Genomic DNA, 144,179 nt, shown 5'->3' on the forward strand with positions numbered 1-144,179 from the left:
GCAAGAGCAAGCCACTGGTTGTGTGGCCCGGTCTGCAGTCACCTCTCCCGACTGCAAACCGGTTTTCGCCCCTCACCAGCCCTGTTGGTAGTCCTACCGGCCAGCGTGCTTCACCCGCTCCTGTTTCCCCTTAAATTAAGCTTCCCCACCTGACTATACTTATGCCCATGTAGCTCGGGTAAATAAACAAGGGGGGGGGTATTGCTTTAATATATAAATCTATTTTCAATCTGACTTCTAGACTTGAATCTAAATTCCAGTTTTTGAGGCTCTAGTCTAGTCCAGCTCCCTCAGCCATAAATAGACTTGGCTCAGTCCAGATTGTGATCCTCTATTGGATCAGTTTTTTACCTATCTTGGCGTGAGTGTTTATTGAAATAAAGCGTGATTTATCTGCTGCTAAAGCAGCGTATGTCTCTTACTTAATCAATATTGATGAACATAACCCCAGGTTACTCGACACTGCATCTACACTTACTATTAGCTGCTCACCATTCACGGCCCATGACTTTGTAGACTTTTCCTGCAATAAGGTTGATGAGATTCATTCTCTCTCTCTCTCTCTCTCTCTCTCTCTCTCTCTCTCTCTCTCTCTCTCTCTCTCTCTCTCTCTCTCTCTCTCTCTCTCTCTCTCTCTCTCTCTCTCTCTCTCTCTCTCTCTCTCTCTCTGAGCGGAAGTGCGAGTGAGTGGACGGAGCGACGGCGTTTTTTTGCTTTGGTGTGAGTGAAAATTTCCATGCTTTCTCTTTCTTTTCTGTATCTATTTTCGTGATTAGTTTGTTGTTAGGTGGTCAATTTTTTGGGGTGTAGTTTGGTGGTGCGGTTGGCAGCCGGGCACTATGCCCGTTGTCAGTAGTAGTGCGGAGCTGGAGAAGCTGACACGCCGTCATGCGGTTAAGATATTGCCGAGTATCGGCTGTTCAGTGGAGGAGGCCAGCTATGCTGTCGGAGAGGTTGTCGGGTTTGAAAGTGTGAAGTCTGCTTCGCGTATGAACAAGGCTGTTGTCATCTTCTTAGATGACGTGGCTAAAGTTGGAAAAGTTGTGGAAAATGGCGTCGGGATTCGCGACTCTTTCACCCCTGTTCTCCCGCTGGTGAACCTGGCAAAGAAGGTCACTATTTCAAACGCGCCTCCGTTCATTAAGAACGAAGTGTTGGCCACGGAGCTGTCGCGTTTCGGGCAGCTGGTGTCCCCCATTAAATTGGTTCTGCTGGGGTCCAAGTCGCCAAAACTAAGACACGTTGTGTGTCACAGAAGACAGGCGTTCATGATCCTTAAGGACAACACGGGCGATTTAAACCTGACTTTCACGTTCAAAGTGGACGGTTTTAGTTATACCGTGTTTGCCACCTCTGAGACGATGAAATGCTTCGGTCGCGGTGCGGAAGGACATGTGGTTCGGTCTTGCCCTGAGGCCGGACAGCAGACCAGCTCGAACCCGCCTGAGCGGCCCGACGCGCCGCGGCCCGACGCGCCGCAGCCTGAAGCCGAGTCCGACTCTCCTGGTGCACAGCAGTCCGCAGAGAAAGTAGAGGAGACCGAGGCAGACACGCAGGACAGGGAGCAGAGTGAGGAACAGGACCAAGCTACGAGTCGAAATGATGCCGATAATGCCCAGACCAGAGAGAAACCGGAAAAATGTAAGCTGGCAGAGGAAAGGAAATGTGATAAAGGTAAAATGAACTGTGGTCAGAGTGTGGAAAGTGTGGTCAGTGAGGAACTGGTAGATGGCACCATGTTTACGGAGGAGACTGGTTTAACAGCTAAACGCAGTAAAAGGAAAATGTCTGACAAAGAGCAGGGTAGTGCCAAGGCCAAGAAAGTGTTGGATGATTCATCGGATGAGGAAAGTGAGTGGACACCATCACAAGAGGATGAAACCATTTTTTATCCCCTCGAGACAATTAGGAAATTTTTAACTGACACTAAAGGGCAAAGGGCGGTTAAAACCGAACAGTTCTTCCCCGATTTGAGATCTTTCGTCAGGTCTGTGGCACGACTGAGGAAGGAAGAGGGGGCTTTCACTGACCAAGAGGTTTACCGGCTCAAGAAAATCACGACAAAAGTCAAGGCACAATTAATCAGTGATGATTAAGACAAAGTTTGTTCTCCTCATATTGTTTGTATGTGCTTTTCTTGTTGCAGAGACAACTTCTTTCCCTTTCATGGCTGATTTGAAGATAGGGTCTTTAAACCTAAATGGCGCCAGGAGCGATGTGAAGAGAGCTTCTCTCTTCAAGTTGGTAGAATTGAAAGGGTTGGATGTGGTCTTTATTCAAGAAACTCACAGTGACGCTGTGAATGAAAGTGACTGGAAGAAGGAGTGGCCTGGGGAGGTCTTCCTAAGCCACAAATTAACTAACAGTGGCGGCGTTGGTGTGCTTTTCTCTAAGGGTTTCAGTCCCTCTTCTTCTGAGGTTGAAGAGATAGTGTGTGGTCACATTCTAAAAGTCACAGTACAATATGAGGGTGCGAAATTGATTTTTGTGAATGTTTATGCCCCAGTTTCGGGCGTTGAGAGAATGAGACTGCTGAACACCTTATGTGATGTAATTCACCATTGTACCGATTTCTTTTTGTTTCTGGGAGGTGATTTCAATTGCACGGAAAATGCCAAACTAGACAGGAACCATCTAGAGCCTCATCCCGCTTCGTCTGCTAAACTTAAGCGGTTGATTGAAACCCATGGCCTACAGGATGTTTGGAGAGGTTTTTACAAGAGTGACAGGCAGTACACGTGGAGTCACTCCAAGGATAATTTGTTATCTCTGGCCAGACTTGATCGTTTTTATTGCTTCAAACATAATTTTGGTATCTTTAAATCAAGTCAAATAACTCCTGTTGGTTTTTCTGACCATTGTCTTGTTCAGTGCTCTTTTTTCATTCAGCATGTTAAAGTACGGAGTGCATATTGGCATTTTAACACTGGTCTTCTACATGATAGAACTTTCAGAGAGGCTGTTGAGTTTCTTTGGGCTTTGCATGGAAAAAGCAAGACCACTTTTTCTTCATTACAGCAATGGTGGGATGTAGGAAAGAGCAAGATAAGACAATTATGTCAGGAGTATACTCGCAATGTCACCAAGTACATTACCAGATCTCTTAAAGAACTGGAGATTGAAGTAGTAGAGTTACAGGGTTTAGTGGATTCTACAAGAAATCAAGGGCATATTGAAGCCCTTAAAGCTAAAAAGGCTGCCTTAGCCAACCTGTTGGGCACTACAGCACAGGGAGCTCTGGTCCGTTCACGTTTCATGAATGTGTCTCAAATGGATGCCCCATCGCAGTTTTTTTTTGGTTTGGAGCGAAGGAATGGTCAGAGGAAGATCATTCATTCGTTACGCTCTGGCGATGGAACCACAATAACGGGAACCCCTGAGATCCGCAGATATGCCACCTCCTTCTACAACGACCTGTTTAAAAGTGAATTTGTGGAGGATGCAGAGTTGGCCAGTTCTTTTTATGCTGGGCTTCCTCAGGTGGACGGTGATACCAATGCGGTGTTAGATGCAGAACTGTCTCTGAATGAACTGTACACTGCTCTCATGAGCCTGGGCAATTGTAAAGCACCTGGCATTGATGGCCTGCCCGTTGAATTTTATAAGTCTTTCTGGTCTGTGGTCGGCAAAGATTTGCTGGAGGTGCTTCAGGACAGTTTGTGCAGAGGACAGCTACCGCTGAGCTGTAGAAGGGCAGTTATCACTTTGCTGCCGAAAAAGGGGGATCTACAAAACCTGAAGAACTGGAGACCTGTATCTCTGCTGTGTGGGGACTATAAAATCCTCTCTAAAGTTTTAGCCTCTAGACTTAGAGAGGTGATGAGTAAGGCCATTCATGTTGACCAGACTTACTGTGTGCCCGGCAGGTTAATAAGTGACAATATCACACTAATTGGGCACGTTTTGGAACTCTCTGGGTCATTGGGTGTAGATACTGGTCTCATTTCCATAGACCAGGAAAAGGCTTTTGACCGGGTTGAACACAAGTACCTGTGGCAGACGCTAAATGCCTTTGGGTTCAGCCCAGGTTTCATAGCCAAGATCCAGGTACTGTACCGTGACATTGTGAGTATACTGAAAATTAATGGTGGTTTGGCTGCACCTTTCATTGTACAGAGGGGAGTACGTCAAGGATGCGCACTCTCTGGAATGCTGTACTCCCTTTCCATTGAGCCTTTCCTTCACAAACTCAGGGAAAAACTCTCAGGTGTTTTTTTCCCAGGTTGTACCACAGCTGTGAAGGTCTCAGCATATGCAGATGACGTTATGATAATGATTAACAAACAGAGTGATATTGATACCTTGGAGGGGACTGTATGTCTTTTCAATAGTTTGTCATCTGCTAAGGTAAACTGGGAAAAAAGTGAAGCCGTGATGGTTGGGAAAAGGCCACTTGACAATTTAGTTCTACCGGGAGGGCTGATTTGGAAAAAAGGAGGGATAAAGTACTTGGGAGTTTATTTGGGTGAAGAATCTGTGTTAGAAAAGAACTGGGAGAACATTTTAGAAAAAATAGAAGGCCGGCTTAAAAGGTGGAAGTGGCTCCTGCCAAGCATGTCTTACAGAGGGAGGACGCTTGTAATCAACAATCTAGTATCCTCCTCATTATGGCACAGATTAGTTTGTGTTGACCCCCCTTCAAATTTACTTGCAAGAATTCAAGCTGTTTTAGTTGATTTTTTTTGGGATAATTTACATTGGATTCCCCAGGCTGTCCTTTTTCTCCCAAAGGAGGAAGGAGGACAAGGACTTGCACATTTGGCCAGTAGAGGCGCTGCGTTCCGCCTTCAATTCCTCCAGAGACTGCTTTATGGCCCGAAAGACTTGGTGTGGAGACCACTGGCACACATAGTGTTGCAGAAGTTTGGTGGTTTGGGACTGCATGACTCACTGTTCCTCATGGATTTGAAGACTGTGAAGTTCCAAACCCTGCCACCTTTCTACCGCGGTGTCTTCACAGTGTGGAAGATGGTGGTGAAAGAGAGGACAAAGCAATGCGACTCCCTGTACTGGTTGTTGAGGGAGCCTGTGGCGCATGGAGGACGTCTGAACACACCCTGCTGGGCAGGATCGGCAGTCACAGAAGTGTTTTGCAGAGCAGGTTTTCTAACCCTTGAATCGGTGGTGCGCACTGCTGGACCTGACTTGTGCAATGCAGCTGCTCTTGCGGCTGGTCTGGGAGTGCGTTCTGTGAGGATCATCAACAGGCTGCTTGACCACTGGAGACGCTGTCTGACGAGACATGAATCCGTCCTGTTAAATGAATACAGCAATGGTTTGATCGTGCCTAATGTCGATGATCCTTTTCCTTGTTTAAGTATTCGTCCCAGCTTTGATGACTGTTCAGGTTTTTTTTTTACTGAGAAGAGAAGTACTTTTCTAAATTTAGAAGAAGCAAAAGGCAAATTACTGTATGGAACGATGGTTAAATGTCTAAACAAAGGTAAACTACACGACCGAGTCGACACACCTTGGCGAAGTCATCTGGGCTTGGGAGTCGATGTCAGACCTGCTTGGAGGGGTTTATATAAACCGCCATTAACAAAGAAGGTTGCTGACTTGCAGTGGAGGATTGTGCATGGGATAGTAGCAGTTAATGCTTTTCTCGCTGTTATTGGTCAGGGTGTGAGTGATAAATGTATTTTTTGCCCTTACAAAGAAACTGTTTTCCACTGTTACCTGGAGTGCGTGCGCCTGGTACCACTGTTCATGTTGTTGGAGAGTTTATTCAGAAAGGTAGGGGAGGTTTTCTCCAAGCACACTTTCATTCTGGGGTTTGTGTATAAACGTACTGTGAAAGACAAATGTCAACTAATGAATTTCATCCTGGGACAAGCGAAACTGGCCATATATATAAGCAGAAAAAGAAAGATAGAAGACTCAGTAGACACTGAGGTAAAGCTGCTGTTTACTAGAATGGTAAAAGCCAGGATGATTCTTGATTTCAATTATTACAAAGAAATGAAAGATACCCAGCACTTCAGTGCTATCTGGGCTTACAGGGAAGTGTTGTGCTCAGTAAAAGATGACCAACTTGTTTTTTCTGGAGAATTGATGTGATTTACCTTTTATTTTCTGCGGAATTTTATTTATTGGCTTGTGGTTTGAATATGATTGTATTTTTCTAAAATAAAAGTCACTTTTTAAAAATCAAAAAAAAATCTCTCTCTCTCTCTCTCTCTCTCTCTCTCTCTCTCTCTCTCTCTCTCTCTCTCTCTCTCTCTCTCTCTCTCTCTCTTTATATGTGTGTGTGTGTGTGTGTGTGTGTGTGTGTGTGTGTGTGTGGTATCTCCCCCGCCCTCTCTACAACACAGTACTGTGGTAGTTTTGTAGTTTTGGTACTTCCTAAACACAGGTTGTGGAATGCGTCTCATGTTTCTATCCAAACTGTGCTGGCGGAGGAATGTCCTCCTGTTCTCTGTCTGTTTTATCCATTCTCTCTCTCTCTCTCTCTCTCTCTCTCTCTCTCTCTCTCTCTCTCTCTCCCCCTCTCTCTCGCTGACTGGAGCTGGGCTTGTGTGATGGGAGAAGTCTCTGGATGTGTTAAGGTAAAGGAGGGACTTTGTTCATATTGTCAGAAGATGTTACATGTTGTTTTCCTGCTTAATAAAGAGCTGTTTTGCAATAACAAAATTCTCTCTCCCCCTCTCTTTCTCTCTCTCTTGTCTGTCTCTCCCTCTCTTTCTCTCTCTCTGTCTGTCTGTCTCTCTCTCCCTCTCTCTTTCTGTCTCTCTCTCTCTCTTTCTCTGTCTCCTTCTTTGTATCACTCTGTCTGTCTCTCCCCCCTCTCTCTTTCTGGCCCTCTCCCTCTCTGTCTCTCTTTCTCTGTCTCTTTCTTTCTATCACCCTCTCTCTGTCTGTCTCCCTCCCTCTCTCTTTCTATCACTCTGTCTGTCTCCCTCCCTCTCTCTTTCTATTGCTCTGTCTGTCTGTCTGTCTGTCTGTCTGTCTGTCTCTCCCCCCTCTCTTTCTCTCCCTCTCTCTTTGTATCACTCTCTCTCTGTCTGTCTGTCTCCCTCCCTCTCTTTCTATCGCTCTGTCTGTGTGTCTGTCTGTCTCTCTCCCCCTCTCTCTCTCTTTCTGTCTCTCCCTCTCTGTCTCCCTTTGTGTCACTCTCTCTCTGCCTGTCTGTCTCCCTCCCTCTCTTTCTATCGCTCTGTCTGTCTGTCTCTGTCTCTCTCCCTCTCTCTCGCTCTCTCTGACAGGTTCTCGAAGACAGTCTGCTTGTCTTTGGTCCGAGGTACACGGCAGCAGCACAGTGCGGACGTGTCTCCTTGGTTAATGTTCTGATAGTCAGGCAGAACTGAGCCTTTGGCTCAGTAGAAGGAACAGAATGAAAGGTGCAGGGTCCACAGATGCTACACTCGTGCTCAGGGGTCTAGTGGCGGCTCGGCTCCTGTTTTTCAAACTTAGTTCAAACTTGGAAGGCTTTATTTCTATGTGGGAACATGGGGATGTGCTGTGCACGGTAGAAAACCAAGTGCTTCTTCTTAAGTTCTGAAAAACGCAACAGGGGAAGGTGAGTATCCCTGTGTTTTTGCTGTGTATGGCAGTTGTTGTGTTTTTCACTGTGTATATGAGCATTTGTGTTGATGTTGTTACCGTGATGTGAATGAAGAATTGGACCATTAAAGGCTTGGTTAAAAGTAAAGGTCTCTCTCTCTCCCCATCTCTCTCTCCCTCGTGTGTGTGTGTGTATGTGTGTGTGTCTCTCTCTCCCCATCTCTCTCTCCGTCCTCCCCTCTGTCTCTGTCTCCCCCCGTCTCTCTCCCCCCATCTCTCTCTCCGTCCTCCCCTCTGTCTCCCCCCATCTCTCTCCCCATCTCTCTCTCCCTTTCCCCCTCTGTCTCTGTCTCCCCCCGTTTCTCTCTCTCTCTCTCTCTCTCTCTCTCTGCCCCCCCCCCCTGTCTGTCTGTTTGTCTGTCTGTCCTGTTTTCGTAGGGGCGAGGCAGCAGAGTGGACAGGGAGGGGTACCCTGCACCCTGCTATTTAAGGTCCAGATTTAATCCAGCCTGTCAGCTGCTGGATGTAAATGTCAGGATTTAGATGTGGAAGTGCCCTGGTCTCCGGCAGGAACCAGCAGGAATGTGGTTTAAAGAGCCGGTCTTAAATGACACCAGGCTTCAGTTCAGACCTGTTTTAGCTGAATGACAAAGTCCTGCTGCCAGACAGACAGACTGCAGGCTGGAGAGGAGAAGGAGGAGGAGGAGGTCTGTCCGCTGTGTGAGCCATCTCAGGAGTTTGCTTCAGGGCTTTTTTTCTCCTGAACACTGAATATTTGTTGGGATTTTAACTTTTGATTTTCAAGTCTTGAATGAAAAAGCTTTAAAAAGACGGATGATTTGAACCGATTTGTTCTGTTTCCAGTCCGTCTGATTCTGAATCCCAGCTGGTTTGTTCTGTTTCCAGTCCGTCTGATTCTGAATCCTGGCTGGTTTGTTCTGTTTCCAGTCCGTCTGATTCTGAATCCCGGCTGGTTTGTTCTGTTTCCAGTCCGTCTGATTCTGAATCCCAGCTGGTTTGTTCTGTTTCCAGTCCGTCTGATTCTGAATCCCAGCTGGTTTGTTCTGTTTCCAGTCCGTCTGATTCTGAATCCCAGCTGGTTTGTTCTGTTTCCAGTCCGTCTGATTCTGAATCCCGGCTGGTTTGCCGGCTGGTTTGAAAAAGATGATTCTCTGATCTGAAGTTTTCACCAGTTAATTCTAGGGATTTTAAACGTATCGTGGATTTTCAGTCAAGATGCAGAAAGTTCTGTTTGGACTTTGTGTGGTTCTGAATCTGAGCCCGGTCCACAGTTTCCCCAACAGACCGGTCCCACACACCATCGTCATTCCGGATCAGCTGATCGGCTCCTCTTCACAGAGCAATGCGGAGTTGAACAGGAATGGGACTGTGTGTGGCCCGTGTGATCTGGATCAGTGTCCCCCGGCTCTTGGTTGTCGGGCCGGGTCTGTTCTGGACTCGTGCGGCTGCTGTGAGGAGTGCGCTAACCTGGAGGGCCAAGCCTGTGACCTGGGAGACAAAAACGTCTTTCACGGCCTCTGTGGAACCGGACTGGTGTGCCGAACTGAGCGGGGACAGCAGGAGGAGGAGGAGGAAGAGGAGGAGGAGGCACAGTGTGTGTGTGAGCAGCAGGAGGCGCTGTGTGGGAGCGATGGAAGAACTTACATGAACATCTGTCAGTACAGAGAGGCCTCCTTCTCCAATCCCCATCTGAGGACCAAAGGCAAAGGACCCTGCAAGACAGGTACCCGTCTGTCCAGCTGTCTTCCTGTCTCTATCAATTTTTCTCTCTGTCTGTTGGTTTCTGTCTGTCTCTCTGTGATGATGGAGATGTAACGTGAACATGTAATAAGCAGGATGTAACGTACCCATAATCCATTGCCAGCAACGTGGCGTGATCAACAAACCCACACATCAACTCAGTGAACACATCTCCATATGCATCAGATTATTTGGTACATGTTGGAAAAGCAGTAGGAGGAAGTGCACACTTATTTATTCCTACCCCTCCCCACCTACTCTTAAGTTAACTCAGCTACTGTACATTACACACTCACTTCCCACTGTACTGTGTAGTTCACACTCAGTACAAGTTGAGCTGCACAATACAAACTCACCCACTGTGAACTATAAGAGAAGTAAAAGAAAAACACATGCTGATGTCATGTAGCAAGAATAATCACATCTCAGTGCTACGCACAACCCAGATATCCACTCACTGCCATAGAAAGAAAAATGAAAAGACTGTAATATGAAATGTTTGGAGAAAAATAAAACTTAACAGTTAACCCAACTCTTCATCGTCCATATATCTCTTGATAATCAGCACTTTGTACTTCTTCTTGAACTGTGTAGTGTTTGTACTGCGTTTGAGTTCCATGCTCACACTGTTCCACTATTTTACCCCTCAGACTGAGATGCCCACGCCCTTCACAGTTGTACCAACACGTCAGTTCTTGAAGTTCAGTGTCCCTCTCAGATTATATTCCCCTTCTCTGTCTGACAGTATTGTTGTGTATTAGTGGGTAGTAGCGTGTTTCTCGCTTTGAACATTTGTGCTGTGTTAAATTCTACCAAATCCCTGAACTGCAAGACACCTGACTTTAAAGCAGCTTGTTGGTGTGTTCACGATACCCTGCATTATTAACTGTCCTTATGGCTCTTTTTTGTAGTATACATCATGGTTGTAGGTTGGTGTTGTAATATACATAACGGTTGTAGGTTGGTGTTGTAGTTTACATAACGGTTGTAGGTTGGTGTTGTAGTATACATCATGGTTGTAGGTTGGTGTTGTAGTGTACATAATGGTTGTAGGTTTGTGTTGTAGTATACATAACGGTTGTAGGTTGGTGTAGGTGTTACCCCATACCTCCATACAGTAGATCAGGTATGGTAAAATAAATGAACAATACAGAGTGTACAATGATCTATGATCCAGAATGTGACTTGCTTTTCCCATGATGCAATGCTCCTTGCCAGCTTTGCTCGCTCATATGTTATGTGAGGTTTCCAGCAGATTTTGTGGTCTTGTATCACACCTAGGAATTTATTTTCATATACTCTTTCTAGTTGGACATTGTCTATCACTACTTTTACTTTGGTGTTTATTTTATAATTTCCAAACTACATAAACTTTGTTTCGTCCAGATTTAAGGACAATTTTTTTTTTGTCAAACCACCATTTTCATTTTCCATTTCTTTTGTGGTCACCTCCAAAAGCTGCTGTACATCCTCACCAGAACAACATATATTCATGTCATCAGCAACACATAACAATATGTTTGATATCTTGCATATATAATTTAAGTACAGAATGAACAGTTGTGGATCTAAAACTGAGCCTTGGGGTACACCACAAGTAATATCCATGCATGGTGAGTTATGTTCACCTGTCTTTACAAAATGCTGCCTGTTACTTAAATAGCTTCTTAGACTATTCTGCACCACCCCTCTGATACCACACCTTCCACTTTATCTATTAATCTGTTGTGGTCAGTAGTGTCAACATCTTTTTTTAGATCTGTAAATATTCCCACAGCAAACTTGTTTTGGTCTATGCAGTTAGTTATTTCTTCATTTATTCAGTGAGCAGCAGAGATGTGGATCTGTGTGGTTGAAACCCATACTGGCCATCAGTCAGCAGATTGTGCTTCTCAATGAATGTGTGTAGTCTGGCAGCAACTAGTTTTTCTAGTATTTTGGAGAATTGTGACAATAATGAAATCAGTCTGTAGTGTGTAAATTGGTGTTTGTCTCTGGTTTTATATAAGGGTATGACTTTTGCTGTTTTTATTTTGCTTGGAACTTTACCAGAGTGAAAGGACATGTTATAGATGTGGGTTAGTTGTGTAGCAATACATTAGATTACTTTCTTAACTATTGTCATATCAACATCATTCCAGTCAGTAGATTTTTTGTTCTCACATTTTTTTACAGTGTCCATGATTTCCTTCTCTTCTACCACTCTAAGAAAAATGAAACTTGGGTTTCTGTCCCCACAATCACCATCATCCCCTCTGTGATTGTTTGTGTGTCACTGATTTTTCCTGCCATAAATTTACAAAGAATCTGTTGAAGTCATTGATCACGTCTTCCATGTTATTTATAGTCATATCATTATTTGTCAAGTACTGAGGGCAGCTTGGGCTTCTAGATCCATTTCTAATAACACTATTCAATACATTCCATACACCTTTGGTGTTGTTCTTATTGACCTCTAACTCTTTGTTGTAGTATTCCTTCTTGCATATCCTGATAATGGTAGTTGGCTTGTCTGTCTGTCTGTCCATCTGTCTGTCTGTCTGTCTGTCCGTGTCCATCTGTCCATCTGTCTGTCTATCTGTTCGTCTGTCTGTCTGTCTGTCCATGTGCCTGTCTCTCTGTCCATCTGTCTGTCTGTCTGTCCATGTGCCTGTCTCTCTGTCCATGTGCTGTCTGTCTCTGTCCATCTGTCTGTCTATCTTGTGTGTCTGTGCACTGAACCTTTATATTTCCTCCACATATTGATACACTTGGAGTAGTCTGGGAGAAACACTCGCTACGTGGTTTCTGTTTAAACCCATCCATCCATCCATCCATCCATCCATCCATCCATCCATCCATCCATCCATCCATCCATCCATCCATCCATCCATCCATCCATCCACCCATTATCCAAACCGTTCTCAGGGTCGCGGGGATGCTGGAGCCTATCTCGGCAGTCATTGGGTGGCAGGCTGGGAGACACCCTGGACAGGTCACAGGCCGCCAGGTCATCACAGTGTTTAAACACATTAATGGCAAAGAATGTTAATGTCCCCCACGTGTGTCCTCTGTAGCATCAGTTAACACAAACCAGGCCATGTTAGAGAAGAGCCTCTTCAGTGTTTCATGTTAGAGAAGAACCTCGTCAGTGTTTCATGTTAGAGAAGAGCCTCTTCAGTGTTCCATGTTAAATAAGAGCTTCTTCAGTGTTCTGTTAGAGAAGAGCCTCTTCAGTGTTCCATGTTAGAGAAGAGCCTCTTCAGTGTTCCATGTTAGAGAAGAGCCTCTTCAGTGTTCCATGTTAGAGAAGAGCTTCTTCAGTCTTCCATGTTAGAGAAGAGCCTCTTCAGTGTTCCATGTTTGAGAAGAGCCTCTTCAGTGTTCCATGTTAGAGAAGAGCCTCTTCAGTGTTCCATGTTAAATAAGAGCTTCTTTAGTGTTCCATGTTAGAGCAGAGCCTCTTCAGTGTTCCATGTTAGAGTAGAGCTTCTTCAGTCTTCCATGTTAGAGAAGAGCCTCTTCAGTGTTCCATGTTAGAGAAGAGCCTCTTCAGTGTTCTGTTAGAGAAGAGCCTCTTCAGTGTTCCATGTTAGAGAAGAGCCTCTTCAGTGTTCCATGTTAGAGAAGAGCCGTCTTCAGTGTTCCATGTTAGAGAAGAGCCTCTTCAGTGTTCCATGTTAAATAAGAGCTTCTTCGGTGTTCCATGTTAGAGCAGAGCCTCTTCGGTGTTTCATGTTAGAGAAGAACCTCGTCAGTGTTTCATGTTAGAGAAGAACCTCGTCAGTGTTCCATGTTAAATAAGAGCTTCTTCAGTGTTCTGTTAGAGAAGAGCCTCTTCAGTGTTCAATGTTAGAGAAGAGCCTCTTCAGTGTTCCATGTTAGAGAAGAGCCTCTTCAGTGTTCCATGTTAGAGAAGAGCTTCTTCAGTCTTCCATGTTAGAGAAGAGCCTCTTCAGTGTTCCATGTTAGAGTAGAGCTTCTTCAGTCTTCCATGTTAGAGAAGAGCCTCTTCAGTGTTCCATGTTAGAGAAGAGCCTCTTCAGTGTTCTGTTAGAGAAGAGCCTCTTCAGTGTTCCATCTTAGAGAAGAGCTTCTTCGGTGTTCCATGTTAGAGCAGAGCCTCTTCGGTGTTCCATGTTAGATTAGAGCTTCTTCAGTGTTCCATGTTAGAGAAGAGCCTCTTCAGTGTTCCATGTTAGAGAAGAGCCGTCTTCAGTGTTCCATGTTAGAGAAGAGCTTCTTCAGTGTTCCATCTTAGAGAAGAGCCGTCTTCAGTGTTCCATGTTAGAGAAGAGCTGTCTCAAGTGTTCCATGTTAGAGAAGAGCCTCTTCAGTGTTCCATGTTAGAGAAGAGCCTCTTCAGTGTTCCATGTTAGAGAAGAGCCTCTTCAGTGTTCCATGTTAGAGAAGAGGCTCTTCAGTGTTCCATCTTAGAGAAGAGCCGTCTTCAGTGTTCCATGTTAGAGAAGAGGCTCTTCAATGTTCCATGTTAGAGAAGAGGCTCTTCAGTGTTCCATCTTAGAGAAGAGCCGTCTTCAGTGTTCCATGTTAGAGAAGAGGCTCTTCAGTGTTCCATGTTAGAGAAGAGCCGTCTTAAGTGTTCCATGTTACAGAAGAGCCTCTTCACTGTTCCAGTTCGAGGTCACAGCAGAACTTCTCTACTGTAAATTTAGTTCATAATCTGAGCATCAGCCTGCTGAATGAAACTACCAGAATCAGATCAGACTAGTGCCTGGCAGTGAGACAGGACACAGGCTGGTGAGACAGACTTCTCACACTGGACAGGTGTGTGTGTTTCTTTTCTAAATAAACTTAACATGTTCATAAAGTGCTGGGTGGAGACACCAATACCTCCATAATGGTCCCCAGTATGAAACTGTTCACTCCCATAATGTGGCACTATGTGACCAAAACAGACCTGTGACTGTGATCCCTCTAACACACACACACACACACACACACACACACACACACACACACACACACACACACACGAGATGATGTTTATCCCCGAGGCCAGGGAGAGCCTATAATTTCCCCAAAACTGCTCTCTCTGTCTCTGTCTCTCTCTCTCCCTCTCTCTTTGTCTCTGTCTCTCTTGCTTTCTCTTTCTGTCTCTATTTCTGTCCCTCTCTCTCTTTCCGTCTCAAATTCAAATTCAAAAGTTCTTTATTGGCATGACAAACAGATACTTGTATTGCCAAGCCGTCATTACAAAAAACCCCAAATCAGAACATATACCGAACATGTACAAACACATAGACACATACAAGGAATCAGAACACATACAGGTGCCGTACAAAAACCAGATTGGAAATCAGTTACCAGGAGTACTTATTGATTATTAAACCATCGCTATCATTATCATTGTTTATTTTATGTAAGGCATATTATTCATAGCATCTTTTTTTTTAATTTAAAGTGGGCTGTGCAGTGAATCAACATGGTGCTCCAGTGGTTAGCGCGGTCGCCTCACAGCAAGAAGGTACTGGGTTCGAGCCCCACGGTAGTCCAACCTTGGGGGTCATCCTGGGTCGTCCTCTGTGTGGAGTTTGCATGTTCTCCCCGTGTCTGCGTGGGTTTCCTCCGGGTGCTCCGGTTTCCTCCCACAGTCCAAAGACATGTAGGTCAGGTGACTCAAAGACATGTAGGTCAGCTGAATCAAAGACATGTAGGTCAGCTGAATCAAAGACATGTAGATCAGGTGAATCAAAGGCATGCAGGACAGGTGAATCAAAGACATGTAGGTCAGGTGAATCAAAGACATGCAGGACAGGTGAATCAAAGACATGTAGGTCAGGTGAATCAAAGACATGTAGGTCAGGTGAATCAAAGACATGTAGGTCAGGTGAATCAAAGACATGTAGGTCAGGTGAATCAAAGGCATGCAGGACAGGTGAATCAAAGACATGTGGGTCAGGTGACTCAAAGACATGTAGGTCAGCTGAATCAAAGACATGTAGGTCAGGTGAATCAAAGACATGTAGATCAGGTGAATCAAAGACATGCAGGACAGGTGAATCAAAGGCATGCAGGACAGGTGAATCAAAGACATGTAGGTCAGGTGAATCAAAGACATGCAGGACAGGTGAATCAAAGACATGTAGGTCAGGTGAATCAAAGACATGTAGGTCAGGTGAATCAAAGACATGTAGGTCAGGTGAATCAAAGACATGTAGGTCAGGTGAATCAAAGGCATGTATGTCAGGTGAATCAGCCGTACTAAATTGTCTCTAGGTGTGAGTGTGTGTGTGTGTGTGTGGGGGGGGGGGCTGTGTGATTGTCTGGCAGCCTGTCCAGGGTGTCTCCCCGCCTGCCGCCCAATGACTACTGGGATAGGCTCCAGCATCCCCGCGACCCTGAGAGCAGGATAAGTGGTATGGATGATGGATGGATGGATGGATTTATTTAAAGCAGGAGGATAGTTAGGACAACTGTGCATGCATGTGCGTGCATGTGCATTTATGAGTCTCTGTGGGCTTGAGTGTGTGTGTGTGTGTGTGTGTGTGTGTGTGTGTGTGTGTGTGTGTGTGTGCGTGTGTGTGTGTGTGTGTGTGTGCGTGTGTGTGTGAGTGTTGTCTTGGGCTTCTTTGTGTAAAAAGTAGGAAATATGTGTGTGAATATGTGTATCATTCAGTGTCCCTCAGGTGGTGCAAGTGAGAACATATTGTGCAGCTATAGTACAGCTCTCTTTGTCATCACCCAATACGTAGGGTAGTTTACTGAGGTTTGGTAGGGCATCGAACTTGGTGAAGAAAAAGTGAAGCTCTGTCTCCACTACGTTGTCTATGCACTGCTGACACAGGTGTTTGTCTCTTGGCAGCCAAGTTTTTTTTTGTGTGTGTCTGCCAGTTTCTTTTGCTAAGCAGTGTTCACTGAGTCTGTATTCTGATTTGATTTGATTTTGATATACTTTATTAATCCCCGTGGGGAAATTATATTATGTATGTCTGTTTCGTCAGTGTATTTCTCAAGTTCGTTGCTTTTATTTCATTTAGGTAATCTACTAATGTATATTCTCTGTCTAGGGCCAAATAGCATTGCATCTCGCTTTGTGATTTTGTTTTGGATTGCCAATATTCGTAATAATTGTCTTTTAGGTTTGAGGAAATTTGTTTAAGCCGACTATGTTGTGTAGTCTGGGCCTGGTCTTGTGCTTTTAAGGTGCTAGTGTATGTTAGTGGAACAGGATGGCCGAAGACCAGGTTGGCAGGAGAGGTATTATCTCTGCTCAACTCCTGTTGTTGCAAGGCTTTATAATGGAAAGGGTGTGGGTCACTGAATGTTAGGTGTTTCCAGAATTTGATTGCTCTTTTTTGAATTTTAATCAGAAGAGGATATTGGACTAGTTCTGCCCTGCATGTATTGTTTATAGTGTTTTGATGGACTTTTAGGATAATTTTTGCAAAACTCAACATGCAGGGTCTCAACTGGATGTTTTTCCCATTTACCTAGTTCCTGACTTGCAAGTGGGCCCCACACTTCACGGTCATGAAGGACAATTGGTTGTATCACAGATGCAAATATTCTTAGCCAAATTCAGATTCGAATTTCGAAAGGAATTTGTCTTTTTATGGCAAGTAAAGCCCCGCGTACCTTGTCTCTTAGTTAATTTACTCTCATGTAGAATGTTCCTTTACAATTGATTCTAAGGCCTAGGTAGGTGTAATCTAGTGTATTTTCAATTTAATTTGGTCCTAATCTAAATATGTACTGTATTCTCTGATAGCTGGATCTTTTTTGAAAGATTAATATTTTAGTTTTGTTCATGTTAACTGCCAGGAACCAGGTCTGGCAACATTTTTGAAGAAGGTCTAATTGAATCTGGAGTCCTTCCTCCGTTGGTGAAAGAAGGACGAGGTCATCTGCTTAGAGTAGGAATTTGACCTCACTGTCGTGCAGAGTGAATCCAGGTGCCGATGACTTTTCCAGTATAGTTGCCAACTCATTAATGCAGCGGTCGGGAACCTATGGCTCGCGAGCCATATATGGCTCTTCCGGTGACGGCATATGGCTCCCAGACAATTTTGAGTTGAAAAATTTTTTTTTTCAAAAAAATCAGTTTGGAACTGATTTTAAAATACTTGTGATATTTCTTAATAATACTGTGTCATTTTAAAGTGAACAGAAATTAGTTTTGAAGATAAATTTCACGGGTCACGGGTCACCCGTGGGTCGGGTCGGGAACCAATGGCTCGCCAGCATGTCCGGGTCATTGTAAAGGTGAAGAAATCAATTGTATCAGATAGCCAACTAGTTTATCCGCTTCAACCCTTGTAACGGAAAAGATGGCGAAAAGAAAAAAAGACGATGATTACCGTGCATTCCAGGCTGAGTGGACAGAGGAATTTGCATTTGTGGAGAGAGCAGGATCTGCGGTATGTCTAATATGCAATGATAAAATTGCATCGATGAAACGGTCAAATATAAAGCGGCACTTCGATACGCACCATGCTTCATTTGCATGGAAATCTCCAGCGGGGGACGGCAGGAAAAGGGCACGCGAGGAGCTACAGCGGAGAGTGCAGACGAGTCAGCAGCAACTACGTGTGTGGACCAAGCAAGGTGACGGGAATTCCGCTAGCTTTGCGGGGGCTTTGGCAATAGTAAGGAATGGAAAGCCATTCACAGATGGCGAGTATGCCAAAACATTCATGCTTGATGTGGCCAATGAACTGTTTGATGACTTCCCAAATAAAGACAAGACAATCAAACGAATAAAAGACATGCCCCTGTCAGCAAGAACTGTGCACGATCGTAGCATCATGATGGCAAATCAAGTCGAGGAAACACAAATTAAGGACATAAACGCCGGGACATACTTTTCTCTCGCGTTAGATGAGTCAACAGACGTTTGCCATCTATCTCAGTGCAGTATAATTGCCAGGTATGCTGCAGGTGACACACTGCGTGAGGAAAGCTTGGCTGTTTTGCCAATGAAAGGGACAACAAGAGGAGAGGATTTATTCACGTCTTTCATGGAGTTTGCTAAAGAAAAAAAACTACCGATGGATAAACTTATTTCTGTCTGTACTGATGGTGCACCCTGTATGTTGGGGAAGAACAAAGGATTTGTAGCGCTTCTCCGTGAACATGAAAAGAGAGCCATCCTAAGTTTTCATTGCATCCTGCACCAGGAGGCGCTTTGCGCTCAGACGTGTGGCCAGGAGCTCGGTGAGGTGATGTCGCTGGTCATTCGAGTGGTCAACTTTATTGTTGCCCGAGCTTTAAATGATCGCCAGTTTAAAGTTCTGTTAGAAGAAGTTGGGAATCATTATCCCGGTCTGCTTTTACACAGCAACGGGCGTTGGTTGTCAAGGGGGAAGGTGCTCAGCTGTTTTGCAGCTTGCCTGAGTGAAATCCGGACTTTTCTTGAAATGAAAGGCGTCAAGCATCCTGAGCTAGACAACACTGACTGGCTCCTGCAGTTTCACTGTCTCGTGGACATAACTGGCCATCTGAACCAGCTCAATGTGAAAATGCAAGGTATTGGAAATACAATCTCATCCCTTCAACAAGCAGTGTTTGCATTTGAAAGCAAGCTGGAAGTCTTTCTCAGGGACATTGAAACAGGTCGTCTTCTGCACTTTGAAAGACTGCAACAATTTAGAGATGCATGCTTAGCAAGTGACTCCACTCAACATCTGGGTCTCCAGCACCTAGCTGGCTTTACGTCCAATCTCCTGAAGTCATTCAAAGCACGTTTTGGAGAATTTCGTGCGCGCACTGGTCTTTTCAAGTTCATCACTCATCCACATGAGTGTGCAGTGGACAAAATCGACCTGACATGCATCCCCGGGGTCTCTATCGGAGACTTTGAGCTGGAAGTTGCTGACCTGAAGGCATCAGACATGTGGATGAGTAAGTTCAAGTCACTTAATGGAGAGTTGGAAAGTCTTGCGCGACAGCGAGCAGAGCTGGCGAGGGAACACAAGTGGACAGAAATGAAAAATCTTCAACCTGAAGACCAGCTGATTCTTAAAACTTGGAACGAGCTTCCTGTGACATACCACACAATGCAGCGTGTGAGTATTGCCGTATTGACCATGTTTGGCTCTATATATGCATGTGAGCAGTCATTCTCGCATATGAGGAACATTAAGACCAACCTACGCTCACGTTTAAGCCTCAACGCCTGCATGAAGCTCAACCTCACCACGTATGAACCAGACTACAAGGCCATCAGCAAAACCATGCAGCACCAGAAGTCGCATTAAAAGTAAGACATATTTAATTTATTATACGTTAAAAATACTATATGGCTCTCAATGAAATATATTTAGAAATATTTGGCTTTTATGGCTCTCCCAGTCAAAAAGGTTCCTGACCCCTGCATTAATGCATATGTTAAATAGAGTTGGGCTTAAAGAGCAACCCTATCTCACGCCGCACTCCTGAGGGATATATTGGGTTATTTTGGATCCAATTTTAATACCACACGTAACTCCTGAGTACATTGATTTTATAATGTCATATGTTTTACCCCCTACACCACTTCCAATTAATTTGTTGAACAATCCATAATGCCAAATGGAATAAAATGCTTTTTGAAATCAACAAAACAAATGAATAATTTATTTTGATTTTGAGTATGTTTTTCAATTAGGGTGTAAATATGGTCAGTAGTGTGGTAATTTCGTAATAATCTAATCTGGCTTTTACTCAAGACATTGTGTTTCATAAGGAAGTTTATGAGCCAGGAGTTAATGATACTACAGAATACCTTTCCCAGGTTACTGTTCACACAGATGCGTTTGTAGTTTTTGGGGTCAGAATTATCCCCACTTTTGTAAATTGGTGTAACTAATCCATGATTCCAGATATCGGAAATATCACACACTCAGAACTAGATTGGATAGTTTAAGTGTAACAGGTTGGAACATTTCGTTCATAGATTTTAGCATTTCATTTAAAATGCCACCAGGCCCATATGCTTTTTTTTTGGGCTTCAACTTGTCAATTTGGAATAAAAGCTTCTGCTCTGTGAAGTATATAGAAGTCGAATTGATGTATTATTTGGATCTCTGTGTTTCTGATTGGATGATTTGCGACGTTTTTTCCTTATTGATTGACATTCTGCATCACACCAAGTGTCTTCTTTCTTAAGTGTTGGTTTTGATCTTGATCTTTTTAATCTTGCTTTTTCTGCTTTTTTTTCTTTCCCCAAATGTGTTGTCAACTGTTTTCACAGCCTGATTGACACCCTCTTTACTGTGGACATAAGGAGTATCTAGGAAAATATCTAGGATATTTAGGATTTCATGATTGTCAATGGCTTTCTTGAATTCCTCTGTACTGTTTGTGGCCCATCTGTCTGATTTCTTTATGTGGGGCAGGTTACTGGACAGTAGTTTGATGGTGTTAATTTCTGTCATTCTGATGAACACAGTGATTTGGCTGTGATCATAAAAGGGAGTTAGTGGTTTGACAGTGAATGCTCTTGTAATGCCTGTAGAAGTATCTTCTCGACATAAAGAATACTTTCCGAATAGATTGAGCCGACTCCGTGAGTTCTTTTAACAAGTGTAACTTTTACTGCTGCTCTGCCTGTTTTTATCCAGCACATTCCATTTCCGTCTACCTCAACAAGTATCAGACATGCGCACTTCACGTCATGGTAATAGACAGTACAACAGTGACACCTACTGGTCCTATCACTTTCACCTATCACATCTACCCCCTTAAGATGATTTCTCCAAACTAGAAAAATAACATTGTCTTTCTTGTACTGACACTTTAACAAAAATAGCAGACACCAAATATATTTGTATCGCTCAGTTCACTGTCAAATTCACTCTATTTAACAAATCAACCCTCAACTGAACATTCTAAATAAACAACTGAACCATTTTCATATTATTGCTACATTACACCTGTCATACCACCCCCCCTTTAAAAAAAACATAATCCCACAGCCCATAAATCCACACACCTCACAAATCCAGCCTTATATCTGGTTTACTCACTCTCCCTGAGTGAGTAACATTTGTCCCCCACGCAAGATTAACTGGTGTCTGTGGAGCTGGGGTGACCTCAGTGTCTCCATCCTCTTCCGGATCGACCCAGTCAGGACCCTTGCTGATGGATGTGGGCGTTTTGGGTGTGGCCAACAGATGACACCTGTTCCCTCTGTATTTCTCACCTTGAGCTGTCTCCACTATGTAAGACCTGGGAGTGGAGCTGGGGCTGTGGACGACTGCTGGCATTGTCCATTGTTTTTGTCCGTCCAATTTTGTAAGCACAGTGTCCCCTGGGCTCAGTGGGGGCAGAATCCTCTCTCCATTCCTGCGGGTGTAGTAATATGCCTGCTTCTGTTTAGCTGTGGCATCGGCCTTTTTAATTTCACCTTCGTTGGGTCAGTTTGGTTTCAGATTGTCCTGTAGAGTGGGTAAATTGGTCCTGAGTTTCCTACCCATAAGCAGTTCGGCTGGACTGGCTCCGGTAGAAGCTGAAGGTGTGGCTCTGTATGTTAACAGAGCGAGGAGGGGGTCTTCCTGTCTTAGTATCCCTTTCACTATCTGGACAGCCCTCTCTGCATGTCCATTGCTCTGAGGGTAGTGTGGGCTTGACGTTACATAGACAAAATCATAGCTTTTTAAACTCACTTAGGTCTATGGCAATTTCATGCCATGGCTGGGATGGGAGCTCACTTGACATTAAAGGCTCCTTTCTCTGTGTGCTCTTGTTTTCTCTACAGAATGCACACTGCTGTACTTGTACTTGTTGTGATGTGTTCTGACATTTTGGGCCACCAAATGGATTAGCTAGCTCTTTCTCTGCACTTAACTAGACCCTGGTGCCCATCATGGATTCTTTTCTCTCTAAGATAATCTCTCTCATAACTGCAGGGATGACAATGTGGCTCCCTCTAATGACTAAGCCCTTTAACTCAGATAACTCCCCTCTCACCTGGTAAAAGTCTCTGACTGTCTCAGGCACATTCTCTGCATACTCAGGCCATCCGTGCCTGATGAAACCCAGTCCTGTCTGGATTTGCAGATCCTCATCTGTGTTTTCTTTTATCTCCTTCATTCTCTGGGGTGTGGCTGGCATCTGGCACATGACAGCATCAATATGTGCCACCACATCACCGTGGAAAGCTCCATCTCCAAAGCACTGCTCCGGGCCTCTGGAGAGAGCGTCAGCCACTGCCAGCGTTTTGCCTGGTGCATATTCAGCTATGCCATTGAAGTGCATTAACCTCATTAACAGCCTCTGGCATCTGATGGGAACATTGTCCAATTCTTTGCTGTTCATAAGAGGCACCAGAGGTTTATGATCAGTGACCAGCCTGAAGCTATCAAGTCCGAACAGGTACTTCTCAAATTTTTCGCAGGCCCACACGCTGGCCAAGCATTCCTTTTCGATTTGGGCGTACCTTGTCTCCGCATTGCTTAGTAGTCTCGAGCAGTGGGCCACGGGCTACCAGTGGTCTCCATGCAACTGGAGCAGGACGCCGCCCAGCCCATAGCTGCTGGCATCTGCTGACACTGCTGTAGGCTTGTTGACATCATAAAAGGCGAGTACGGGGGCGGTGGCTTGTGCAGCTTTAAGTTTGTGAAACCCTTTATGCTGTGCGGGCCCCCAACACCCACTCCGTCTTTCCTTTCAGCAGCTCATAAAGTGGCTGACCCACAGTGGATAGCTCCGGAACATACTTTGCCAGGTAATTCACCATCCCCAGAAATCTTTTGAGTTCCGTTACATTTTGGGGCTGTGGAAAGTTCTCTATTCCTGTCACTTTGTCTGGGTCAGGTCTGGTTCCTGTCTCAAACGCTGCTGACTTCCTCCACCTGCTTCACTAGGCCCATCGCTACAGCCTCAGGGCGGCCTAGTAGGGCGTTGCTTTCTCCTCTTATGACGTACATAGGAAAGGAATACCGTTTCCCCTTGTAGCTGGTGGTGGCCTGAAACAGTCTTACGCAGCTGAGGTTTCCCCCTGAGCTTATGAAGTGTGTGTCGGGGAAGTTGCAATCTTATTCTATTTTTCAGTGTTTTGAAAGTCCCTTGGCTGATGTATTTGATGGGCTTGTATTTAAGTGCATCCAGAAATTTAGAGATCTTTTTTGTACATTTATCAATAATGGAAACCAGCCTAATTCTGCCCTACATGTGTTGTTTGGTGTTTTCCTTTGTATTTTCAGAATCATTCTACAGAATTCAGCATGTAGGGTTCCTGCTGGATGCTTGTCCCATCTAGTGTAGCTGGAAAGACTGAGTGGACCCCATACCTCACTTCCATATAGCGCAGTGGGCAGAATTACACTATGAAACAGTTTGCACCAGATGGAGATTGGTATATCAATGTTAAAGAATTTATTTTTAATTGCATATAGAGCTCTGCCAGCTTTTTGCTTTAGGTTATTCACTGCCCTACTGAAACTCCCTGATGCTGTAATAATTAGACCAAGGTAAGTATACTGCATCGTATGCTCTAAGGTAATGCTACGTAGAGTCAACTGGTATCTATTTTCCTGACATCTGGGCTTCTTCTGGAAGATCATTACTTTTGTCTTTTTTGGATTTATTGTCAGGGCCCAGTGCTGGCAATAGTCCTCAAGCAGGTCTAGTAGTTGTTGCAGCCCACCTGCGGTTGGTGACAACAAAACTAGATCATCTGCATAAAGCAAACATTTCACTTCCATGTCATACAGGGGGAGACCTGGTGTTGCAGACTGTTCCAGCTGCACCGCCAGTTCATTAATATATATATTAAACAGTGTCAGGCTAAGTCCACAGCCCTGTCTCACCCCTCTATTCTGAGTGAAGAACTCAGTGTGTTTGTCTCCAATCTTAACTGCACATTTGTTGTCCGAATACATTGGCTTTATTATGTCATACACTTTACCCCCTACACCGTTTGGAAAAGTTTATAGAATAGTCCTTCATGCCAAATAGAGTCGAAAGCTTTTTTGAAGTCAATAAAACAAGCAAATATTTTTCCATTTTTGGTGTTATTCACATTTTCATTTATGGGGGTGTGTAGGGTGTAAATATGGTCCGTAGTCCGGTGATTTGGGAGGAAGCCAATTTGACCTTTGCTCAGGACACTGTGTTCGTTAAGGAGGGTTAGAATTCGATTGTTCAAAATGCGATTAAACACCTTCCCCAGACTACTGCTCACACAAATGCCTCTGAAATTATTAGGATCCAATTTGTCTCCATTTTTATGAATAGTAGTTATAAGCCCTTTGCTCCAGATGTCAGGAAAATATCCCGAACTTAGAAGGATGGTGAATAATTTGAGTACTGCCCTTTGCAGCTCAGGTGTGCTGTTTTTAAGCATCTCGCTTCTGATGCTGTCAAGGCCACAAGCTTTATTGGGTTTTAAGGATTTGAGCTTCTGTGCTAATTCTTCTTGTGTTATTGGAAAATCCAGTGGGTTTTGGTTGTCTTTTATAGTGCATTCGAGCAACTGTAATTTCTGTTTGATCAGATTGTACTTGGAATTTGAGTGTTCTTGTTGGATTTCCGAATAGATATGCTCAAAATGATTTTTCCAAATTTCTCCATTTTGGATAGGCAGGTCTTGTGATTTTGTAGTGGTCAAATTATTCCACATTTCCCAGAATTGGTTTTGATTCGGGGAATGTTCTATTTCCTGTAGGGTTCTATCTACATGGCTTTGTTTTTTTCATTCTTAATGTGTGTTTATATAGTTTTAATGTTTCGCTATATTTCTTTCTTATATCCATATTTTGAGGTTGGTAGTGTTTCAGGTTTGACAATTTACGCAGTTCTTTTCTTATATTTTTACAATCATTGTCAAACCATTTTTCATTTTTAGATTGTTTCTTTTTTCTGTTGTTGATCCTTGGTAGGACCATGTTTGCTGCCGTCTGAAAGATATAATTGATTTCATTGACAGCTTGGTTGGTATTGTCCTTAGTTTCAAACGGTTTGTTAATGAAGTTAGTAATCATATTAAGTAATTTGGATGAATTCAGGATATTGATACATTTTTCTGCACTGTCTGGAGCCCATCTGTAGATCTTATTCATTTTGAACAGCTTGCTGGGCTCCTCTATAGGCATTTGAGTCAGGTTAATAGTTTTGAAGAAAATCATAATTTGGTTAGAAAGAGGAGTTTGTTGTCTGACAGTGAATGCGTTGAAGGAGGTGGGGTCCATGTCAGTTATTGCATAGTCAACTACACTAGCTCCAAGACCTGAACAACATGTGAACCTTCCCAGAGAGTCCCCTCTGATCCTACCATTAAGCGTGTACAGGCCAGAGGCGCGACAGAGGTGCACTAGCTCCTTACCAGCCTTGTTCACAGTACGGTCGAGGGAGCTCCTTTTAATGAGGCTTGGTGAGAGGTACAGGGAATGTTGACCAAACACATGTCTGTTACCCTGAGGGTCAATGGTATCACTCATTGAACCTGTTCTTGCGTTAAATTCTCCACGCAGCAGCACATTTCCCTGGGCCAGGAAAAGGCTTACCTCTTCATGGAGGTTACTCAGGAGATCCTCATCATAATATGGAGATTCAGTTGGGGGAGAATATAGAGCACAGAGATAGATATCTTTGTTTGATATGCCAATTTTATTGCTGAGTTTTAGCCAGCAGTGGGATGTTCCAATTTTAATTTTTGAAATGTGGTTGGTTAAACATCCTCTGTACCAAATCAAAATACCTCCGGAGTCTCGTCCACGCTGTACTGAGTTGAGTTTAGTCGACGGAATAATTATTTCATTGTAACCTGAGGGACAGTGGGTGGTTATGTCTTCACGACACCAGGTTTCAGTTAATATGACTATGTCGACATTATCAATGTTTTTTAAGAAGTCAAGGTCTCTACTCCTCATTCCAAAGGAGGATGAGAAGAGACCCTGGATGTTCCAACAAGAGGCAGAAAAAGAACACATGAAAAGAAAATATACAACGAGTCTCTTTTGTGAGACAGAGAATTATTAAGTTACAGTGAAAGAAGACATATATAAAATATCATGATAACTCTTACCAAATACCTCACTATCGATATTGTGGGCATTATTATAGACACCCAGAGCCAAATCAACACTCAGGATTCCCCCGTGTAAGTGGTTACCCCATCAAGACCTGATGACACGTAGAGGTCGCCCTAGATGCTGCCATGCAGGAGTCTGGAGCACAGGGTGTGGAGCATCTCCTTTATCTCTCCCAGCTCGGTCTTGGCTGGGGCAGTGGGTGTGGGAGGGGGCTGGGCTAATGCAGCAGCATAGCTTTGTGGCCTGTGCTGTGGGGGACAGGCTCTGTCAGGTGTTGCTGCCTGTTTGCTTTTTGGAGGGGTTGGGTGCACAGGTTTCTTGGACCTGGGGGAAGCAGCACGTAGGTGTGGGGGTGTGTAGGGCTTTCGGCCCAAAGGTGAGTATGGAGTATGGGGCTGGGGGGGGGTCCAGGTATTGTCTGCTCTGGGGGGAAAGGGGGGTATCTGGGGATGTGGGAGGGTTCTGGTCTGTAGTCTCCTACTGATGAAGGATAGGTGGGTGTGGTTGGGTTGCGGCCCAAAGCAACATCTTTTAGGGTCCTCGCAAAAATCCGCACCCTCTCCTTGTGAAGGTGCATTCCATCGTAGAGGTCATGGAGGCTGATGGCTGGATGGTGAGCCAGGTGGACATTGGGAGGAGCAGCACAGCCTCTGCTGATGTCTGCATTGATTCCATGGATTATATGGGGTGGGGTGTCAGGCCGTGGCAGCAGTGTTGACACCACGATCCGTGCCTCTGGGAATTCTCCACTTGCTCTCTCTGCCACTCTACGCACCGCCACAGCCGTGTCACTGTGCAGAGAGTGCAGGCCATTGGTCACGGTATGGATGATGATGCATTGCGGGCTCCCAAGAGGTTCCTTGTTCAGGAGCTGTAGTGCATGGCCAGTAGTGCTGCATCGTTTTGCTGTCACGTGATATCCGGGGAACAGTTTCTGAGGGTCCATGAACTTCTGGTTTGAGTCCATGAGCAGGGCTACGTGTGGGAGCTGTTTGTTTGTCTTGGTGTGAGGAGATTGGTTGGGTCGGGGGGGGGGGGTTGTGTGCTTTGTGTGAGTGGTCTCTGTGTCATGTTTGTTGGTTGTTCTAGTGTCAGGGGAGGTGTGATGGTCTGTATGGGTGTTAGTGGCATTGTTTTGGGAGACTGAAGCCCTGGCCCTGGTGTTCTCTTGGAGATCTGTCCTAAGATCCTCCATCTGTTTCATGAGGTTCCTCTCTTTCAGTAGCGCCTCCTTCTCTACTTGTGCTACTTGGGAATGTAGGTTTTGGTTTTCCACCTGTAGCTGCTTCACGGTCTCTTGTAGCTCTAAGACAGTCAGTCTGTCCTCTGTTCTCAGCTGTTCCAACGCCTCCCTTAGCTGCTGGATGGAGCTGGTGGTGGTGTCAGAAAGCCTGGCCTGGGTGAACTCCCTAAATAGTCCATGGGCCAGAGCCCAAAATTTCCTATTTCGGTACACTCAAGGTGGCAAAACTTACTTATAATTTTTGAAAGGATCCATGTCTGTAGATGATATTTTGGTATGATAACCATTCCTGAGTGGCAGCTGTATCACAGTTATCAGCTCATGAAGTTAACCACCCCCTAAAGTAAATTGCATTTTAGACGCTGGTGCATATCCTGGTTTAGCCTCATGGTCAGGACATTTTTCAATGTTCGATAATATTGTCTTTGGTATCATTTTAAAGGGGACCTTCTTAGCTTTCATTCAAGCCCTGTTGTGGATATTTCTCACAAATATAGAGGTCGCTTGAGCTCTTCAACCCGTCAATAACACACATCTTTCTGCAATGTTCGCCTAAACTATATACTTTCTTTTAGCCCTGTGGCATCTAGGAATATCAGGGACACAAAACACAAAAACTGGAATACTCACAGGACTGTAAAGATTCAGGAAATGTATAATATACCCATACTATTTCATTGTGTGAGGTGATTGTGAACCTTAGATTAGAAGGGCATTATTACTAAGAAACTAACTAGACCAAAGCCAGTTAGTCCATGGGTCAGACCAGATATCGATATCACCCAAGGTGACACAACTTCACTGGTGCCATTTTATTTGGTACACTAACAGAAGTAAAATAATACATGATAACCTTTCCAAATGAGCAGCTATTTCATTTTTCTTTCAGGAAACCTGTTTCTGTGCCTCTCACGATTGTGTATTTGCCCAGATTTTTACAAATATAGCATTTCAACACCCCTGGTACTGATTAGCCTAGCTTAAACTCTGGGACAGTTCTTAGTTGGCCAACAACCAAGGATAACCAGTACTGTGTACTTCCATTCATTGTGCTAAGCTAGGCTAACGTGCAGCCAGATAGCTTTCTACTAAACACATATAGAGGAAACTGGTATCTATCTTCTTGTCTCACTCTGGAGAAGATTGTAAGCTAATTTCCCATAATGTTAGCATGTTCTTTTAATGTATATGTTAATATGATTAGTTAAAGTGGCTACGAGGAACTTTCATCTTGTGTTGATTTTAGCGGCCTCATGTGGACAAAATACAGCTGTTGCATAGCAACTAGGTAATGTATCTATTTGTGGCGATGTAAGATAAATAATGGTAATATGACGCTGGTGAAGCAAAGTAAACTTTGTTTTAGTAGTGTTCATACACCTAAGTTACATGTATTTGTTTGTATGTGGCAGGTGAAAACTGACTGAATATGGCCACTGGTGAACAAGCAAGTTTTTACCCAATACCAAAGCGCCCACGGGTGGAGTGCATTATCCACTGTTCTGATGATACAGATAATGTTGTGGTTACACCGCCCCGAGCTGCCTCCCCGGCACGTTCAAGCCACTCCCCCAGCTCGGACGTGCCGGAAACATCCGAGCGCTCGGCTCGCGCTCTGAGACGAGCGCTGCACTGCACCAGGTGTTTGCCATCATCCATCAGGCACACCTGTGGCAATCAGGCAGCCTTCTACAAAGAGCCTCCCAGAACGTCTCTCAGTGCTTCGACGTACTGAACCCTGCGGTAAAGTTCTGACAAGCCCTCCAGCGTTCCTTGCTTTCTGTTTATTCCCCAGTGTCTTATCTTCGTGTCTCTGTTTCCTCCCAAGACTCTCCCTCCGCGATTTCCACGGCTCCCCGCGTCTCCCTCGTCCCCAGCGACCTTCACGTTTCTCCCCGGACCTCTCCTGCGATCTCCCCCCTTGTCCGTCTACCTGGACCCCTCCTTTCGGACTCGACTTCCCGGATCTCGGACCTGGACTTTCTCGGACAACCCCTCTTGGATCACGGACTGGACTTTCTCGCCAGGTGCACGCACATTTCTTCAACACCTCCTGGTCATTTACATACCGCACCACACATTGGCTAAAAACACTCACACATAGTTATACACGCAAACCACGGGACACCACACATAGTTTATTCACACATCCCACTAACAGAACGCCTTTTTTTCACCATACATTTCCCTCCCACAATAAAACCCCCCTTTGTAGACTTAGAAGTCATCTCGTGTCTGTCTGTCTTGGGTTTCGCCACACGGGTCAGGTTCTGGTGCGCGAGCATAACAGAACGTCGAAGCCATTATGGACCCAGGCAAACCCAAGGAGCGGACGGTCCCTGTGACGCCCCTGAGCCCCGTCCCCCTAGAGGCAGTAGTAAGAAGTCACAGTTGCCAACTTGCCTCTCTCTGCTCAGAGCTTACTACTGCCTTCACCCGTGTCACCGGAGAGATCAGCGATCTTCAGTCCGGCTCCCAGGCCGCGACGAGCACGTTAGATGCCCTCACCGCGCAGATCGCTGCACTCTCCACAGCGGTCTCCAGGATGAGCGACCACCCTGCCCTGGCCTCGGTCTCTGCCCCCAGCTCGGCCTCCGGTTTCCCCGTTCCTGGTCCCGACGTTCCCCCTCCGAGTCAACCCCCACTGGACCCCCGGTGCGAGCCTAACCTCCCCTGCCCCAAGGCCTTCGGTGGGGAGTTCGAGCTGTGCAGGGGTTTCCTTGGTCAGTGTGAGCTCCTGTTCAAACACCAGCCAGCTAGGTATAGGACAGGAGAGACCAAGGTAGCCCTTGTCATGTCCCTCCTCACCGGCAAAGCCCTCAGCTGGGCCATAGCGGCGGTAGGCCATACCGAGCAGCTCGCCTCGGACTATGGTGCCTTCCGCCGCGAGTTCAATCTGGTGTTCGACCACCCAGCTGACGGGCAGGACGCTGCCGGCCGCCTCCATTCCATCCAACAGGGAGCCAGGTCGGTGGCAGAGTATTCCCGGGAGGTAAGGATACTCGCGGCAGACAGTGGGTGGGATGACACTGCGCTCAAGAGCGCGTACAGGAGGGGGCTGAGCGAGCCCATCAAAGATCTTATCGTTCGGGACCGCCCTGCCTCCTTCAACGAGCTCGTCACCCTCGCCCTCCAGATGGACGAACGGCTGCGGGAGCGGCGCCAGGAGCGCGCCCCGCGCGCTGGCCCCTCCCATAGACCAAGCCCCGTCCGTCCTACCGGTGCCTTCCCTGGGTCAGCGTCCCATGGGCTCTCTCCACCCTCACACTCCACCTCGCAACCCTGGGTGGCTTCTGGATCCAGGCCGGAGGAGGAGCCCATGCAGTTGGGTCGGTCACGGCTCCCGCTGGAAGTTAGGGAGCAGAGGATGCATGGCCACCTCTGCCTCTACTGCGGGAGGTCGGGCCACTATATCAAGGCCTGCCCGACTCGCCCAAAAAGACCCGGCTCACTTGTGAGTCTGACGACCCTTCCTCAGCCCCAGCCCAAGAAGGAGCACAACCACCTCTTTCCGGTCACTCTCACCTGGGGTAACCGCTCACTGTCTGTTGGTGCACTCCTGGATTCGGGGGCGGACGAGTGTTTGATGGACACTTCGCTGGCCCGGCAGGCCGGCATTCCACTCGTCCCCCTAGACACACCCCTCACAGCCCAAGCCCTACGGACGTTCACTAGGTAAAATCACACACAGCACTGCTTCCCTCACCCTCACTCTTTCGGGTAATCACGTGGAAGCTATCCGTTTCTTGGTTTTGCGCGCCCCTGGTGTTAGGAAGACCGTGGTTGGAACGGCACGATCCCTACATCTACTGGGCGGATTTTGGGTTGGAGCGTTGCGTGTCATGCCAACTGCCTTCGCTCCGCCCACTCCCCGTCCAGCGGCCTCAGACCCGTGCCTCCTCCCACGGATCTCACTGGTGTTCCTTCCATTTATCACGATTTAGCCCCTGTATTTAGTAAAGAAAGTGCACTTTCCCTCCCCCCTCACCGTCCCTATGATTGTGCCATAGATCTCTTTCCCGGGGCCGCCCTTCCCACCGGTCGGTTGTATAACCTCTCCGTCCCAGAGAAGGAGGCTATGCGCAATTATATCAGAGTCCCTGGCCTCAGGAATCATAAGGCCCTCGTCTTCCCCGGTGGCGGCGGGCTTCTTTTTTGTGGCAAAGAAGGAGGGCAGCCTGAGGCCTTGCATAGATTATCGAATGTTAAATAATATCACGGTGAAAAATAAATACCCACTCCCCCTTATGAGTTCCACGTTCGAGCCATTCACTCACGCCACGGTGTTCACGAAGCTGGACCTGCGCAGCGCGTACCACCTGGTGCGCATCCGGGAAGGGGATGAATGGAAGACGGCCTTCAACACCCACCTAGGGCATTTCGAGTACCTCGTTATGCCCTTCGGCCTCACCAACGCCCCGGCCGTCTTCCAGGCATTGGTCAACGACGTGCTCCGGGACATGCTGAACACGTTCGCGGTGGTGTACCTGGATGACATACTCGTGTTCTCCAGGACTGAGGAGGAACACCACCAGCATGTCCGCCTGGTCCTCCAACGGCTGCTGGAGAACAGGCTCTTCGTGAAAGCCGAGAAGTGCGTGTTCCACTCCGCCTCCGTGGAGTTCCTTGGCCACATCGTGGAGAAGGGGCTCGTCCGCACTGACCCCAGGAAGACCCGAGCGGTGGAGGAGTGGGCACGGCCCACCAACAGGACGCAACTCCAGCGCTTCCTGGGGTTTGCAAACTTCTACCGGCGCTTCATCAGGGGGTTCAGCCGTGTGGCCGCCCCCCTCACTGCACTCACCTCCAACCTCCGCCCCTTCTCCTGGAACTCGGAGGCGGAAGCCGCCTTCTTGTCCCTGAAGAGGCTGTTCACAACGGCTCCGGTGCTCGCCCACCCGGACCCGTGCAGACAGTTCATCGTGGAGGTGGCCGCATCGGAGCCGTCCTCTCCCAGCGGTCGGAGGAGGACCAGAAGATCCACCCGTGCGCCGCCTTCTCCCGGCGTTTCAGTCCTGCGGAGAAGAATTATGACATCGGCAACAGGGAGTTGCTGGCCGTCCACGCCGCCCTAGAGGAGTGGAGACACTGGCTGGAGGGAGCAGGGCAGCCGTTCATCGTATGGTCCGATCACAAAAACCTGACCTACGTACGGACGGCTAAGAGGCTCAACCCCAGGCAGGCGCGCTGGGCTCTTCTTCAGCCGGTTCGACTTCACCCTCACCTACCGCCCGGGCACCAAGAACGTCAGGGCAGACGCCCTCTCCCGTCTGTTTCCCGAGGGGTCCCCTGACGCCCCAGACCCCATCCTTCCCCCGGCCCGGGTGGTGGGCGCCGTCACCTGGGCCATCGAATCAGTGGTGAGAAGGGCCCAGCGAGCCCATCCCGACCTAGGCAATGGACCCCGGAACCGGCTATTTGTGCCTCCCTCTGTCCGGCCCCAGGTGCTGGAGTGGGGCCACTCCAGCCATCTTGCCTGCCACCCCGGTGTCTACCGAACGGCGGCCTTCATCCGCAGCGGTTTCTGGTGGCCCACCATGGAGGCAGACACCAGAGAGTTCGTGGCAGCCTGCACCACCTGCGCCCGCAGCAAGGCTCTCCATCGCCCTCCAGCAGGTCTCCTGCGCCCCCTTCCTGTCCCCGGCCGACCTTGGTCCCACATTGCCTTGGACTTTGTAACTGGCCTCCCCGTGTCCCAAGGCAATGACACCATCCTGACCATTGTCGACCGGTTTTCCAAGGCCGTCCATTTTGTTGCCCTCACCAAACTCCCCTCTGCAGCCGAGACGGCGGACCTTCTCGTCTCCCACGTCGTCCGACCTCATGGGATTCCCCTGGACATTGTCTCTGACCGTGGTCCCCAGTTCACTTCGAAGGTATGGCAGGCCTTCTGTAAGGGGATTGGGGCCACGGTCAGCCTCTCCTCCGGGTATCACCCCCAGACCAATGGGCAGGCAGAGCGGGCCAATCAAGCCCTGGAGGCAGCTTTGCGTTGCGTTACCACCAGCAACCCCGCCTCCTGGAGCAAGTACCTGCCCTGGGTGGAGTACTCGCTCAACTCCATGGAGAGTTCGGCTACCGGTTTGTCCCCCTTCGAGTGTTCCCTGGGCTATCAACCCCCTCTGTTCCCCCATCAGGAGTTGGAGGTAGCGGTCCCGTCCACGAGGGCCCATCTCCGCCGATGCCGGCGCGTTTGGAAGACCGCCCGGGCCGCTATGTTGCAAGCTACAGAGCGGGCCCGGCGCAGCACCAACCGGCGGAGAGTGCCGGCCCCAGCTTATCGACCTGGCCAGAGGGTATGGCTCCTGGCCCGGGACCTGCCCCTCCCTACCCTCAACCGGAAGCTGGCTCCCCGCTACGTCGGTCCCTACACCATCGACCGCATCATCAACCCTTCGGCGGTGCGTCTCCATCTCCCTACCTCACTCAAGATCCATCCAGTCTTCCATGTCTCGCGCCTCAAACCGGTAGCCACCCCCCAGGGTCCTCGACGGTGGTGACATGGTCTGGGATGTCGACCAGCTGCTCGCCGTACGCCGCTGGGGGCGTGGGTACCAATACCTGGTGGACTGGGTTGGCTATGGGCCCGAGGACCGCAGCTGGGTTCCCCTGGCCGACCCCGCACTCCTGGAGTTCTATCGGGCCCACCCCAACGCCATCGGACGGTCGCCCGGTGTCTCCCGTAGGAGGGGGGGGGGGTCCTGTTGTGGTTACACCGCCCCGAGCTGCCTCCCCGGCACGTTCAAGCCACTCCCCCAGCTCGGACGTGCCGGAAACATCCGAGCGCTCGGCTCGCGCTCTGAGCCGAGCACTGCACCAGGTGTTTGCCATCATCCATCAGGCACACCTGTGGCAATCAGGCAGCCTTCTACAAAGAGCCTCCCAGAACGTCTCTCAGTGCTTCGACGTACTGAACCCTGCGGTAAAGTTCTGACAAGCTCTCCAGCGTTCCTTGCTTTCTGTTTATTCCCCAGTGTCTTATCTTCGTGTCTCTGTTTCCTCCCAAGACTCTCCCTCCGCGATTTCCACGGCTCCCCTCGTCCCCAGCGACCTTCACGTTTCTCCCCGGACCTCTCCTGCGATCTCCCCCCTTGTCCCTCTACCTGGACCCCTCCTTTCGGACTCGACTTCCCGGATCTCGGACCTGGACTTTCTCGGACAACCCCTCTTGGATCACGGACTGGACTTTCTCGCCAGGTGCACGCACATTTCTTCAACACCTCCTGGTCATTTACATACCGCACCACATATTGGCTAAAAACACTCACACATAGTTATACACGCAAACCACGGGACACCACACATAGTTTATTCACACATCCCACTAACAGAACGCCTTTTTTCACCATACATTTCCCTCCCACAATAAAACCCCCCTTTGTAGACTTAGAAGTCATCTCCTGTCTGTCTGTCTTGGGTTTCGCCACACGGGTCAGGTTCTGGTGCGCGAGCATAACAGATAAGCTGGTTTCACTACAAAGTGTCGACTCATGGAGAACTCTGCTCAGGGCAGCTCAGATACGAAATCATGCACTAGTTTTGAAACTGGCAAAAGACATTCCTGAGGGACAGATTCCAGCAATCTACTACCACAGAAAGTGTCGCAGTATCTTCACTATGAAGCAAATTCTTGATGGCCTCCTTGCAAAAGAAAAGTTGTGTCTCTGCTGAAGAGAAACAATCTAAGAGAGTAGCTCGACATGCTCCAAGTACATCTAGGACTTATGATGCAGAGTGCATATTTTGTCAGAAAAACAGCAAATATTCCAAGAGACAGAATACGAGAGAAGTACTGGTGCAGTGTCGAGAACTGCGAGCTGATGCAAAGATCAGGAGTGCAGCCACAAAGAAAAGGGACAGCAGAATCCTTGCCATTGTGAGTAGAGACCTTGTAGCAGCTGAAGGGCACTACCATAGGTCATGCTATAGACTTTACACCAAAGAAGAGGTTTCCAAAGGAGAGGTTGCCAGCAATGAAGATGATGATGCTGCAGCCCAGTAGGAAGCTGCTGTGAATAAGGCATACAATGAGCTGTTCCTCTTCATCAGGATGGAGCTTTTTGGCAATCCTCAAGTGATGACAATGACTGATCTCTCTTCTAGACTGGTAGCTTCAATGAACTCCCAAGGCATTGCCCAAGTCAAGGAATCAACCAAGAAGCACATAAGGCGAAACCTGGAGAGTGAGTTTGCTGGAGCCTTGCAGATATTCCCTGATGAGAAAGGAAAATTCCTCCTCTATCCCGATAACTTGTCCATGAGGGAACTTGCCAAAGAAAATCAGTCTCTCAAAAGGGAGCTGCAGACCCTGAAAAGTGTCAGTGCACAAGATGTTATAGCCAAAGCAGCCATCAAATTGAGAGCAGACATTAAAAGTCAAGATGTTCCTCAAACCTGGCCGCCTGAAGTCAAACCAGAAGCAGAATGTCCTACCATTCCAGAGTCGCTCATTATCTTCCTGTACTCTCTACTCACAGGCTCAAATGATCCTGATCATGCATCCCAGAGAGTGCAGTGCCTTCTGCAGTCATTTGGCCATGACATAGTATATGCAGTGACATGTGGAAATACCAAGCCTTCCAAGCACATTGTTCTGCCATTCAGTGTCAAATCGTTGACAGGAAATGTAGAGTTGATAAACATCCTCAACCGACTTGGTCACAGTGTGTCCTATTCACAGATGGAAGAGATCAACACTGCCCTGTGTCTCCAGAAACTCTCATCATCAGGGAGTGGCATTGCCCTTCCAGCTAACATCCATCCTGGCATATTCACAACTTTAGCCTGGGACAATATCGACCATCTTGAAGAAACTGTCAGTGGTGAGGGAACATCTCACAGAGTCAATGGGATTGCTGTGCAAGCAAAGCCAGTCAACCCACTTCCTGTCCAACCCATGCCCACTGTTCCCAAAACAAAGAAGAGAAGCATTGATGGACCCCCACCAATGTTACCAACTTACAATGCTGGACAACGGGTAGGGCCACCACAAAGCAAAAAGTCAGGTGCCGATACTGCAGCCAATACTAAGCTTGCCAGAGAGAAAAACCTTCTTTGGGTCCTAGCACGCATGTCACAACAAGAAGAACAGTCAGTCAGCAGCTGGACAGGCTTCAACATCCTGACTCGAGGAGAGATGACGGTCATCCCCGACAATATAGGCTATCTGCCTACCATCAATGCTCCAGCGACACAAATGTCTACTGTCAACGAGGTGCTTAACCAGTCACTGAGCATCATGCAGTGCTTAGGCCTGAGGAAGATTGTCTGTGTCTTTGACCAAGCCCTGTATGCGAAGGCTGTCGAGATCACATGGAAACACCATGACAAGTTCCATGATATCATCGTTAGGCTTGGGGTATTCCACACCATCTGCACACTGCTGGCAATAATAGGAAAGCGTTTCCAAGATGCTGGACTCAAAGACCTCTGCATTGAGTCTGGCATGATTGCAGAAGGCTCAATCGCTGGTGTTATGGATGGCCACAAGTACAACAGGGCAGTGCGACTACACAAGCTCCTGCATGAGGCTCTCATGCGACTGACCTTGAATGGTTTCCTGTCCTGGTTGGAAGAAACTCACAGGAATGACATGGTTCACCTGAATGAGACACTGAAGACCATTGACAGCCTTGGGAAAGAAGTCTCACAACATGCTTTGAAGGAGGTCCTCGAGAACAGCTCTTATACACGCATCATGGATCTATTTGAAGTCTACCGTGAGTTCCTTAGAGGTGGAAACGGCAGCCTCTCGAACTTCTGGATGTCCTATTTGGACATGGTTGAAATCTTGTTGGGGCTCATCCGAGCATCCAGAGAGGGAGACTGGATGCTACACTTGGCTAGCATTCGAGCAATGATCCCATGGTGCTTTGCTTATGACAGGATGAATTATGCACGCTACCTCCCCTACTACTACGCCCAGATGTCTGAGCTGCCCATCACACACCCAGATGTGTACACAGAATTCATGGAAGGAGGCTTCTCAGTCCAACTGGGCTCCACCAATCCCTTTGGCCGAATCCCTGTTGACCAAGCTATAGAAGAAACGGTGAACAAAGACACCCAAACAGCTGGAGGGACAAAGGGATTCAGCTTGAAGCCAGGAGCTGTGACCAAATATTATCTCACAGCTGAGTATAGAAGCATGTACCTCAGACAGCTGAGAGACCTGACAGGTCAAGGCAGGTGCAAATGGTCTCATCCAGATCTACAGAGTCCAAGGATCAAGAGAGATGAAGCAGATGTCCAGTCTCTCATGGACCTTATGGAGAATAACTGGCTCAATCCTATGTCCCCTGATGAGATTGATTTGGTTAGCCTCTCCACTGGCAACATGGCTCCACCTGATGTGACCATAGATCTCTTGAGAGCTCTTGAGAAAGGAGAAGAGGCCTACCAAGCATTCCAGCAAACAAGGTTAGATGCAGACCCACCACCCGTGAAATTCCACGACAAGATGACCAAGCAAAGTCTGAAAACATTCTCCAATGTCAGCACAAAACAAGCTCATGGAAATAAAGCACAGGATGTGGTTCTGAAGGCAGATAGAAACCTTTTCAGTCACATGATCCTGGTGGCTGAAAGCAGGAAGGTGAATCTGAAGGATGTCCTTGCCTACCCATTGGGCCCACTACCATGGGCACTGGCAAATGCTGATGGGTCCTTACGAGAAACAAACAAGGCTGCACTTGCCAGAGAGCTTGAAAAGAATGTATCTCCCGCAGAAGATATCCCAATCCCATCATTGATGGGATGAGCCTGGTCCAAAAAATGAATGGCAACAACAAAACCTTTGCACAGGTGGCAGAGTCAGCCTTGACCCAGGTCCTCCATGAGGGAGCACGGAGTGGGAGGATTGATGTTGTTTTTGATGTCTATCACCAGACTTCGATCAAAGATGCTGAACGACTGAACCGGGGTGGAGACATCACTCTCCAGTATAAGAATCTTGCAGGGGGACACCACGTCCAGCAGTGGAGAAAATTTCTGTGCAGTTCCTCCAACAAGACCAGTCTCATCAAGTTTCTGGTGGAAGAGTGGAAACTCCCACGATACAGAGCTATGCTGCATGGCAAGGTGTTGTACATGACCTGTGAGGAAACATGCTACAAGTTGACAGAAGATGGGTGTGAGGAAGCAGCAGAACTGCACTCCACACATGAAGAAGCTGACACCCGTCTGCTCCTGCATGCATTGCATGCAGCAAATGCGGGCTCAAAGTCAGTTATCATCACAGCTGAGGACACTGATGTCATGGTGCTTTGTCTTGGCTTCCAGAAGGACATCACCTGTCCCATCTACCAGAAGTGTGGGACTCAGAACCGCACACGGTTTGTCGACATCACCAAACTGGCAAGTTCACTTGGAGACAGCATCTGTGACAGCCTAATTGGCTTACATGCCTTCACAGGCTGCGACACTGTCAGTGCATTCGCTGGTCGAGGGAAGCTGAATGCCCTGAAGATAGTGAGAAAGCACACTTCCTGCCAAGAGACTTTTAGTCAACTGGGACAGACATGGAATGTGAGTGATGAGCTGTTCCAGAAAATTGAGCAGTTCACCTGTCGGATGTATGTTGCTAATAGCAGCACTGCTGAGGTGAACAAACTGCGTTACCAGCTCTTCTGCACCAAAAGGGGAGAGGTTGAGTCCAGCCAGCTGCCACCATGTAGAGACTGTCTCTTTATGCATGTTCAACGAGCCAACTATCAGGCAGCAATATGGAAGTGCTGTCTGCAGGCTAACCCTGTGGTGCCAAGCCCTACTGAGTATGGATGGAAAGACGATGAAGGCAAGCTGGCCATTTACTGGATGCGCTCCCCACCTGCACCAGATGTGGTCTTGGAAATGCTAACATGCAAGTGTGTGCATTCATGCAAAATGCCAAGCTGCATGTGCCTGTCAAATGGACTTCCATGCACAGACATGTGCAGGTTACAGACCTGCAGTAACCAAAAACAGCAGGATGGTCCACAACTGGACTTTGAACTTGGGGAGTCAGATGATGAGAGAAACGAGCAGTTTGATGAATGACAGTATGATGATTCTGATGGTATTACTGTGGTAGTAGTCTATTGATGCACAGGATGTTGATTCTGGACTTGGTTACCCAGAGCTTGATAACAATAATGTAACCATATTCACATATACCCATTACCCTACCCATTACCATTACATATACCCACTAATGATATGGGATTACATGTATCATTGACTAAGTATATGTAAATGTCAATGTTGTTTAAAATATTAAAATAGTTCATTACCTCACTATGGCATTCCTTTTTATCATGTATTTTGATTGTGTATTTAAACAAATGTATAGAGACCAGTTTGTGACCTAACTGGCTTTGGTCTAGTTCTCATTTAAGGCTCACAATCACCTCACACAATGAAATAGTATGGGTATATTATACATTTTCTGAATCTTTACAGTCCTGTAAGTATTCCAGTTTTTGTGTTTTGTGTCCCTGATATTCCTAGATGCCACAGGGCTAAAAGAAAGTATATAGTTTAGGCGAAAATTGCAGAAAGATGTGTGTTATTGACGGGTTGAAGAGCTCAAGTGACCTCTATATTTGTGAGAAATATCCACAAACGGGCTTGAATGAAAGCTAAGAAGGTCCCCTTTAAAATGATACCAAAGACAATATTATAGAACATTGAAAAATGTCCTGACCATGAGGCTAAACCAGGATATGCACCAACGTCTAAAATGCAATTTAGTTTAGCGGGTGGTTAACTCCATGAGCTGATAACTGTGATACAGCTGCCACTCAGGAATGGTTATCATACCAAAATATCATCTACAGACATGGATCCTTTCAAAAATTATAAGTAAGTTTTGCCACCTTGAGTGTACCGAAATATCGTCTGGCCCATGGACTAAAACTCGATAAAGTCCAGTTCCAGCAGGGCCAGACTCTCCCTCAGCTGCCTGTCAGCGGCAGAGAGAGAGTGGGAAGGGGAAGGGAGGGGGGCTGCTGCTTGTTGTGGGGGCTCATTGTCGGAATGGGGAAGGGGAGGGGCTGCTGCGTGTTGTGGGGGCTCTGTAGGTAGCTGATCCTCAGCCGTGTCGCTGTCTCTGTGGTTGTCTACCTCTGCGTTAAGCAGAGGGAACATCTCTTCAAAAGAGTTCAGGCTCTCCTCGTTTCCCTGTAACAGTATAGTTCCTTTAGTGTAGTATGTGTGTAGCAGTATAGTTCCTTTAGTGTAGTATGTGTAGTATGTGTGTAGCAGTATAGTTCCTTTAGTGTAGTATGTGTGTAGTAGTATAGTTCCTTTAGTGTAGTATGTGTGTAGCAGTATAGTTCCTTTAGTGTAGTATGTGTAGTATGTGTGTAGCAGTATAGTTCCTTTAGTGTAGTATGTGTAGTATGTGTGTAGCAGTATAGTTCCTTTAGTGTAGTATGTGTAGTATGTGTAGTATGTGTGTAGCAGTATAGTTCCTTTAGTGTAGTATGTGTAGTATGTGTGTAGCAGTATACTTCCTTTAGTGTAGTATGTGTAGTATTTGTGTAGCAGTATAGTTCCTTTAGTGTAGTATGTGTAGTATGTGTGTAGCAGTATACTTCCTTTAGTGTTGTATGTGTAGTATGTGTGTAGCAGTATAGTTCCTTTAGTGTAGTATGTGTAGTATGTGTGTAGCAGTATAGTTCCTTTAGTGTAGTATGTGTAGTATGTGTGTAGCAATATAGTTCCTTTAGTGTAGTATGTGTAGTATTTGTGTAGCAGTATAGTTCCTTTCGTGTAGTATGTGTAGTATGTGTGTAGCAGTATAGTTCCTTTAGTGTAGTATGTGTAGTATGTGTGTAGCAGTATAGCTCCTTTAGTGTAGTATGTGTAGTATGTGTCTAGCAGTATAGTTCCTTTAGTGTAGTATGTGTAGTATGTGTGTAGCAGTATAGTTCCTTTCGTGTAGTATGTGTAGTATGTGTGTAGCAGTATAGTTCCTTTAGTGTAGTATGTGTAGTATGTGTGTAGCAGTATAGCTCCTTTAGTGTAGTATGTGTAGTATGTGTAGTATGTGTCTAGCAGTATAGTTCCTTTAGTGTAGTATGTGTAATATGTGTGTAGCAGTATAGTTCCTTTAGTGTAGTATGTGTAGTATGTGTGTAGCAGTATAGCTCCTTTAGTGTAGTATGTGTAGTATGTGTGTAGCAGTATAGCTCCTTTAGTGTAGTATGTGTAGTATGTGTGTGGCAGTATAGTTCCTTTAGTGTAGTATGTGCAATATGTGTGTAGCGGTATAGTTCCTTCCTCTTAAAATACGTGTTTATAGTGTTGACAGATCGCAGCTTTCCATGCTGACAGCTGTGTGGTGGGGAAGTTGTGTTTTATTGGTTTTCCATGCACACAGATAAAGTTCGCCTGTGCGCTCTTGCAGTCCCCTGGGTAATTCACGACACTAGATTCAGTTGGCTTGGTTTCCATGACGATCCGTAATATTTACCACTAGAAACGGGTTTTTTTGTTTGTTTGTTTGTTTTGCTGGCTAACGTTAGCTAATTTAGATTACTTCTGGTCCTACGTTGCGGTTCTTACGTTTCGTTTTTATGCACATCAGATTCAACTGTACATGCCCTCCCTTTCCCTCTGCGTTGGCAGGTAGTGTGTTTCTTCGGGTTGGATCCGTAACGTTAGACCACGTTAGACCAGGTCACGTTAGACCAGGTCACGTTAGACGAGGTAATGTTAGATTAGGTCACGTTAGACCAGGTCACGTTAGACTAGGTAATGTTAGACCAGGTCACGTTAGACCAGGTCACGTTAGACGAGGTAATGTTAGATTAGGTCACGTTAGACCAGGTCACGTTAGACCAAGTAACGTTAGACCAGATAACGTTAGACCAGGTCATGTTAGACCAGGTCAAGCTAGACGAGGTAACGTTAGATTAGGTCATGTTAGACCAGGTCACGTTAGACGAGGTCACGTTAGAACAGGTCACGCTAGACGAGGTAACGTTAGATTAGGTCACGTTAGACCAGGTCACGTTAGACCAGGTCACGTTAGACTAGGTCACATTAGACCAGGTCACGTTAGACCAGGTCACGTTAGAGGAGGTAATGTTAGACCAGGTCACGTTAGACCAGGTAATGTTAGACTAGGTAACGATAGAACAGGTCACGTTAGACCAGGTAACATTAGACCAGGTCACGTTAAACCAGGTCACGTTAGACTAGGTAACGTTAGACCTGGTCACGTTAGACCAAGTAACGTTAGACCAGGTAATGTTAGACCAGGTCACGTTAGACCAGGTCACGCTAGACGAGGTAACGTTAGCTTAGGTCACGGTAGACCAGGTCACGTTAGACCAGGTCACATTAGACTAGGTCACGTCAGACCAGGTAACATTAGACTAGGTAATATTAGACCAGGTCACGTTAGACCAGGTCACGTTAGACCAGGTCACGTTAGATGAGGTAACGTTGGACCAGGTCACGTTAGACGAGGTCACGTTAGACCAGGTAACGTTAGACTAGGTAACGTTAGACCAGGTCCAGTAGACCAGATCACGCTAGACCAGGTAACGTTAGACATGGTAACGTTAGACCAGGTCACGTTAGACAAGATCACGTTAGACCAGGTACCGTTAGACTAGGTAACGTTAGACCAGGTCCAGTAGACCAGGTCACGTTAGACCAGGTAACATTAGACCAGGTCACATTAGACGAGGTAACGTTAGCCCAGGTAACGTTAGACTAGGTAACGTTAGACCAGGGAACGTTAGACCAGGTAACGTTAAACCAGGTCACGTTAGACCAGGTAACGTTAGACCAGGTCACGTTAGACTAGGTAATGTTAGACCAGGTCACGTTAGACGAGGTCACGTTAGACCAGGTGACGTTGGACCAGGTCACGTTAGACCAGGTCACGTTAGACCAGGTCACGTTAGACTAGGTAACGTTAGACCAGGTCATGTTAGACTAGGTAACGTTAGACCAGGTAACGTTAGACCAGGTCACGTTAGACTAGGTAACGTTAGACCAGGTCACGTTAGACTAGGTAACGTTAGACCAGGTCACGTTAGACCAGGTAACGTTAGACCAGGTAACGTTTGACCAGGTAACGTTTGACCAGGTCACGTTAGACGAGGTCACGTTAGACCAGGTCACGTTAGACCAGGTCACGTTTGACCAGGTCACATTAGACGAGGTCACGTTAGACCAGGTCACGTTAGCCTAGGTCACGTTAGACCAGGTCACGTTAGACTAGGTCACGTTAGACCAGGTCACGTTAGACCAGGTCACGTTAGACCAGGTCACATTAGACTAGGTAACGTTAGACCAGGTCACGTTAGACCAGGTAACGTTAGACCAGGTCACGTTAGACCAGGTCACGTTAGTTGTTGGGTTGTTTTGCTTTACGGTTGGCTAGCAAGTTAGCCAGCTAACAAGTTAGCCAGCAAGCTGTTTGCGAACTCTTCTGCGCAGATTTAATCTAAACCCTTGGTTTCCTTGTCGGATTAAAGGAGGTTTTTCTGTTAGGAAACTGATATACGTTGTCTTCTTCTTTTTGACCGTTTTCTTTTTTTTTTCATTTTTAATTTCTAATTTTTCCCCTTATCCCACCCGATTAACCCAGTGGCATATGGCCGGAACTCTTGTGGAATAACTCCCCTGGCTCACGTTTCCACAGGAAGGAGACAGGCATAACACCAGCTTCCTTCCAACTCATGTCGGCTGCTCTCGCTATTTTACACACTGAAGCCTCCTGCATGGATTGCATCACCTTCAGGCCGCGAAGGAGGCGTAGGGAGAATGCTTTCAGTTGCTTGGCTGCAGGCGCCCGGGTGGGCCAGAGGGGTCGCTGGAGAACGACGAGTCCCCGAACACTACACCGATCTACACCCATTATCCCTCGGGTAAGGGTGGCCTAATGAAGGCCTTACCCCGTGGACGCTCTGGCCGTGACCGGTTATGGCGAGTCTGGGATACGAACCTCCCAGCCACGTGACGAGCGGACTGCAAGAACGGCGGTTTATTCCGCTCAGCCACCAGAGCGGCTCTTTTAGACTGTTTTCTAAACTCTCTGTCTCACTAGAGACCCAATGTTTGATCATTTTTTAAGAGCTCATCTCGTGTGTGATCATCTCTCCCTCTCCCTCTCTCTCTCTCTCTCTCTCTCTCTCTCTCTCTCTCTCTCTCTCTCTCTCTCTCTATGAGCGGAAGTGCGAGTGAGTGGACAGAGTAGCAGTGTGTTGCTTCAGTGTGAGTTAGCGTCTAAAACCTGAGCTTTTTTCTATCTGTTTTGTCATTTTCATATGTTTTGTGTTGTTTTGTTGTCTATAGGTAGGTTTTTCGGTGGTAGGTTTAAGTGGAGTTGTTTTCTTTAGTTTGGTAGTGGTGCTACCGGCCTAGCGGGGCAATATGGCCGCTGTGGGAGGTGGAGGAACGGCGTTTGAAAAGTTGAGACGCCAGCGGAGCGGCGGATCTCAGCTGGAGATGGTGCTGCCAAGTTGGCACAGGGAAGACAGGAGGCGGAGAAGCGAGGGACAGGAGAAATAGATCAGGTTGTGAAACAGAAAGAGGCTGGAGAAAATAAGGAAAATTGACAGACTGACAGGTAGGAGAGGGAGGTGGGCAGGTTGAGCAGTTCAAAAAAGATGACCACAATGAGAAAGTAACAGAATTTGAGCAGGTAGAAGTTGGTGGCCAGGATGAGCAGGTGAGGGAGGATGAACACAATAAAAAAGAAAATGAAAACAGGGAGAACAGGCAGAGTAGCAAATTGTCTGGGGGCGATATTTGAATTGTGGTCTGAATAAGCAAATAGAGCAGACTGCTATTAGAGTGGCAGTCTGTATTTGAGGAAGAGGAAGAGATGCTGTTGGATGATGAAAAGAAAGAAAATAGATGTTTTGCCTATGCAAGAAACACATAGCACCATAGATAATGAAATTGAATGGAAGAGGGAATGGACTGGAAATATGATTCTCAGTCATGAATCAAATATTAGTGGTGGGTTTGGGATTCTTTTTTCAAAGGATTTTATGGCATGTTCCCTTGAAGTAGAAGTAGTCAAAGGCTGACTACCTAAAGTAGGAGTTCATTAGGAAAATATAAAAATAGCCTTGTAAATGCTTATGGTCCAAACCTTGGCCCCGGAAGAATAGTTTTTATGGATGTGGGTATTTGAAGTTAGCAGTAAATATGAAAGTGAGGAGTATGTATTTCTGGGAGGGGATTTTAACTGTACAGAAAATTGCAAGCTGGACCGAAATCATCACGAACTACATCCTGCATCTCTTAGTCGCTCACACGTTTGATTAAATCATGTGAACCAAGACGTTTGGAGAGCTTTTTATTGAAACCAGAGGCAATATGCATGGACACATTCAAAAGATAATGTGCTATCCATGGCAGGGCTTGGTGGGTTTTTATTGTTTTAAACATCATTGTAATGCATTTAAACAATATAACATATTTCTAGTTTGTTTCTCTGATCACTGTCTTGTACAAAGTTCAGATTTTATAAGGAGTGTTAGAAACAATTGGTGATTTCTGGCATTTTAATACATGCCTTTTACATTTTAACAATTTTAGAGATGCTTTTAAGTTTTTTGGGGTCAATAAAGAATCCAAAGGTCTGTTTTTAGTTCTTTACAGCAATGGTGGAACATTGGCAAGTGCCAGATAAAGCAGCTTTGCCAGCAGTACACTCGCGATGTCACCAGAGACATAAGCAGATCTATGAGAGATCTAGAGATTGAAATGGTGTAACTACAGAATTTAGCAGATTTCACAGGAGATAGAGGCCATATAGAGGCTCTCAAATCCCAAAAGTCTGCTTTGGTTAGCCTGCTGGGTATTACAGCACCGGGGGCACTGGTCTGCTCACACTTTCTGGAAGTCACACAAATGGATGCTCCTTCTCACTTTTTCTTTAGTCTAGAAAACAAGAACAGGCAGAGAAAGACCATCTACCCTCTATGTACTAACACTGATGTGCAGCTTTCAGAGTTTTCTGAGATTCTAGAATACGCAGCAGGGTTTTACGGTGATCTCGATAAAGAGTGAATTAAAGAGTGAATTCAAACAAGATGCGCTGGAGGGTGAATCATTCTGTGATGGCCTAAAAAAGATGAGGAACACTCAATATTGAGTGCGTGGCACAACTGTCCCCTGAAGAACTTCATAATGCCCTGCAAAATCTAGAGAGTGGCAAGGCACCCGGCATAGATGGTTTACCTGTTGACTTCTAAAAGTCTTTTTTGGCCGGTGCTCAGAGGGGATTTGTTGATTGTTCTGAGGAACAGTGCAACTGAGGGGTGGTTGCCTCGGAGTTGCAGAAGGGCCGTCATTACTCTCTTGCCGAAAAAGGGGGGTTTGCAAGACATTAAGAACTGGCGGCCAATGTCCCTGCTCTGCACCAATTACAGGATCTTTTCGAAGGTGTTAGCAAACAGTCTGAGAAAAGTGATGAAGGAGGTTATCCATGTTGACCAGACTTACTGTGTGCCCAGTAGGCTGATCACTGTCAACAGTACTTTAATTAGGGATGTTTTGGGCTTCTCTAGTTCATTGGGAGTTGAAACTGGTCTTAATTCCATAGATCAGGGAAAGGCATTTGACTTGGTTGAACACCAGCACTTGTGGCAAGCCAAGAAAGCTTTCGCTTTCAGCCCAGGTTATACATATAGCTAAGATAAAGGATTTGTACAGTGACATTGAGAGTATCCTTATAACTAACGGTGGTTTGAGTGCTCCTATTAAGGTTCAAAGGGGAATTAGGTAGGGATGTTCTTTGTCTGGAATGTTGTACTCTGTGACCATTGAGCCCCTGTTGCATAAACTGAGGTGTGAGTTGTCTGGAGTCACTTTTGCTGGTTGCAGCGCAACTTTTAAACTCTCTGCTTATGCTGATGATGTAGCTATTTTCGTAAAGGACCAAAGAGATGTTTACGTTTTTGTAGAAAACGTTAACAAGTTTGGTCAGATATCATCAGCTAGGGTAAACTGGGGAAAAAAGTGAGGCGCTGACGATAGGAGAGGGACTGGATGGTAAGCTAATGTAATGTGGGGTACTTGGGATTTAGTAGCCCCCCATCTATTTTTTATTTTATATACTTACCTTCATTGACCACTCACTACTAGTAAAGAGGAGAATTGTCTGCGGTGTTGTTGTGATAGCCGGTTCTCGCCACAGGAGGGCACTGCAGGTTAATTGCTTCTAGCCTGTGTGACGTAGTGCTGGCTCCCGCGGTGCACTCTGGGGCATTCGGGTAGAGTCGTCAGATGAGTGTTGCCGTTCGTATAGTTAGCCATGCTCTGAAAACGTGTCCTCTGTAATGTCTATTTGACAGGTAAGCAGACTAGTTAGACATATGGAATTAGGATGGTGATTAAATATGATGTGTAATCAGTGAAGAATGGAGGAGAAAACATCTCCCACACACCAAGGTGAGAAGCACAGAAGAGATCCTTGGCCCTGGCACCCTGACTGGTAAAGCAGCAAACCAGACAACCATTCCTTTCTCTGGATGGGTGGAAGTGACTGTCCAGTTAGCACCGAATAGCACCACTCAGACCCCACCAATGGAACTCACTGTGCCAATACTAGTAACCACACACCAGGGCACCGCAGAAGAACCGATCATCGGTTACAATGTAATTGAACACCTGTTAGAGTCTGGAGCTGGACAGCCATCAAGTGTAATCACAAAGGCACTAAGCATTGCTTTCGCGGTTGACTACAAGAAGGCTGAAGTCCTCGTGAAGCTGATAAAGAGCCGAGATGATATGGAAGGTGAGGGGATGGTTAAAGTGGGCCGAGAAAGCATGACTATTCCGGCGGGCCAGACAAAGACTGTTAAGTGTGGTGTTAGAGCAGGGCCCCTCCAAGCAGACCAGAACGTCCTCTTTGAGCCTAATGTGAACCCAAAGTGGCCAGAGGGCCTGAAGGTGGATGAAAACATTGTATGTTTACAGAAGGGAACCTGGTCACGCATCGCTGCCCCAGTGACTAACGTCACAGCTCATGACATCACACTGCCGCCACGGACTCCCCTGGGGCAGACCCAAAGAACTAGAGCCATCTACCCTGCCGCCGTGAAGCCGTTGGATGTGGATGGGACTAGTACAGTGAACCCAGTCATCCCAGGGACCTCCACAACAGGTACAGAACGAAGACCTGTGATTAGAGACACAACAAAGCTGAAAGGGCCAGGTGATGTCAAGACGGAACACCAGGAGGAAGATCTATGGGACCCGCCTGTCCCTCTGAACCACCTGACACCTGAACAACAACTGCAGGTGAGAGAGCTACTGCGGGAGGAGAGTAGTGTGTTCGCACGCGATGACCATGATGTGGGGACTATTCCATCACTCCAGCTCAAGATCCGCCTGAGTGACACCACACCGGTGAAGCGGACATACACATCAGTCCCAAAGCCTCTTCATAAAGAAGTGAAGGAATACCTCGAGGATTTACTGAACAGAGGCTGGATAACTAAGTCAAAATCACCCTACTCAAGCCCAATCGTGTGTGTGCGGAAAAAGGATGGGAGCCTCCGCCTCTGCTGTGACTACCGTGAGTTGAACAAGAGGTCCATCCCAGACCGCCATCCAATACCACGCATCCAGGATATGCTCGACAGCCTGAAGGGGAGTGCCTGGTTTTCTGTCTTGGATCAGGGGAAGGCATATCACCAGGGATTTCTTGAGGAGTCCAGCCGCCCACTGACTGCATTCATCACCCCGTGGGGATTATATGAATGGGTGAGAATTCCCTTCGGACTGTCCTCAGCACCAGCAGAGTTCCAGAGGTCCATGGAGGAATGTTTGATTGGGCTGAGGGACGACATTTGTCAGCCGTATTTAGATGACAACCTGGTCCACTCAACCACATTCGACGAACACCTCCAGCACCTGAGAAGAGTACTGCACCGCTACAGAAGCCATGGAATCAAGCTGACGGCAAGAAAATGTGAACTCTTCAAAAACCAAGTAAGGTTCCTGGGAAGGCTTGTGACCAAGGATGGATACACAATGGACCCCGCTGATGTGGCCCCGGTCCAGGCACTGAAGGAGAGAGAACCTACAACCATCGGAGAGCTCAGGAAGATGCTGGGATTCATCTCGTATTACCGGCCCTACATACCTAACTTCTCCCGAATCGCAAGGCCTCTCTATGACCTCCTCACCCCAGAGAAGACAGCAGCGGGGAAGCTCAAACAAAAGAGAAAGGACAAGGGGAGGAAGGGCTCCCGAGACCATCTGCCCTCCTCCCACCCAGTTAAGTGGACAGCTGAACACCAACAGGTCCTCTGTCAGTTGATTGAATTCCTCATCCAGCCACCAGTGTTGGGCTACCCAGACTTTGAACAGCCCTTTATCCTTCACTGCGACGCGTCACGAGAGGGCCTCGGGGCAGTATTGTATCAAAGACAGTCACAGGGTGGGCTGGCAGTCATCGCGTACGGGTCTAGGACACTGACAACTCCTGAGAAGAACTACCATCTCCACTCAGGGAAGTTGGAGTTCCTCGCGATGAAATGGGCCATATGTGAGAGATTTAGAGATTACCTCTACCACGCTCCATCATTCACTGTCTACACAGACAATAATCCCCTCACCTATGTGCTCACGACAGCCAAACTGAATGCGACCACCAACAGGTGGGTAGCAGAGTTAGCCGATTTCCAGTTCTCTATCAAGTACCGGCCTGGACGAGCCAATGGGGACGCAGATGGCCTCTCACGCATGCCGATGGAGCAGTACATGCAGACCTGTTCACAAGAAGTACACCCCGAGGTCATGAACAGTGTGACCCAGGCGCTGTCAGTACAGCTGGAGAGAGCTGAGCCTTGGATGTGTCCGTTAACCATAGCCACAGCACTAGCCGAGTTTTAGAAGGAACATACATCACCTGTGGCAGAGATACCCAGTCAGACGGTGAGAGACGCCCAGAGGGAGGATGCTGTCATTGGTGAGGTGCTGAAGTACATAACCTCCAATCAGTGGCCTCGGGGAAAAACACAGTGTGCGAGCAGGGGTGTTGCGACACTCATGAGAGAGAAGCATCGGCTGTGCCTTGATGATGATGGCATCCTGCGCCGGAAAACAGCTACCCGAACTCAGCTAGTCCTGCCGAAAAAGTTCCATGAGCTGGTGTATAAAGAACTGCACAGAGACCTGGGCCATCTAGGCGTGGAGAGGGTGTTGCACCTGTTGAGGGACCGTTTCTATTGGCCTCACATGCAGAAAGATGTGGAACATTACATCACACAGGTGTGTAGCTGCCTGAAGACCAAGCGCCCCAACAAACCAACTAGAGCCCCTCTCACCAACATCGTGACCACACACCCATTTGAGATGGTCTCCATTGACTTCTTACACTTAGAGAATTGTAAGGGAGGGTACGAGTATATACTGGTGGTTATGGACCACTTTACCCGTTTCGTTCAAGCCTATGCATGCAGAAACAAAGCTGCCAAGACCGCCGCAGAGAAGGTATTCGGGGACTTTGTGCTGAGATTTGGTTTCCCGGCGACGCTGCACCATGACCAAGGGAAGGAGTTTGACAATAAGCTCTTCGCCAAGCTGCAGGAGTACAGTGGAGTCAGGGGTTCTCACACAACACCGTATCACCCGCAAGGAAATGGTCAGGTCGAGCGTTTCAACAGAACGGTTCTGGCGATGCTGAGAAACCTGCCAGCGGTTGCGAAAACGGATTGGAAAGCGTCACTCCCAAAGGTGATACATGCATACAACTGCACCCGAAATGAAGCGACCGGATTTGCACCTTACTATCTGTTGTTCGGCAGAAATCCAAGACTTCCCATTGACCTGATGTTTGGCCTTAGAGCAAAGGACCAGGCACTATCCCATCAAGAATATGCAGAGAAGTGGAAGGCCCGCATGAATGATGCCTATCGCCTAGCATCAGAGACAGCACGGAAGGAGGGGGCCAGAAACAAAACACTATACGACTAAAAGGCCCACGGGACAGAGCTGTATCCCGGATGCAGGGTTCTCATCCGCAACCTGAACGAGAAAGGAGGACCGGGGAAATTAAGACCATTCTGGGAGGACCAGGTGCATGTAGTAACACAGAGGAAGCACGCCGACAGCCCTGTGTATGAGCTGAAGCCGGAGAATGGAAAAGGACGAACCAGAATCATGCATAGGAACCTTCTTCTGCCATGCGACTTCCTGCCGGTGGAACCAAGAGAAGAGGACTTACCTGTGAAACCTAGACGGGAGAGAAAGAAGACAGACAGACAAATGCAGTGGAACCAGGAACAGGACAGTGACTCAGATGATGAGGATAACTGGAGATGCATCGTGGGACGACCAACAGTCAGAGCCAGTGAGCGGATCCAGAGTCAGCTGAGCCCAGACGCCTTGGAGTTCTATCCGGAGGAAAGAGACGGTCAAGATGAAGAGGATTTTGCGGAGCAGCCTGCAACAATAGAGGACAATGGGACAGTGTCAGATAATGGCGAGACATCTGGAGCTGAAGAAGAGGATGAGCCCGATGACGACAAGAGCCCGGAAGATGCCTTGCAGCCTCCACCAGAAGATGCCTTGCAGCCTCCTCCAGGGGAAGCTGTGCAGCCTGCCAGAGAAAAAGCATATCCTTTGAGAAATAGAAAACCTACACCAGTGTTTACTTATCACAGACTAGGGCAGCCTAGTGTGTCTGGTAGATAAGCAAATCAGACAAGTCAGTATAAATAAATAAATGAAAAAAAATTATTTTTTTTAAAAAAAAAACCCAAAAAAAACTTTTGACATGTTACAATTGTTATAGCTATGTGATTTTAGTTGTCCTGTGATCACCAGACATAGAGTTACTGTAGCATTGGTGTTTTAGAACACACCTGTTACCACCAGGGATATTACTATTACAAAGTTATTTGCTTTTAGTCAGATACTATAGCTCCCCGGCCTCAAGACGGACGAAGCAGTGGATTCAAGTGCACATTATTTACTGCAAACATATACCATTAATAGGAGATGTGTGTTATATGTTATGACTGATTACAGTACAGTATCCAGATTGACTCCTGCTTAGTAATAACCTATCTTTTCAATGAAAAGTTATGCAATGTGGACTGGTAGATTTGTTATCTCGGGACGCCATTATCTTTTTGAGGGGAGAGTGTGGGGTACTTGGGATTTAGTAGCCCCCCATCTATTTTTTATTTTATATACTTACCTTCATTGACCACTCACTACTAGTAAAGAGGAGAATTGTCTGCTGTGTTGTTGTGATAGCCGGTTCTCGCCACAGGAGGGCACTGCAGGTTAATTGCTTCTAGCCTGTGTGACGTAGTGCTGGCTCCCGCGGTGCACTCTGGGGCATTCGGGTAGAGTCGTCAGATGAGTGTTGCCGTTCGTATAGTTAGCCATGCTCTGAAAACGTGTCCTCTGTAATGTCTATTTGACAGGTAAGCAGACTAGTTAGACATATGGAATTAGGATGGTGATTAAATATGATGTGTAGGTGGGATATGGATGCCTATTAGAAATACCCACGAAGGGACTTTTATAGAGCCGAAGGAACGGAGAAGACCGTAGGTTCACACTTTAGCCGTGTAGGCAACTTTCTTTAATCACGGTAAATCAGCGAGACAAAACAAAACCCACCGCTCGACTGAGCGGAGGTGGCAAGAATAATCAGAATACTGGCTGGACAACCATAACTTAACCCTGCGTTAACCTGCCAGGGCAACCATGACTTAACCCTTAGTTCCTGGGTTGAATTCTGTCCCCAATACGTGTCCACCACATGAGCCCCCCCAGAATTCGCCCTAGTAATCGAAGTCAGGCAGGCGCGGGTGGACGACAGGCCGTCCGCGGCGGCTCCGGATAACGGGCCGGAGTGTCTGTGGGAGGCATTGACGCGGGCCTGTGGAGGTCGGCCTGAGGAGCAGAAGAGGCAGCTCGGGCCTCCACGGGGGGAGGAGGCGGAGCCGGGGGACGACCGCGACGAGGAGGTTGGGCTAACTCCAACGGCTGCGTCAAGTCCAGGTGTGCGGGTTTAACTCGGTCCACTGAAACATGCTCGGCCGTGCCCCCAAAATCCACCACCAGGTGCTTAGTTCCCCGTTCCAGGACGCGGAAGGGGCCGTCATAAGGGGGTTCCAGAGGGGGGCGGTGTGCGTCGTGACGGATGAACACGTAGTCCGCTGACTGCAGACCTGGGGGCACCTGGGACACCGGAGCGCCGTGTTGGGCGGTAGGGACGGGTGTGAAAGCTCTGACCCCGTCCAGCAAGGAGGCTCGTTGGTCCACAGCTGACCAGGGACGCGTTGCATTGGGCATGAAATCGCCTGGGACTCGCAGCGGCGTGCCGTACACCAGCTCCGCAGAGGAGGCTTGTAGGTCTTCCTTCGGGGCGGTCCGCAGGCCCAGCATGACCCATGGGAGCTTGTCAACCCAGTTGCAGTCCTTGAGAGTAGCCCGAAGCGCAGCCTTCATGGACCGGTGGAAGCGCTCACATAGGCCGTTCGCCTGAGGGTGGTAGGCGGTAGTGCGGTGAAGCTTGACGCCCAGAGCCTCACCCACAGCATTCCATAGCTCTGAGGTAAACTGTGGCCCACGGTCAGATGAAAGGTCGGAAGGCGTACCGAAACGTGAGACCCACGACCCAATAAAAGCCCGGGCCACATCAGCAGACGTCGTGGATGCCAGGGGAACAGCTTCAGGCCAGCGCGTAGTCCTGTCCACCACAGTGAAGAGGTAGGTGAACCCATGGGAGGGGGGTAGGGGACCAACCAGGTCGACGTGGACATGGTCAAATCGTCTCTCCGGCACTGCGAAGCATTCCAGGGGCGCCTTAATGTGGCGGTGTATCTTAGCCCGCTGACAGGCAACACACGAGTCGGCCCACGCTTTCACGTCTCTCTTAAGTCCCTCCCACACAAACTTAGCAGAGGTCAGGCGCACGGATGGCTTACCGCCTGGATGAGAGAGGCCGTGCACAGCTTCAAATACGGGGCGTCTCCAGCTGTGCGGGACGATGGGCCTGGGCTGTCCTGTGGAGACGTCACACAGGAGGGTGACACCTGTGTCGCTGAAAGGAACGTCCTGCAGGCGGAGCCCCGTGTCGGAGGCCCGGAGACGGAGGATGCTCGGGTCCGTGGCCTGGTCAGCAGCCATCTGTGCATAGTCAAGGCCTAGGTGGACCGCTCCAATCACTGCCCTAGACAGGCAGTCAGCTACCTGGTTAGACTTACCAGCGACGTGCTGGATGTCGGTAGTGAATTCCGAAATGTAGGAGAGTTGTCGCTGCTGGCGAGCGGACCATGGCTCGGCCGTCTTGGACATGGCAAACGTGAGGGGCTTGTGGTCCACGTACGCAGTAAACTCGCGGCCCTCTAGCAGGAAACGGAAATGCCGGACGGCGAGCCAGAGACCGAGGAGTTCCCTGTCAAAAGTACTATACTTGCGCTCTCGGGGTGTAAGCTGGCGACTGAAAAAGGCCAAAGGCTGCCAAGCCCCCCCCACCCACTGTTCGTGAACCGCACCAACAGCATAGTCCGATGCATCCGTGGTTATGGAAATAGGCGCTGTAGGTGAAGGATGCGCTAGCAGGGTAGCCTGGGAGAGCGCAGCTTTAGTCTCGGTGAACGCACGGTCCCGCTCTGCTGTCCAGTCGACCGCCTGGTTGGGGGACATGCCTTTCAGCGCCTCGTACAGTGGCCGGATGATAAAGGCGGCTCGAGGAATGAAGCGGTGGTAGAATGTCACCATCCCGATGAACTCCCTGAGCGCACGAGCTGTTTGGGGGCGCGGAAAGGCCGCCACCGCTTCCACCTTTGAGGGCAGGGGGACTGCCCCGTCCCCAGTGATGCGGTGCCCGAGGAAATCAATGGCTGTCAGCCCGAACCGGCACTTCGCCGGGTTGACGATCAGCCCATGCTGGCTGAGGCGTGTGAAGAGGGCATGAAGATGGGACAGGTGTTCTTCCTCGGAGGCGCTGGCGATGAGTATGTCGTCCAAATAGACGAAGATGAAAGGAAGGCCACGGAGCACTGAATCCATCAGCCGCTGAAAGGACTGGGCCGCGTTTTTGAGTCCAAATGGCATTCGTAGGAATTCAAATAGGCCGAATGGGGTTGTCACCGCTGTCTTGGGGATGTCTGAGGGGTGCACGGGAACTTGATGATAACCACGGACCAGGTCGACTTTTGAGAAGACGCATTTGCCAGACAGGTTTGCAGAAAAGTCCTGGATATGCGGGACAGGATAGCGGTCAGGCGTGGTGGCGTCATTTAGTCGGCGGTAGTCCCCGCATGGGCGCCAACCTCCATCAGGCTTAGCGACGATGTGGAGTGGGGACGCCCACGGGCTGTCAGAGCGGCGGATGATCCCCATGCGTTCCAGGTGCTCGAACTCAGACTTGGCAATGGCGAGTTTGGCGGGGTCGAGACGCCTGGCTCTGGCGTAGACCGGGGGCCCCTTCGTAGCAATGTGATGCTCCACCCCATGCTTAGCGGTGGGTGCAGAGAAGGTAGGCTGGGTGAGGTCAGGGAACTCAACGAGGAGGCGGGTGAACTTGTCTGCCTCTGAGAGAGAGTTGGCTAGACCTGCATAGGCCGCTTCCCTCCGCGTACATGCGAAGGAGGAGAAGGTTAAGGCATCGACCAGACGGCTGTTCTGAATGTCCACTAGCAAACCGTAAGCGCACAAAAAATCAGCTCCGAGGAGGGGAAGCGTTACATTGGCCATGACGAACTCCCACGTGAAACGTTGTCCACCAAAACACAGTTCTACAGACCGCACGCCGTAGGTGTGGATAGGGCTGCCGTCAGCCGTCGCCAACTGGGGGCCCCGCTCCCCGCCCATGATGTCGACGTCAGTAGCAGGGAGCACGCTTCTCTGTGCGCCCGTGTCACAAAGAAATCGCCGACCGGAGATGGTGTCGAGGATGAAGAGTAGCCTGCTCGTATCGCCAACACTCATGGCCACTACTGAGTGTTGGCCCTCTCGTTTCCCGTCGGCCTGTAGTTGCAGGGGGAACGGCACCGTTTAGCTTTCGCACCAAATCGAGCGTGGTACATACAGAGTCCAGAGGGCTTGTAGCGGTCTGATGCTGTGGCGCCACCGTCGGGCCACGCCCGCGATGTCGGCGGGGGGCCAGTGAAGGTAGGAGCCAGCACCCCGGCATGGGAGGAACGTTGTGTAGCGACGAAGAATCGGTCAGCCTCCTTTGCCAGCTCACGGGGATCAGTGATGGTGGAGTTAGCGAGCGCAGTCTGGACGTGGGGCGGCATGTTGCGCAGAAACAGCTCCATAAACAGGAAACATGGCTTTTCTTGACCCAGTAGGTTTAACATCCTGCTCATTAGCTCCGATGGTTTGCCATCTCCCAAGCCCTGAATTGCGAAGAGGCGACGTGCTCTCTCCGTTGCTGACAGTTCAAAAGTTTCAAGGAGGAGATGTTTAAGTGCGGCGTATTTACCATCGGCCGGTGGGTTGGTTATGAAACCGCTTATCCTGGAAGCCGTAGCGCACCCCAGCGCTGCCACTACGTAGTAGTACCTGGTCTCGTCTGCTGTTATGTCTCTGAGCGCGAACTGTGCCTCAGCCTGCGCGAACCATGTAGCCGCGGAAGACTCCCAAAACTCCGGCAGTTTAATTGCAACGGCGTTCGTAGCCATAATGTGTGTGGTTTCAGAAAACTTATCCGAAAACCGACGTCGGGGGCACCAGTGTAGAGCCGAAGGAACGGAGAAGACCGTAGGTTCACACTTTAGCCGTGTAGGCAACTTTCTTTAATCACGGTAAATCAGCGAGACAAAACAAAACCCACCGCTCGACTGAGCGGAGGTGGCAAGAATAATCAGAACACTGGCTGGACAACCATAACTTAACCCTGCGTTAACCTGCCAGGGCAACCATGACTTAACCCTTAGTTCCTGGGTTGAATTCTGTCCCCAATACGTGTCCACCACACTTTCATATTTATTTTGATAACGTCATATCACTGGCTAACGTTAGCTAGATTGCTAGCGAGTTGCTAACGTTAGCATAGCCATAGCTCCCGCGGTCTGAACCCATTGTTCTGTAGCTTGGCTTTGACATTGTCTGTATGTGTGATTAGTCTCCATTTACTATGTTTAGTGTCTCCACACTGTGTAAATATGAAGGTAGGCCTATGTGTGTTGCTATTTTGATCCCCCCATGTTCCGTAACGTTATATACTGTTTAGCTTTGCTAGCGGTAGGCTAGACTAATGTGAATTTATGGAAGAATATATTTGGTGCTCTTATTGTGTATAAATTGGAGATGAGTGTTGCCGTTCGTATAGTGAGCCATGCTCTGAAAACGTGTCCTCTGTAATGTCTATTTGACAGATGGAGTAAAACAACAAAAACACCAGCCCTTGTAAGTGTCATTCTTATCAAGTGTGCTACAGTAACCTGGGGGTTGACATGGAAAAAGGATGGATGAAATATTTGGGAGTGTTTGTGGGGAATAAATCTTTTTCAAATAAGAATTGGAAGAATGTTTTATAAAAAGTAGAAGGGCGTCTTAAGTGGAAATGGCTTTTACCAAAAATGTCATATAGGGGTCGCATGTTAGTAATCAACAAACTGGTGTCATCAACTCTATGACATCGATTAACATGTGTTGATCCTCCAACCAACCTCCTGGCCAAGATTCAGGCTGTGCTGGTGAACTTTTTCTGGGACAATTTGCACTGGATTCCTCAGAGTGTGCTGTACCTTCTTAAGGATGAAGGGGGTCAAGGACTAATCCATCTGGCCAGCAGGGGTGTAGCCTTCCGCCTACAGTTCATTCAGAGATTGCTGACTGGGCCTAGAGACTTGGTGTGGAGACCACTAGCCTGTTCAATACTTCAACATTTTTGTGGACTCGGAATAAACTTGCCTTTGTTGTTAATAGATCTTAAGAACTCAAACCTCAACGGATTACCTGGTTTTTATCATGGGCTCATAAGAGTGTGGAATATGTTCAAGAAGGAGAGAATGGGCTGTTCTGACTCTCTGAGCTGGATTCTAAAAGAACCAGTGGTGTATGTTGGGCGTGTGGACACGCACCGCGACATAGGACCCACTGTGTCAAAACTGTTCTGCCGGGCAAAGGTAGTCACGTTCTGTCAAGTGGTGGAGCTGGCTGGTTCCAATCTTGACAATGCTGCTGCACTAGCACCTCACCTAGGAGTGAAATCTACATGTCTCATTAGTTGGGTGCTATGTAAGTGGAATGGTCAGCTCACAGATAAAGAACGGGAACTTTTAACATCTTACTGCAGTGGTTTTATTCATCACAATATTGGAGATCCATTTCTTGTTTTAAAAATTGTTCCTGGGCGTCCGGGTAACATAGCAGTCTATTCCATTGCCTACCAACACGAGGAACGCGGGTTCGAATTCCCATGTTACCTCCGGCTTGGTCAGGCATCTCTACAGACACAATTGGCCATGTCTGAGTCAAGCCCTGCTTCCCCTTCCTGAGTCGCAGGATGGTTTGTCAGAACTTCCTTGAAGCCAACCGAATGTCCTCCTCCATAGCCTCACTGAACTCCCCTCACACCCAAGTTTTTGCTTCCATGACCGTTGAAGCCGCAGCCCTTCTGGCCTCCCAGTACCTGTTTGCTGCTTCAAGAGACCCCCCAGACCAACCAAGCCTGAAAGGCCTCCTTCTTCAGCCTGATGGCTTCCCTCGCTGCCGGTGTCCACCAGTGGGTTCTTAGGTTGCCGCCTCGACAGGCACCAAGGACCTTATGACCACAGCTCCTGGCTGCTGCATCTGCAATATAGGCTTTGGACATGACCCACTCAGACTCCACATCCCCAGCCTACCTCGAGATACACGAGAATTTCTTCCAGAGGTGGGAGTTGAAGACCTCATGGACAGGGGCCTCTGCCAGACATTCCCAGTTCGCCCTCACTACAGGTTTGGGTTTGCCAGGTCTGTCCGGCAGCCTTCCCTGCAATCTGATCCAACTCACCACCAGGTGGTGATCAGTTGACAGCTCTGCTCCTCTCTTCACCCGAGTGTCGAAAACATACGGCCGCAGATCTGATGATACGACCACAAAGTCTATCATCGATCTTTAGCCTAAGGTGTTCTGTTACCAAGTACACTTATGAACTACCTTATGTTCGAACATGGTGTTTGTTATGTCTAAGCCATGACTCACACAGAAGTCCAATAACAAGGCACCACTTGGGTTCTGATTGGGGAGGCCATTCTTCCCAATCACACCCCTCCAGGTTTCTCCATCATTGCCCATGTGAGCGTTGAAGTCCCCCAGTAGAAATAACTATAGAGTCCCCAGTTGGAACCCTATCCAGGACACCACACAGAGACTCCAAGAAGGGCAGATACTCCAAACTGCTATTCAGTGCATAAACACACACAACAGTCAGGGCCTTCCCCCCTCTGTATGCAGTTGTATAGAGGCGACCCTGTCATTCTGCAGGGAGAACTCCAACACTGCGGTGCTCAATCAGGTACTTGTGAGTAATTCCCACACCTGTCCGGCGCCTGTCACCTTGGCCAACTCTGGAAAAGTAAAGAGTCCAGCCCTTCTCTGGGAATTTGGTAACAGAGCCCATGCTATGTGTGGAGATGATCCCAACTATATCTAGTTGGTACTGCTCCACCTCCCGAACCAGCTCAGGTTACTTCCCTGCCAGAGAGGTGACATTCCACATCCCAAGGACCAGTCTGTGATGCCAGAAGTCGGTACGCCCCAGTCCCCGCCTTTGCCTGTCGCCCGGCCTGCATTGCACCCTACCCCAATGCTCATCCCCACGTGTAGTGGGTCCACAGGGTGGGCTACTTATATGCGCTGGAAAAAAAAAGAATCAAAGAATGTGTAGAATGTGATGTTGAACTGTTTACCAGGATGGTCAAGGCCAAGATAAGGTAGATTTTAATTATTACAAAGCAATGAAGGATCTGGAAAAATTCACAACCGTTTGCTGTTGTAAAGGTGTGCTGTGTTCAACCATAGAGGATGAGCTGATTTTTGCTGCAGAGCTCAGGTTAAAAGGGGTCTTACCTGTTTTCCGTTTTTCTTTTTTCTTTTTAATGTTTTCAGCTGTAGTTGAATTATTTTTGGGAATGTTAAAGATGCATGTTAAGTACTTGTTTGTAAGTTCACAAATTAAAAAGATGTCAAGTCTGTCTCTCTCTCTCTCTCTCTCTCTCTCTCTCTCTCTCTCTCTCTCTCTCTCTCTCTCTCTCTCTCTCTCATCCAGTTCCCATCATCAAGGTCCCTCCGGTGAGTCAGGTGAATGGGACGGGCAGCAGTCTAGTTCTGCTGTGTGAGGTCTTTGCATTCCCGATGGCGTTGGTTGAATGGAGGAAGGAAGGCTGGGACGTGGTTCTTCCTGGAGATGACCCTCACATCTCTGTCCAGGTGACAACACCAACGCACTTCACACCAAACTCAGGTCAAAGTCTCCTGGTAGGACACATGAGAACTGGATTGTCCTGAATGGTGTAGGTGTGAACGTCTCAGATTCTCAGTATTCACACATCCACCATCCATGTTGACTCTGACCCACAACTTCAACACACAACCCAATGGATGAACTTAAAACACGGCAGTGGTACTCTGTTTGTATGTGTGTGTGTGTGTGTGTGTGTGTGTGTGTGTGTGTGTGTGTGTGTGTGTGTGTGTGTGTGTTTTGAACAGGCAGATATATATATATAACATATACACCATTAAGTAGGTGCATACTTTATAAGGTGGTAGTACCACAAGAAGAGTTATTCTCCCTTACTAACACGTAATGAATATGGTCTGTTCTTACATAACAAAACACAAAAGTACAAGTGTTAATCGTGTTAAATTACTCTAAATTAAGTTTTTGTTTCTTAGAATATGTTCCCCATACTAAAGTGACATCTATGTTCCCCATACTAAAGTGTTACCATGTATTTATATTTATATATATAATACAGTGAGTGAAGTAAATTCTTAGTACAAGCCTGTTTCATGCCATAAGCAATCATTAGCTGTCAATAAAGCTCTTATATATATATATATATATATATATATCATCAGCTGTCAATAAAGCTACATGTGAAAGAACATACCATCTACTGCCTCGTCATGCACATCACGTGCACAATGTCCAATAAGAAAGGGAGAGGTGCGACATTCAAAATTTAAAAACAAAAACAAAACACGTGATCGCTAATGGTCCAATGGGGGGGGGGGGATTTGTCTATTAGCATGATTTATTTATAATTACAAAATAGGTGTTTATATCTATGTGTGTAACTGCGGGCCAGTTCATCGCTGTTATTCAGTGTGGACATTTGTGGTCTCAGATGATAAAATACGTGTCAGTTGGACATAGGTTACACGTTTTACTGCTGGTTGAATATGTTTTGTTCTTTGAGAGGATTTTCCAGTTGGTTAAATAATTAATGTTTCTGTCCGCCAGCGACCAAATATAAGGGCTTAAACATGTGACATTCTTTAAACGCTTGTTTCTAAAGCTACACATGTGTGCATTAAACCTCTTTTTGAATGTCCCCTCTGTTAGACCCACGTATGTCTCTGTTTTGTTGTTGTCATCTCTCGTCACCATAGCTTGGTAGATAACTCCCTTCATCTGGCAGTGTCCCTCGAGGGGGCACAACTCCTTCACACGGCAGTTGCAGTTGGGGGAGTCCAGTTGTAATGAAGGTGTCGTTGATTTGTTCATGATTCTTGTGTTGTGTACCAGCTGAAGTTTCGTCTTGTGCTACATTTGTTGGTTTGCAGTCAGTCAGTGTGTAATGGTGGTTGTACTTGAGCCGCTCTTTTGTAATGCATCTTGGTATGGCGATGTAGCTTCATTGAGGATGGACTCACTAGATGATCATGTTGAGAGTCTTCTATTAATGCTTTCTGGGATGTTCTTCAAGATGGAGGGTGGTGCTTGCTCTCTCTATGGACATACTGCAGTGTGTTGTTGGGCTTCATGTACGGCTTGTATGTGCCATTCCTAAGGTCCACTGAGATGTCCAGAAAGTCCATTGGATTTTTGTTTGCTTCAATGGTGATTTTTAGTCTGTTGTTTGAGAATATATTTCAGATTGTTTTCTTAATGTGCTCGACCTCTCGTGGTGTTTTGCTACAAACTGCTAGCCCATCATGCCTATAGAGTCCAACATTGATGTCCAGGTGCTGTAGCTGAGACAACAAATACATTCCAACTAGTTCACAAGTTTCCACCCCATCGAAGCTGCCCATGGTTACATCACATTTACTACTTCATTTTATCTGCCATGGGTTTCCATTGTGGTACAGAAGTGATTCTTCACCTGGTATATAATGTCTCTGTCCTGGTATATAATGTCTCTGTCGTGCTCGGATATCACTGTGTGTTTTGTGGTAAAATCAGTGGCTCTGGATAGTAAGTCTTTGGTTATGGAGGGGTAGAACTTGCAGATATCAGAACGATGAATGTGCAGTTGTTCTTGTCATCTGTGTTCTTAAACCAGTCTAATACTTGGTCCATGTGTTTCGTTGGTTTATATTCAATTCAGTTCAATTCAATATGTGCTTTATTGGCATGACATACGTTTGTGTACATATTGCCAAAGCATGTAAAACAACAACAACACAATACAACAATGATTATAATAATAACAGCAACAACAACAATGATTATGATATTAAACAACAACAGTAGCAATAGGCGCCGTCCCCCACTGTCTCTTAGGTTGTGGCAGGAAAGTATAAATCTTGCTGCAATGCTCGCTGCTGGCCCCCCTCCCAGGACCACCCGCAGCTTACCTGCGTCGTCCATTTCCTGCTACTCTGGAGTCACATGTTCCAGCTCCTGGACAAAAGCCTGTCGCTGTTTTTCACATGGGTCACATTTAAGGAGGAAGTGCACCTCTGTCTCCACCTCATCTGTCATGCACTGACCACATGTTCGATGCTCTTTTGGCAACCACGTCTTTTTGTGTCTCCCCTTTTCAATGGCTAGACTGTGGTCACTGAGCCTGTATTTGGTGAGGGTCGTTCACTGCTTCCTGTCTCTGACAGTTAAGAGGTATTCTTCCAAATCATAGTTCGTTTTTAGGGCCCGATAGACTTCTAGTTTGGTTTGAGTTTTGATTTCAGTGTTCCAATGTTTCACATAATTGTTCTTGCTTTGTTTTATAGCCTGATTTATCCTCATGTTGGTTTGTTTTATAGCTGATTTATCCTCATGTTGGTTTGTTTTATAGTCTGATTTATCCTCATGTTGGTTTGTTTTATAGCTGATTTATCCTCATGTTGCTTTGTTTTATAGCCTGATTTATCCTCATGTTGGTTTGTTTTATAGTCTGATTTATCCTCATGTTGGTTTGTTTTATAGCTGATTTATCCTCATGTTTGTTTGTTTTATAGTCTGATTTATCCTCATGTTGGTTTGTTTTATAGCTGATTTATCCTCATGTTGGTTTGTTTTATAGCTGATTTATCCTCATGTTGGTTTGTTTTATAGCTGATTTATCCTCATGTTGGTTTGTTTTATAGCTGATTTATCCTCATGTTGGTTTGTTTTATAGCTGATTTATCCTCATGTTGGTTTGTTTTATAGCTGATTTATCCTCATGTTGGTTTGTTTTATAGCTGATTTATCCTCATGTTTTTTTGTTTTACAGTCTGATTTATCCTCATGTTGGTTTGTTTTATAGTCTGATTTATCCTCATGTTGGTTTGTTTTATAGCTGATTTATCCTCATGTTGGTTTGTTTTATAGTCTGATTTATCCTCATGTTGGTTTGTTTTATAGCTGATTTATCCTCATGTTGGTTTGTTTTATAGCTGATTTATCCTCATGTTGGTTTGTTTTATAGCTGATTTATCCTCATGTTTGTTTGTTTTATAGTCTGATTTATCCTCATGTTGGTTTGTTTTATAGTCGGATTTATCCTCATGTTGGTTTGTTTTATAGCTGATTTATCCTCATGTTTGTGTTACGTCTCGCCGCTCCACACCCGCTCTGCAGTGTAACCTTGGCCAAGGCTCAACGTCTCCCCGCTCCACACCCGCTCTGCAGTGTAAGCGTACCCGGAGCTCTGCCAACTCCACCTGATGCCTGTTTCCTCGTTACCCCTCCACTCACCTGTTGGCAATCACCTCCCTATATCTGGCTGTGTCACTCTCAGCTTGTTGCCAGTTCGTGCCGTTCCCTGGGAGAGTACTTGTGCTTGTCCTGCTCATCGAAGTTTGTTTACTTACCTGGATCTTCCCTGGAGATTTCTCTGTTGGACCTTCCTCGTTGCTCCCCTTCCCCTGTGCGCTGCTTTCCGTTTACGAAGAGGATTTCTTCACTCCAGCGTTGCTGTGATTTTCCGTTCTCCTTTGGTATCCTCCTGTTTACCCCCCCCCCCTCCTGCCTGGATTAAGGGCCGACTCCACTGTTCCCGGATTAAAGGGCGACTCCACGGTTCCCGGCTTAAAGGTGGACTTCGCGTTTCCTGGTGAGAGTGGACTTCCTGAGTTTTCTCTTCAATAAATTAGCCTGTTGGTCCCGCTATATTGTGCCTTCTGTGTTTGTGCTCTTGGGGTCGGGTGCAAACCCTAACAGTACGAACTGGCCATGACGACCCCAGCCAGCACAGACGGCACACCCACAGCCAATCCGGTGCAAGCAGCCCTAGTAAAACAAATTCAGATTACCAACGCCCATTCCCAGCAATTACAAGAGGCTTCGGTTGCTGTGCAGGGTCTCCAGTCTCAAGTTCAACCCCTGCAAGCTTCTGTGGAAGCTTTAGCTGTCCAGCAGGCGGCGATGGCGAGTCAGCAGGCAGAGATCATGCAACAACTGCAGACCATTTCAGCAGCTCTTGCCAACCAGCAGCTGAACCAGCCTGTACCGCCAGCAAGTGCGCCCCCTGTGGCCGCCGCTCCAGTAGATCCTCCGGTTCCTGTTTATTTACCCCGTGGAACCATCATTACCAGTCCACGCCCATTTGACGGTAACTTTGAAACTTGCTCTACCTTCATTATGCAGTGTGAGCTTGTTTTTCACACACCAGCCCACCGTGTTCTCCAGTGATGCTGTTAAGATCGCTTACGTGACCAACCTGCTCAGTGGTCGAGCAGCGCAGTGGGCTACGTCTTCTTGGTCCATGGGGGCCAGCTACTGTAACTCTTATAGAGACTTTGTCGCAGAGCTACGTAAGGTTTTCCACCATCCGGTAAGCGGTCGGGATTCTGACTCACGACTGAATAACATCCAGCAGGGCGGCGCCAGCGTCACAGATTACTCCGTCGACTTCCGCCTGGCTGCCGCTGAGAGCGGATGGAATGACCAGGCCCTGCGTGCCACTTTTCGTAGAGGATTGAGCGAGGCGGTGAAGGATCAACTTGCTACCCGAGAAGAACCCTCATCTCTGGATGACCTCATTGCTCTCGCTATCCGCATTGATGGACGTATCCGGGAGAGAAAGCGTGAGAAGGCCTTGCGTGGAACTTCCTTCAATCCCAGAACTACCTCTGCGTCAGACCGAACCGCTGTTCCCGTTTCCCCGGCCAATCCCTCCTCTGACTCTTTCGCGACAACGCCACCTGGGGATGTAGAAGAGCGGATGGAGGTAGGACGTGCTAGACTTACTCCTGCTGAACGGGAGAGCCGATTCAAGGCAGGTCTTTGCCTGTACTGTGGTCTTAAGGGGCACCGACTCCGCGACTGTCCCTCACGGCCAAAAGATTAGGCTTACTAGGACCAAGGGAGATCCTAGTAAGCCGCCTTTCCTTCTCCCGTGGGTCCGAATCTCGCGGCCATCTTGTTCCTATTGCTTTAGTCTGGGCGGGCCAGAGACTTTCCCTTGGAGCCCTGATTGATTCCGGAGCAGATGATAGTTTTATGGACCTTGACTTTGCCTCGCAGGCAGACATTCCCCTTGAGTCTCTTGGGACCCCCATTGATGCGTTTGCCTTGGATGACCGGAGATTAGCCTGTATCACACAGCGGACTGTCCCCGTTACTCTCACCGTTGCAGGTAACCACACAGAGACAATGCAATTTTACATCATACGTTCCCCGCTTAATCCAGTTATCTTGGGACGCCCCTGGCTCAGACACCATGAACCCCACATCTCTTGGTCCACAGGCACAGTCCTTGGATGGGGCTCTACTTGCCATGCCCAATGCCTTCGTGCAGCTCCTAGTGCTACGCCTTTGAGCTCGCCTACTCCCCTGCCTCCTGATCTCTCCTCCGTGCCCCCTGTGTATCATGACCTTGGTGAGGTATTTAGCAAGACCCGTGCTAAGTCACTCCCGCCTCACCGCCCGTATGATTGCGCCATTGATCTCCGTCCTGGGGCTACTCTTCCCAGTAGCCGCCTCTACAACTTGTCACTCCCTGAGAAGGCGGCCATGGATGAGTACATCACCGAGTCCCTTGCTGCAGGTCTCATCAAGCCCTCGTCTTCCTCTGTTGCTGCAGGGTTCTTTTTTGTGAAGAAGAAGGACGGGGGACTTCGACCTTGTATTGACTACCGGCAACTGAACGCAATCACCATTAAGAACAAGTACCCGCTTCCACTTATGAGTTCGACTTTTGAGCCTCTCTCACAGGCGACCATCTTCACCAAGCTAGACCTGAGGAGCGCTTACCACCTCGTGCGAATCAGGGAAGGCGATGAGTGGAAGACCGCCTTCAAAACACCCCGAGGCCACTATGAGTACTTGGTGATGCCGTTCGGACTCACAAACGCACCAGCAGTGTTTCAGGCGTTTATGAACGACGTACTCCGTGACATGTTGGATGTGTTTGTCGTCGTTTACCTGGACGACATCCTCATTTTCTCCCAGTCTCTTGAGGAACACGTCCAGCATGTTCGCAGGGTACTGGAGCGCCTCCTCCAGAACCAACTCTACGTCAAGGCGGAGAAGTGCCTGTTTCACTCCCCCTCTGTGGATTACTTGGGATTCATCGTAGAGAAGGGACGGACCAGAGCAGATCCCCGCAAGGTCCAGACAGTGGTGGACTGGCCGGAACCTACCAACCGTAAGGAGCTGCAGAGTTTTCTAGGGTTCGCAAATTTCTACCGGAGATTCATTCGCAACTACAGCCAGCTGGCAGAACCGCTTACTGCGTTGACCTCCCCAGCCAAACCCTTCATCTGGTCTCCTGCTGCCAGCTCTGCTTTCCAAGTCCTCAAGACAAGGTTCACCTCGGCCCCAGTGCTGCTCCATCCTGACCCCAAGAGACAATTCGTGGTAGAGGTTGATGCCTCGGATTCAGGCGTAGGGGGGGTGCTCTCCCAGCGGTCGGCTGAGGACCAGAAACTCCATCCTTGCGCCTTTTTCTCCCGCCGATTTCTGCCGGCCGAGCAGAATTATGACGTTGGAAACCGGGAGTTACTGGCTGTAGTGGCTGCTCTGGAGGAATGGCGCCACTGGCTCGAGGGCGCTGAGCACCCGTTTCTCATCTGGACGGACCACAAGAACTTGACTCACCTGAGGGCAGCCAAACGTCTCAACAGTCGTCAGGCTCGGTGGGCTGGCTTCCTTAGTCGTTTCAACTATGTTCTGACTTACCGTCCTGGGACACGCAACGTAAAGGCTGACATCCTGTCTCGGCTACACCCGAAGGAAGGCGCGTTTGAAGAGCCTGAACCCATCCTCCCTGCGGCTAGAGTGGTCGGTGTGGTCACTTTTGGTCTTGAGTCTGCTGTTCGCACTGCCCAACGTGCTCAACCCGCTCCGAGTAACGTGCCACCCCGTCGCCTCTTCGTCCCAGATGCTGTTCGGTCTCGAGTTCTTCAGTGGGGTCATAGCAGTCGTTTCTCCTGTCACCCAGGAGTTAGTCGTACCCAGTCGTTCATCGCTCGGCGCTTCTGGTGGCCAACTATGCGGGAGGATGTCAAGAGCTTTGTAGCGGCCTGCACTGTTTGCGCCCGCAGCAAGGCCTCTCACCAGGCGCCATCTGGTCTGTTGCAGCCACTCCCTATTCCTAGCCGCCCCTGGTCTCACGTGGCTTTGGATTTCGTTTCCGGACTACCACCTTCTCGGGGAAACACTGTGGTTCTCACCGTCATAGACCGTTTCAGCAAGGGCGTCCATCTGATAGCCCTTCCCAAACTTCCTTCGGCTGCTGAGACCGCGGACCTCTTGATGCAACATGTCTTCCGGCTTCATGGCCTGCCATCAGATGTAGTCTCCGATAGAGGTCCTCAGTTCACCTCACAAGTGTGGCGTGCATTTTGTAAAGGCATCGGAGCCACAGTAAGTCTGTCTTCGGGCTACCACCCCCAAACAAATGGTCAGACCGAGAGGGCAACCAGAGCATGGAGACAGCGTTGCGTTGTGTATGTAACAGCAAGCCCTCCACCTGGAGTGACTACCTACCGTGGGTAGAGTACGCCACCAATTCCCTGGTCAGCTCTGCATCTGGACTTTCTCCATTCGAGGCATCCCTGGGGTATCAACCTCCCCTGTTCGACCCACAGCAGGATGAAGTGGCCATTCCCTCCGTACAGCTCCACTTGCGACGCTGTCAGCGTGTCTGGAGGACCATCCGGACAGCACTGCTCAAGGCTGGGGAGCGCGCTCGCAGAGGGGCTGACCGGCGACGTACCCCTGCGCCGGAGTACAAGAAGGGACAGAGGGTCTGGCTGTCCACGAAGGACGTTCCCCTCCAGACAACCGACAAGAAACTCTCGCCCCGCTTCATTGGTCCTTTTGAAGTCCAGAAAGTCCTGAGCCCGGCAGCTGTTCGGCTGAAGCTGCCTTCCTCCATGCACATTCATCCTGTCTTCCACGTCTCTCGAGTTAAGCCCGTCTCCAGCAGTCCTCTTATGCCCCCGGTTCCTGAGCCTCCGCCTCCGGAATTTGTAGATGGTCATCCTCAATGGAAGGTCCGCCGGCTGCTTAAAGTCCGGCGCTGCGGCCGCGGGTTCCAGTATCTCGCGGACTGGGCAGGTTATGGACCTGAGGAGCGCAGTTGGATTTCGCGGAAGCTCATTATGGATCCCTCTCTCCTCGCCGACTTCTACCGTGCCCACCCGGGGGCGCCAGGTCAGTCGCCAGGTGGCTCCCGTAGAGGGGGGGGTACTGTTACGTCTCGCCGCTCCACACCCGCTCTGCAGTGTAACCTTGGCCAAGGCTCAACGTCTCCCCGCTCTGCAGTGTAAGCGTACCCGGAGCTCTGCCAACTCCACCTGATGCCTGTTTCCTCGTTACCCCTCCACTCACCTGTTGGCAATCACCTCCCTATATCTGGCTGTGTCACTCTCAGCTTGTTGCCAGTTCGTGCCGTTCCCTGGGAGAGTACTTGTGCTTGTCCTGCTCATCGAAGTTTGTTTACTTACCTGGATCTTCCCTGGAGATTTCTCTGTTGGACCTTCCTCGTTGCTCCCCTTCCCCTGTGCGCTGCTTTCCGTTTACGAAGAGGATTTCTTCACTCCAGCGTTGCTGTGATTTTCCGTTCTCCTTTGGTATCCTCCTGTTTACCCCCCCCCCTCCTGCCTGGATTAAGGGCCGACTCCACTGTTCCCGGATTAAAGGGCGACTCCACGGTTCCCGGCTTAAAGGTGGACTTCGCGTTTCCTGGTGAGAGTGGACTTCCTGAGTTTTCTCTTCAATAAATTAGCCTGTTGGTCCCGCTATATTGTGCCTTCTGTGTTTGTGCTCTTGGGGTCGGGTGCAAACCCTAACAGTTTGTTTGTTTTATAGTCTGATTTATCCTCATGTTGGTTTGTTTTATAGTCTGATTTATCCTCATGTTGGTTTGTTTTATAGTCTGATTTATCCTCATGTTTGTTTGTTTTATAGTCTGATTCATCCTCATGTTTTTTTGTTTTATAGTCTGATTTATCCTCATGTTGGTTTGTTTTATAGTCTGATTTATCCTCATGTTTGTTTGGAATGCAGTGCTGGCCTGAGGTTGGTTGGTCTTAGTATTTGTTAAAGGGTTAGTGAGTCTCAGAGCCAGCCACTTCAGGGGACTCTTTTCAGGGTTTAGTTCTTGGGTTTTCAGAACTTTAAAGTGCAATGTATTTGTTGGGCTTGTATTTAAGTGCATCCAGAAATTTAGAGATCTTTTTTTATACATTTATCAATAATGGAAACCGGCCTAATTCCACCCTACATGCGTTGTTTGGTGTTTTCCTTTGTATTTTCAGAATTATTCTACAGAATTCAGCAAGTAGGGTTTCTGCTGGATGCTCGTCCCATCTAGTGTAGCTGGAAAGACTGAGTGGACCCCATACCTCACTTCCATATAGTGCAATGGGCAGGATTACACTATATCAAACAGTTTGCACCAGATGGAGACTGGTATATCAATGTTAAAGAATTTATTTTTAATTGCATATAGAGCTCTGCCAGCTTTTTGTTTTAGGATATTATATTTGTATATAACTTAAACCAGTCTAATACTTGGGCCGTGTTGGTTTGTATATGCATGTGTCTCTGTCTGTCTGTCTCTGTCTGTCTCTCTATCTGTCTGTTTCTCTGTGTGTCTCTATCTGTCTGTCTGTCTCTATCGGTCTGTCTCTCGCTGTCTGTCTCTCTGTCTCTGTGTCTCTATCTGTCACTCTCTCTCTCTGTATCTGTGTCTCTGTGTGTCTCTCTGTGTCTCTGTATGTGTCTCTATGTCTCTGTCTGTCTGTCTGTGTCTCTCTGTCTGTGTCTCTGTCTGTCTGTCTGTCTCTGTCTGTCTGTCTCTATTTGTCTCTATCTGTCGGTCTCTCTCTTTGTGTTGCTCTCTGTCTGTCTGTCTGTCTGTCTGTGTCTCTATCTGTCTGTCTCTCTCTGTCTGTATCTCTGTCTCTGTGTGTCTCTGTGTGTCTCTCTGTCTGTGTCTCTATCTGTCTGTCTGTCTCTCTCTATCTCTGTCTGTCTGTCTGTCTGTCTGTCTGTCTGTCTGTCTGTCTGTCTGTCTGTCTGTCTGTCTGTCTGTCTGTCTGTCTCTATTTGTCTCTATCTGTCGGTCTCTCTCTTTGTGTTGCTCCCTGTCTGTCTCTCTGTCTCTCTCTGTCTGTCTGTCTGTGTCTGTGTCTCTGTCTGTCAAATTCAAATAGCTTTATTGGCATGAAGAGAAAATATGCCATTGCCAAAGCAGTTTGTAAAAGACTAAAACATTAATACATACTAGGTGTCATCACATAAGCATGCTCCATATCTTTGCCCACTGAAGCAGTCAACCACTTTATTCCTCACTGCCATAAGGTACAGTGCAACATGCCCCCCAGTTGAATGCAGTGACTCAGCAGCATATAGTATCTTGGGGGTCTCACAGTGGTTGTGAGTCCCGCAGGCTGTGGCAGCAGAGACGTATTGAGCTGCCAGAAGAGCTGTTGTTCCTTCACCAGGAGAACTGCTAGGTTCTCCTCTGGGCTTAACAGTGGGAAGTTTGGTGTTTTCTTGGCTATTTCCTCGAAGTGGAAGTGTCTTACTGAAGAGAACTTCTCACAATGGAGGAGGAAGTGCATCTCTGTTTCTTTTTTTTTAAGCAATATATTTATTGATTTTTGTTTGCAAATTACATCAAAACAAGTAATGGCACAGTACAGAAAACATTTTCACCCTACTCCCCCCCCCCCATAACCCCGTCCCTATAACAAGTAATACAATTCAAAGCAGGGTTAAAGAAAATAATAAAAATTAAATTAAATTTAAAAAAAAAAACAATAATAATAATAATTTATTTCACAGACTGATTAGAGGGTGTGTTTTTTTCAGTTGCTTTTACGCATATAAACAATCAGATAGAGTTGTTCTACTCCCCCAGAGCTTGTTCTTGCTGAGGCAAGTTACCAACATTAGTATTATGTCTTAAGAAGTACAGAAACAATCCCCAGATTTTATCAAAAACACTTTGTTTACGTCTAACAATATACATTATCTTTTCCATTGACATGTTTGAAGCCATTTCTTTAACCCACATACCAATTCTTGGTCCATCAACACTTTTCCAATTAAGAGCAATTACACATTTTGCTTGTAATATACACATATCTATAAATCTGAACTCATTGCTATGTAGATGTGGGATGGTAGGATATAAACCAAGAATAAAAAGCTTTGGACTCAATGGTAATTTCTTTGACAAAATTTGATCAATCATATCAACAGCATCTTGCCAGAAGGTTTTCACTTCCACACATTCCCATATACAGTGAAACAGCGCCCCCTTGCCTCACTACACTTAATACAGGTATTAGGAATATTGTCATTAAACTTGTGCAATTTAACAGGAGTTATATATGTACGCATCAGCCATTTATACTGTAGAAGCTTTAGGTTGCTGCTAACTGTCTGTCTCTGGGCCTCTTTACATGCCTCACTCCATTCTTCTAAAGATATTTCCTCTATATCTCCCTCCCATAATCTCAGTGTTGTCTCTGATGATTCATCAGATCCAGATACAAATAAGTCATACATAGTTGAAATTAAACCTTTATCATAACAGTGTTTTGTGACTGCAACTTCTAATATAGAAATGGTAGGAATGTCTAATGAATGGCTTTGACAGGATAATATAAAACTCCTTAGCTGAAGATATTTGAAAAAATTATTCCTTGGAATGTCATACTTGATAGATATTTCCTCAAAGCACATGAATACTTCATCCTCCTCCCTGTACATGTCTTGCACTTTCCTTAACCCCTTTTCAGCCCATAATTTAAATCCCTTATCATTTTGCCCTGGTTTGAAATTGGCATTACCCCAAATAGGACTGAAGCATGACTGGCACATATTTATATTCAAATACTTACAAGCATCGAACCAAACATCAATCATATTCAATATTATAGGGTCGTCTGTATTTTTCTTCAGATATTTACGGTCTGCTGAATACAAATACAGGTGCAATGGTAAGCCCGGTTTAACCGAGCAGGCTTCCAGATCAATCCCAGCTGGGGGACTTCCAGGTGAGAAGTAAAACATCATCGACCTTAATTGTGCTGCCCAGTAATACCATTGGATATTTGGACATTTCAGGCCTCCTGGATCATATGGTAGATAAAGTAAAGATAGACGTAATCTAGGACGTTTATTTTGCCAAATAAAGTTGGTAAACAGTTTCTTGATTTTCGTGAACAAAGATGAAGGAGGGGGTAGGGGGATATTCTGGAACAAATAAAGAAATTTGGGAAGTATATTCATCTTTAGGATATTAATCCTGCCGATCATTGAAATAGGTAAGGATGTCCAACGCTCTATCGAAGCAATACTAGCGTCCAGGATGGGCTCATAATTTGTCTGAGCAATCTTATTCACCTCAAGGACAATTTTTATTCCCAAATATGTAAATGTGTCTGTTGGGTTGAAGGTAGAAGCATAAACAAGACCATTCTTCCTCTCTGTTTCATTCAGTAACGTTATAGATGATTTGGAGTAATTAACTTTATAACCAGATATTTTCCCAAATGTTTCAATAAGGCTTAGGAGCACTGGGATAGATTTATGCAGAGTTATAAGCATTAATATCACATCATCAGCAAAGAGTGCTACCCTGTGCTCCAGATGTCCCTCTCGAATTCCATAAATATCGCTGTGTGTCCTCACCGCTATAGCAAATGGTTCTATCGCTAGGATAAAAAGTAAAGGCCATAAAGGGCTCCCTTGAGGGCAACTTCTATAAATTTTAAAAGGTTTAGAAACCTTACTATTCGTCAAAACTTCTGCAGTAAGCCCTGTACAAAGCAATCTTACCCATTTGATAAATGTATCCCCAAAGCCAAATCGTGTTAACACCTCAAACAGATAAGGCCATTCAACACGGTCGAAGGCCTTCTCTGCATCAAGTGAAAGTAAGGCCGTGTCAGGCGCCTCCCTCTGACTGTATAAAATATTGAGCACTCGTCTAACGTTATGAAAACCCTGTCTCCCTTGAATGAATCCGTTCTGGTCTTCCCCCACTACTCTAGGTAGAAGATCCTCCAATCTTCTTGCAAGGATTTTACAGAGTATTTTTGTATCAGAATTTAGGAGACTAATTGGACGCATATTTTCACATTTTGTATTTGGTTTCCCCGGTTTTGGGAGTAAAGTGATTAGGGCGCCCCTCATAGATGTAGGGAGAAGGCCATTCTCAAAGGATTCCTGAAACATCTCCAAGAGGGGTGGTATTAATTTGGTTTGACATTTTTTATAAATGTCTATAGGGATGCCATCTGGACCCGCTGATTTTCCAGCCTGCATACACCCAATTGCTTCTGCAATTTCCAACGCAGTTACATCTTGATCTAATACTCTACATTCCTCCTCCGAAATTTTAGGAATATTAAGATTGTCTAGGAATTGTGTCTGCGTGTCCAGATTAGGAGGGCACTCAGAGCTGTATAATTTCCCGTAGAAGTCTCTAAAGGCTTCATTAATCTCTGTCGGGTCCACTATAGTTCTACCACTTGGGACTTCAATACAATTAATAGACCTTTCTGTTTGCTGTTGTTTAGTGCGCCATGCTAGAGTTTTCCGGGCTTTTCCCCCTGATCATAGTAGGACTGTTTGAGTCTAATTAAATCAGCAGCCGCTTTATTAGCTGCCAATTCACTGTACTGTGATCTAAGCAGTAGCAGTCTTGCATGAACATCTGTAGGTATATGTCTATTATTATATATTTCTGTTTCCAGTTTTTAATTTCCTCATCTAATGTCTTCATTTCAAGTCGTGTAGCCTTTTTCTCGGAGCTAGTGAAGGAAATGATTTGGCCCCTAATAAAGGCTTTGAAAGCCTCCCACCTTGTGCTAGCAGAAGTCTGGGACTTGTTACATTCAAAATACAGGTCAATCTGCTTATCTAAGAAATCTATGAATGTAGGATCCGCAAGCCACCCGGGTTGAAAACGCCATCTCGGGGGGTCGCACACTAAGTTATTATCTTCATAGGTCAAGGATACTGCAGCGTGGTCAGATATAACTATACTACTATAATGACATTCATCTATTTTGGAGGCAAGTAGTGCTGAAACCAAAAAGTAGTGTATGCGTGAGTGAGTTCTATGAGTACGGGAATAGCGGGAATACTCTACTGCGTTCGGTTTACCATGCCTCCAAACATCAAACAAATTCAGTTCCTTCATAAAATGGTGTATCGTCTTCCTGGACTTACTGTGGGTATCATCTAAACCAGTTGACCTGTCTTTTGAAGGATCTAATGTACAGTTAAAGTCGCCAGCTATAATTATGTATTTCCCAGGATGATTTGAAGCAGTCAAAAACAGACTATTATAGAATTTAGAGTCATCTTCATTGGGGCCGTAAACATTTATCAAAGTTAAGGTTTCAGATAATAACCTACCCTGGACTATAATATACCTCCCTGCAGGGTCCTTAACTACATGCTGCACCCGTAATGGAACCGATTTATGAATTAGTATCATAACCCCTCTAGCATGAGTGGTGTAAGGAGCAGACAACACTTGACCCTGCCATCGTCTTGCTATTTTGGGAACATCCTCATCGACCATGTGTGTTTCTTGTAAAAAAACGATTTTTGATTTCAAGGATTTTATCCTCCTCATTACCTGCTTCACCTTTGTGAGTTTGATCAAACCCCTACAATTCCACCAAGTAAGTTTTACCTTGCAACTCTGACATTGATTCCGGTATGTTATATTAGGAACCGTAGTGAAAAAGTACTTTGACAAACCACACCCACTGATGAAAGAATAAATAATAAAATAAAACCACAAAAACCCACCCTCAACCCCATACGAACCTGAAGTCCAGGAACTCCGGACATCCCCTCCCATCCCACGTTTAACTACCGCTAAAACGAGTTTCTCTACCTTTTCTTTTCTTCTCGCTCCAGCTCGCTATCTTACTTTTTCTAAATACTAATCACACATAACCTCAGTAATGAACTGTGCAACGCTTACAACATGTAGGCATATATAACATTAACCACCCGAACACATACACAAACCTGGAACCCGTGCATGTAGACTGGAAGGCAAGGAGAGGAAAAAGTCTGTAGCCTGGTCACAAGAGTCCGCGATGCACTGGGCCTTCCTCCGACAGGTGCATAAACCGATGATGACTCTCTCTGTCCCTTAGGCCTAGGCCTACTTGGATGTGCCCATGTCATTTCGGCTGGTGCTTGGACATTGTCTCATTCAGGGTTAAGTGCATTCCACAAAAGCTGAATAGTCTAGCTATAAACCAGACTCCGTCCTGTCCAGGTAGAAAAAGAAAGCCTAAACAAAAACAAAAACAAAACGGCAACAGTCCGAACACGTAGCTACATCTTTCGTGTAAATGGAAATAAAGTGGGCTTAATAGCCTACTGCGTCAGTCCTTATCCAAGGGATTGAATAAACCTCTCCACTTCTGCTGGGGTTTGAAAGGTGTGGGGTCTCTTGTCGTGTGTTACCAGGAGCCGGGCTGGAAAGATGATTCTGTGCTTGTGGATCCTGTTGGACTGCAGCTCACTCTACCAACTCATCTTCATCTATGTGAGAGCGTAGTCCTGCGTGTTTGTTGATAAAGCAGTAGGAGAAGATGTTCGGTCTCAAAACCATCCGTTTTATTTAGCAGTAAATGGATAAAGCATAGAGAGCTCTGGGTCTAGATCTTCCTATCCCTGACAAACAACAGATCGTGTCAGTTCATGAAGTCTGACTGTCTCTCCTTTCCCTGACCCAGTCTTTATACTATACAAAGTGTTGACTGAACATGAATGTGTGGTCTTCTTTGTGATTGGTCCGTTCATCTGACTCCATTTCCGCCTCCCTGATATTCGGACTCCAGGTAATCTTCTTCTACATCTGCTGTGACCTCCTTTTTGCAGCTGCCGTCGTAAAATCCTGTTCCTATTTCTGAAACCACAAATCACAGCACATCTTGTCTCTACTCCCCCTTGACCACAACACCCTTATTGTTCCCTTTCCTATTCAGAGCCGCTAACCTTATCTAAGGTCAGCGACCCTCACTCCTTCCATGGAGATAGACACACTCTCCTTCTTGGGACATCCTATCCTTTTATTGCCCCCCACTTCTCTTCCTATAATTTACTCTGCATTCCTCTGTCTGCCAACATACTCAGTACTTTTCCACTGCCACTATAGCCCCTTATGTCCTTGTAACAAGCCCTGTTCCTCATGCATATGCTTTCACAATGATTAATATATCCTTATATCCCTTATTCCAATTAATACATTGTAATCATCATTATTAAACATCACACCATTACATTTATCTACAAACCCCCCTTTTGGTCTCATATAAATGAGACCAACCAACCAATCGGATTCAAACATCACATTCAACCGCTGTGTCACTGCCCAGTTCTTCACACCATCCGTCCTCCATCAGAGCCACCATCTCCGTCTCGCCTTGAGCCATCTGATAGGTCGATGGGGGACTCTTCTTTTCGATGGCAGTGACGATCAACCTTTCAAACAGAGATCTGATACAGGGGATACAACAGCATCCACACAACACAAGTGCAGTCATCATGCCTACCAGGGACAGAAACACAGACACCATCACACCTTTCCACTTCCCAAACCACTGTTCAAAAATTCCTCCCAGTGGGTCGTTTATACCTGAGTGGTCATGCATCTCCTCCGACAGGGTCCTAAGTCCTTTTAGGGCTCTAGTTACCGAGCCGTCTGGAGCAGTGTTGTTGGGGATGAACGTGCAGCATTGATCGTCAAACATAGAGCAAACACCCCCTTTTTCAGCTAATAACATGCCGAGGGCCATTCTGTTTTGAACTGTCATCAAAGAAGTGGCAGCTAATTGTTCAGATAAGCCTGCTACAGCGTCCCTGGTTTTATTGGCGAGCCTCAGGACGTTATAATGGATATAATTAATTCTATCCACATTCTTATTAGGAGTGACTGGAAATAGCGCACTAATGATTGGGATGTTCTCAAATCCTGCTGCCACTTGATTTACCAACTTATACTCATCTGGAACTCCCCTGGGAACGCCTATAGCATCTATGTATATGGGAGAACCATAGCCAACATCAAATGTGTCTCTCCTGTGGCGGGTATATGTGAAATTTGTCTGTTGGCGTGGCCCTAGCAAAAACAGGGGTAGAACCAACCTGACCATTGCACACGTTCCAGACCAGTCTGCTGGCAGGCTGATATGTAGAGTCCTGTCCCCGCAATACCAAAACAGGTCAGCCCTTCCCCACACCATAGAGCTAGGGACCGACCAACTGTTGACATCAAGTGTGCATTTTTACCAGCCGTCAGGCATGTGTCCCATCTTCATACCGGAGCTGGAGCTCCTAGAAAAACACGTATAGTTATTAGCTCTCGGGGTGAACGCCGGCGGCACCGTGGCGTTTTTAACGGGTGGAAAAATAGAGCTGAGAGTAGTACAGTTAGGGGGGTTGGCTTGCATAGTTAAGGCCATCATGCAATGAAATCCTATAGGATCTGTATCGGGAAACAGAGGTGCTGGGGCGGTGAAAAGAGTTGGTCTGGCCGAAGAACATGCAATACAATTGCTCATGTTCATGGAGGCAGCAGTAGCTGCCATCCAATCTAACCACAGGTTTTTGTCCCCATATCCAATAGCCAATTTGACAATATCGCCTCTCGTTAGTTTATTGTAATCTATGGTGATTACGTCCTTGCTCTGTCTATGTTTAGTTTCGAATGCGCTAATTGTGGCGTCTGTTTTCTTGGGGGACGGAGGTGTTAACAAATTCACCTTAACGAGACCCATGGTGTCCGTGCCTTGTTGATATGCTCCCACAACCATATAGAATGCCTTTTTCTGGCCTGTCATAAATGGATCATCCCACAGGTCGTGTATTGTCAACAACAGGGGATTAACCCCACCCGACCTATGTCATAGTTGGCCGCGTATTAAACTAATCTTATTAACCGTATCTGGATTTTTGACCTCGGTTTTGATAGGGGTCCATGGACCAGTATACTGCCAAACCAGTTCCCATCCGGCACACAAACTGCCCATGCTGGAGTTCCTAGGCGGATCCCCCTGCCTTAGACAACTGGAGTGAGTTTCTGGACTTCCGCACAGGTATAAATCATATCTTCTCCACATCTCCTGGTGTTTCCCACAATTAATAACATGGCATAAATCAAATTGAAATATCACGTTCGTTCCCAGAGTGTAGTCTACGTCTATACCTCCATATGTTTTAATGCAGTAATCTGGTTGGCCTTGGCCTTCCCTCTTTGTTCTGTTGTGGTGTTGGTTTTGATCTGTGTGTCTGTCTCTGATGGCTGATTCCCACATCAGTATTGGAGTAACTATTACTATAGAAATGATCCCGCACACTCCCAACCACCACCATTTGGCTTGGTGGGGTTTACCCGTTCCCTCAAACATCTTAATCAACATATATCAAAAAATTCTTAGCAAGCAAAACCTTCTTGTGTTCTGGTTATCAGTTCCTTGTATCCTAGAAAAACCTTTTCTGGGAGAGCTTTTGCTCTCTATGGTAACATCAGAACATTCTTTCCGAACCTGGCAAAATTCTTCATTCCAATCTTGAGTATATTGTGGCTTGCCTGAGTATATGCAAAGCCGGTTACTATAAATCTTATCCAAAAGTGATAGCTATAATAACTGTCGCCACAGATAGTGGCTCGTGTCTTTACACTTATTCAGAGTCAACTGTGGTGTTTCTTATCTGTTCCCGTGTCCTAGCGGGTGAATCCGCTGCTGCACACTAGCTCCAGTGGTACCAGCTGTCTCCTTTGCCCTGTAGTCGGACCGCGTGTGATGTCCTCTCAGCCACCTTGTATGGCCCTGTCCACCTTGGCTCCGACCACTTCCTCTTGATCACCTTCAGCAGAACCCAGTCCGTAGTGGGCGGTGTCTGTCCCTCTAGGTTCCCCTCTGCTGCTGCAACCTGTTTTGAGAAAGCTGACACCAAAGCTGTTAGTTGGTCATAGTAAGGTTTGTACTTCAGCGGATCTCTTTCCTTTTCCGTGGTTGGGATTCCAGCTCCCGGTCCCGGGAACTGCTGCCCTGTTGTCAACTCATATGGAGTGAAACCTGTGATGGAGTTTACTGAGCTCCTAATTGACATTAGAGCTAGGGGTAGGGCATCCACCCAACTCATTTTTGTTTGAGCACACACTTTTCCTATTTTTCCTTTAATGGACTGATTCATTCTCTCCATCTTTCCCTGTGATTGGGGGTGATACACTGTTCCAAACGCATGTTTCAGTCCCAGGGCCGCTTCTACTGCCTGCAGGTCTTTGTTCTTAAAATGTGTGCCATTATCTGACCTGATTCTTTTTGGAAACCCATGCATTGGTATGTATTGGTTGATTAGGAATTTGATTACCATTTTGGCATCTTCCTTTTTAGCAGGTACTGCTTCTGGCCAGCCAGTGTATGCATCCACGGCGACCAAGAGGTACCTATACCCATTTACCCTTTCCAACATGTCAGTGTAATCAATTATGATTTCTTGACCTGGCATTTTTGGCAAAGGAAATTTTCCCTCGTGTGGCTTTACTGTAGCCCTGATATTGTATTCTGTACATATTTTACATTCCCTGATATGGTTCACAATCATTGCGGGCAAAAATGGATGCCACCAATGGGTCAGATGTCTCTGCGTCTGTGCCTTTCCACAATGTGTCAGCCCGTGTGCCTCCTGTAACACGGAAGCCGTCCACCCTGGGGGTAACACAGGTCGGCCATCCGGCGACCTCCACACTCCTTCGGATTCCGTTGCCCCTCTCTCTTTCCAAACTGTGAACTCTTGAGGAGAGGCTTTCTGTTATTCCTTTATTAACATATTTACATCGCAGGCAGGTAGTAAATCATACACCGTTTTTCCCACCTGCATCATCATGTATTGGGCTGTGTAACCTGCTGCCCTTTTAGCTGCAGAGTCTGCCTCCTGATTTCCTTTTGCTATCATTGTTTCAGTTTTGTCGTGACCTCTGCACTTTATTACTGCTACCTCTGTTGGTTTCATTAGGGCTTCTACCAGTCTCTTGATGTCTTTCTCATGTTTGATTAGGGTTTTTGCTGCTGTCAAAAATCCTGCTCTGATCCACTGACTGAGCTCCACCTGTATTGCTCCTACCACGTGTGTAGATGTTTACTTTTTTCCCTTCTGCCCATTCTAATGCTGCTATCATTCCCTGTAATTCAGCTAGCTGCGCTGATTCTTTTCCTATTACTCCCCCTGTCACTACCTCCTCAAACCCTTCATCTGTTTGTCTTACCACTGCATATGCTGCCTTCAGTCCCTCGGTGGGATGTCTGTAGCAACAGCCATCTGTGAACAGCACTTCCTCTGGGTCAGCTAAGGGTTTTGCCCGTAAATCTGCTCTGACCTTAACATCTTTCTGTACTCTTTCTTCACACACATGTGGCTCACCTTCCCCCATGTTGTCTGCCATGTTGAGTCCCTCGTGTGTGAACGTTATGTGTGGTGCATTGAGGATTTTTTCCAACCTTGTCTGTCTTAATGATGTCATGGTGAATGCTGCTGAGTTCACATAGGCCACTATGCTGTGTGTTGTCAGGACTGTTAGAGCATGTCCCATGACTATGTGTGCTACTTTTTGCAGAATTTTTGCTACCCCTGTTGCATGTCTTGTGCATGGTGGATGTCTATTTTCTGTTGAATTGAGTGTCACACTTGCATACATCATCACCTGCCTACCTCCCCCTTTTTTCTGAAAAAGAACACCATTCACTGTATGTGATTTTTCTGAAACATCCAGATAGAATGGCTCTTTGTAGTCAGGCAGTGCTAAATCAGCAGCGTTTGTGAGAGCCTGTTTGAGGGAAATGAAATTATTCTCTGCTTCAGTGGTCCATTGTAAGCATGCTGACAAATTTCTCATCCCCTGCTCATTGACCATGGCCCTTAAGGGATGCGTGAGTTCCCCATATGATGCTATGTACTGTCTGCTATAACCCGTCAACCCCAGGAATGAGAGCATGTCTTTCACTGTGACTGGTTTAGGATGGTGTAGTATTGAGGATCTATGGGCTGGGGACACACCTGTTCCTCTACTAGAGATAATTCTCACCAGGAACGAGACCATCTGTCTGCAGCACTGGATCTTGGTTTTTAAAACTTTGAACCCAAGCCGAGTTAATAGGGATTTGGTGGCTGCTAGGCAGGAGACATGATCTGGAGCTGCCAGAAGGATGTCATCCACATACTGAATCACCACCACCCCCTTTGGGAGGGTGAGATCAGTGAGCTGCTGTTTCAGAACCTGATTGAACAGCCCAGGAGACAAGATGAAACCCTGGGGAACCCTCGTATACCTTAGCTGTTGGCCTTTATAGGTAAACGAGAAGATGTCTCTCACATGGTCAGCTAGTGGTAGGCAGAAAAATGCATTGGCCAGATCAATACAGGAAAACCATTTATGTTCTGGGGACAGTGCAGACATAGCAGTATATGGATTTGGTACTGGGACTGTAGGAGTTGACACAATACTATTGACCCGTCTAAGGTCGTGAGCCATTCTATATTTCCCTGTATTTTGCTTCTCTACTGGTAAAATAGGTGTGTTCCAGCCAGATGCTGAGGGCTCCAACACCCCTGCTGCCAACAGTCCCTCAATAGTATCTGTGATCCCTGCTTCTGCCTCAGGTTTGTGGGAGTACTGTTTCTGCCAGATCGGAGTGGGATCTGTCAATTCAAAAGAGATTGGATCAACATTCTTGCAGTGGCCTACATCAGTTGAGCCTGCTGACCATAACGCCTCAGGGAGAGTGTCTATCATACTTGCGGTGTCAGAGTGATCAGCCTTCTCTCTGCCATGAAATCTCTCTATTTGTCTATGTTCTAACAGCACTTTGTCAGCCGTCTTGTGCATGATCCTGTAAGCCTTTTCGGATGGGGAGTACTGTAATTCAGGGAGTTGGGTCCAAACCCAGTCTGTCAGTGCCATCAGACGCTTGCACATCGGCCCAAGATCTCTAGCCTGGTGTTTAACATGCACTGCTAAGGTGATATGGGGCACCGCCTCTTCAGACATCTCATACCACTCAAATTGTTCTGGTGTCAATTCAACAGCAGCTGCTACACCTTCATTCCCCACTAGAGTACAGCTAGACAATACGTCCCACTGTGTCCCTTCAATGTCATTGTAAAAAGTTTGCTGATAAATTTCATCCCCATCCCTATCATAGTACAGAGTAACATGGAGGGGGTCGATTGGAGGGGAGTAGGGATGTAGCATTTGGACCCACGGCCGCCACTGATAATACAGAGTCTGTACACCTTTGCTTTGCTTGCTTCTAGGAGTCCCCAGTATATATCTGCCCAGAGTCCTTCAGCCGTGGGTGAAACATCAGCTGACAACAACATTTGAGAGCTGGACTTGATCATTGACAGAGAACAGTTCACAGAATATCCATTGGGAAAAGTCACTACCAGTCCCTCTGGCCCACACATGACTGATGCCCCGCACCTCACCAACATGTCCCGTCCCATCAAATTGACTGGGCACGCTGGTGATGAAATGTATTGATGCAAAAAAGTCTGTCCTGCCATCGTGGTAGTCAGAGGTGTCGTCAACGGCAGATTTTCTGGTTTACCCGAGAACCCTACTAGCTGGACGCTGGAGGATGAAAGGTTGGACCGAGACATGGCGCACGTGATAGTGGAAAACCTTGCACCTGTGTCAACTAGGAAATGCAGATCCATGTCCATTACCCTTATTTGGAGGTAGGGTTCTGCCAGCCCCACCTGCCCTTGAGTTCCCGGGCCCCTTCAGTACTCATCCCCCTGACCACCCTGCATGGTCTGGGGATATTGTCCCTGCGGTGGAGCTGCTGCTGCATGAGGGTCTTGATGAAGTGGAACCATAACTGAAGGCTGCCCTTGGACCGGGGGCTGTACATAACCCCCCTGTTGCTGACTGGACCTTGACCTCCCCTGGGTCCCCACAGCATGGGACACTCCCTGATCCAGTGTCCAAGCTGGCCACATCCAAAGCATGTAAGTGGCATACCTCTGGGTCCTCCGCGACCCCTCCCTCTTCCCCTCATACCTCCTGTTACTCTGACAGGCCTGCCCCGATAAGGGGAACTAGACACCCATTCAGGCACTGGGTACAAATGTGGGATGTAGTTTTGTGGTGGCGGCTGTTGAACCATCTGATTGGCTACCTTTTGGTTTGTCTTTTTAGCATCATTTACCTTTTTCCTTGCCTCATCCAATTGGAGCTTTAGGAGCTGCACCTGGGCTGACTCTGTGCTCTGTCTATCCTCCCCCTGTATAGCCTTGTGTTTTTTCATATGATGAATCAAATGTTTTTCCCATTGCTCAGTAGAGAAGCCTGGGATGTCTGGATTGCCCTCCATGGCATCTTGTACTGTTTTGGGCATTCCAGCCATAACAGCTTTTCTAAACAGTGTGGTCTGTAACTGTCCTGAACCTGGATGGCTTCCTGCGGTGTCTGTCCATATGCCTTTGCATCTGCCTAAAAATGCTGACATGTCTTCCCCGTCTTTCATGGAAAAGGTCAGTGAATGCATTGCTCCGGGAGGAATGGGGAATGTATCCCTCATTGCCCTTCCCACAGCTGTGGCTTCACTGGTAAATGGTTCTGAATCTGGTATATAACTAGTGCCTGCCGCAGCCTCAATCTGCTGTATTTCCCACATAGCTAGTTGTTTTCCCAATAATGCTCTCCAATCTCCCATAGCTAATTTATATCCCCATGTGTGTTGGCAAAATTTCTCCATCCAGGGCCCTCCTCCCTCAGTGGGAGGGGGCATTTTATCCAGGATGCAATTCATGTCTGTGAATGAAAATGGTTGATACACATCCCCCGTTTGGGGTCCTTTATATATCAGTGGCAGTTGATGATATCTAGCGGGTGGTTGTATCTGTTCTCTGTCCCTAAGCTGGTGTCTATGCCTGTGGTCAGCACGGGGTGCTATATGAGTCTGGTTGTGCCTGGTTAGTGCCCCTGTAATTGTGACCTGGTATGTGTCTTCGTCGTCCTCATTACTCTTCACACCCCCTGCCGCTGTACCTGCCTCCAATCTCTCCTCGGGACCTTCTGCCCTAATTACTTCCTCTCTTATCTCTCTGATCTGTCTCTCCTGGAACCCATCCATTGTTTCAACCCCCTGACTCTGTATCCTCCCCTGTCCTGCTCCTCCCCCGTTTAGGGTGGAGGGTGTTTCCGACACTGTCGTGGGTGAGTTTCTTGCCTGATTTATCTCTTCCTGTCTGCTCATCTGCTCATGTATTTTCCTATTCCCTTCTTTGGCTTCCTGCATCCTACGCTCTGCCTCCCTCACCATGTCCTCCACCTCTGATATTCTCCTTGTTACTACTTCCTCTAACGTCTCCCTAATCTCTCTGTACTCCTCCTTTCCTATTGCTGTCATTTTCATTACTCCTTGTTCCACACGCACGAGTGGCATTTGCGGTGTGGGATAAGGAGGGGGTTGTATCCCGGGTATTGTGGGATATATTGGCGCTGATGCTTCTGTTTTTCATTTCCTTTATCTTTTTCTTAGGTTATTTCTGATTGTTTTTGATTCATTTCTACTGCCATGCAAGCTAAGGTCATGTTATGTGAGTGGGCTCTTCTCTGCTCATTTTCCTCTCCGTCTTTCTTCCATTTTCTTTTGACTAACATGGAAACTTTTTCTGCCTTCCAATGTTCATCTGCTTTCTTTTTAGCTTGTTTTTCTGCCTTCCCTAGGTATAATACCAATCTCTTCCTTTCCTCCTCTTTGGGGACCTTACCCTGTGTTTGTAAGTCTTTCCATATACTGTCATACACCCCAATCATGGTGTCTCGCTTGTTCCTAGGGAGGCCTGCAAAAATTTAACTCCTGGTTCTTTCCCATTGTTGCTTAACGGTCAACATAACATTGGGAGGGCAACCTCCGTATTCTTCACACTCCCTGTCAGATTCCCCTTCCATCGTGTTTTATCTGTCCCCCCTCAGTAGCCAGCTGGTTTGTATGACACTTGCGTTCCGAGCAACTGACCCAATCAGAGAAGAGTTCAGTAGCCAGTCAGTTTGTATGGCACATACGTCCCGAGCAACTGACCCAATCAGTGAGTGTTATCAGGCAGTTTACGTTGGCACCAGTTAGGTTTCCACTGCTGATTCTTTCTCACTAAGACACTCCCTCCTTCCTCTCTGAGACACTACAGAGTTTCTACCACCCTTATACACAGTTTTATCAAACAACACACTTTTTACTCATGCAAAATATCAAACATTCACACTTGCCGTTAAAACACAGCACATATCATAAACCAGGGAGCGCTGCTTTTATGGGAACCTCCGTTTTTTGTTTTGTTCCCAAGGGTCTCTAAACCTTCTCACTCAGGGCCTCTAGCCCTTATACGGACATGCGCTGCTTTTATGGGACTCTAACCCATGGGTCTTTAAACCCGTCCGTATTTCCCACGTGCATGCGCTGCTTTTATGGGATTTCTTAACCCATGGGTCTTTAAACCCGCACGTCTTCTTTTCAGTACTGTTGCTGCTTTCAGGGCTTCTAATCCCTGGGACTTTAAACCCGTGCACAATTTATTTCAATGCTTTATTCATCCACTTTAACTAGGACACTTGCCGTATAATGACAACACACAATTTGGTATAGCCAATAACAGAACTTCGATAAAACAGGCGTCTGTTTACCTTGGTTTTTTTCAGCGGCCACTTGTTGTTGCCATCACACTGCAGTTATCCGTTGTCTTTTACTTCTGTGGTCAATCCGTCACTTCTCCGTATTTATCACGACGGGGTCACCAAATTGTTGGACTGCAGCTCACTCTACCAACTCATCCATCTTCATCTATGTGAGAGCGTAGTCCTGCATGTTTGTTGATAAAGCAATAGGAGAAGATGTTCGGTCTCAAAACCATCCGTTTTATTTAGCAGTAAATGGATAAAGCATACAGAGCTCTGGGTCTAGATCTTCCTATCCCTGACAAACAACAGATTGTGTCAGTTCACAAAGTCTGACTGTCTCTCCTTTCCCTGACCCAGTCTTTATACTATACAAAGTGTTGACTGAACATGAATGTGTGGTCTTCTTTGTGATTGGTCCGTTCATCTGACTCCATTTCCGCCTCCCTGATATTCGGACTCCAGGTAATCTTCTTCTACATCTGCTGTGACCTCCTTTTTGCAGCTCAGTCTTTGTCTCTCAGCTTCTTTCGGACCTCATCGTAGTCGCGCTGCATCTTGTGCACCCCAGCAGAGAGGTCCATGTGAAAACGGACCGGCTTGTTCTTGTAAAGGACCTGTCCCTTGGTTTTGGCTGCCTTTAGTACTCGCTCCCTGTCCTTAAAGTTCATGAACCTCATGATTAATGTCCTTGGACGACCCGTGCGAGAGTCTACCGGAGCACCGATTCTATGAGCTCGCTCCATTACCAAGTCCTCCCGCGGATCCATGTTCAGGGCCTCCGGCAACCACTTCTCCAAAAATGCAGGTGCATCCTGGCCCTCTTCTTTCTCTGGTAGGCCACCAACCTTACGTTATGTCGCCGACTCCTGCATTCCAAGTCCTCCACTTTGTCAGTAAGGCTTTTGACGGTGCTTTCCAGCGTGCTAACTCGGGGTGTTAGCTTCTTAATGTCGTCCTCCACGTCACAAATCCGTTGTTCGGCCTGTTCCATGCGGCCCGTGCATTCCTGTATTTGTTTCTTTACATCCGCAATTGTCGCTTGCACTCCATCAATTTTCTTGTAAAGTCCACTTTTCAAAGACTGTATGGCTTTCATGATATCTTGGTTGCTATTCTTATCTGTTTCTAACATTTCGTCCTCTTCTTCCTCGTGGTCGTCTTCTTCGTTAGCCATATTTTCAACCTGCATGGCATCGCTAGCCTTCTCAGCCCCTTCCTCATGTCGCGATTTCCTTTTCTCCTTCTCTTTCTCTCTCTTTGCCTTTTCTTTCAGGTTTTTCCCTGACATTTTAGTTCTGTGTACTCTTATACATGTATTGCGTGACTTTGGACAAGATTCGGATTAGTATTGTAGGATTAATTTACACACTAGCTGCAGAGCTTGAGATTTGCGACCTCCTAGTCCCTCGCCATAACCGGAAGTCACATCTCTGTTTCTACCTCCCCTGTCAAGCAGTGGCCACATATACGCTCCTTTCTGGGTAGCCATGTTGGTCTGTACCTTCCTGTTTCTATAGCCAGCTGGTGGTCACAGAGCCTGTAGGTGGTCAGGATCCGTCTCTGCTTCATATCTCTGACAGAGTGGAGATACTTGGCCAGTCTATATTCTCTATTTAGGGTCAAATAACAGTTTAGTCTACCCTGCGTTTTAGTTTCATTTCTCCAGTGTTCCAAATATAGATCTTTTGACTGATTCATAATCTGTTTTATTCTGCTGTGTTTTGAGGCGGTGCTGATGGTAGCCTGGTCTGTTAGCTTCACCATCAGTTGACTGAGGGGACTGTTTTCAGGGTTCAGCTATTGGGTTTTTAATGCCTTGAATGGAAGGGTGTCTTGGGCTTGAATTTAGATGCGTCCAAAATGTTATGGCCCATTTTTAGATGTTTAACAGTAGTGGGAAACGCCCCGGTTCTGCTCGGCAGGCCTTATTTGGTGTCCTCCTTTGAGCATTTAATATTTTTCTGCAGAATTCAGTGTGGAGGGCCTCTATTGGGTGTTTGTCCCATGAGCCATGCTCCAATCCACTAAGCGGGCCCCAGACCTCACTTCCGTACAAAGCTATGGGTAAAATAACATAATCAAATATTTTTGTCCAGACTCTAACTGGAATCTTAATGTTTAATAGTTTGGTTTTTAATGCATACATTGCCCTGCATGCTTTTTCTTTGAGTGTGTGTATTGCCATACTGAAACTTCCTGATGCAGCTATGGACAGACCAAGGTACGTATAATTTTTTGTGTGTTCAATTAGGGTGTTATTCAAAGTAAAGTGGTATTTGTTTTCAAGGCATCTGGGTTTTTTCTGAAAGATCATGATTTGGGTTTTCTTAAAGTTTACATCTGATGCCCAGTTTTGGCAGTATTGTCCTAGGATCGGACAGGTTATGTTGAAGACCATCACTGGTTGGGGACAACAGAATAAGGTCATCTGCATAAAGCAGGTATTTAATCTCTGTGTCATAGAGTGGGTGGCCTGGAGCTGCAGAATGGTCCAGCTGGTCTGCAAGTTCATTTATATACAGGTTTAATAATGTTGGACGTAAACAGCATCCTTGCTTCATACCACGTTCTTGGGTAAAATATTATGTTCTTTGATCTCCAATTTTCACACCACACTGGTTGTGTCTGTACATACATTTTATAAGATTATAAACCTTACCCCCTAGTCCACTTTGAAGGATTTTGTAGAAAAGTCCTTCATACCAGATGGAATCGAAGGCTTTTTTAAAATCTATGAAACAAGCAAACATTTTCCCTCCATTTTTTTGGTAGACACGTTTATTAATTAAAGTGTGTAGGGTGTATATATGATCAGAGGTTCTGTAATTTGGGAGAAAGCCAATTTGACATTTGCTAACTATGTTTTTGATAAAGGCTAGTATCCTGGAAGTCAGGATACTACAAAATATTTTCCCAAGTTTGCTGCTGACACAGATCCCTCTGTAGTTATTAGGGTCTAATTTGCTTCCATTTTTATAGATTGGTGTGATCAGCCCCTGGTTCCAGACATCGGGATAGCAGCCGGCAGTAAGCATCATGTTGAACAGCTTAACGATGGCAGTGTGTAACTCAGGGGTACTGCTCTTCAGCATTTTATTTTTGATGCAATCCGTGTCACACGCTTTTTTTGAATGAATAGTTTTCCGTTTGTCTGTTAACTCTTTTTGTGTAATTGGGTAGTTAATGGATTTTGATTATTCTTGATGGCTGAGTCGAGGTTGTCTAACTTTGTTTTAATTTCAATTTGATTTATGTTCAGTTCTTCTGGTGGGATACTTGTATAGAGGTTATTAAAATGTTTCTCCAAATGTCTCCATCTTGTATTGTTAATTGTTGTGGCTTTATGGTTTCTAAGCTGTTCAACATGCCCCAGAACTGACCCTGGTCTACTGCGTTTTCAAGTTCTTGAAGTGTTTCTTTGGTGTAGTGGAATTTCTTTTGCCTAATCATCTGTTTATACTGGTTTAGAGTTTCAGAGTATTCATGTTGTAGTGCTGGGTCATGTTGGTGTCTGTGTTTTTGTACTGGTTTAGAGTTTCAGAGTATACATGTTGTAGTGCTGGGTCATGCTGGTGTCTGTGTTTTTGTACTGGTTTAGAGTTTCAGAGTATTCATGCTGTAGTGCTGGGTCATGTTGGTGTCTGGGTTTTTTGTACTGGTTTAGAGTTTCAGAGTATTCATGTTTTAGTGTTGGGTCATGTTGGTGTCTGGGTTTTTGTACTGGTTTAGAGTTTCAGAGTATTCATGTTGTAGTGTTGGGTCATGTTGGTGTCTGGGTTTTTGTACTGGTTTAGAGTTTCAGAGTAGTCATGCTGTAGTGCTGGGTCATGTTGGTGTCTGGGTTTGTGGTTTGATAGCTGTCTTAAGTGTTTTCTCATTTCTTTACATTCACTGTCAAACCATTTGTTTTCAGAGGTTTTTTGTTTACTGTTTCGACAGTGGGGTTTGTTTGTTTTTCCAAGTTTTGCATTTAGTGCAGCTTTTGGGAAGATGTGGTTAGTATCTCTTGTCGCTTTATTAACGTCTTCAAAGTTATTTTGGTAGTGTGAATTGTTGAATGTGTCGATTGTATTTTTCATTTCTGGTGAGTTCAAAATTTGTACAAATTGTTGGGCACTGTTTGGAGCCCGTCTGGATGACTGGTTTAGATTGTACAGCTTACTGGGCTGTTTCTTAAAAGTATTTCTATTGTGTTTTTTCAAGTAAATATTAATCTGGCTGTGGTCTGAAAGGGGGGTTTGTGCTCTGACAGTGAAGGCACTGAATGCGGATGGGTCCATGTCTGAGATGGCATAATCAACAACACTTGTCCCAAGAGCGGAACAGTAGGTGAAACGTCCCAAACGGTCCCCTCTGATCCTCCCATTTAATATATACAGGCCCGAGGCTCTGCAGAGATGCACCAACTCCTTCCCATTTCTGCTCATTGTTTTGTCTGGGTTGTTCCTCCTGGCTGAGGGTGAGGGGATCCGAAGTGACTGTGTAAATATATGGTGATCTCCTGTGTGGTCTGTACAGTCAGGTTCTGAACCTGTCCGTGCATTAAAGTCCCCACACAGAAGTATTTTGCCTTGGGCTTGAAAGTGACATATCTCTGTGTGTAGAGAGCTGTACAACTCTTCTTCATGGTACGGTGACTCTGGTGGAAGGGTGTATATTGCACAAAAATATAAACCTACCTCAAAAACCAGTTTATTCATTTTTAGCCAAATGTGGTTTTTGCTTTGTTTTACGATTGTGGTATATTTGGTGAGATCAGCTTTGAGCCAGATCACCATTCTTCCTGAGTCTCTACCCCGGTGCACTGTGCTCAGCTTAACTGAAGGCACCGTGATTTCACCACAGCCTGGAGTCACTGCATCAGATCGACACCATGTTTCTAACAGCATCAAAACATCAAGATCATTTATATTATTTAAAAAATCAGGGTCTGTGGTTTTAAAACCAGAAGTGCTTGAGTATAAACCCTGAATATTCCAAAAGCTTATCGTAAAAGATTTCATTTGTGAAAGAAAATAAATAAATTCAACCAAAACATGAACAAAACCAAACAGGTGAAAAGACCAACCTGGTGCAACTAATTTACAAGAGAATGGATACATTTTAACTAGCTGTGTGTATGTGTGTGTGTGTGTGTATGCACATGTGTATGTGTGCGTGTCTGTACCTCAATTCTGTAGTAGTCTACTACACAGAGTCTGGAGCATCTCTTTGACTGCCCCTAGTTCAGACATTGGTGCAGTGGGTAGGATTGTTCATCACCAGGGCGTAAGTCATCCGTTGGTGATGTTGGGGGGGGGGTCTTCTGTGGCTGGGTGGGGCAGGAGGGTAGGGTATAGGATCGGGGCGGAGTGCTGCAGGGGGGCGTGGTGCTACAGGAAGGTGGGAGGCAATGTTCTTAAGCCTTTCTTGTTGGTATCTGGGAGGTCTGTAGTTCTTGGGAGGGGCAGCTGTGTCGGCGAGGCTATTGGGGTTGCAATCCAAGGTAACATACTTAAGTGTTTTTGCAAATGCTCTCACCCCGACCTTGTTCAGGTGTAGCCCGTCATGGAGATCCTATGTCCCGATGTTGGTGTGGTGGGCTAGGTGGATGTTGAGATTTCCATGTGGATCTCGTGAATGACATGTGGAGGGGTGTCTCTCCTGGGGAGAAGGATAGAAATGACAACCCTGCTTTCTGGGAACTCTCTGGAGGCCCCTCTTAGCCATCTTGGATATGGCCTCAGCAGGTCCCCGGCATAGGGTGTGGATGTCGTTGGTGCCTGTATGCAACACGGTGTACTGGGGGTTCCCCAATGTGTCCTGCCTAAGCAGCTCCACGGCTTGGCCTGTGTTTCGGCCACGTTTGGCTGTGGTGATGAGGCCAGGAAAGAGGCGTTTTGTGTCCAAGTATTTTCCATTGGAGTCCCTGAGTAGGACCACCTGGGCTTCTGGCTTGGCTGGTCTGTCAGGGTTTGGCTCTGTGTTAAGGGGTTGGGAAGCAGGGAGGGAGTGTGTGTCCAGGAGGGAGTCTCTTAGTGTCAGGGTCAGAGAAGTGGGTGAAGGCTGTGGGGTGGGGGATTTGCCAGGGTCGGGAGGAGCTGGTGGTTTAGCAGCAGGAGAGAGGGTAGGTGTTGGGACAGTGGCATGTGTGTAGCTGGATGAAGATACATGACAGTTCTTCTCCTGAAGTTGCTCCTTCATCTCTTGTAGCTCTCTGCTGAAGCTCAAGTCTCTGTGAGCTGTATCTTTCTTTAATTTCATGGCCTGGACTCGTAGGGTGCTGTTCTCCTCCTCCAGCTCTCGTATAGTCTGTGTCAGCTGTCTGAGTCTCTTCTGGGTCTCCTTCAGCTCTGAGGTGATTTTCTGGTTCCCCCTCCTCAGCTCTGCCATGGCCTCCTGGCTGTCCAGCTTCAGTTGCTGGAGCTTGTGTCTCAGCTGTTGGGTGGTGTCAGACTCAGCTAGCCTGGCCAAAGTGAGCTCCCTGAACTCAGTGAAGTCCAGCTCCAGGATGGACAGGCTCTCTCTTAGTTGTTGAAGGAGCTTGTGGGGTGTTGGATGGGCGGGGCCGGATGGACTGGTGGTTGGTTTCAGGTCTGGTTCTGTGACCTCTGGGACCACTGTGTCATCCTCCTCTTCCTGTTCTGATGCTGTGTCTCCTGCTACAGTGCTGCTTGGGTCGCTCTCTCTCAATTTCTGCCTTCATCTTGGGGAAGAGTTCCACAAAGGAGTTGAGGCTTGCCTCATTTCCTTGTATCAGCACGGTACCTCTTTTAGTATAGTAGGTAATGGTGAGCAGGGGGTCGTCTGTGTCTAGAGTTTCATCTTGACACAGTTAAGCAGCCACCACGACCAATGCCTTCTTTGGTAATGTGTGTGTAGTTTTTACAGATTAACTGTTTCCACACGCTGATGTCCTCTGTATGGAAGAGGGGGTTGTTTTTTTTTAATCTTTTTGTTGTCATAAAATATATAGTCAGCAAACAGTTGCTCTGTATTGGCCAAGAGTGTTTCCTCTTTGTGTTTTTTCTTGGCTCTAGCACTGCTACAGATAGCAGGGTATTCTACCTGTCTAGCACTGCTACAGCGAGCAGGGTATTCTACCTGTCTAGCACTGCTACAGCTAGCTGGGTATTCTACCTGTCTAGCACTGCTACAGCGAGCAGGGTATTCTACCTCTCTAGCACTGCTACAGCTAGCAGGGTAGTCTACCTCTCTAGCACTGCTACAGCTAGCAGGGTATTCTACCTGTCTAGCACTGCTACAGCTAGCAGGGTAGTCTACCTCTCTAGCACTGCTACAGCGAGCAGGGTATTCTACCTGTCTAGCATTGCTACAGCTAGCAGGGTATTCTACCTGTCTAGCACTGCTACAGCTAGCAGGGTAGTCTACCTGTCTAGCACTGCTACAGCTAGCAGGGTATTCTACCTGTCTGCTGTTGCTGTTTGGTTCCATCTCCACGGTAACACTCTCTGCTCCAACTGCCAGAATCACAAGATTAGCTACTTTTTTTGACGTTTAGGCCAATGGTTCTTTTAAATTTGATTTTTTCCCCCACTTCTTTCAATGTTGCAGATGAAGTGTCTTTCTTCTGTGTCTTTTCTTGTCTTTTTCCGGTTTTTTTCAGCCTCTTTTGTTCTCTTTTTAGTGGTATGATAGATATTTTGTTGATGTTTATCTTCCTTTTCAATCTCTGTACCTTTATGCTGTTGTTCACAGGTTGTCAGTTTCCTCTGTTTCGCTTTCTTCACCAAAAGGTAGAAGACATTTCAGAAGCTCATTTTGTGTGTGGCCTCTCAAATGGAATTTCTCTCTCTCTCTCTGTCTGTCTCTCTCTGTGTATCTGTGTCTGTGTCTCTATCTATCTGTCTCTATCTGTCTGTCTCCCTCTCTGTGTCTCGGTCTGTCTGTCTCTCTCTGTCTCTCTATCTGTCTCTCTGTCTGTCTGTGTGTCTGTCTCTCTCTCTTTGTGTCTCTCTGCTAGTCGAGGGGTGGTCCTCTGAAGTATGAGCTCTCCAGTTGGCTGCAGATTGAGGAGGCGGAGCCAGAGTATTCTGGAACCTATCGCTGCGTCGCTCGGAACAACCTGGGCTCTGTCTCCGCCTCCGCTGTGCTGGGAGTCCTGAGACCAGGTAAAACACACACACACACACACACAAGCAGAACGTCATTGATCCTTTTTTTTAATTATTATTAAATACAAGGAAATATACAAAAGAAGACGGAATAAATGTACAAAAAGAAAGATAAAGTTCAGACAATGGTGGTAATCATGTGACATCAAATTCAAACACAAAAAAATAAAAATAAAAAATACCACGAGGTAAACAGATGGAGAGCACAAAAGAGCAGGTTAAGAAAAAAACAAAAAAACAGACAACAACGGCCGAGATATAGAAGTACATTTTTTTGTTTTTGCTTTTCTATTCGTTTTTTTCCGAATATTTCAGTTGATTTGAAGTAATTTACAAATGTACATAAAAACATGATGTTTACCCAAAAGAATCAGGAGATTAATAGTATCTGAGATGTTTACATCTGGATTATCCATGAAGTAGATTATATCAATGTAGGTAAATGAAGGTATGCTTACTAATTTTAAAGACAGCCAATTATGGATCTCAGACCAAAACAAATTAGCATAAGAACAATCAAATAATAAATGGTCAGTGGTTTCAGCCTCAGAAGAACAGAAGATGCAAGGATCCACTTCAAGTTTAAATCTCTTATATAGAAAGTCATTAACAGGGTATATCACTGGTACTGTTTTAAAATGGGTTTCTTTGACTTTAGGAGCAACAGGATATGACAGATACATTACATGACATTACATTACCGTCATTTATCTGATGCTTTTATCCAAAACGACTTACAATAAGTGCATTTAACGTAGGAAATCAGGAGAACTACTAGTCATCAGAGGTCATAAGTGCATCTAAACAAGCATATAAGAGCAAAACCAGTGCTAAAGTAAAAGCGCAAGAAAGAAATTTGTTTTCTTTAAATGAGTGAATACAGTAAGTGCTAAGAACAAGTAACAGCGTACCAGTAGTTCTTAAAGAGGTGAGTTTTCAACCTGCGCCGAAAGATGGGCAGCGATTCCGCTGTCCTAACATCAGTGGGGAGTTCATTCCACCACTGTGGGGCCAGGACAGAAAAGAGCCATGACCGGGTCGATCGGCAGCAAGGGCCTCTGAGCGACGGGGCAACCAAGCGTCCCGAGGCAGCAGAGCGAAGTGGTCGGGCGAGGGTGTAGGGCTTGACCATGGCCTGGAGATAGGAAGGAGCGGTTCCTGTCACTGCCTTATAGGTTAGCACCAAAGTCTCAATCTGGATGCGAGCAGCTACTGGGAGCCAGTGTAGGGACATGAGAAGGGGAGTTGTGTGAGAGAACTTAGGGCGGTTGAACACCAGACAAGCTGCAGCTCTCTGAACAAGTTCCAGAGGTCTGATGGCCAACGCTGGGGCGCCAGCAAGGAGGGAGTTGCCGTAGTCCAGCCGGGAGATGACCAGAGCCTGGATGAGCACCTGTGCTGTCTCGTCGGTGAGGAATGGGAGAATCCTCCTGATGTTATAGAGGAGAAATCTGCAGGAGCGAGCAACCGATGCAACATTTGCAGCAAACGACAGTTGGTTGCCCAGGATCACACCCAGATTCCTCACAGTCCGACTTGGCGTCACCACAGTGTTGTCAATGGTGATGGCCAGGTCTCGGAGCGGGCAACCTTTCCCTGGGAGGAACATCAGCTCTGTCTTATCCAGATTGAGCTTCAGGTGGTGTGTCACCATCCACTCCGAGATGTCAGTCAAGCACGCAGCAATGCATGTCTCTACTTGTGTGTCAGAGGGAGGAAAGGACAAGATCACCTGGTGTCATCGGCGTAACAATGGTAAGAGAAGTCATGCGAGCGAATAACAGAACCCAGGGATGTCGTGTACAGGGAGAAAAGGAGAGGACCCAGAACCGAACCTTGTGGAACGTCTGTAGTCAGTCTGCGAGGCTCCAACACAGATCCCCGCCATGTCACCTGGTAGGAGCGATCCGTTAGGTAGGTTGCAAACATTGAAAATGCATAGCCTGTGACACCCAGCCCCTCGAGGGTAGAGAGGAGGATCTGGTGGTTCACTGTGTCGAACACAGCTGACAGGTCCAGGAGTATCAGGACAGAGGAGAGAGAGTTTGCTCTCGCAGAGTGCAGCGATTCTGTCACTGCAAGGAGGGCTGTCTCTGTCGAGTGAGCCACCCTGAACCCAAACTGGTTGGGTCCAGGAGGTTGTTCTGGTGGAGGTACAAAGAAAGTTGGTTAAAGACAGGACGTTCGAAAGTTTTGGATAGAAAGGGTAGAAGGGAAACCGGTCTGTAGTTTTTGACATCAGAGGGGTCAAGTGATGGTTTCTTGAGAAGGGGGGTGACTCTAGCAGTCTTGAATGCAGATGGAAAGCATCCTGCCTGGAGGGGGGTGCTGATGAGGTGGGTTAGTTAGGGAAGGATTTCAGGTGCAATAGACTGAAGAAGAGGGGAGGGGACCGGGGCAAGGAAGCATCTGGTGGGGCGACTGGATGTGATGAGGTTTAGGACCTTGTCGGGGGAGAGGGGAGCGAGGTGGGATAGGGTGGGACGTGGAGTGGTGAGGGAGGGTGCAGAGGTTGGGATAGTGCAAGCAGCACTAACCGGGTGGTGAGAAAAGGAGGATCTGATGTTGTTTACCTTCTTGTCAAAGAAGTTAGCGAAGTCATCAGGGAGAAGAGAGGAAGAAGGAGGAGGGGGTGGGGGTTGAAGAAGTGTAGAGAAGGTTTCAAAGAGTTTCTTAGGATTAGAGGCAGAGGATAGGATTTTAGAGTGACAGAAGGCAGCCTTAGCAGCAGAAAGGGAGGAGGAGAAAGTTGAAAGAAGAGATTGGAAGTTGAGAAGGTCCTCTGGGAGTTTGCCTTTTCTCTATTGCGCTCTGCCACTCTCAGGCTCCGTCTGTCAGTACGTACTGAGTCAGTCAGCCAAGGGGCAGGTGGAGTTGGGCGTACAGGCCTGGAGGTGAGGGGACAGAGATTGTCCAGAGAAGAGGAGAGGGTAGCGATAAGAAGATCAGTAGCAGTGTCAGAGGGGTAGGAGAGAGAAAGATTCAGGTGTAGGGAGGATAGAGGTAACAGACAAAGAAGGATCAGTGGTAGAGAGAGAGTGGAGGTGTCTATGGGTGGAAACCATGTGGGTAGGGGAAGGGGCTGAGGGGGCTGAAGAGAGGGAGCGAGAGTAGGACATGAAATCGTGGTCATAGAGTTGGAGGGAAATCTTATTTATGATTCGCATATTTGATTTGGCAAAGATTTTACGCCAGATGCCCTTCCTGATGCAACCCTCTCCATTTGTCTGGGCTTGGGACTGGCACTAAGAATGCACTGGCTTGTGCATCCTCAGTGGCTGGGTTCTATCAAACCTCACACAATACTATTAAAACTGCAAACAGCAAGTTACAGAGCAATATATTTATAAGCTAAAAGGATAACTTAGTCAAAACAGCTAGGCAACAAGAAATATTTAAGGACACACTAGGTGAAAAAACAGCTACAGATAGAATAAGATCCCACTAGGAACCAGTAGCAGATGTACAGACAAAAGGACTAATACTCAAGCAGCTGGAATAAGACTAGTAGCAGCTTGTTAAGCAAGAAAGATTATACTTACTCTATTCTAGATGAACCAGCAATTCAGAATCACTCCAGAAGTTAAAATGCGAAACTGAATCAGGCCAGACTTATAAATCCCTGTGTTGTTCTGGCCACACCCTGGCCACTTAACACTCAATTTGCCAAAGAGGTACACTGAAAATGGGCCTATTGCCCAGAAACTGGTCACTTATATAAAACTCTATCAAACCTCACACAATACTATTAAAACTGCAAACAGCAAGTTACAGAGGAATATATTTATAAGCTAAAAGGATAACTTAGTCAAAACAGCTAGGCAACGAGAAATAATTAAGGACACACTAGGTAAAAAAAACAGTTACAGCTAGAATAAGTAAATAAGACAAGTAAGTAAATAGAATAAGACAGCTACAGCTAGAATAAGATCCCGCTAGGAAGCAGTAGCAGATGGATAGAGAAAATGACTAATACTCAAGCAGCTGGAATAAGACTAATAGCTACATGTCAAGCAAGAAAGATGATACTTACTCTATACTCGATGAACTAGCTATTCAGAATCACTCCAGAAGTTAAAATGCACACTATAAATAGATAAAAAGAAAAGGACTTCCTCCTAATGGGGACCTCTACATTATCATGTACAGAGCATGAGTTGAAGTCCTCTAAATGTTTCCGTTTAAAAATCAGACAAACTGTTTTGTTATTAAATTTTTTATCCATCAAATCTACATGACCAGCTCTTAGAGAAGGCAAAGAAGGTGAAATCAAATAAAACTGCATCCTGCTGTGTATCAATCGAAGTAAGGAAATGGGAGTTGCTTTGCAGATTTTCTCGTAACCTTTACTTGTAATAGTAATTTTATACTTTCTGGTAAATTCTTCAAAAGATAACAAGTGACCATCAGAATTCAATAAATCATACACAAATAATAAACAATTGTTATACCAATCAGCCTTAAACATGGATTTTATATTTATGGTAATAACCCTTTTGTTCCACAAAAGAGAATTGTGTGGTAAGAAAATTGTGGGTAAATAACATATTCCCAAAAAGTAGTGCTTGTTTGTGGAAGTTGGACAGCTTTACAGAAATTTTAGACACCTCAAAATCAAATTTCAGCAAGAAGTCAATCCCTCCAACCTTGTTAAATAGTTTGTTAGGCATGTGGTACCACATAGAATGAGGTTGAAAGTGCATTATTTTAGCCATTTGACTCTAAAAGCCACAATAATAGATTCCAGATCAATGGCTCTTATATACCACCATTAACATAATCCCTGACTAATTGTGATTTGCACAAATAATGAGTTTTGTTCTTCCATATGAATTTAAATATTATGGCGTTAGATGATTTAATTAATTTTGAAGAAGTGTCCAACGAGTGGCATGAGTAGATAAGCCTTGATAAACCTTCTGTTTCGGGCAGAAGGAATCGGCCCAATATATAGATAAGTCTCATGTGAGCCAATGATTTAAAGATTTTGAATGGCTTTCACTCTGGGAATAATATTCAACACTCATCTGTTTTGCAAGTTTTTTGTTATTACTAAACAAAGGTATTTTATCTGATCTTTAACTGAAATATTGGCTATACTACATAGAGCACAGCTATGAACAACCAAAAGTTCACATTTTTTAAAGTTTCAGGTCAGGCCAGATGCTTTAGAGAAAGGACTTATTTTATCAGTTGCTTTAGAAACCATATCTTTTTCTTTTCTATTTAAAAAAAATTGCCGTATCATACGCAAATTGACTAATTATGGATTCTTTCTCCAGTATTTCAATACCTTGGATGTCTGAAGAGTTTTCAAAGTGTATCACAATTCCCCGTTTAACAGGGAACCTCACTGACAAACCATGGCTGAGAGATACACTACTGTTTATATCATTGTAGAGCATTTGAATACTGCTCCAAAAGTTAGTAACGAAACCAAACATTTCCAAGGCTTTAAACAAGAAGGGTTGTTCCACAGTATCAAAAGCTTTTTTTAAAAAATCTAAGAATAAAATTAAACTATCATGTGGGATCAATGAATTGTGATCAAGCAAATCTAAAACTAATCTAGTATGATTGTGAATATGTCGACCTTAGATAAATGCAGAATGTGTTTCATCAATTAGCTTACTTAGACCTTTCTGAAGTCTATTGATGTAAACGCAGACTCAGTCTCAGTTCACAAAAATCAGTCCTTTTAATAAGAACGAGGTCGGTACACAGGTGATCAGATAACAAGGCAACAGTGTCCAAATCGGCAGGCGAAAGGCGAGGTCAAAAAGGCCCACAAAAAAAAAGTTCATGAAACTATAGGGCTCAAGAAACTCACACAAGGAAAAAATGTTGGAACACTGTCAGTATCAAAATAAAACAGGAAGTACAAGACAAAGAAAACTGGGAGAAACAAAAGATAACTTAACTATCCAGACGGGGCATGACAGTAACCCCCCCCCCCAACGGCCGGCCCCAGACGGCCCAGGGTCGCCAGGGTAGGCCCGATGGAAGTCCCGGATGAGGGAGGGGTCCAGGATGTTGCTGGCCGAGACCCAGGAATGTTCCTCCGGGCCGTATCCCTCCCCGTCGACCAGGTATTGGAAGCCCCGACGCCGGACCGCCAGGAGCTTGCGGACAGTGTAAACAGGGCCACCATCGACGAACCGAGGGGGAGGAGGGGGCAAGGAGGCAGGGACCAGAGGGCTCTCTATGGCCGGTTTGATCTGACTCACGTGGAAGGATGGGTGGACTCTCGTGGCTCTGGAGAGTTTGAGCTTGACTACAACTGGGTTAATGACTTTGGAAATAGGGAATGGCCCCACAAAGCTTGGAGCGAGTTTCCGGGACTCCACTCTGAGAGGCAGGTCTTTAGTGGATAGCCATACCTTCCGGCCGCTCCTGTAAGTGGGGGCAGGGATCCGCTGTTGGTCAGCCGTCTTCTTGTAATGCTCGGAATTGCGGAGCAGGGTGCATCGGGCCCAGGTGTGGCGACAGCGGCGAACCAGAGCCAGTGCAGAGGGCACACTGACTTCCTTCTCCAGGGCAGGGAAGAGAGGAGGTTGATATCCATAGGCACACTGAAAGGGGGAGAGACCAGATGAGGAACACGGAAGCGTGTTGTGTGCATACTCAACCCAGGTGAGCTGACTGCTCCATGTGTTGGGGCTCTGTGAGGCAAGGCAACGCAGGCTGGTCTCCAGCTCCTGGTTCAGCCACTCCGTCTGACCATTGGTTTGGGGATGGTGGCCAGAAGAGAGGCTGAAGGATGCTCCCAGGAGTGAACAGAAAGCCCGCCAGAACTGTGCCACAAACTGCGGGCCCCGGTCAGACACAATGTCCCTGGGGAAGCCATGGAGGCGAAAAACATGATGCAACATCACCTCGGCTGTCTCCTTGGCTGAGGGCAACTTGGGCAAGGGAACAAAATGGACCATGTTTGAAAATCTCTCTACCACCATGAGGATGGTGGTGTTACCTTTGGAAGGGGGGAGACCAGTCACAAAGTCCACGGAGATGTCTGACCAGGGTTGATTGGCACAGGGAGTGGGCGAAGCTGACCAGAAGCTGGGCGTCGGGAGACTTACTGCGAGCACACACAGGACAGGCCGCCACGTACTCTGTCACCTCCTTCCCCATGACCAGCCACCAGAAATGCTGTCGTATGACGAACAAGGTCCTGCGTACTCCAGGGTGACAGGATAACTGGGAAGAGTGGGCCCAGTGGATGACCTGTGAATGCAAGACAGGAGGCACAAACAGCCGGTTCGGCAGGCAGTCGGCCGGAGGTTGACAGTTCACATTGGCCTCGTTGACCCTTCTCTCATTGGCCCAAGTGACAGAACCCACAACACACGAGGGAGGAAGAATGGGAGTAGGATCTTTACAAGAGTTCTCAGAGGGAAACAAATGGGAGAGAGCATCAGGCTTTAAGTTCTTGGAGCCAGGGCAATAGGACAGGGTGAAATGGAACCAGTTGAAAAAGAGAGCCCACCTTGCCTGACGAGAGTTGAGCCTCTTGGCCGTCCTCGAGTACTCAAGGTTTTTATGATCCGTCCAGACAAGAAAAGGCTGTTCAGCCCCCTCCAACCAGTGCCTCCACTCCTCCAATGCCACCTTGATGGCAAGCAGCACACAGTTGCCAACATCATAGTTTCTCTCAGAAGCCGACAGCTTGCGGGAAAGAAAGGCACAGGGGTGTAACTTATTGTCCTTAGCCGACCTCTGAGAGAGAACAGCTCCCACCCCCACATCGGAGGCATCCACCTCCACCACAAACTGCAGGTTGGGGTGAGGCAACGTGAGGACAGGAGCTGAGGTGAAGCTGGTCTTCAGTCTCTGGAAAGCGAGCTCAGCCCGGGGGTTCCACTGGAAGCTAGGCTTAGAAGAGGTCAGTGTATGAAGGGGGGCAGCAACAGAAATAACATTTCTGACGAACTTTCTGTAAAAATTAGCAAACCCCAGGAATCGTTGAACCTCCTTACGGCTAGCGGGAGTGGGCCAATCAACAACAGCCCTAACCTTTTCTGGGTCCATCCTGACCTCCCCCTCAGACACGATGAACCCCAGGAAGGACACGGAGGGTATGTGAAACTCACACTTCTCAGCTTTGACAAAGAGTTGGTGATGGAGGAGGCGCTGGAGGACCCACCGGACGTGCTGAATATGAGTTTTCTCATCAGGGGAGAAGATTAAGATGTCGTCCAGGTAAACAAAAACAAACTCATTGAGCATATCCCGGACGTCGTTCACCAGGGCCTGAAAGACAGCTGGGGCATTGGTAAGTCCAAACGGCATGACCAGGTACTCGTAATGACCACTGGGAGTGTTAAATGCTGTCTTCCATTCACCCCCTCCCTTATTCTAACTAGGTGATAAGCATTCCTTAAATCCAGTTTAGTGAAAACCTTAGCACCATTTAGTAGTTCAAAAGCAGTGGAAATTAAAGGGAGGGGGTACCTGTTACGAACGGTGATCTCGTTGAGTCCTCTGTAGTCAATGTCTGCCATCTGCCCGGTACAGTGAAAACCGGGATTTACCCGTGAAGAGAACATTTCTCCAAAGTGCCAGATGCCATCGAAGGTGAGCTTTTCAGCGGCGTATCTTGTCTATCAAGTTGTGTCTCGTGTTCCATCAGAGGGATATCCTCATCGTCACACGCTAGCTGAAGAGCTGCTAACGATAGCCGGGATCTGTGCTAGCTCCAGCCATATCGTTCCATCAGAAGGGTGTCCTCATCGTCACATGCTAGCTGAAGAGCTGCTAACGATAGCCGGGATCTTTGCTAGCTCCAGCCATATCGTTCCATCAGAAGGGTGTCCTCATCGTCACATGCTAGCTGAAGAGCTGCTAACGATAGCCGGGATCTTTGCTAGCTCCAGCCATATCGTTCCATCAGAAGGGTGTCCTCATCGTCACATGCTAGCTGAAGAGCTGCTAACGATAGCCGGGATCTTTGCTAGCTTCAGCCATATCGTTCAACTTAGGAATTTAAGATAAGTTGAAGTAGTCTAACTTGATGCAAAGACTTAGTGCACGATGCCAAGTGTATTTTTTATTGCTTGACTGTAGGTTTTAGACGAAGGTCTTTAAAGGACTTAGATCTGAGCCCGCATAAAGTTCGACCGCTCACTCCGCCATCTTGCCACTGATCCTTTACAGTAGGTCAGATGTATAGATGAAATGATAGAAATGATCTTCTCTTTCATTAACACCGTGTGTGTGTGTCCCCACAGAGGAGATGTCAGCCTATCTGTCTGCCAGTGTGGCCGAGATGAAAGAGATGATGGACTACAGTCATCCCAGAGAATACGAGCAGGACTACTACTAAACTTTACCCACAATCCCCAGCTGTCACGTGATGTGACGGGTCTCAGCGGTGCCCATGCTGTTTCCCCCGATCAGGACTAACGTGAACAGATGTGTGTTAAGAAGGACAGACGTCACAGAGACAACACAACACAGTGTGTTCAGTTCTCCCAACAGGCATATTGTACATGTACTCATGTACTCAAGTACTCATGTGGTTTTATTGAAAGCAGAGTACAACACAGAATACAAGACAGAGTACAACACAGAATACAAGGCAGAGTACAACACAGAATACACGGCAGAGTACAACACAAAATACACGGCAGAGTACACTTTCTAGTGGGGACCCAGAGTAAAGATGAAACCCTTTATTAACCCAGCTCTTTCCACAAACCTGACATGAAAGACCAGCTACTGAAGGCATCCCAGTTTCCCAGACAGGACCGTGGTTTTCCCTTCATCTGTGTACACATCTGCTGACACATCTGTTTACACATCTGTTCTTCAGGAACAGACAGATTTGTGTTGTCACATAGTATATCAACATGGAAATGTGTTGTGTAGAGAAGACTACACACTGCTTTCTGCACACATGAACAGGCTTGTGAATAAAGACCATATACTGTATACTGTGTACTTTATACTGTATACTTTATACTTTTGAATAAAGACCATATACTGTATACTCTATACTTTATACTGTATACTTTATACTTTCGAATAAAGACCATATACCGTATATTAATAACTCTAACATGGAATATTCATTCCATTTAAACCGCATGACTGGGAGCTGTGTGAGTCTTCACGTGGATGTGACCTCGTCTCTGTGTGTACTGCTGTGTGTACTGCTGTGTGTGCATGCTGGGTTGCATCAGTGTTACATGTTCAGAAATGAAGTATGTGTATTCAGCCCACATAATGTTTTGAAAGTAGTGTTATGATCACACTTATGAAGTACTTATTGCATTACTTATTGCGTTACTTATTACATTTTGAGAATTATTTTAGAAAACTTCCTCCAAACCAGAGTCCTTGTGATGTGTGTGATGTGTTTGTGTGTTATGCACGATCATTAAGTGTCATGTGTTGGGTGTTATACACGGTCACGCACAAATTACGAGACGGTCATTTTGATCGCTCGTGGTCGTTTTAGGTAGATGTTATCCTAACTTTTTTATTTGTATGCAATTGATCTAAAACTAACGTTAAATGCAAATGTATGCAGTTTAGGAGATTTCATGGAGCGGCAGGTCTGTATCTTTCCCCCCACAAAGTTATTAGACTTTGAAAACCCAGGAGGGTCACGGCCGTCTTGGCGGTCTGGTTCAAGGTAGAACTGTGAGTGTAACCTCGTTCAGCGTTACTGTTAGCGTCGCTGAGACAAAGAGGGAAACTTGTTTCTACCCGAACAGGACGCGTAACCAGAGGTGTCCTTTCTGGAGGCGGGGCCTTTTCAAACCCATAGCCAATCAAATGGCTGCTTCGGGATTTCCGAGGTCCCCTTATCCCGATAGTTTGATGAGTTGCTGTCACTCCCCGATCCGTGACGGAAACCCGTTTGTTTTACGCATGCGCAAAATGCGCCTACTTCCTGTCACCGCTATCGTTTCGCGCCATTGTCGAAAAAGTGTCATCCCTTCGCCTGCCATGGCTTCTTTAGTCTGCTGCCGTCATTTGCAGGAGGAACGCCTCCTAGCCCAACGCTGATCACACAGGCCGAGTAAAGTTCCAGCGAGCATCTTCAAATGTCATCCTTCAAGGCGTAAAACATCTCGAGTTTCCCTAACGGACGGGGACTGACGACAGTGCTGACGCAGTCTTTCTGGCTCGGAGCATAACTCATTCATGTGTATCATCCATCCATCCATCCATTATCCGAACCGCTTATCATGTATACATATATACAGGAATATATCACATGTATCATATATACAGGAATATATCATATGTATCATATATACAGGAATATATCACATGTATCATATATACAGGAATATATCACATGTATACATATATACAGGAATATATCATATGTATCATATATACAGGAATATATCACATGTATCATATATACAGGAATATATCATATGTATCATATATACAGGAATATATCACATGTATCATATATACAGGAATATATCACATGTATCATATATACAGGAATATATCACATGTATCATATATACAGGAATATATCATATGTATCATATATACAGGAACATATCACATGTATACATATATACAGGAATATATCACATGTATCATATATACAGAAATATATCACATGTATCATATATACAGGAATATATCATATGTATCATGTATACAGGAATATATCACATGTATACATATATACAGCAATATATCACATGTATCATATATACAGGAATATATCACATGTATATATATATACAGGAATATATCATATGTATCATATATACAGGAATATATCATATGTATCATATATACAGGAATATATCATATGTATCACATATACATGAATATATCACATGTATCATATATACAGGAATATATCACATGTATACATATATACAGGAATATATCATATGTATCATATATACAGGAATATATCATATGTATCATATATATAGGAATGTATCATATGTATAATATATACATGAATATATTGTGGCGAATTCTACTAGAGTGTTCCTGCTCCAAGTTCATTTGCATATTACCCACGATGCAACTGAAGTGTCGATGTTTTGGTTATGTTGTGGGATATTGAACATGTTAAAAACAGGCATATCTGTTACAGATAGCGGGGATGTGGTGGAAGCTGGAAGGTAATGGGGACGTTATGAGAGAAGTTGTATTAGACAGCATGCTATTTCCCAGCAGGAGTATAAAGAGTAGGCAGATAGGTAAGGTCGCTTCTGTGGCCAAGAAAAGGAGTTAAAATGAGACCAATACGAACTTGTGTCTGTTATGACTGGCTTGGCTTACGGTCATTAAAAGCTTTCTGGTCAACTCCGAAAGGTTAGCTGAGAAGTCCATTATTTGACCACGTCACAATATCATATGTATCATATATACATGAATATATCATATGTATCATATATACATGAATATATATTATGTATCATATATACATGAATATAGGTGTAACCCTGTTGAAATGTATTCATTATTATAAGATATCATTTTGAATAAATAATTTAATAGTTTAATAAATAGAATTTACGGTTAAAATGTTAAGATTCATTGACCAGCAAGGAAGTTATGATTTTGCTCAGTGAGAGAAATGCATATTGGGTCATGTTCATGTTTTACCGAATACAGCATCTAAAATGTTAAATATTTGTTGTGTAATCATATATGTGAAAATGCTCTAAAAATGCCTGTAAGAATAGGAAGAAAGAGGTACACAAGTATTTTGTGAATTTAGTTTATTTCTGAAACTCTGGTGAATGAGCCAATCACATTGGAGGTCAAAGGGCAAGGAAGTGAGTGGAGGAGAGAAACGTGAAGACAGTGTATGAGACGAGGGAGTTGAGAGAGCGACGAATGAGTAAGACGTGAGAAGCGTGTGGTCTGATGAAAAGAAAAACACGAAATGTTCTGTTAATTTGTACACACCATTTTTAGTGAAAGCGTTCAACCAGGACTCTTATACTGAACTTTAACGGTGATATTTTTTGTCCGTTTTGAGTGAACTACTCAGCACAAGAAGACAGAAGGAAGGTTAAGTTAGCTGCTGACTTAGTAGCTAGTGCTTTTGCATGGACTTTGCTAACAAGCTAGCGACCAGCGACCTCGACTAGTAAAGCCTGTGTGGAACTGCGAAACGGACGACGAACAAAGACCCCGACGGAGCCGGATAGCGTTGCCGAGTGGTGGACTTTGCCGAGATCGTCAGCATCGTGAATCTCCTCTTCATCGTGAATCTTCTGGTCATATCTCCTCCTGCTGCCGCCGCCTTGGACCTTGTGTATTGGAGGCTACATTCCATTGAGGGAAGGTACCGTTCTTTCGTTTTTGCCTGCGTGGGGAAGCAGCCATTTTGTTTTTTTTGCCTGCGTGGTGAAGCAGCCATTTTGTTTTTTGCCTGCGTGGTGAAGCAGCCATTTTGTTTAAGGCTACAACGTTCACAAGCTGCACCCAGGCCTGCATCATTTGAACTGGGTAGGTGAAAGTAGGCTAGGTTATTGCCGGTTATTTTTTTTCTTGGGCCCTTATGTTTTCAATGTGTATGTGTTTGCATTTGACTGGGAGATTTCAAAAGATATTTGAAAACGAAGCATTTACACACTGAACAATATTTTCTAAGTAAATATTTAAAAAACTTATAACACAGTGGTGGTGAATGACTACTTTTGATATTTTAAGTTAATTAAGAAAAATAGTATTTTCTGTTTAAAAGTGGAAGAGTGTTTACGGGTTACAAGTAATTCTAGACATTTTAATTTAATTCTAAAGTGTACGAATTCATGCTTAAATAGTGATTTTGAATGAAAGAGTATTGCATATAGCCTAATAAGTAGTAATTACACACATAAAAGTTAAACACTGATATGTTTATTAGTGAAACCCCACTTATTTGATTAGATGTTTTAAAGAACACAGGATAGCCACCCCTCACTATAGCCAAACCCGCTAGAGAGGCGCTACATATCATATGTATCATATATAGTACATTAATATATCATATGTATTGTGGGAGGGCAGGAATGAGGAGACGGAGAGATTCGAGTCGAGTCAGTTCCGTTTACTCGCCACACAAAACGACACCGATACAACACAATCTCTCCTGGCAACCAGCTGACCAACCGCTAGGCTGCTGCAAACATGGCTCCACCCCGGAAACCCCAAGCAGTGCCTACGTCAGCACTCTGGACGTCTGCCTTAAAGGAGCAGCAGCCCCTGCTGAATCTACCTTCAATTGTGTATCACCACAGTATCATATATACATGAATATATCATATGTATATGTGAGCGGTGTACTTTTTCTTTGAGTTGTGTAGGAAAGACAGGACAACTTCTCTCATGTATGGGATCTGTATTCTGTCGCATATAAACAAAACAGGACAGGTTTCAGAAAACGTCAGGTCAGCTCCTGCTGTAGCCTACACCAGAATTGGGACCCATATTAGACATAAGACACATTAGGAATGGATAAGATACATTACAGGGGCAGACAAAATTAACACATACCTCTTTCTACATGTCCAGAGCGGGAAAGAGGCAGAAGTCAGGGACAACATACATTTTATAGCTACTAACAGGAAATGGCGTCACAACAGGGAGGGGCTACTAACAGGAAGTGGTGTCACAACAAGGAGGGACTACTATAAGCGTTTCCTGATGATATACTAAAATGAAATAACAATGTTGGCAATGAAAAAAAAAATCATGTGGTGATACTTTGTGTAATTTTATAACATTTTTTTTGGTTATGACGTTTTTAACCATGCTACATATACATGATATACATGATACATTCATGTGTACATGATATATATGATGTATTCATGTATATATGTATACATGATATATTAATGTATACACAATATATATGGTATATTCATACATATATGTATACATGATATATTCATGTCTACACGATATACACTACCGTTCAAAAGTTTGGGATCACCCAAACAATTTTGTGTTTTCCATGAAAAGTCACACTTATTCACCACCATATGTTGTGAAATGAATAGAAAATAGAGTCAAGACATTGACAAGGTTAGAAATAATGATTTGTATTTGAAATAAGATTTTTTTTACATCAAACTTTGCTTTCGTCAAAGAATCCTCCATTTGCAGCAATTACAGCATTGCAGACCTTTGGCATTCTAGCTGTTAATTTGTTGAGGTAATCTGGAGAAATTGCACCCCACGCTTCCAGAAGCAGCTCCCACAAGTTGGATTGGTTGGATGGGCACTTCTTGCGTACCATACGGTCAAGCTGCTCCCACAACAGCTCAATGGGGTTCAGATCTGGTGACTGCGCTGGCCACTCCATTACCGATAGAATACCAGCTGCCTGCTTCTGCTCTAAATAGCTCTTGCACAATTTGGAGGTGTGTTTAGGGTCATTGTCCTGTTGTAGGATGAAATTGGCTCCAATCAAGCGCTGTCCACTGGGTATGGCATGGCGTTGCAAAATGGAGTGATAGCCTTCCTTATTCAGAATCCCTTTTACCCTGTACAAATCTCCCACCTTACCAGCACCAAAGCAACCCCAGACCATCACATTACCTCCACCATGCTTAACAGATGGCGTCAGGCATTCTTCCCGCATCTTTTCATTTGTTCTGCGTCTCACAAACGTTCTTCTTTGTGATCCAAACACCTCAAACTTGGATTCATCCGTCCACAACACTTTTTTCCAGTCTTCCTCTGTCCAATGTCTGTGTTCTTTTGCCCATCTTAATCTTTTTCTTTTATTGGTCAGTCTCAGATATGGCTTTTTCTTTGCCACTCTGCCCTGAAGCCCAGAATCCCGCAGCCGCCTCTTCACTGTAGATGTTGACACTGGTGTTTTGCGGGTACTATTTAATGAAGATGCCAGTTGGGGACCTGTGAGGCGTCTGTTTCTCAAACTAGAGACTCTAATGTACTTATCTTCTTGCTCAGTTGTGCAACGCGGCCTCCCACTTCTTTTTCTACTCTGGTTAGAGCCTGTTTGTGCTGTCCTCTGAAGGGAGTAGTACACACCGGTGTAGGAAATCTTCAATTTCTTAGCAATTTCTCGCATGGAATAGCCTTCATTTCTAAGAACAAGAATAGACTGTCGACTTTCAGATGAAAGTTCTCTTTTTCTGGCCATTTTGAGCGTTTAATTGACCCCACAAATGTGATGCTCCAGAAACTCAATCTGCTCAAAGGAAGGTCAGTTTTGTAGCTTCTGTAACGAGCTAAACTGTTTTCAGATGTGTGAACATGATTGCACAAGGGTTTTCTAATCATCAATTAGCCTTCTGAGCCAATGAGCAAACACATTGTACCATTAGAACACTGGAGTGATAGTTGCTTGAAATGGGCCTCTATACACCTATGTAGATATTGCACCAAAAACCAGACATTTGCAGCTAGAATAGTCATTTACCACATTAGCAATGTATAGAGTGTATTTCTTTAAAGTTAAGACTAGTTTAAAGTTATCTTCATTTAAAAGTACAGTGCTTTTCCTTCAAAAATATGGACATTTCAATGTGATCCCAAACTTTTGAACGGTAGTGTATGTGGTATATTCATGTATAGCACGTATACATGATATATTCATGTATACAAATATACATGAATACATCATATGCATACACGATATACATGAATATATTCATGTATACGTGATACATATGATATTGTGGCGGACACTAGGGGCTATGCCTCTCAGCCAACAGGGCTGTGAGCTGGGGGCGTGGTTTACGCTGGGGGCGTGGTTTACCTTCCCGGGCTCTCTGCTGCAGGGTTGTTCCTGTTTCAGTTTGGTTTTTGGAGCTGAAGAATAAAGGTGAAACTCGCCTTCATCTCCTGTGTTTTTCCTCATCCTGCCACAACATCACTATAGAGAGACATCACCTTAAAGAGACATCACCATGAAGAGACATCACTATAAAGAGACATCACTATAAAGAGACATCACCTTAAAGAGACATCACCATAAAGAGACATCACTATAAAGAGACATCACCCTAAACAGACATCACTATAAAGAGACATCACCCTAAACAGACATCACTATAAAGAGACATCACTATAAAGAGACATCACCCTAAAGAGACATCACCATAAAGAGACATCACTATAAAGAGACATCACCCTAAAGAGACATCACCATAAAGAGACATCACCCTAAAGAGACATCACTATAAAGAGACATCACCCTAAAGAGACGTCATTATAAAGAGACATCACCCTAAAGAGACATCACCTTAAAGAGACATCACTACAAAGAGACATTATTATAAAGAGACATCACCCTAAACAGACATCACTGTAAAGAGACATCACTATAAAGAGACATCACCCTAAAGAGACATCACCCTAAACAGACATCACCATAAAGAGACATCACCCTAAAGAGACATCGCTATAAAGAGACATCCCCCTAAAGAGACATCACTATAAAGAGACATCACCCTAAAGAGACATCACCTTAAAGAGACATCACTATAAAGAGACATCACAATAAAGAGACATCACCTTATAGAGACATCACCTTAAAGAGACATCACTATAAAGAGATTTCACTATAAAGAGACATCACTATAAAGAGACATAACCTTAAAGAGACATCACTATAAAGAGACTTCTATATAAAGAGACATCACTCTAAAGAGACATCACTATAAAGAGACATCACTATAAAGAGACATCACCTTAAAGAAACATCACTATAAGGAGACATCACTATAAAGAGACATCACCTTAAAGAGACATCACTATAAAGAGACATTACTATAAAGAGACTTCACTATAAAGAGACATCACCATAAAGAGACATCACCATAAAGAGACATCACCTTAAAGAGACATCACTATAAAGAGACATCACTATAAAGACACATCACCTTAAAGAGACATCACTATAAAGAGACTTAAATATAAAGAGACATTACTCTAAAGAGACATCACTATAAAGAGACATCACTATAAAGTGACATTACTCTAAAGAGTCATCACTATAAAGAGACATCACTATAAAGAGACATCACCTTAAAGAGACATCACTATAAAGAGACATCACTATAAAGAGACATCACCTTAAAGAGACTTCACTATGAAGAGACATCACCATAAAGAGACATAATCCATAAAGAGACATCACCTTAAAGAGACATCACTATAAAGAGACATCACCTTAAAGAGACATCACTATAAAGAGACATTACTCTAAAGAGACATCACTAAAGAGACATTACTCTAAAGAGACTTAACTAAAGACACATTACTCTAAAGAGACATCACTATAAAGAGACATTGCTATAAAGAGACAATACTCTAAAGAGACATCAATAAAGAGACATCACTCTAAAGAGACATCACTATAAAGAGACATTACTCTAAAGAGACATCGCCTTAAAGAGATATCACCTTAAAGAGACATCACTATAAAGAGACATAACCTTAAAGAGACATCACTATAAAGAGACACACCTTAAAGAGAATTCACAATAAAGAGACATCACCTTATAGAGACATCACTGTAAAGAGACATAACTATAAAGAGACATCACAATAAAGAGACATCACCTTATAGAGACATCACTATAAAGAGACATCACCATAAAGAGACATCACTATAAAGAGACATCGCGTTAAAGAGACATCACTATAAAGAGACATCACTATAAAGAAACATCACCTTAAAGAGACATCACTATAAAGAGAAATCACTATAAATAGACATCACAATAAAGAGACATCACCTTATAGAGACATCACTATAAAGAGACATCACTATAAAGAGACATCACGTTAAAGAAACATCACTGTAAAGACACATCACCTTAAAGAGACATCACTATAAAAAGACATCACTATGAAGAGACATCACCTTAAAGAGACATCACTATAAAGAGACATCACTATAAAGAGACATTACTCTAAAGAGACATCACTAAAGAGACATTACTCTAAAGAGACATAACTAAAGACACATTACTCTAAAGAGACATCACTATAAGGAGACATCACTATAAAGAGACATTGTTATAAAGAGACATTACTCTAAAGAGACATCAATAAAGAGACATTACTCTAAAGAGACATCACTATAAAGAGACATTACTCTAAAGAGACATCGCCTTAAAGAGATATCACCTTAAAGAGACATCACCTTAAAGAGACATCACTATAAAGAGACATCACCTTAAAGAGACATCACTATAAAGAGACATCTCTATAAAGAGACACACCTTAAAGAGACTTCACAATAAAGAGACATCGCGTTAAAGAAACATCACTATAAAGAGACATCACTATAAAGAAACATCACCTTAAAGAGACATCACTATAAAGAGACATCACTAAAGAGACATCACTATAAAGAGACATCACCTTAAAGAGACATCACTATTAAGAGACGTCACTATAAAGAGACACACCTTATAGAAACATCATTATAAAGAGACATCACTATAAAGAGAAATCACCTTAAAGAGATATTACTATAAAGAAACATCACTATAAAGAGACATCGCTGTAAAGAGACATTACTCTAAAGAGACATCGCCTTAAAGAGATATCACCTTAAATAGACTTCACAATAAAGAGACATCACAATAAAGAGACATCACCTTATAGAGACATCACTCTAAAGAGACATCACAATAAAGAGACATCACCTTATAGAGTCATCCTTATAAAGAGACATCGCTATATAGAGACATTACTGTAAAGAGACATCACTAAAAAGACGTTACTCTAAAGAGACATCACTAAAGAGACATTACTCTAAAGAGACATCCCTAAAGAGACATTACTCTAAAGAGACATCACTATAAAGAGACATTACTCTAAAGAGACATCGCCTTAAAGAGATATCACCTTAAATAGACTTCACAATAAAGAGACATCACAATAAAGAGACATCACCTTATAGAGACATTACTCTAAAGAGACATCCCCTTATAGAGACATCACTATGAAGATACATCACTATAAAGAGACATTACTCTAAAGAGACATCACTAAAGAGACATCACCTTAAAGAGACATTCCTAAAGAGACATTACTCTAAAGAGACATCACTATAAAGAGACATTACTCTAAAGAGACATCGCCTTAAAGAGATATCACCTTAAATAGACTTCACAATAAAGAGACATCACAATAAAGAGACATCACCTTATAGAGACATTACTCTAAAGAGACATCACAATAAAGAGACATCACTATAAAGACACATCACCTTAAAGAGACATCACTATAAAGAGACTTCAATATAAAGAGACATTACTCTAAAGAGACATCACTATAAAGAGACATCACTATAAAGAGACATCACTATAAAGCGATATTACTCTAAAGAGTCATCACTATAAAGAGACATCACTATAAAGAGACATCACCTTAAAGAGACATCACTATAAAGAGACATCACTATAAAGAGACATCACCTTAAAGAGACTTCACTATGAAGAGACATCACCATAAAGAGACATAATCCATAAAGAGACATCACCTTAAAGAGACATCACTATAAAGAGACATCACTATAAAGAGACATCACCTTAAAGAGACATCACTATAAAGAGACATTACTCTAAAGAGACATCACTAAAGAGACATTACTCTAAAGAGACATTGCTATAAAGAGACATTGCTATAAAGAGACATCACTGTAAAGAGACATCACCTTAAAGAGACATCACTATAAAAAGACATCACTATGAAGAGACATCACCTTAAAGAGACATCACTATAAAGAGACATCACTATAAAGAGACTTCACTATGAAGAGACATCACTATAAAGAGACATCACTATAAAGAGAAATCACCTTAAAGAGACATCACTATAAAGAGACAGCACTATAAAGAGACATCGCTCCAAAGAGACATTACTCTAAAGAGACAACGCCTTAAAGAGATATCACCTTAAAGAGACTTCACAATAAAGAGACATCACTATAAAGAGACATCACAATAAAGAGACATCACCTTATAGAGACATCACCTTATAGAGTCATCCTTATAAGAGACATCACAATAAAGAGACATCGCTATAAAGAGACATTAATCTAAAGAGACATCACTAAAGAGACATTACTCTAAAGAGACATCCCTAAAGAGACATCCCCTTATAGAGACATCACTGTAAAGATACATCACTATAAAGAGACATTACTCTAAAGAGACATCACTAAAGAGACATCACCTTAAAGAGACATCACTAAAGAGACATTACCCTAAAGAGACATCACTATAAAGAGATATCACTATAAAGTGACATTACTCTAAAGAGTCATCACTATAAAGAGACATCACTATAAAGAGACATCACCTTAAAGAGACATCACTATAAAGAGACATCACTATAAAGAGACATCACCTTAAAGAGACTTCACTATGAAGAGACATCACCATAAAGAGACATAATCCATAAAGAGACATCACCTTAAAGAGACATCACTATAAAGAGACATCACCTTAAAGAGACATCACTATAAAGAGACATTACTCTAAAGAGACATCACTAAAGAGACATTACTCTAAAGAGACTTAACTAAAGACTCATTACTCTAAAGAGACATCACTATAAAGAGACATTGCTATAAAGAGACAATACTCTAAAGAGACATCAATAAAGAGACATCACTCTAAAGAGACATCACTATAAAGAGACATTACTCTAAAGAGACATCGCCTTAAAGAGATATCACCTTAAAGAGACATCACTATAAAGAGACATAACCTTAAAGAGACATCACTATAAAGAGACATCACTATAAAGAGACACACCTTAAAGAGAATTCACAATAAAGAGACATCACCTTATAGAGACATCACTGTAAAGAGACATAACTATAAAGAGACATCACAATAAAGAGACATCACCTTATAGAGACATCACTATAAAGAGACATCACCATAAAGAGACATCACTATAAAGAGACATCGCGTTAAAGAGACATCACTATAAAGAGACATCACTATAAAGAAACATCACCTTAAAGAGACATCACTATAAAGAGAAATCACTATAAATAGACATCACAATAAAGAGACATCACCTTATAGAGACATCACTATAAAGAGACATCACTATAAAGAGACATCACGTTAAAGAGACATCACTGTAAAGACACATCACCTTAAAGAGACATCACTATAAAAAGACATCACTATGAAGAGACATCACCTTAAAGAGACATCACTATAAAGAGACATCACTATAAAGAGACATTACTCTAAAGAGACATCACTAAAGAGACATTACTCTAAAGAGACATAACTAAAGACACATTACTCTAAAGAGACATCACTATAAGGAGACATCACTATAAAGAGACATTGTTATAAAGAGACATTACTCTAAAGAGACATCAATAAAGAGACATTACTCTAAAGAGACATCACTATAAAGAGACATTACTCTAAAGAGACATCGCCTTAAAGAGATATCACCTTAAAGAGACATCACCTTAAAGAGACATCACTATAAAGAGACATCACCTTAAAGAGACATCACTATAAAGAGACATCTCTATAAAGAGACACACCTTAAAGAGACTTCACAATAAAGAGACATCGCGTTAAAGAAACATCACTATAAAGAGACATCACTATAAAGAAACATCACCTTAAAGAGACATCACTATAAAGAGACATCACTAAAGAGACATCACTATAAAGAGACATCACTATAAAGAGACATCACCTTAAAGAGACATCACTATTAAGAGACGTCACTATAAAGAGACACACCTTATAGAAACATCATTATAAAGAGACATCACTATAAAGAGAAATCACCTTAAAGAGATATTACTATAAAGAAACATCACTATAAAGAGACATCGCTGTAAAGAGACATTACTCTAAAGAGACATCGCCTTAAAGAGATATCACCTTAAATAGACTTCACAATAAAGAGACATCACAATAAAGAGACATCACCTTATAGAGACATCACTCTAAAGAGACATCACAATAAAGAGACATCACCTTATAGAGTCATCCTTATAAAGAGACATCGCTATATAGAGACATAACTCTAAAGAGACATCACTAAAAAGACATTACTCTAAAGAGACATCACTAAAGAGACATTACTCTAAAGAGACATCCCTAAAGAGACATCCCCTTATAGAGACATCACTATGAAGATACATCACTATAAAGAGACATTACTCTAAAGAGACATCACTAAAGAGACATCACCTTAAAGAGACATTCCTAAAGAGACATTACTCTAAAGAGACATCACTATAAAGAGACATTACTCTAAAGAGACATCGCCTTAAAGAGATATCACCTTAAATAGACTTCACAATAAAGAGACATCACAATAAAGAGACATCACCTTATAGAGACATCACTCTAAAGAGACATCACAATAAAGAGACATCACCTTATAGAGTCATCCTTATAAAGAGACATCGCTATATAGAGACATTACTCTAAAGAGACATCACTAAAAAGACATTACTCTAAAGAGACATCACTAAAGAGACATTACTCTAAAGAGACATCCCTAAAGAGACATCCCCTTATAGAGACATCACTATGAAGATACATCACTATAAAGAGACATTACTCTAAAGAGACATCACTAAAGAGACATCACCTTAAAGAGACATTCCTAAAGAGACATTACTCTAAAGAGACATCACTATAAAGAGACATTACTCTAAAGTGACATCGCCTTAAAGAGATATCACCTTAAAGAGACATCACCTTAAAGAGACATCACTGTAAAGAGACATCACCTTAAAGAGACATCACTATAAAGAGACATCACAATAAAGAGACATCACCTTCTAGATTCATCCCTATAAAGAGACATCACTATAAAGAAACATCGCTATAAAGAGACATTACTCTAAAGAGACATCACTAAAAAGACATTACTCTAAAGAGACATCACTAAAGAGACATTACTCTAAAGAGACATCCCTAAAGAGACATCCCCTTATAGAGACATCACTATGAAGATACATCACTATAAAGAGACCTTACTCTAAAGAGACATCACTAAAGAGACATCACCTTAAAGAGACATTCCTAAAGAGACATTACTCTAAAGAGACATCACTATAAAGAGACATTACTCTAAAGAGACATCGCCTTAAAGAGATATCACCTTAAAGAGACATCACCTTAAAGAGACATCACTGTAAAGAGACATCACCTTAAAGAGACATCACTATAAAGAGACATCACTAAAGAGACATCACTATAAAGAGACATCACTATAAAGAGACATCACCTTAAAGAGACATCACTATAAAGAGACATCACTATAAAGAGACACACCTTATAGAGACATCACTATAAAGAGATATCACCTTAAAGAGACTTCACAATAAAGAGACATCACAATAAAGAGACATCACTATAAAGAGACATCACCATAAAGAGACATCACTATAAAGAGACTTCACTATAAAGAGACATCACCGTATAGAGACATCACTATAAAGAGACTTCTATATAAAGAGACATCACTCTAAAGAGACATCACTATAAAGAGACATCACTATAAAGAGACATCACCTTAAAGAAACATCACTATAAAGAGACATCACTATAAAGAGACATCATCTTAAAGAGACATCACTATAAAGAGACATCACTATAAAGAGACTTCACTATAAAGAGACATCACCATAAAGAGACATCACCATAAAGAGACATCACCTTAAAGAGACATCACTATAAAGAGACATCACTATAAAGACACATCACCTTAAAGAGACATCACTATAAAGAGACTTCAATATAAAGAGACATTACTCTAAAGAGACATCACTATAAAGAGACATCACTATAAAGAGACATCACTATAAAGCGATATTACTCTAAAGAGTCATCACTATAAAGAGACATCACTATAAAGAGACATCACCTTAAAGAGACATCACTATAAAGAGACATCACTATAAAGAGACATCACCTTAAAGAGACTTCACTATGAAGAGACATCACCATAAAGAGACATAATCCATAAAGAGACATCACCTTAAAGAGACATCACTATAAAGAGACATCACTATAAAGAGACATCACCTTAAAGAGACATCACTATAAAGAGACATTACTCTAAAGAGACATCACTAAAGAGACATTACTCTAAAGAGACATTGCTATAAAGAGACATTGCTATAAAGAGACATCACTGTAAAGAGACATCACCTTAAAGAGACATCACTATAAAAAGACATCACTATGAAGAGACATCACCTTAAAGAGACATCACTATAAAGAGACATCACTATAAAGAGACTTCACTATGAAGAGACATCACTATAAAGAGACATCACTATAAAGAGAAATCACCTTAAAGAGACATCACTATAAAGAGACAGCACTATAAAGAGACATCGCTCCAAAGAGACATTACTCTAAAGAGACAACGCCTTAAAGAGATATCACCTTAAAGAGACTTCACAATAAAGAGACATCACTATAAAGAGACATCACAATAAAGAGACATCACCTTATAGAGACATCACCTTATAGAGTCATCCTTATAAGAGACATCACAATAAAGAGACATCGCTATAAAGAGACATTAATCTAAAGAGACATCACTAAAGAGACATTACTCTAAAGAGACATCCCTAAAGAGACATCCCCTTATAGAGACATCACTGTAAAGATACATCACTATAAAGAGACATTACTCTAAAGAGACATCACTAAAGAGACATCACCTTAAAGAGACATCACTAAAGAGACATTACCCTAAAGAGACATCACTATAAAGAGACATTACTCTAAAGAGACATCGCCTTAAAGAGATATCACCTTAAAGAGACATCACTATAAAGAGACATCACCTTAAAGAGACATCACCTTAAAGAGACATCACTATAAAGAGACATCACTAAAGATTCATCACTATAAAGAGACATCACCTTAAAGAGACATCACTATTAAGGGACATCACTATAAAGAGACACACCTTATAGAGACATCACTATAAAGAGACATCACTATAAAGAGACATCGCTGTAAACAGACATTACTCTAAAGAGACATCCCTAAAGAGACATCCCCTTATAGAGACATCACTCTAAAGAGACATCACTAAAGAGACATCACCTTAAAGAGACATCACTAAAGAGACATTACTCTAAAGAGACATCACTATAAAGAGACATTACTCTAAAGAGACATCGCCTTAAAGAGATATCACCTTAAAGAGACATCACCTTAAAGAGACATCACTATAAAGAGACATCACCTTAAAGAGACATCACTATAAAGAGACATCACTAAAGAGACATCACTATAAAGAGACATCACTATAAAGACACACACCTTATAGAAACATCACTATAAAGAGACATCACTATAAAGAGAAATCACCTTAAAGAGATATTACTATAGAGAAACATCACTATAAAGAGACATCGCTGTAAAGAGACATTACTCTAAAGAGACATCGCCTTAAAGAGATATCACCTTAAATAGACTTCACAATAAAGAGACATCACTATAAAGAGACATCACAATAAAGAGACATCACCTTATAGAGACATCACTCTAAAGAGACATCACAATAAAGAGACAGCACCTTATAGAGTCATCCCTATAAAGAGACATCACTATAAAGAGACATCGCTATAAAGAGACATTACTCTAAAGAGACATCACTAAAAAGACATTACTCTAAAGAGACATCACTAAAGAGACATTACTCTAAAGAGACATCCCTAAAGAGACATCCCCTTATAGAGACATCACTATGAAGATACATCACTATAAAGAGACATTACTCTAAAGAGACATCACTAAAGAGACATCACCTTAAAGAGACATTCCTAACGAGACATTACTCTAAAGAGACATCACTATAAAGAGACATTACTCTAAAGAGACATCGCCTTAAAGAGATATCACCTTAAAGAGACATCGCCTTAAAGAGACATCACTGTAAAGAGACATCACCTTAAAGAGACATCACTATAAAGAGACTTCACTATGAAGAGACATCACTATAAAGAGACATCACTATAAAGAGAAATCACCTTAAAGAGACATCACTATAAAGAGACATCACCTTAAAGAGACTTCACTATGAAGAGACATCACCATAAAGAGACATAATCCATAAAGAGACATCACCTTAAAGAGACATCACTATAAAGAGACATCACCTTAAAGAGACATCACTATAAAGAGACATTACTCTAAAGAGACATCACTAAAGAGACATTACTCTAAAGAGACTTAACTAAAGACACATTACTCTAAAGAGACATCACTATAAAGAGACATTGCTATAAAGAGACAATACTCTAAAGAGACATCAATAAAGAGACATTACTCTAAAGAGACATCACTATAAAGAGACATTACTCTAAAGAGACATCGCCTTAAAGAGATATCACCTTAAAGAGACATCACTATAAAGAGACATAACCTTAAAGAGACATCACTATAAAGAGACATCACTATAAAGAGACACACCTTAAAGAGAATTCACAATACAGAGACATCACCTTGTAGAGACATCACTGTAAAGAGACATAACTATAAAGAGACATCACAATAAAGAGACATCACCTTATAGAGACATCACTATAAAGAGACATCACCATAAAGAGACATCACTATAAAGAGACATCGCGTTAAAGAGACATCACTATAAAGAGACATCACTATAAAGAAACATCACCTTAAAGAGACATCACTATAAAGAGAAATCACTATAAATAGACATCACAATAAAGAGACATCACCTTATAGAGACATCACTATAAAGAGACATCACTATAAAGAGACATCACGTTAAAGAGACATCACTGTAAAGACACATCACCTTAAAGAGACATCACTATAAAAAGACATCACTATGAAGAGACATCACCTTAAAGAGACATCACTATAAAGAGACATCACTATAAAGAGACATTACTCTAAAGAGACATCACTAAAGAGACATTACTCTAAAGAGACATAACTAAAGACACATTACTCTAAAGAGACATCACTATAAGGAGACATCACTATAAAGAGACATTGCTATAAAGAGACATTACTCTAAAGAGACATCAATAAAGAGACATTACTCTAAAGAGACATCACTATAAAGAGACATTACTCTAAAGAGACATCGCCTTAAAGAGATATCACCTTAAAGAGACATCACCTTAAAGAGACATCACTATAAAGAGACATCACCTTAAAGAGACATCACTATAAAGAGACATCTCTATAAAGAGACACACCTTAAAGAGACTTCACAATAAAGAGACATCGCGTTAAAGAAACATCACTATAAAGAGACATCACTATAAAGAAACATCACCTTAAAGAGACATCACTATAAAGAGACATCACTAAAGAGACATCACTATAAAGAGACATCACTATAAAGAGACATCACCTTAAAGAGACATCACTATTAAGAGACGTCACTATAAAGAGACACACCTTATAGAAACATCATTATAAAGAGACATCACTATAAAGAGAAATCACCTTAAAGAGATATTACTATAAAGAAACATCACTATAAAGAGACATCGCTGTAAAGAGACATTACTCTAAAGAGACATCGCCTTAAAGAGATATCACCTTAAATAGACTTCACAATAAAGAGACATCACAATAAAGAGACATCACCTTATAGAGACATCACTCTAAAGAGACATCACAATAAAGAGACATCACCTTATAGAGTCATCCTTATAAAGAGATATCGCTATATAGAGACATTACTCTAAAGAGACATCACTAAAAAGACATTACTCTAAAGAGACATCACTAAAGAGACATTACTCTAAAGAGACATCCCTAAAGAGACATCCCCTTATAGAGACATCACTATGAAGATACATCACTATAAAGAGACATTACTCTAAAGAGACATCACTAAAGAGACATCACCTTAAAGAAACATTCCTAAAGAGACATTACTCTAAAGAGACATCACTATAAAGAGACATTACTCTAAAGAGACATCGCCTTAAAGAGATATCACCTTAAAGAGACATCACCTTAAAGAGACATCACTGTAAAGAGACATCACCTTAAAGAGACATCACTATAAAGAGACATCACAATAAAGAGACATCACCTTCTAGATTCATCCCTATAAAGAGACATCACTATAAAGAAACATCGCTATAAAGAGACATTACTCTAAAGAGACATCACTAAAAAGACATTACTCTAAAGAGACATCACTAAAGAGACATTACTCTAAAGAGACATCCCTAAAGAGACATCCCCTTATAGAGACATCACTATGAAGATACATCACTATAAAGAGACCTTACTCTAAAGAGACATCACTAAAGAGACATCACCTTAAAGAGACATTCCTAAAGAGACATTACTCTAAAGAGACATCACTATAAAGAGACATTACTCTAAAGAGACATCGCCTTAAAGAGATATCACCTTAAAGAGACATCACCTTAAAGAGACATCACTGTAAAGAGACATCACCTTAAAGAGACATCACTATAAAGAGACATCACTAAAGAGACATCACTATAAAGAGACATCACTATAAAGAGACATCACCTTAAAGAGACATCACTATAAAGAGACATCACTATAAAGAGACACACCTTATAGAGACATCACTATAAAGAGATATCACCTTAAAGAGACTTCACAATAAAGAGACATCACAATACAGAGACATCACTATAAAGAGACATCACCATAAAGAGACATCACTATAAAGAGACTTCACTATAAAGAGACATCACCGTATAGAGACATCACTATAAAGAGACTTCTATATAAAGAGACATCACTCTAAAGAGACATCACTATAAAGAGACATCACTATAAAGAGACATCACCTTAAAGAAACATCACTATAAAGAGACATCACTATAAAGAGACATCATCTTAAAGAGACATCACTATAAAGAGACATCACTATAAAGAGACTTCACTATAAAGAGACATCACCATAAAGAGACATCACCATAAAGAGACATCACCTTAAAGAGACATCACTATAAAGAGACATCACTATAAAGACACATCACCTTAAAGAGACATCACTATAAAGAGACTTCAATATAAAGAGACATTACTCTAAAGAGACATCACTATAAAGAGACATCACTATAAAGAGACATCACTATAAAGCGATATTACTCTAAAGAGTCATCACTATAAAGAGACATCACTATAAAGAGACATCACCTTAAAGAGACATCACTATAAAGAGACATCACTATAAAGAGACATCACCTTAAAGAGACTTCACTATGAAGAGACATCACCATAAAGAGACATAATCCATAAAGAGACATCACCTTAAAGAGACATCACTATAAAGAGACATCACTATAAAGAGACATCACCTTAAAGACACATCACTATAAAGAGACATTACTCTAAAGAGACATCACTAAAGAGGAATTACTCTGAAGAGACATTGCTATAAAGAGACATTGCTATAAAAAGACATCACTATGAAGAGACATCACCTTAAAGAGACATCACTATAAAGAGACATCACTATAAAGAGACTTCACTATGAAGAGACATCACTATAAAGAGACATCACTATAAAGAGAAATCACCTTAAAGAGACATCACTATAAAGAGACAGCACTATAAAGAGACATCGCTCCAAAGAGACATTACTCTAAAGAGACAACGCCTTAAAGAGATATCACCTTAAAAAGACTTCACAATAAAGAGACATCACTATAAAGAGACATCACAATAAAGAGACATCACCTTATAGAGACATCACCTTATAGAGTCATCCTTATAAGAGACATCACAATAAAGAGACATCGCTATAAAGAGACATTAATCTAAAGAGACATCACTAAAGAGACATTACTCTAAAGAGACATCCCTAAAGAGACATCCCCTTATAGAGACATCACTGTAAAGATACATCACTATAAAGAGACATTACTCTAAAGAGACATCACTAAAGAGACATCACCTTAAAGAGACATCACTAAAGAGACATTACCCTAAAGAGACATCACTATAAAGAGACATTACTCTAAAGAGACATCGCCTTAAAGAGATATCACCTTAAAGAGACATCACTATAAAGAGACATCACCTTAAAGAGACATCACCTTAAAGAGACATCACTATAAAGAGACATCACTAAAGATTCATCACTATAAAGAGACATCACCTTAAAGAGACATCACTATTAAGAGACATCACTATAAAGAGACACACCTTATAGAGACATCACTATAAAGAGACATCACTATAAAGAGAAATCACCTTAAAGAGACATCACTATAAAGAAACATCACTATAAAGAGACATCGCTGTAAAGAGACATTACTCTAAAGAGACATCCCTAAAGAGACATCCCCTTATAGAGACATCACTCTAAAGAGACATCACTAAAGAGACATCACCTTAAAGAGACATCACTAAAGAGACATTACTCTAAAGAGACATCACTATAAAGAGACATTACTATAAAGAGACATCACAATAAAGAGACATCACCTTATAGAGACATCACTCTAAAGAGACATCACTATAAAGAGACATCACCTTATAGAGTCATCCCTATAAAGAGACATCGCTATAAAGAGACATCGCTATAAAGAGACATTACTCTAAAGAGACATCACTATGAAGATACATCACTATAAAGAGACCTTACTCTAAAGAGACATCACTAAAGAGACATCACCTTAAAGAGACATTCCTAAAGAGACATTACTCTAAAGAGACATCACTATAAAGAGACATTACTCTAAAGAGACATCGCCTTAAAGAGATATCACCTTAAAGAGACATCACCTTAAAGAGACATCACTGTAAAGAGACATCACCTTAAAGAGACATCACTATAAAGAGACATCACTAAAGAGACATCACTATAAAGAGACATCACTATAAAGAGACATCACCTTAAAGAGACATCACTATAAAGAGACATCACTATAAAGAGACACACCTTATAGAGACATCACTATAAAGAGATATCACCTTAAAGAGACTTCACAATAAAGAGACATCACAATAAAGAGACATCACTATAAAGAGACATCACCATAAAGAGACATCACTATAAAGAGACTTCACTATAAAGAGACATCACCGTATAGAGACATCACTATAAAGAGACTTCTATATAAAGAGACATCACTCTAAAGAGACATCACTATAAAGAGACATCACTATAAAGAGACATCACCTTAAAGAAACATCACTATAAAGAGACATCACTATAAAGAGACATCATCTTAAAGAGACATCACTATAAAGAGACATCACTATAAAGAGACTTCACTATAAAGAGACATCACCATAAAGAGACATCACCATAAAGAGACATCACCTTAAAGAGACATAACTATAAAGAGACATCACTATAAAGACACATCACCTTAAAGAGACATCACTATAAAGAGACTTCAATATAAAGAGACATTACTCTAAAGAGACATCACTATAAAGAGACATCACTATAAAGAGACATCACTATAAAGCGATATTACTCTAAAGAGTCATCACTATAAAGAGACATCACTATAAAGAGACATCACCTTAAAGAGACATCACTATAAAGAGACATCACTATAAAGAGACATCACCTTAAAGAGACTTCACTATGAAGAGACATCACCATAAAGAGACATAATCCATAAAGAGACATCACCTTAAAGAGACATCACTATAAAGAGACATCACTATAAAGAGACATCACCTTAAAGAGACATCACTATAAAGAGACATTACTCTAAAGAGACATCACTAAAGAGACATTACTCTAAAGAGACATTGCTATAAAGAGACATTGCTATAAAGAGACATCACTGTAAAGAGACATCACCTTAAAGAGACATCACTATAAAAAGACATCACTATGAAGAGACATCACCTTAAAGAGACATCACTATAAAGAGACATCACTATAAAGAGACTTCACTATGAAGAGACATCACTATAAAGAGACATCACTATAAAGAGAAATCACCTTAAAGAGACATCACTATAAAGAGACAGCACTATAAAGAGACATCGCTCCAAAGAGACATTACTCTAAAGAGACAACGCCTTAAAGAGATATCACCTTAAAAAGACTTCACAATAAAGAGACATCACTATAAAGAGACATCACAATAAAGAGACATCACCTTATAGAGACATCACCTTATAGAGTCATCCTTATAAGAGACATCACAATAAAGAGACATCGCTATAAAGAGACATTAATCTAAAGAGACATCACTAAAGAGACATTACTCTAAAGAGACATCCCTAAAGAGACATCCCCTTATAGAGACATCACTGTAAAGATACATCACTATAAAGAGACATTACTCTAAAGAGACATCACTAAAGAGACATCACCTTAAAGAGACATCACTAAAGAGACATTACCCTAAAGAGACATCACTATAAAGAGACATTACTCTAAAGAGACATCGCCTTAAAGAGATATCACCTTAAAGAGACATCACTATAAAGAGACATCACCTTAAAGAGACATCACCTTAAAGAGACATCACTATAAAGAGACATCACTAAAGATTCATCACTATAAAGAGACATCACCTTAAAGAGACATCACTATTAAGAGACATCACTATAAAGAGACACACCTTATAGAGACATCACTATAAAGAGACATCACTATAAAGAGAAATCACCTTAAAGAGACATCACTATAAAGAAACATCACTATAAAGAGACATCGCTGTAAAGAGACATTACTCTAAAGAGACATCCCTAAAGAGACATCCCCTTATAGAGACATCACTCTAAAGAGACATCACTAAAGAGACATCACCTTAAAGAGACATCACTAAAGAGACATTACTCTAAAGAGACATCACTATAAAGAGACATTACTATAAAGAGACATCACAATAAAGAGACATCACCTTATAGAGACATCACTCTAAAGAGACATCACTATAAAGAGACATCACCTTATAGAGTCATCCCTATAAAGAGACATCGCTATAAAGAGACATCGCTATAAAGAGACATTACTCTAAAGAGACATCACTAAAAAGACATTACTCTAAAGAGACATCACTAAAGAGACATCCCCTTATAGAGACATCACTATAAAGATACATCACTATAAAGAGACATTACTCTAAAGAGACATCACTAAAGAGACATCACCTTAAAGAGACATTCCTAAACAGACATTACTCTAAAGAGACATCACGATAAAGAGACATCACCATAAAGAGACATCACTATAAAGAGACATCGCGTTAAAGAGACATCACTATAAAGAGACATCACTATAAAGAAACATCACCTTAAAGAGACATCACTATAAAGAGAAATCACTATAAAGAGACATCACAATAAAGAGACATCACCTTATAGAGACATCACTATAAAGAGACATCACTATAAAGACACATCACGTTAAAGAGACATCACTGTAAAGAGACATCACCTTAAAGAGACATCACTATAAAAAGACATCACTATGAAGAGACATCACCTTAAAGAGACATCACTATAAAGAGACATCACTATAAAGAGACTTCACTATGAAGAGACATCACTATAAAGAGACATCACTATAAAAAGAAATCACCTTAAAGAGACATCACTATAAAGAGACATCACTATAAAGAGACATCGCTATAAAGAGACATTACTCTTAAGAGACATCGCCTTAAAGAGATATCACCTTAAAGAGACTTCACAATAAAGAGACATCACTATAAAGAGACATCACAATAAAGAGACATCACTATAAAGAGACATCACTATAAAGACACATCACCTTAAAGAGACATCACTATAAAGAGACTTCAATATAAAGAGACATTACTCTAAAGAGACATCACTATAAAGAGACATCACTATAAAGAGACATCACTATAAAGCGATATTACTCTAAAGAGTCATCACTATAAAGAGACATCACTATAAAGAGACATCACCTTAAAGAGACATCACTATAAAGAGACATCACTATAAAGAGACATCACCTTAAAGAGACTTCACTATGAAGAGACATCACCATAAAGAGACATAATCCATAAAGAGACATCACCTTAAAGAGACATCACTATAAAGAGACATCACTATAAAGAGACATCACCTTAAAGACACATCACTATAAAGAGACATTACTCTAAAGAGACATCACTAAAGAGACATTACTCTAAAGAGACATTGCTATAAAGAGACATTGCTATAAAGAGACATCACTGTAAAGAGACATCACCTTAAAGAGACATCACTATAAAAAGACATCACTATGAAGAGACATCACCTTAAAGAGACATCACTATAAAGAGACATCACTATAAAGAGACTTCACTATGAAGAGACATCACTATAAAGAGACATCACTATAAAGAGAAATCACCTTAAAGAGACATCACTATAAAGAGACAGCACTATAAAGAGACATCGCTCCAAAGAGACATTACTCTAAAGAGACAACGCCTTAAAGAGATATCACCTTAAAAAGACTTCACAATAAAGAGACATCACTATAAAGAGACATCACAATAAAGAGACATCACCTTATAGAGACATCACCTTATAGAGTCATCCTTATAAGAGACATCACAATAAAGAGACATCGCTATAAAGAGACATTAATCTAAAGAGACATCACTAAAGAGACATTACTCTAAAGAGACATCCCTAAAGAGACATCCCCTTATAGAGACATCACTGTAAAGATACATCACTATAAAGAGACATTACTCTAAAGAGACATCACTAAAGAGACATCACCTTAAAGAGACATCACTAAAGAGACATTACCCTAAAGAGACATCACTATAAAGAGACATTACTCTAAAGAGACATCGCCTTAAAGAGATATCACCTTAAAGAGACATCACTATAAAGAGACATCACCTTAAAGAGACATCACCTTAAAGAGACATCACTATAAAGAGACATCACTAAAGATTCATCACTATAAAGAGACATCACCTTAAAGAGACATCACTATTAAGAGACATCACTATAAAGAGACACACCTTATAGAGACATCACTATAAAGAGACATCACTATAAAGAGAAATCACCTTAAAGAGACATCACTATAAAGAAACATCACTATAAAGAGACATCGCTGTAAAGAGACATTACTCTAAAGAGACATCCCTAAAGAGACATCCCCTTATAGAGACATCACTCTAAAGAGACATCACTAAAGAGACATCACCTTAAAGAGACATCACTAAAGAGACATTACTCTAAAGAGACATCACTATAAAGAGACATTACTATAAAGAGACATCACAATAAAGAGACATCACCTTATAGAGACATCACTCTAAAGAGACATCACTATAAAGAGACATCACCTTATAGAGTCATCCCTATAAAGAGACATCGCTATAAAGAGACATCGCTATAAAGAGACATTACTCTAAAGAGACATCACTATGAAGATACATCACTATAAAGAGACCTTACTCTAAAGAGACATCACTAAAGAGACATCACCTTAAAGAGACATTCCTAAAGAGACATTACTCTAAAGAGACATCACTATAAAGAGACATTACTCTAAAGAGACATCGCCTTAAAGAGATATCACCTTAAAGAGACATCACCTTAAAGAGACATCACTGTAAAGAGACATCACCTTAAAGAGACATCACTATAAAGAGACATCACTAAAGAGACATCACTATAAAGAGACATCACTATAAAGAGACATCACCTTAAAGAGACATCACTATAAAGAGACATCACTATAAAGAGACACACCTTATAGAGACATCACTATAAAGAGATATCACCTTAAAGAGACTTCACAATAAAGAGACATCACAATAAAGAGACATCACTATAAAGAGACATCACCGTATAGAGACATCACTATAAAGAGACTTCTATATAAAGAGACATCACTCTAAAGAGACATCACTATAAAGAGACATCACTATAAAGAGACATCACCTTAAAGAAACATCACTATAAAGAGACATCACTATAAAGAGACATCATCTTAAAGAGACATCACTATAAAGTGACATCACTATAAAGAGACTTCACTATAAAGAGACATCACCATAAAGAGACATCACCATAAAGAGACATCACCTTAAAGAGACATCACTATAAAGAGACATCACTATAAAGACACATCACCTTAAAGAGACATCACTATAAAGAGACTTCAATATAAAGAGACATTACTCTAAAGAGACATCACTATAAAGAGACATCACTATAAAGAGACATCACTATAAAGCGATATTACTCTAAAGAGTCATCACTATAAAGAGACATCACTATAAAGAGACATCACCTTAAAGAGACATCACTATAAAGAGACATCATTATAAAGAGACATCACCTTAAAGAGACTTCACTATGAAGAGACATCACCATAAAGAGACATAATCCATAAAGAGACATCACCTTAAAGAGACATCACTATAAAGAGACATCACTATAAAGAGACATCACCTTAAAGAGACATCACTATAAAGAGACATTACTCTAAAGAGACATCACTAAAGAGACATTACTCTAAAGAGACATTGCTATAAAGAGACATTGCTATAAAGAGACATCACTGTAAAGAGACATCACCTTAAAGAGACATCACTATAAAAAGACATCACTATGAAGAGACATCACCTTAAAGAGACATCACTATAAAGAGACATCACTATAAAGAGACTTCACTATGAAGAGACATCACTATAAAGAGACATCACTATAAAGAGAAATCACCTTAAAGAGACATCACTATAAAGAGACAGCACTATAAAGAGACATCGCTCCAAAGAGACATTACTCTAAAGAGACAACGCCTTAAAGAGATATCACCTTAAAAAGACTTCACAATAAAGAGACATCACTATAAAGAGACATCACAATAAAGAGACATCACCTTATAGAGACATCACCTTATAGAGTCATCCTTATAAGAGACATCACAATAAAGAGACATCGCTATAAAGAGACATTAATCTAAAGAGACATCACTAAAGAGACATTACTCTAAAGAGACATCCCTAAAGAGACATCCCCTTATAGAGACATCACTGTAAAGATACATCACTATAAAGAGACATTACTCTAAAGAGACATCACTAAAGAGACATCACCTTAAAGAGACATCACTAAAGAGACATTACCCTAAAGAGACATCACTATAAAGAGACATTACTCTAAAGAGACATCGCCTTAAAGAGATATCACCTTAAAGAGACATCACTATAAAGAGACATCACCTTAAAGAGACATCACCTTAAAGAGACATCACTATAAAGAGACATCACTAAAGATTCATCACTATAAAGAGACATCACCTTAAAGAGACATCACTATTAAGAGACATCACTATAAAGAGACACACCTTATAGAGACATCACTATAAAGAGACATCACTATAAAGAGAAATCACCTTAAAGAGACATCACTATAAAGAAACATCACTATAAAGAGACATCGCTGTAAAGAGACATTACTCTAAAGAGACATCCCTAAAGAGACATCCCCTTATAGAGACATCACTCTAAAGAGACATCACTAAAGAGACATCACCTTAAAGAGACATCACTAAAGAGACATTACTCTAAAGAGACATCACTATAAAGAGACATTACTATAAAGAGACATCACAATAAAGAGACATCACCTTATAGAGACATCACTCTAAAGAGACATCACTATAAAGAGACATCACCTTATAGAGTCATCCCTATAAAGAGACATCGCTATAAAGAGACATCGCTATAAAGAGACATTACTCTAAAGAGACATCACTAAAAAGACATTACTCTAAAGAGACATCACTAAAGAGACATCCCCTTATAGAGACATCACTATAAAGATACATCACTATAAAGAGACATTACTCTAAAGAGACATCACTAAAGAGACATCACCTTAAAGAGACATTCCTAAACAGACATTACTCTAAAGAGACATCACGATAAAGAGACATCACCATAAAGACACATCACCTTAAAGAGACATTACTCTAAAGAGACATCACTAAAGAGACATCACTATAAAGAGAAATCACTATAAAGAGACATCACAATAAAGAGACATCACCTTATAGAGACATCACTATAAAGAGACATCACTATAAAGACACATCACGTTAAAGAGACATCACTGTAAAGAGACATCACCTTAAAGAGACATCACTATAAAAAGACATCACTATGAAGAGACATCACCTTAAAGAGACATCACTATAAAGAGACATCACTATAAAGAGACTTCACTATGAAGAGACATCACTATAAAGAGACATCACTATAAAAAGAAATCACCTTAAAGAGACATCACTATAAAGAGACATCACTATAAAGAGACATCGCTATAAAGAGACATTACTCTTAAGAGACATCGCCTTAAAGAGATATCACCTTAAATAGACTTCACAATAAAGAGACATCACTATAAAGAGACATCACAATAAAGAGACATCACCTTATAGAGACATCACTCTAAAGAGACATCACAATAAAGAGACATCACCTTATAGAGTCATCCCTATAAAGAGACATCACTAAAGAGACATCACCTTAAAGAGACATCACTAAAGAGACATTACCCTAAAGAGACATCACTATAAAGAGACATTACTCTAAAGAGACATCGCCTTAAAGAGATATCACCTTAAAGAGACATCACTATAAAGAGACATCACCTTAAAGAGACATCACCTTAAAGAGACATCACTATAAAGAGACATCACTAAAGATTCATCACTATAAAGAGACATCACCTTAAAGAGACATCACTATTAAGAGACATCACTATAAAGAGACACACCTTATAGAGACATCACTATAAAGAGACATCACTATAAAGAGAAATCACCTTAAAGAGACATCACTATAAAGAAACATCACTATAAAGAGACATCGCTGTAAAGAGACATTACTCTAAAGAGACATCCCTAAAGAGACATCCCCTTATAGAGACATCACTCTAAAGAGACATCACTAAAGAGACATCACCTTAAAGAGACATCACTAAAGAGACATTACTCTAAAGAGACATCACTATAAAGAGACATTACTATAAAGAGACATCACAATAAAGAGACATCACCTTATAGAGACATCACTCTAAAGAGACATCACTATAAAGAGACATCACCTTATAGAGTCATCCCTATAAAGAGACATCGCTATAAAGAGACATCGCTATAAAGAGACATTACTCTAAAGAGACATCACTAAAAAGACATTACTCTAAAGAGACATCACTAAAGAGACATCCCCTTATAGAGACATCACTATAAAGATACATCACTATAAAGAGACATTACTCTAAAGAGACATCACTAAAGAGACATCACCTTAAAGAGACATTCCTAAACAGACATTACTCTAAAGAGACATCACGATAAAGAGACATCACCATAAAGACACATCACCTTAAAGAGACATTACTCTAAAGAGACATCACTAAAGAGACATCACTATAAAGAGAAATCACTATAAAGAGACATCACAATAAAGAGACATCACCTTATAGAGACATCACTATAAAGAGACATCACTATAAAGACACATCACGTTAAAGAGACATCACTGTAAAGAGACATCACCTTAAAGAGACATCACTATAAAAAGACATCACTATGAAGAGACATCACCTTAAAGAGACATCACTATAAAGAGACATCACTATAAAGAGACTTCACTATGAAGAGACATCACTATAAAGAGACATCACTATAAAAAGAAATCACCTTAAAGAGACATCACTATAAAGAGACATCACTATAAAGAGACATCGCTATAAAGAGACATTACTCTTAAGAGACATCGCCTTAAAGAGATATCACCTTAAAGAGACTTCACAATAAAGAGACATCACTATAAAGAGACATCACAATAAAGAGACATCACCTTATAGAGACATCACCTTATAGAGTCATCCCTATAAAGAGACATCACTATAAAGAGACATCGCTATAAAGAGACATTACTCTCAAGAGACATCACTAAAGAGACATTACTCTAAAGAGACATCCCTAAAGAGACATCCCCTTATAGAGACATCACTATAAAGATACATCACTATAAAGAGACATTACTCTAAAGAGACATCACTAAAGAGACATCACCTTAAAGAGACATCACTAAAGAGACATTACTCTAAAGAGACATCGCCTTAAAGAGATATCACCTTAAAGAGACATCACCTTAAAGAGACATTACTCTAAAGAGACATCACTAAAGAGACATCACTATAAAGAGACATCACTATAAAGAGACATCACCTTAAAGAGACTTCACAATAAAGAGACATCACTATAAAGATACATCACAATAAAGAGACATCACCTTATAGAGACATCACTCTAAAGAGACATCACAATAAAGAGACATCACCTTATAGAGTCATCCCTATAAAGAGACATCACTATAAAGAGACATCGCTATAAAGAGACATTACTCTAAAGAGACATCACTAAAAAGACATTACTCTAAAGAGACATCACTAAAGATACATTACTCTAAAAAGACATCCCTAAAGAGACATCCCCTTATAGAGACATCACTATGAAGATACATCACTATAAAGAGACATTACTCTAAAGAGACATCACTAAAGAGACATCACCTTAAAGAGACATTCCTAAAGAGACATTACTCTAAAGAGACATCACTATAAAGAGACATTACTCTAAAGAGACATCGCCTTAAAGAGATATCACCTTAAAGAGACATCACCTTAAAGAGACATCACTGTAAAGAGACATCACCTTAAAGAGACATCACTATAAAGAGACATCACTATAAAGATACATCACAATAAAGAGACATCACCTTATAGAGACATCACCTTATAGAGTCATCCCTATAAAGAGACATCACTATAAAGAGACATCGCTATAAAGAGACATTACTCTAAAGAGACATCACTAAAGAGACATTACTCTAAAGAGACATCCCTAAAGAGACATCCCCTTATAGAGACATCACTGTAAAGATACATCAATATAAAGAGACATTACTCTAAAGAGACATCACTAAAGAGACATCATCTTAAAGAGACATCACTAAAGAGACATTACTCTAAAGAGACATCACTATAAAGAGACATTACTCTAAAGAGACATCGCCTTAAAGAGATATCACCTTAAAGAGATATCACCTTAAAGAGACATCACTATAAAGAGACATCACCTTAAAGAGACATCACTATAAAGAGACATCACTAAAGATTCATCACTATAAAGAGACATCACCTTAAAGAGACATCACTATTAAGAGACATCACTATAAAGAGACACACCTTATAGAGACATCACTATAAAGAGACATCACTATAAAGAGAAATCACCTTAAAGAGACATCACTATAAAGAAACATCACTATAAAGAGACATCGCTGTAAAGAGACATTACTCTAAAGAGACATCGCCTTAAAGAGATATCACCTTAAATAGACTTCACAATAAAGAGACATCACTATAAAGAGACATCACAATAAAGAGACATCACCTTATAGAGACATCACTCTAAAGAGACATCACAATAAAGAGACATCACCTTATAGAGTCATCCCTATAAAGAGACATCACTATAAAGAGACATCGCTATAAAGAGACATTACTCTAAAGAGACATCACTAAAAAGACATTACTCTAAAGAGACATCACTAAAGAGACATCCCCTTATAGAGACATCACTATAAAGATACATCACTATAAAGAGACATTACTCTAAAGAGACATCACTAAAGAGACATCACCTTAAAGAGACATTCCTAAACAGACATTACTCTAAAGAGACATCACTATAAAGAGACATCACCATAAAGAGACATCACTATAAAGAGACATCGCGTTAAAGAGACATCACTATAAAGAGACATCACTATAAAGAAACATCACCTTAAAGAGACATCACTATAAAGAGAAATCACTATAAAGAGACATCACAATAAAGAGACATCACCTTATAGAGACATCACTATAAAGATACATCACTATAAAGACACATCACGTTAAAGAGACATCACTGTAAAAAGACATCACCTTAAAGAGACATCACTATAAAAAGACATCACTATGAAGAGACATCACCTTAAAGAGACATCACTATAAAGAGACATCACTATAAAGAGACTTCACTATGAAGAGACATCACTATAAAGAGACATCACTATAAAGAGAAATCACCTTAAAGAGACATCACTATAAAGAGACATCACTATAAAGAGACATCGCTATAAAGAGACATTACTCTAAAGAGACATCGCCTTAAAGAGATATCACCTTAAAGAGACTTCACAATAAAGAGACATCACTATAAAGAGACATCACAATAAAGAGACATCACCTTATAGAGACATCACCTTATAGAGTCATCCCTATAAAGAGACATCACTATAAAGAGACATCGCTATAAAGAGACATTACTCTAAAGACACATCACTAAAGAGACATCCCCTTATAGAGACATCACTATAAAGATACATCACTATAAAGAGACATTACTCTAAAGAGACATCACTAAAGAGACATCACCTTAAAGAGACATTCCTAAGCAGACATTACTCTAAAGAGACATCACTATAAAGAGACATCACCATAAAGAGACATCACTATAAAGAGACATCGCGTTAAAGAGACATCACTATAAAGAGACATCACTATAAAGAAACATCACCTTAAAGAGACATCACTATAAAGAGTAATCACTATAAAGAGACATCACAATAAAGAGACATCACCTTATAGAGACATCACTATAAAGACACATCACTATAAAGACACATCACGTTAAAGAGACATCACTGTAAAGAGACATCACCTTAAAGAGACATCACTATAAAAAGACATCACTATGAAGAGACATCACCTTAAAGAGACATCACTATAAAGAGACATCACTATAAAGAGACTTCACTATGAAGAGACATCACTATAAAGAGACATCACTATAAAAAGAAATCACCTTAAAGAGACATCACTATAAAGAGACATCACTATAAAGAGACATCGCTATAAAGAGACATTACTCTTAAGAGACATCGCCTTAAAGAGATATCACCTTAGAGACTTCACAATAAAGAGACATCACTATAAAGAGACATCACAATAAAGAGACATCACCTTATAGAGACATCACCTTATAGAGTCATCCCTATAAAGAGACATCACTATAAAGAGACATCGCTATAAAGAGACATTACTCTAAAGAGACATCACTAAAGAGACATTACTCTAAAGAGACATCCCTAAAGAGACATCCCCTTATAGAGACATCACTATAAAGATACATCACTATAAAGAGACATTACTCTAAAGAGACACCACTAAAGAGACATCACCTTAAAGAGACATCACTAAAGAGACATTACTCTAAAGAGACATCGCCTTAAAGAGATATCACCTTAAAGAGACATCACCTTAAAGAGACATTACTCTAAAGAGACATCACTAAAGAGACATCACTATAAAGAGACATCACTATAAAGAGACATCACCTTAAAGAGACTTCACAATAAAGAGACATCACTATAAAGATACATCACAATAAAGAGACATCACCTTATAGAGACATCACTCTAAAGAGACATCACAATAAAGAGACATCACCTTATAGAGTCATCCCTATAAAGAGACATCACTATAAAGAGACATCGCTATAAAGATACATCACAATAAAGAGACATCACCTTATAGAGACATCACCTTATAGAGTCATCCCTATAAAGAGACATCACTATAAAGAGACATCGCTATAAAGAGACATTACTCTAAAGAGACATCACTAAAGAGACATTACTCTAAAGAGACATCCCTAAAGAGACATCCCCTTATAGAGACATCACTGTAAAGATACATCACTATAAAGAGACATTACTCTAAAGAGACATCACTAAAGAGACATCATCTTAAAGAGACATCACTAAAGAGACATTACTCTAAAGAGACATCACTATAAAGAGACATTACTCTAAAGAGACATCGCCTTAAAGAGATATCACCTTAAAGAGATATCACCTTAAAGAGACATCACTATAAAGAGACATCACCTTAAAGAGACATCACTATAAAGAGACATCACTAAAGATTCATCACTATAAAGAGACATCACCTTAAAGAGACATCACTATTAAGAGACATCACTATAAAGAGACACACCTTATAGAGACATCACTATAAAGAGACATCACTATAAAGAGAAATCACCTTAAAGAGACATCACTATAAAGAGACATCGCTGTAAAGAGACATTACTCTAAAGAGACATCGCCTTAAAGAGATATCACCTTAAATAGACTTCACAATAAAGAGACATCACTATGAAGAGACATCACAATAAAGAGACATCACCTTATAGAGACATCACTCTAAAGAGACATCACAATAAAGAGACATCACCTTATAGAGTCATCCCTATAAAGAGACATCACTATAAAGAGACATCGCTATAAAGAGACATTACTCTAAAGAGACATCACTAAAAAGACATTACTCTAAAGAGACATCACTAAAGAGACATCACCTTAAAGAGACATTCCTAAACAGACATTACTCTAAAGAGACATCACTATAAAGAGACATCACCATAAAGAGACATCACTATAAAGAGACATCGCGTTAAAGAGACATCACTATAAAGAGACATCACTATAAAGAAACATCACCTTAAAGAGACATCACTATAAAGAGAAATCACTATAAAGAGACATCACAATAAAGAGACATCACCTTATAGAGACATCACTATAAAGATACATCACTATAAAGACACATCACGTTAAAGAGACATCACTGTAAAGAGACATCACCTTAAAGAGACATCACTATAAAAAGACATCACTATGAAGAGACATCACGTTAAAGAGACATCACTATAAAGAGACATCACTATAAAGAGACTTCACTATGAAGAGACATCACTATAAAGAGACATCACTATAAAGAGAAATCACCTTAAAGAGACATCACTATAAAGAGACATCACTATAAAGAGACATCGCTATAAAGAGACATTACTCTAAAGAGACATCGCCTTAAAGAGATATCACCTTAAAGAGACTTCACAATAAAGAGACATCACTATAAAGAGACATCACAAAAAAGAGACATCACCTTATAGAGACATCACCTTATAGAGTCATCCCTATAAAGAGACATCACTATAAAGAGACATCGCTATAAAGAGACATTACTCTAAAGAGACATCACTAAAGAGACATCCCCTTATAGAGACATCACTATAAAGATACATCACTATAAAGAGACATTACTCTAAAGAGACATCACTAAAGAGACATCACCTTAAAGAGACATTCCTAAGCAGACATTACTCTAAAGAGACATCACTATAAAGAGACATCACCATAAAGAGACATCACTATAAAGAGACATCGCGTTAAAGAGACATCACTATAAAGAGACATCACTATAAAGAAACATCACCTTAAAGAGACATCACTATAAAGAGAAATCACTATAAAGAGACATCACCTTAAAGAGACATCACCTTATAGAGACATCACTCTAAAGAGACATCACTATAAAGACACATCACGTTAAAGAGACATCACTGTAAAGAGACATCACCTTAAAGAGACATCACTATAAAAAGACATCACTATGAAGAGACATCACCTTAAAGAGACATCACTATAAAGAGACATCACTATAAAGAGACTTCACTATGAAGAGACATCACTATAAAGAGACATCACTATAAAAAGAAATCACCTTAAAGAGACATCACTATAAAGAGACATCACTATAAAGAGACATCGCTATAAAGAGACATTATTCTTAAGAGACATCGCCTTAAAGAGATATCACCTTAAAGAGACTTCACAATAAAGAGACATCACTATAAAGAGACATCACAATAAAGAGACATCACCTTATAGAGACATCACCTTATAGAGTCATCCCTATAAAGAGACATCACTATAAAGAGACATCGCTATAAAGAGACATTACTCTAAAGAGACATCACTAAAGAGACATTACTCTAAAGAGACATCCCTAAAGAGACATCCCCTTATAGAGACATCACTATAAAGATACATCACTATAAAGAGACATTACTCTAAAGAGACATCACTAAAGAGACATCACCTTAAAGAGACATCACTAAAGAGACATTACTCTAAAGAGACATCGCCTTAAAGAGATATCACCTTAAAGAGACATCACCTTAAAGAGACATTACTCTAAAGAGACATCACTAAAGAGACATCACTATAAAGAGACATCACTATAAAGAGACATCACCTTAAAGAGACTTCACAATAAAGAGACATCACTATAAAGAGACATCACAATAAAGAGACATCACCTTATAGAGACATCACTCTAAAGAGACATCACAATAAAGAGACATCACCTTATAGAGTCATCCCTATAAAGAGACATCACTATAAAGAGACATCGCTATAAAGAGACATTACTCTAAAGAGAGATCACTAAAAAGACATTACTCTAAAGAGACATCACTAAAGAGACATTACTCTAAAAAGACATCCCTAAAGAGACATCCCCTTATAGAGACATCACTATGAAGATACATCACTATAAAGAGACATTACTCTAAAGAGACATCACTAAAGAGACATCACCTTAAAGAGACATTCCTAAAGAGACATTACTCTAAAGAGACATCACTATAAAGAGACATTACTCTAAAGAGACATCGCCTTAAAGAGATATCACCTTAAAGAGACATCACCTTAAAGAGACATCACTGTAAAGAGACATCACCTTAAAGAGACATCACTATAAAGAGACATCACTATAAAGAGACATCACAATAAAGAGACATCACCTTATAGAGACATCACCTTATAGAGTCATCCCTATAAAGAGACATCACTATAAAGAGACATCGCTATAAAGAGACATTACTCTAAAGAGACATCACTAAAGAGACATTACTCTAAAGAGACATCCCTAAAGAGACATCCCCTTATAGAGACATCACTGTAAAGATACATCACTATAAAGAGACATTACTCTAAAGAGACATCACTAAAGAGACATCATCTTAAAGAGACATCACTAAAGAGACATTACTCTAAAGAGACATCACTATAAAGAGACATTACTCTAAAGAGACATCGCCTTAAAGAGATATCACCTTAAAGAGATATCACCTTAAAGAGACATCACTATAAAGAGACATCACCTTAAAGAGACATCACTATAAAGAGACATCACTAAAGATTCATCACTATAAAGAGACATCACCTTAAAGAGACATCACTATTAAGAGACATCACTATAAAGAGACACACCTTATAGAGACATCACTATAAAGAGACATCACTATAAAGAGAAATCACCTTAAAGAGACATCACTATAAAGAAACTTCACTATAAAGAGACATCGCTGTAAAGAGACATTACTCTAAAGAGACATCGCCTTAAAGAGATATCACCTTAAATAGACTTCACAATAAAGAGACATCACTATAAAGAGACATCACAATAAAGAGACATCACCTTATAGAGACATCACTCTAAAGAGACATCACAATAAAGAGACATCACCTTATAGAGTCATCCCTATAAAGAGACATCACTATAAAGAGACATCGCTATAAAGAGACATTACTCTAAAGAGACATCACTAAAAAGACATTACTCTAAAGAGACATCACTAAAGAGACATCCCCTTATAGAGACATCACTATAAAGATACATCACTATAAAGAGACATTACTCTAAAGAGACATCACTAAAGAGACATCACCTTAAAGAGACATTCCTAAACAGACATTACTCTAAAGAGACATCACTATAAAGAGACATCACCATAAAGAGACATCACTATAAAGAGACATCGCGTTAAAGAGACATCACTATAAAGAGACATCACTATAAAGAAACATCACCTTAAAGAGACATCACTATAAAGAGAAATCACTATAAAGAGACATCACAATAAAGAGACATCACCTTATAGAGACATCACTATAAAGATACATCACTATAAAGACACATCACGTTAAAGAGACATCACTGTAAAGAGACATCACCTTAAAGAGACATCACTATAAAAAGACATCACTATGAAGAGACATCACCTTAAAGAGACATCACTATAAAGAGACATCACTATAAAGAGACTTCACTATGAAGAGACATCACTATAAAGAGACATCACTATAAAGAGAAATCACCTTAAAGAGACATCACTATAAAGAGACATCACTATAAAGAGACATCGCTATAAAGAGACATTACTCTAAAGAGACATCGCCTTAAAGAGATA

General features: G+C 43.5%; 1 protein-coding gene across 3 annotated transcripts; it reads left to right on the forward strand.

The window, feature by feature from the left end:
• The first annotated feature begins 6,731 nt into the window (after nt 1-6,731).
• On the forward strand, nt 6,732-105,100 carry kazald3 (Kazal-type serine peptidase inhibitor domain 3). 3 transcript variants are annotated; one of them, XR_008810906.1, is made up of 5 exons: nt 6,732-7,519; nt 7,942-9,247; nt 60,657-60,817; nt 79,237-79,360; nt 94,913-94,991. XR_008810906.1 is itself a non-coding variant. In XM_056288827.1 (5 exons), the coding sequence occupies exons 2-5, from the start codon at nt 8,740-8,742 to the stop codon at nt 104,383-104,385; spliced, it is 912 nt and encodes a 303-aa protein (XP_056144802.1). In that variant the 5' UTR covers nt 6,732-7,519; nt 7,942-8,739; the 3' UTR covers nt 104,386-105,100. The 3 variants fall into 3 exon arrangements, 1 of the variants encoding a protein (XP_056144802.1); XR_008810912.1 differs by lacking the exon at nt 94,913-94,991 and adding an exon at nt 83,580-83,594; XM_056288827.1 differs by lacking the exon at nt 79,237-79,360 and adding an exon at nt 104,291-105,100 and having other exon boundaries at nt 94,913-95,060.
• The last annotated feature ends 39,079 nt before the right edge of the window (nt 105,101-144,179 follow it).

This window comes from Lampris incognitus, chromosome 1 (genome assembly GCF_029633865.1).
Source record: "Lampris incognitus isolate fLamInc1 chromosome 1, fLamInc1.hap2, whole genome shotgun sequence".
NCBI classification, from domain to species: Eukaryota; Metazoa; Chordata; class Actinopteri; order Lampriformes; family Lampridae; genus Lampris; species Lampris incognitus.

Bases quoted from the DNA above. Each gene is read 5' to 3' on its own strand.
- kazald3 (XM_056288827.1), top strand. From the start codon at position 8,740: ATGCAGAAAGTTCTGTTTGGACTTTGTGTGGTTCTGAATCTGAGCCCG. The intron at 9,248-60,656 runs GTACCCGTCTGT...TCTCTCATCCAG, and splicing joins CAAAGGACCCTGCAAGACAG to TTCCCATCATCAAGGTCCCT. The intron at 95,061-104,290 runs GTAAAACACACA...GTGTCCCCACAG, and splicing joins GCTGGGAGTCCTGAGACCAG to AGGAGATGTCAGCCTATCTG.